At 35.2% G+C, this 139,171-nt stretch overlaps 18 protein-coding genes, 2 long non-coding RNA genes and 2 pseudogenes across 31 annotated transcripts; 8 read left to right on the top strand and 14 right to left on the bottom strand.

Annotated features, from left to right (window-relative positions):
• The first annotated feature begins 4,732 nt into the window (after positions 1-4,732).
• On the top strand, positions 4,733-7,301 carry LOC112766244 (SNF1-related protein kinase regulatory subunit beta-2-like). 6 transcript variants are annotated; one of them, XM_072223036.1, is made up of 5 exons: positions 5,323-5,436; positions 5,538-5,696; positions 5,894-6,071; positions 6,270-6,572; positions 6,656-7,301. In XM_072223036.1, the coding sequence occupies exons 3-5, from the start codon at positions 5,961-5,963 to the stop codon at positions 6,974-6,976; spliced, it is 735 nt and encodes a 244-aa protein (XP_072079137.1). In that variant the 5' UTR covers positions 5,323-5,436; positions 5,538-5,696; positions 5,894-5,960; the 3' UTR covers positions 6,977-7,301. The 6 variants fall into 6 exon arrangements, with proteins under 6 accessions (XP_025667929.1, XP_029150189.1, XP_025667927.1 ...); XM_025812144.3 differs by lacking the exons at positions 5,323-5,436; positions 5,538-5,696 and adding an exon at positions 4,733-4,877; XM_025812142.3 differs by lacking the exon at positions 5,538-5,696 and having other exon boundaries at positions 5,188-5,436.
• Positions 7,302-9,650: 2,349 nt separating this feature from the next.
• LOC112765625 (uncharacterized) lies at positions 9,651-10,379 on the bottom strand. The gene has a single exon (XM_025811513.2). The coding sequence runs from the start codon at positions 10,308-10,310 to the stop codon at positions 9,804-9,806; it is 507 nt and encodes a 168-aa protein (XP_025667298.1). The 5' UTR covers positions 10,311-10,379; the 3' UTR covers positions 9,651-9,803.
• Positions 10,380-13,815: 3,436 nt separating this feature from the next.
• LOC112766243 (E3 ubiquitin-protein ligase ORTHRUS 2-like) lies at positions 13,816-17,808 on the bottom strand. Its single transcript, XM_025812140.3, has 9 exons — positions 17,221-17,808; positions 16,587-17,128; positions 16,379-16,504; positions 15,918-16,017; positions 15,739-15,800; positions 15,554-15,656; positions 15,195-15,339; positions 14,839-15,056; positions 13,816-14,441 (listed from the first exon to the last, which is right to left on the bottom strand). The coding sequence occupies exons 1-9, from the start codon at positions 17,656-17,658 to the stop codon at positions 14,142-14,144; spliced, it is 2,034 nt and encodes a 677-aa protein (XP_025667925.1). The 5' UTR covers positions 17,659-17,808; the 3' UTR covers positions 13,816-14,141.
• A 5,220-nt stretch (positions 17,809-23,028) lies between these two features.
• Positions 23,029-31,516, bottom strand: LOC112765226 (uncharacterized). 5 transcript variants are annotated; one of them, XM_072223035.1, is made up of 23 exons: positions 30,974-31,516; positions 30,115-30,149; positions 29,624-29,984; positions 29,290-29,548; positions 29,113-29,172; positions 28,755-28,898; positions 28,541-28,668; positions 28,252-28,416; positions 27,902-28,007; positions 27,476-27,581; positions 27,266-27,376; positions 26,714-26,877; positions 26,514-26,631; positions 25,963-26,187; positions 25,473-25,681; positions 25,035-25,202; positions 24,809-24,914; positions 24,567-24,704; positions 24,285-24,443; positions 23,929-24,135; positions 23,635-23,829; positions 23,458-23,529; positions 23,029-23,358 (listed from the first exon to the last, which is right to left on the bottom strand). In XM_072223035.1, exons 4-23 carry the CDS (start codon positions 29,400-29,402, stop codon positions 23,200-23,202), a joined length of 2,853 nt encoding a protein of 950 aa, XP_072079136.1. In that variant the 5' UTR covers positions 29,403-29,548; positions 29,624-29,984; positions 30,115-30,149; positions 30,974-31,516; the 3' UTR covers positions 23,029-23,199. The 5 variants fall into 5 exon arrangements, with proteins under 5 accessions (XP_072079136.1, XP_072079135.1, XP_025666930.1 ...); XM_072223034.1 differs by lacking the exon at positions 30,974-31,516 and having other exon boundaries at positions 28,755-28,895; positions 30,115-30,708; XM_025811145.3 differs by lacking the exon at positions 30,974-31,516 and having other exon boundaries at positions 30,115-30,309.
• Positions 30,783-33,422, top strand: LOC112765227 (phenylalanine ammonia-lyase class 3). Its single transcript, XM_025811146.3, has 2 exons — positions 30,783-31,499; positions 31,590-33,422. Exons 1-2 carry the CDS (start codon positions 31,141-31,143, stop codon positions 33,316-33,318), a joined length of 2,088 nt encoding a protein of 695 aa, XP_025666931.1. The 5' UTR covers positions 30,783-31,140; the 3' UTR covers positions 33,319-33,422.
• Positions 33,369-35,912, bottom strand: LOC112765230 (transmembrane 9 superfamily member 12). Its single transcript, XM_025811147.2, has 2 exons — positions 35,777-35,912; positions 33,369-35,494 (listed from the first exon to the last, which is right to left on the bottom strand). The coding sequence occupies exon 2, from the start codon at positions 35,465-35,467 to the stop codon at positions 33,452-33,454; it is 2,016 nt and encodes a 671-aa protein (XP_025666932.1). The 5' UTR covers positions 35,468-35,494; positions 35,777-35,912; the 3' UTR covers positions 33,369-33,451.
• A 3,981-nt stretch (positions 35,913-39,893) lies between these two features.
• Positions 39,894-42,415, bottom strand: LOC112765233 (chlorophyll a-b binding protein 8, chloroplastic). The gene is made up of 4 exons (XM_025811149.2): positions 42,363-42,415; positions 41,003-41,948; positions 40,850-40,911; positions 39,894-40,711 (listed from the first exon to the last, which is right to left on the bottom strand). Exons 2-4 carry the CDS (start codon positions 41,141-41,143, stop codon positions 40,096-40,098), a joined length of 819 nt encoding a protein of 272 aa, XP_025666934.1. The 5' UTR covers positions 41,144-41,948; positions 42,363-42,415; the 3' UTR covers positions 39,894-40,095.
• LOC112765234 (uncharacterized) lies at positions 42,364-44,184 on the bottom strand. Its single transcript, XM_025811150.3, has 4 exons — positions 44,042-44,184; positions 43,713-43,867; positions 43,008-43,133; positions 42,364-42,740 (listed from the first exon to the last, which is right to left on the bottom strand). The coding sequence occupies exons 2-4, from the start codon at positions 43,864-43,866 to the stop codon at positions 42,523-42,525; spliced, it is 498 nt and encodes a 165-aa protein (XP_025666935.1). The 5' UTR covers position 43,867; positions 44,042-44,184; the 3' UTR covers positions 42,364-42,522.
• Positions 44,185-45,073: 889 nt separating this feature from the next.
• Positions 45,074-48,994, top strand: LOC112765232 (oxygen-dependent coproporphyrinogen-III oxidase, chloroplastic). Its single transcript, XM_025811148.3, has 8 exons — positions 45,074-46,194; positions 46,265-46,340; positions 46,527-46,621; positions 47,203-47,286; positions 48,093-48,180; positions 48,293-48,417; positions 48,516-48,614; positions 48,723-48,994. The coding sequence occupies exons 1-8, from the start codon at positions 45,649-45,651 to the stop codon at positions 48,789-48,791; spliced, it is 1,182 nt and encodes a 393-aa protein (XP_025666933.1). The 5' UTR covers positions 45,074-45,648; the 3' UTR covers positions 48,792-48,994.
• Positions 48,995-49,122: 128 nt separating this feature from the next.
• On the bottom strand, positions 49,123-51,012 carry LOC112765231 (uncharacterized; annotated as a pseudogene).
• Positions 51,013-54,853: 3,841 nt separating this feature from the next.
• LOC112764510 (anthocyanidin 3-O-glucosyltransferase 2) lies at positions 54,854-56,698 on the bottom strand. The gene has a single exon (XM_025810157.3). It carries the CDS (start codon positions 56,429-56,431, stop codon positions 54,983-54,985), a length of 1,449 nt encoding a protein of 482 aa, XP_025665942.1. The 5' UTR covers positions 56,432-56,698; the 3' UTR covers positions 54,854-54,982.
• A 1,315-nt stretch (positions 56,699-58,013) lies between these two features.
• LOC112765506 (zinc transporter 5-like) lies at positions 58,014-61,304 on the bottom strand (annotated as a pseudogene).
• A 239-nt stretch (positions 61,305-61,543) lies between these two features.
• Positions 61,544-62,068, bottom strand: LOC112765507 (uncharacterized). The gene has a single exon (XM_025811404.3). The coding sequence runs from the start codon at positions 62,066-62,068 to the stop codon at positions 61,544-61,546; it is 525 nt and encodes a 174-aa protein (XP_025667189.2).
• Positions 62,069-64,598: 2,530 nt separating this feature from the next.
• Positions 64,599-69,537, top strand: LOC112764192 (uncharacterized). 2 transcript variants are annotated; one of them, XM_025809732.2, is made up of 9 exons: positions 64,599-64,771; positions 65,070-65,145; positions 65,344-65,835; positions 65,968-66,139; positions 66,720-67,017; positions 67,238-67,310; positions 67,751-67,841; positions 68,977-69,056; positions 69,168-69,537. In XM_025809732.2, the coding sequence occupies exons 1-9, from the start codon at positions 64,611-64,613 to the stop codon at positions 69,360-69,362; spliced, it is 1,638 nt and encodes a 545-aa protein (XP_025665517.1). In that variant the 5' UTR covers positions 64,599-64,610; the 3' UTR covers positions 69,363-69,537. The 2 variants fall into 2 exon arrangements, with proteins under 2 accessions (XP_025665517.1, XP_025665518.1); XM_025809733.2 differs by having other exon boundaries at positions 69,137-69,537.
• Positions 69,538-69,610: 73 nt separating this feature from the next.
• Positions 69,611-74,110, bottom strand: LOC112764193 (uncharacterized). Its single transcript, XM_025809735.3, has 12 exons — positions 73,924-74,110; positions 73,662-73,848; positions 73,499-73,581; positions 73,013-73,088; positions 72,815-72,882; positions 72,071-72,155; positions 71,627-71,748; positions 71,447-71,530; positions 70,640-70,786; positions 70,448-70,556; positions 70,243-70,362; positions 69,611-69,975 (listed from the first exon to the last, which is right to left on the bottom strand). The coding sequence occupies exons 2-12, from the start codon at positions 73,753-73,755 to the stop codon at positions 69,899-69,901; spliced, it is 1,065 nt and encodes a 354-aa protein (XP_025665520.1). The 5' UTR covers positions 73,756-73,848; positions 73,924-74,110; the 3' UTR covers positions 69,611-69,898.
• Positions 74,111-74,258: 148 nt separating this feature from the next.
• On the top strand, positions 74,259-75,894 carry LOC112766894 (uncharacterized). The gene is made up of 2 exons (XR_003184605.3): positions 74,259-75,020; positions 75,137-75,894. It is a non-coding gene; the product is annotated as an uncharacterized lncRNA (long non-coding RNA).
• Positions 75,895-97,466: 21,572 nt separating this feature from the next.
• LOC112767179 (uncharacterized) lies at positions 97,467-98,576 on the top strand. 2 transcript variants are annotated; one of them, XR_011875404.1, is made up of 3 exons: positions 97,467-97,730; positions 97,831-97,915; positions 98,062-98,297. It is a non-coding gene; the product is annotated as an uncharacterized lncRNA (long non-coding RNA). The 2 variants fall into 2 exon arrangements; XR_011875403.1 differs by having other exon boundaries at positions 97,506-97,730; positions 97,822-97,915; positions 98,062-98,576.
• Positions 98,577-99,482: 906 nt separating this feature from the next.
• LOC112767247 (UDP-glycosyltransferase 82A1) lies at positions 99,483-102,909 on the bottom strand. The gene is made up of 2 exons (XM_025813129.3): positions 102,242-102,909; positions 99,483-100,475 (listed from the first exon to the last, which is right to left on the bottom strand). Exons 1-2 carry the CDS (start codon positions 102,699-102,701, stop codon positions 99,604-99,606), a joined length of 1,332 nt encoding a protein of 443 aa, XP_025668914.1. The 5' UTR covers positions 102,702-102,909; the 3' UTR covers positions 99,483-99,603.
• Positions 102,910-111,749: 8,840 nt separating this feature from the next.
• On the bottom strand, positions 111,750-117,351 carry LOC112764279 (serine/threonine-protein kinase BSK1). Its single transcript, XM_025809839.3, has 8 exons — positions 116,420-117,351; positions 116,208-116,341; positions 116,022-116,127; positions 115,856-115,941; positions 114,647-114,835; positions 112,747-112,911; positions 112,549-112,662; positions 111,750-112,463 (listed from the first exon to the last, which is right to left on the bottom strand). The coding sequence occupies exons 1-8, from the start codon at positions 116,955-116,957 to the stop codon at positions 112,209-112,211; spliced, it is 1,587 nt and encodes a 528-aa protein (XP_025665624.1). The 5' UTR covers positions 116,958-117,351; the 3' UTR covers positions 111,750-112,208.
• Positions 117,352-119,798: 2,447 nt separating this feature from the next.
• Positions 119,799-125,700, top strand: LOC112765878 (protein DETOXIFICATION 45, chloroplastic). The gene is made up of 14 exons (XM_025811741.2): positions 119,799-120,354; positions 120,438-120,583; positions 120,684-120,827; positions 120,927-121,102; positions 121,304-121,439; positions 122,337-122,433; positions 122,532-122,632; positions 123,126-123,289; positions 123,530-123,601; positions 123,722-123,838; positions 123,919-124,014; positions 124,101-124,222; positions 124,754-124,811; positions 125,387-125,700. The coding sequence occupies exons 1-13, from the start codon at positions 120,104-120,106 to the stop codon at positions 124,809-124,811; spliced, it is 1,680 nt and encodes a 559-aa protein (XP_025667526.1). The 5' UTR covers positions 119,799-120,103; the 3' UTR covers positions 125,387-125,700.
• A 362-nt stretch (positions 125,701-126,062) lies between these two features.
• LOC112765879 (isocitrate dehydrogenase [NAD] regulatory subunit 1, mitochondrial) lies at positions 126,063-127,994 on the bottom strand. Its single transcript, XM_025811742.3, has 4 exons — positions 127,104-127,994; positions 126,782-127,021; positions 126,636-126,714; positions 126,063-126,555 (listed from the first exon to the last, which is right to left on the bottom strand). Exons 1-4 carry the CDS (start codon positions 127,614-127,616, stop codon positions 126,281-126,283), a joined length of 1,107 nt encoding a protein of 368 aa, XP_025667527.1. The 5' UTR covers positions 127,617-127,994; the 3' UTR covers positions 126,063-126,280.
• Positions 127,995-129,061: 1,067 nt separating this feature from the next.
• Positions 129,062-131,061, top strand: LOC112766632 (uncharacterized). Its single transcript, XM_025812530.3, has 6 exons — positions 129,062-129,409; positions 129,486-129,566; positions 129,717-129,845; positions 129,944-130,006; positions 130,209-130,333; positions 130,621-131,061. Exons 1-6 carry the CDS (start codon positions 129,317-129,319, stop codon positions 130,811-130,813), a joined length of 684 nt encoding a protein of 227 aa, XP_025668315.1. The 5' UTR covers positions 129,062-129,316; the 3' UTR covers positions 130,814-131,061.
• Positions 131,062-139,171: the final 8,110 nt, after the last annotated feature.

Below are 139,171 nucleotides of genomic sequence, written 5' to 3'. Positions count from 1 at the left end.
TAAGTACTACGTACATACAGCTAGCTACTTGCTTAATGAATAATTCGATGAGATAGGTTTATTCATTATTCTTGGAAAAGGCAAGAGATTGCAAGTAGACTGGCTAGGGAATGTTTCCTAGTAATTCATTGTGACTTTCAATTCCATTCATTACAAGCTTAGCTTATATATATGAGGGGACCATACTATAATCAAAATAATAATAATAATGCTCCATGCCTCTCTGCATTGATCAACGTTTCCTTTCACCCTTCCCTCTAATACTCGTTTTTGAATTCAGAGCTGACACATGTAATCCTGTATAATAAAATCAATAACAACCATATATCTTCCTTTTTTAGCATTTGCAATTATAATGACAGTAGTGCAGTGGAGCCAGTGGATCGGAAGCGAGCAATGCAAGTTAATATACTGTTTATATATATTTCTCTGCCAACCTTTATAAATACTTATCAGGACTATACTCATCATGTATATTAGTATATACTATAGAATATACTATATATGGCTGTTGCTCTCTTCTTCTTGCAAGAGGTCAATTATATGTGTTATGAAAAAGTATAGGTCGAGAATAAAAATGTAAATAATGGATATATCGGATGTTCATTTCACTAGTTGTGCGGATGATTATTCTAATATTAAGATTTAGGTAGGTAATTTGGAAGTATAGTGTGTTTTGATTTGATTGGTGGTTATTCATATTATTCAAAAAAGTCATTAGTTATCTAGCATAACTCTTTGTGTTAACACTTGCTGCTTCTAAAATATATCTATTATATATTATTAATTTTACAACTAAAATATATCATATATTATTCTTTCATTGCAATTAAAATTAAATCTTTTTCTCTAAAATTAATAATTTTTCTCCTCTCTCTCTCCCTATCTCTCTCGTTCTTTTACCTACTCTAACTCTCTTATATATCATTATTAATAGCTAATTAATAATTATAAATTTAACAATTAAAATATGTAACATGACATTCTCTTATGTTAATTAAAATTAAAATTAAAATATTTAAAATTAAAATTGCAATACAATTATATTATATCATTAATTTAATTAATAATCAAGATATGTTATATGACACTCTGATCTCTTATTAAAAAGTTGAAATATTTTTTTTCAAAACCAATAAACTTTCTTTATCCATCATCTTATCTACCTTAGCTCTCTCTCATTCTCTATTTTTCTCTATCATTCCCACTCTATATATAACTTATAATTTAATAAACTAAAATATGTCACGAAATATTTTTTATTAGAATTAAAATAAAATATTTCTCTCCAAAATTAACAAATTCGCTCTCTCGCTCTCCTTCTTCTTCTTTATCTTTCTCTCTCTCTTTTCTCTCTCATTTTCTATCTCTCTCTACATTTTTATTATATCAAAAATAAAATAATATAATTTAAATAAATTCATAAAATTCTAAAAAATACATTAAATTTATATTTAAATATAATTAAAAAATATCTCATAATATTATTTTACATAAAAAATGTATTATTATATATATACATATTTTTTAATTTTTATATTTAGTTTCAAATTTTTATTACTTATCTTTTTAATTTATATTTTCACTTCTCTTCCTTCAAATATTTATTACATATAATTTGGGGAGAATACTAATATTGTGATTAATAATTAGAATTAAGATTCAATTACTTCAAAAAAAATTAATTTTAAATTAATTTTATAACTATTAATATTAATTTTTTATACTAAAATCTATATATATATATATATATATATATATATATATATATATATATATATATATATATATATAAAGAAAACATATATATTTTAAATAATAAGAATAAAAATTAATTATTTTTATTTATATAATATAATTAATATTTAATTAAATATAAAAATATAAACATTAAATTCTTTCAAGATTAGATAATAAATATTAAAATTATTTTTGAATAAAAAATTAAATTCTTTCATATAAAAATAATAATTAAAAATTATTATTTAGTATTTTTACCTACAAAAATCCTATTTTTTTTAGCTTTTGTCTCCTACAACTTTAGTCGGTTCATCTTGGATAAAGTTTTATGAATCCTTTTATTTATTTATATTGCTTAGAGGATTGATAATATAATAAAATCTTTTTATGTATATCTGATCTCTAATGTTAGCATTATTTTATGCGAATATTTTTTACAGTAATAGTTTGTGTGAGTGGGGGTCCTATATATATACGGACCAGCTCCAGCTATCACACTGGCCCAACAAAGGGCCACACCAATAAAATCAAATCATACCCCATAATAATAAAAGAGAATATGAGAAATTAGTCAAATTACCAAAAAAAAAAAAGAGGATATGATAGTAATACCAAAATAAATAAATAAATAAAAGAGGATATGATAAAAAAAAATTTACTGAAAGGCTATAAATAGTGCGGTAAGAGCCTCCAAAGTTATTTTTAACCTTAACCACAGTATTCCTTTAGATTTTAGAGTTTCTATAAATATATCTTTTTCTCTCATTGGAGTCAGAGATTATAACTAATCAGTGGCTCTTCAACTCAATTCCTCAATTCTACTATAAATAATTCTATTTCAGAAAAAGAAAAACACACACATATATATAAGCTAATATGATTCTGCATTGTTTACCTTGGAGATAACAATGAAGTAGATTGTTAGAGAAAACTGATCACTAACCATACAACCGTTCTAAGAGGGAAAAAAAAGTGTATATACAGTTATACATACACACATCTCAATATTAAAAAAAGTGTATATACAGTTATACATACACACATCTCAATATTACATTCACACATGGACTGAAAATTCAAAGTAAAGAAAAACATACTCTTCATTGATTTGGAGGTTAATTCTTATTTCTAATAAGTGATAAATAATGTTGAAAATACTAAGAAGAAATAGGATAGCCAATGGTAGAGTAATACTATACACATAATAAAATAACCCTTGGGAGGGCTACGAGACAAGCATATATATGTATGGTTCTCAACTTGCTTGCTTCTTCATCTTATTCATATTCATATTTGTCTTGGCCATCGCAATCAGTGGGTTTCTTTTATTTGACCCATCCCATGGAGCAAAACCATATTTTATTTCGTGTCACATTTCTACCATATATATTTTTTCTTTACCATACAAATGCGCTTTGAAGACTTTAACAATAAACGAAAAGAGGAGGGAGAATATTTTAATAACAAAAGCCTTCATCACTTTGCCAGCAAACTGACAGCTACTTATTAAGCTGCTTATTCCTTAAGTTAAGATAGTGATGGCCTTACCCCATTTTTACCCTTTTTATTTTAATTTTTATATCTTCTTATACTATCTAACATGCATCATCAGCCATAATATATATATATATACATATATTATTAGAGAAGAAAACCAAATTATCATCAGCCATAATATATATATATATACATATATTATTAGAGAAGAAAACCAAATTATAACTCTTCACTGATCGGGAAAACTTTAGGGAGGAATCAAACAAGAGAACATAAAATGAAAAGACAACACATCCAACTCAAAACCTTAAGGTGTCAATTTAACGGGTCTCTCATCTTATAAACTCTTCACTCTTCTTTGTTTTCTTTGATGTGGAACTAACTTTAACACTCCTCACACTTACAACACTAACACAAAGAACATATACATCAAACACCTATATATACCAACGGCTATGTGTAGTGATTCCTAGCCTCTTTGAATAATTTAATTTATTTATTAGCAGAGGAAGGAAATGAAGAGTGAGATTAGCAAAACATAATCTGGCTACCATCTGAATCACTTTGAGGGTTTGTTGTGATGATTGATTGGATGCTTAAAAGGAGATACCCACGCACTTGCTCCATAATTTGCTCTCACAAACTTTAGTGGACTAATAAGACAATGCTCAACTAGCACCTATTATGCTTGCTGACCCCCTTTCACAACAAATATAAAAAACAAACCACATGGGAACATTGAACATACAAAGAGAGATCTTTATTATTTGGGAGCTATGCTTATGCTAAAGTTGGGTCGAATAATTGATTAAGCCTTATTTGGAGCTACTTATGTGGCCTAAACAAGAATCTATCTTGCTTTAACTCTTTGCTTTTTCACGTGCTTGTTTTGGAATCTTGGGATGCTATTAATTCTTGCATCTTATATATGCTTCAAAAGGTCCATAAGTATCTCTGCTTTTCGTCGTTGGAGAATTTTTTTTTAATTTCAGTTTGGCACCACCTTCATTATTATGCCTATATGCTTGCTTCAGGACGGAGATATAACGCCGTTTATTACATTATTAGAGACTAAAAAAATTGTCAAAATAATATATCTTATTGGCATTTGAGTGAACTAACTAACAATAATAACATAGGATTACTAAAAGCTATCCTGATAATATTTCTTTGGTTGCGTGTCTTTGTCATCTTAATTATATAATTAATTGGCACAGCTACGAAATTCTAGAACATAAAAATGTGTCAAAGGAACTAATCTTTTTTCTTTAAATTACTATAATGTAACCGAAATTAGCCATAACATCCAACAAGGGATTTTGTCACCACCTGATGGCGCAAGTTCTTGTTGGTTTCATGGGAGCAGAGGCATAAGAGAAAAATTAAAGAATCCTCGATTAATTCGATAACACGAACCTAGTGTCTTGTATCAAAAGAAAGTCCTCTTGGTATGTTGTTGTTTATTTGACATGACGCCAAAGATAACATAAAATATAGTATAGGGTGGTATAAGTTATTGCCCGGTATCAAATGCTACTTATTTAAATAATAATCTCTGCTTTAATTTAATTTCAACCAAACCCTACAGCCATGAATATTGAATAGGAGATGCAGTGTGCCGCTTCTTGTTTGGTTTAGAGGTATCAGTCCCTTTCATTTCAACACAAAATATGCCTAACAAAGTATTTATTTTATATATAGAAGCAATGGAATTGAAGTTTCAAAATGAAATAATTGTTGATTACCATCTTTTAATGAATGGCCAAATTAGATGTATTCCTAATAATAGAACTCCAATTATGTCAACAGTTCAATTATATGACCAGACAAAAAAATAAAAAAAAAGCTTAGGATTTATAATACATAACAATTTTGTTAGGTAGTATTTATTGGTTGTTGAATTGCAGCAGTGTTGTTATTGGTAAAAGAAGTGCTGTAGCATTGAAAATCATTGAAGTTTAATAATAAGAAGAAAAAAGAGAGAGAGTAAGGACAAAGTTGAAGGCGTCAAAATCTAATTAACAACTCATGATTTCCTGTGTAGAGTGTAACCACAATGTTATTTTGAGAGTAATAGCTATTTTTTTTAGTGTGATCTCACCTTTTAGAGCAACCTTGCTTTGCTTTTCCTTTTGACTTCACCTTCCACTTGTTGGATGAAAAACAACTTCACTCACCTGCTGCACCCCCATCATCATGGTATATAAATTAAACCAATTTTATTTGTACCCTTTGATTTTTCTTTACAAAGACGAATGATGTGCACAGTTGATGACACAGTACAGTTTGTGGTTGTTAAGTTGTTCGTGATGGCAGGGGAACATTCTCCCCCTTAAACCAGGTCACAGTCCTGAGCAGAATCTTCCAAACTCATTGGAGAATATAACATTACATAACATAGACCTTGTCTATAGAGGGAGAGAGAGAGGTTGATGATCAAAGATTCAAAAGAAAAGTGGGTATGTATGTTGTGTAGGAAGAATGGCAGTTAGGGAGGTTGGGTTGCTTCTTGAAAGGGTTTGTTGTATGTTATGTAGACTGTAGGGAAATGGGTGTGAAAGTGACTATATATTGCTTTCTTATTGTTTGTTTGTTTGCTGTATCATGTATGCTATGATGTATCTAATGGATTCGATTCGTGCTGTGTGGCTGGCAGCTGTAGCTTCCTTTGATCATCTTGTTTACATCACTTCGATTGCAATCAACTTGTTCTGCTTTGGGTGATGGGAAGTCATGGCAAAGGAAAAGACGGCGAAGGCACTTCTGGACTTAAAGATGATGACAAGTATGAACCACAATTGAGATTCCATACCCCAACAGCAACAGCACCACAGGTCAGATGATCCCTTTTAAATCTGTGTCAGCTCTTGTTATTGTGTTTTGTGACAGGACAAAGGGATACTGCTTGCTCAAGTGTATGTTGCAGGGTGTTCAGTTATGATATGTTTAATTTTGTGATTGTTAGTTGATGTATGAAAAAATGAAATTAAAAAGCAAAGCTAAGCTAGTGTAACTGGTGGTGCATGGCCCAGCGGCAAATGCAAGATGGATATGTAGAAAGAGTGGTACATCAGAGATTGAAACGTGTGAATATTACTTGGAACCATCCAGTAAGCAGGGATGTTGCTGTTATAGGATCATGGGACAACTGGGAAACCAGAGACACCCTGCACTTGCAGTCTCCCCCTCATCCTCATGCTTATGCCATTGTTAAAGCACTCCCAACAGGTATCTATCATTACCGTTTCATTGTAGATGGATATCTCACCCATGCTCCAGAATTCCCCTGGGCTTTTGATCATTCTGGTTTCCCCTACAACATCTTGGATTTGCAGGTACTTCTTTTCTTTCCAATTCTTGTACACTTGTTGGACTACTTCTCCTCTAATATCTACTTAATGCTTAACCATATTTGCAGGATTATATTCCAGAAACGGCTGCAAGGTTAGGTGATGCCCAAGATCCTCCATCCCCACCATGGACTTATGATAACATGCTCTTAAACGACGATGAGTTTGGCAGGCCTCCGCCCGAGTTACCACCACAACTACCACTCACAACAAGAGATGACCCTTCTTCTTCATCCACGGTTCTTCCTAGACCCTCCCATCTGGAACTCAATCATCTATACATCCACAAAACCGATGGGGGTGACTTCGCCGCCCTGCGTTCCACGGAGAAGTTTGGACAGAAATATGTGAGCATGGTGTTGTACAAGTCCCTCCCAAGGGAAAGATGATAAAAGATTTTTGAGTTTGTGTATTGTGTTTGAACTATGCTGGGCTGATGGGACCATTTATTTGTTTGTTAAGGTCAGTAATGTAGTAAGTAGGTAATGAGCATTCAACAATCAGCAATGTATTCCCCTCTTAAAAACTGAAGGGAATATTATTTATTTATTTATAGGTGGGTACTCCCATGAAGATATTATAATTGTCTTCATGTGATGATTTTTCTTTTTGACCTTTAGATGATGGATTGTAGAGTTAGATTTTGATATGTTATAAAAGTGTTCGTTTTTATTTGAAGTGTGGCCAAATTAATAAATCACACTTTTATACAAAGCATCTTCATAAAAAGATGTTTTTTACATCTTCATTTGAGTAGCTCCCTTATTTATATACACAAATACAATACATATTCATCTCATGTTCTAGAATTGGCAATGGTTAAACGGCACATACACTGATGTTCAGCCTAATGCCTACTCCTCTCTTGCATAAACACCTATCAAGTGTCATCATCAAAACACTTTGTATGATTCATCTGTTACAATAAGAAAGGAATGAAAATATCTTGTTAATTTTACATGCTACAATTGGTTAGGAAGCAATCCAAGGGTTCTCAAGTGGTAGGAGTTTGTTGGCATACCAAAGACGATGATGTATTATATCAGCGCACGGAAGCTGTTTGCTGAAATGCCCCAAAGGAACACTGTTTCCTGGTCTTGTTTGATTTCAGGATATGCACAAATCACTATGCCATTGGTAGTGCCCTTCGAGCTTGCCAAGACGGAAAGCTTAAACTCGGCATGGATATTCATGCCTTAATTTCTAAGTCTCGATTCTCTTCAGACATGCCCATGTATGATGATGCTCCTCGTGTCACATCATGGAATTCTATTGCCATAGGGGGGGATCCAACTTCTTGTCTCGTGGAATTCTATGATCTCTGGCCTTGACCACAATGAACAATTTGAGGAAGCAGTTGCCTGTTTCAATACAATGAGGAGACATGGAATGGTGCCCTCAAATTTCTCAGTTATTAGCACTTTGAGTTCTTGTGCAAGCTTGGGTTGGATCATGTGCGGAACATGTATTCTTGGAATTCAATGATATCAGGCTATACACGTCAAGGGCAATTGCCAGATCAGGTATGGACTAGAGACTCGAATAGAGCACTTGTCTTGTATGGCAGACCTCCTTGGACGAGCGGGTGATGTTAACAAGCTAGATGACTTTATCAAAACAATGCCAATGGATGGAGAACAGTTTTAGGAGCATGTTGCCAAGATGCTTATTGAGCCCCAGAATGGTGTGAACTATGTTCTACTTTCAAAAATAAGGGATGCTGGATATGTGCCTGAAAGCAAATACGCACTCTATGATCTTGAACTTGAAAACAAACAAGAGCTGCTGAGCTATCATAGTGAAAAGTTGGCAATTGCTTTTGTTCTCACTCGAAAGTCTGAACTAGCAATCAGGAATTCAGGAAAATCAAGAACCTTTGGGTTTGTGGGGATTGTCACACTGCTTGAAGAAATATAGAAATAGGCAATAAGATGCCATTTTCGGAAACTTTGAGTAATAAGAAAGGAGAATGTCCTCAAGGACAGTTAACAGGTTATGCTTTCAGTTTCTATATCTAATTTGCTTACACCAATCTGTTGGTGGGGTAGGGACCATGAGTCCAAAATAAAAATGTTATTCGTTAACAATTTAAGCTAGAGAGTTAATAATATACTTTGATTTTGATTATTGGGAAACACACTATGCATGGGAATAACAAGGCCTAGAAATCAAAGTTGTTGGATGTCGCCGTCCTTTGAAGGATAATCAACTTCTGCCCTGAAAGCGATTCTTACTTATATGTTCCTGTTCGTGTCAAGGAGGAAAATGGACAGAGTGTAGGCCCACACATTCGTCCAGTGCGTCTGTGTGTGGTGACCTGGTCAATACGTAGTTGCTTCGTATGTCCCATTGCGAACAAAAAGGAAGATGCCACGTGACTCCGCGACGAATATTTCAACCTTATATATATTAATATATTTACTCTTGAATTTTGATAAAGGAAGCTACAAGGCAGGACTCTTCATTCTATTCCATGTTTGCAATAATATAATGTGCCTTCTTTTACTTTCTGAACATATATACAAGTGACAAAGCAAACAAAGCAATGATTGTTTGTTTGATTTTGATCCAGTTAGAATTGCACAAGACATTTCAAATCGTGTGTTAAGTGTTAACACATTTTTGGTATTGGTAAAGGCAGAACCAGAACCCTTCTATAGGGCGAAAAAATCTCTAGAAGTCTATATCCAAGATATTGGTAAAAAAAGTCAAATAATAATTATGTATGATTTTATTATTTTAATTCAACGATGATTAAATATCCTGTTTTATCTTTTTGCTTTTCCAACCTTGCTTACGTTCGGAACACTCCTTGCGTGACAAGTCAAACAAAGTAAATTATGTTTATTGCATTAAGCTCCGTTGGGGATCCTATGACAAGTCAAACAAACGCTATACTTTGCTAAATTAGAACAAAATAAATGCTGAATAGTTGGTTGTTCGGAAACAAAACAAATCCTTCCTATGACGTGATAGAAATCCAGAATCGCATTGATGATCCTAAGGATGTTCAGTGAATGCTGCTTCCATTATGGAAGGTAAACATTTCAGAAACAATACTAATTAAGGAGAGTTAACATCTTCATTCATGACATGGTCCATAGAACAGAAGAGAAGATATTAATAATACATACTCCGGCAGAAGCAGCCGCAAACATGCAAAAAAAAAAAAAGTGACCAAAAATTTCTACAACTATGACACCTTATCAGTTTCTTTTAAGTTAGAAGAGAAAGAGGAGGATAATATGCAGGGACCAGCCACCGGTTATCTCTTGCTTCAGAGTTGAATGCTGCTTTCATCTTCTTAATGAATTCTTCGCATTTCTTGTTTAACTCCTCTGTGTCCACTGTACCATGTCCATCAACGATCACTATAGTATTATTTGCCTCTTCCTCTCTCTCAACTTGTTGTTCTACCACGGTTACAATCTTGTCTTCAAAGTCTTCTTGTTCAAGAGCGTCTTGCAATGAATTCTCACGTTCCACTATCATCAAAGTGTTTTCTTCTTCTGGCGGGGATGCATTGAGACCAGAGTTGATGGCTATGAAGAACATGAGTCCATTGCAGAGAAGGAAGATGCAGGTCTTGGAGAACTGCTGGAGGAGGAAGGGCTTCAAGGAGTAGAAGATGAAGAGAAGCAAGGAAAGCAAAAGACTGACAAGACAAAAAGAAAGCAGAGGCTTCATCATCATTATCCTGCCTCTCGGGTTTGGATGCTCCATCGTGCTATGAAGTGCGTTGTGGTTGTGGCCATCTCTCTGTTTATATATTATTAGGCTTTGCCATCGACGTGGGTTTGGGAGTTACAACTTACTTTACTTAAATCTTTGGAGACTTTTCCAGAGTAGACTCCAAAGTCAGTCAACCGGTCAACCAATCACCAGCGGATGGTAAGGACTAAGGCCCTTCATTTCATTTTATAATATGATTATATGTTTAATTATGGGTGAAAACTCTCTCCAAAATTGATAATTTAGTTAAATATGTGAAGTTATTTAGTGATTTTTAATTATTAATTTTTTATAAATTTAACTTCATCTAATTTTCACCTTAATTAAATTTAAATGTTATATTATATGTTATTTTTTTAATTATTTTTACGTCAATATATTTTTATGAATTTAAATCTTCTAATTTTTGAAAATATGAGAAAATAAAGGATAATTTCTTCTTTTCTTAGTCTTCTTTATAAAATAAATTGTGAGAAATTATATATTATTATAAAATAAAATTCAAAATTTAAAAGATACAAATCTATTTTTATGATAACCAACAAATTTATCTATCATTATAAAATACTTAATATAGTTTATGATTTCCTTTATTTTACCTTCCCATCCAGTTTTCTTAATCATACTTTTTTTTTGTTGAAAATTATATCTTTTTACTCATCTCTGTTTAAATTTTAGTAACAAGATTGTTATTTGTGAAATATATATAATTTTTACTTTATATACAATTTAAAATTTTTGGTAAAAATAAAAAAAAATCCTATAAAAAATTAAATGCTTTAAATATGTAAATTATAAGATTCAAACAAGTTAGTCAAAATGATAGAGTATGTCTAGTTTTATATGTGATAAAAAAATACTTTTAAAATTTAAAAAATAAATTTTATCACACTATTACCAGACCAACTATACTTTATGGTATAGAGTATTAGGCGGTCAAAAAAGAACATAAACATAAGTTAAGTGTGACTTTAATAAAGATGTTGAGATAAATGAGTGGTCATACATGGATCGAATAAAGAACAAAGATATAAAAGAGTTGGAATAACATCTATTGTGAAAAAGGTGCTATAAGCTGGTTTGGACATGTGAGAAAAAAAGACCGACAAATTACTTAGTTAGGAGGAGGAATGAGATAAAATATAGACAAAAGGTAAAAGACAGATAATGACTTAAGAAGATTATTCATGAAGTGGTTAAACGAAATTTACATATAATAGTTGTTACTGTAGATATAATATATGATAGAGCTCAATCACTTCGTTTAATCCATATATCTAATCCCACCTACCCCACTTATTGAGACAAAACTTTGTTGTTATAATAGTTATTGTATACAATTTAAAATTTTAAATACTCTATTTTATCATTAAGTTGAGCAGGACACGTATTAACTCGGTAATCCAAAATACAAATAATACATTTCAATAGTACTTACTATGAGAGTCGTGATTTGGCGCTAAAAGCATAAAATAAAAAACAGGAGGAATTCTAGATTGAGTAGATTCACATATTTGAAAAATGTAAGTCGAGAAACTCCGTCGTTACGCTGGAACCTGGCTGGAAAGTGGATTGCAAATTCTTTGTAACTACCAAATATATATTACTTAAATTTGGGTAACGCCATACATGGACTTTTCCTCCAATTGTTAATTAATTATATAGTTCTAGATTACCTTACAAATTAAGTAGACCTGGGGTTGATGTTACATCCGGTGTGTTCTTGCTTAATTGGTCTTTGATAGAGAATTAATCTACCAACCATTGAAATCTCTACTTCCGCGTTGAATAGCATTTCGCACTTTTATTACTTATTTAAAAATGCCATTGCTCTCACTCAAAAGAAGGGCATGTTAATAATTTTTGAAAAAAAAAAAAAAACAGGGGCAACTCATCAAGTGCCAATATCTCCAGGTAAAGATTACGTAGGCCCAATTTTTCTGTAAGAGATTGGCAAAAAGTGAAAAGTTAATTAACATTAGATAAACCAAGTTGGGTTGGTCTAGTGGTTAGTTCACTAGACCGTTTAAACAAGTGTCGGAGGTTCGAATTCTGCCTTGTGCATGCAGCAATCCATTGGCTAGCGGCAAACCCTTAAATGGAGTTCAGTACCGCGACGGATTAGTCATTAGCCTTCCGGGTTGAGAGATACCGTGGTAAACAAAAAAAAAATTAACATTAGATAGAGCCAATTTGGTAAAATAGCTTAATTAAATTGATTTTAAAAAAATAATTTAAATAATAAATATTTTTATTAAAAGAAACTTATAAATAAATTATTTAATTTTTTAATTTTAAAAATATTTATTTAAAAAAAATATAATAAAAAATTATTATAAAAGAAGTTTTTTTTTATTTTTGTATAAACATTTAAATAGCTTCTTAAAAAACTACAATTTAATTTTAAAAATTACACTAAATATTAATACTAATATTTTTTATAAGTAAAAATCTCAAAAAAAATAATTTTTAAAATTTTTCAATTAACTTTGAGATCAAAGACAAAGTTAATACACCATCAATATAAAAGCATTTGATATTATTAGGGTGCAAAAAGACCACGGTCTGTCAAGGACTGTAGCCTAGTCTGTGTTTAATTTAGTTTGGCCTATTATAAAATAGACACAAGTTCAACCTCTTATAAAAGTCTTATTATGTTAATAGGTCAGACTCAGACTAATTAATTAGCTTGTCAAGCTTATCTAGACCTGTTAATACATAATTACATATATAAATCATTTTTTATTATTAATAAAATTATAAGATATTTTAAATTTATTATATTTAATTATAAATAGTTTTGTATATTTTAAATACTTTAAAATTTATATTTTTTTATAAATATTAAATATGATATATTATATATAAATATGTTTATTAAAAATTAATTTTTTTAAATAATATTTTTATTTTTGTAAAAAAAATTTATCAGACATTTTAACAAGCTTTAAGCCAGGAGAGTCTAAATAACAAATCAAACCATTTGTAGAGTAATACTAGGTAACCAATAACTTTCTTAAACATAAATAACCACCAATCAAATCAAAACATACTACACTTTTAAATTACCCACTTAAATCTTAATATTAGATTAACTATCCACACACCTAATAAAATAAATATCCAATATATCCATTATTCACATTATTTAATATTTTTATTATTTACCTATACTTTTCTTAATTTGTAACATCGACAATTTAGTGTTGATTTTTATTAAATCCATAGACATAATTTATTGTAATTGCCCCTCTTTTCAGTATAAATAAAATACCCCATCTATAACCTATAATCGGATAAATACAATTAAATATTTTCATTATTTTACCTTGATTATACAAAAAATTAACTTCTAATTATAATTATAATTGTAATAGTATATAAAATTTAAGATGTCTACCATCCAAGCCAGCCACTACAAATGTACATAAATTAGATGAAATAATTTTACATAAAATAATTTTTATTAACAATAACAAAGTACTAACATAAGCAATGACAATGTATAATTTATATGCATTCATTTTTCTTAGAGTTGCAAAATGAAAGCATACTCCAATGACCAATCCATATTCCATACAAGGCTATATATAGGCTATAGGAAAACTACAAATCCCAACATCAGGGGAATTTTACTCGACTAAACGAGCTTAAACAATCAACAATTAAAAGTAAAGTCTAGGAGCTAGCCATCAACAAAAAGTTATATAGCTTTGGTTCTGCTAATAATGTATGTATGTAGCTATATCCCCATCCAATCAAAAAAATATAGCTATGTCTGTAATTTCAAAATAGCTTGCTCCAATCCAACACCAAACCTTTTTAAGTGCTGCAAGTCATTACATTGTCCTCTAGTCCTGCCACATTGATTTGCTCCTCAGTGTTCACAATAGCTGAATCACCAGCACCCTTTCTGCGCTTGTGTGGCTGATTCAAATCATTGTCCTTGATCTCCTCTAGGACATTCTCACCTGAATCACAAGGCTTTGAAACTTCTGTACCATCATCATCATTCACAGTCTCTATATTTTCATCATTTTTGTCATTGGACACTTCAGAACTCTCTTCCATCTCAGCCTCGCGGAGGAGGGCTTCTATCGCACTCATCATGTGTCTGTTAACCTATTGCAAAGGCCAGAAACAGCATAAATACAATCGCAAGATCACATACAAACTGTAAATTGCATATTTATGAATGATCCTCTTTAGAAGATTTATTTCTAAATGTGAACACCACCTAATTAAACTTGCCAACTCTCCATTGAATCTCATTTCAAAGAAGGCCTAAGATTTTTCAGTGACTTTGGGTTAACAGAAAATAAAAACAAATTAACGTTTGGATTTTAAGTTATCCACATTTGGTGTCAAATATAAAACAAGAAGCAAAAACAGATAGTCAATGGCAATAACATTCACCTTCCTAATTAAAATAGTTTGGGAGTAAAACCAAATTCATGCTTTCCCAAATACCATCACCAACGATATGCTCAGACAATTAGAAAGAGACATGATGTACTACCTCTGGGTTCTGAAGAAATTCAGCTATGTCAATTGAACATGAAGGGCATTTCATAACATTCTTCTGTGCTCGCAAGGTGCGCCCACCTTCGCTTCCCCTCTTTCTGATAAAGCTTTTGCCAGAAAAGGCACCCTCCAAACAGGATTTGCAGAAGTTGTGGCCACAAGGAGTTGTCACAGGGACGCTCAACACCTTGCGACACAAGAGGCAAGCAAACTCTGCAAAATCGATGAAGCAAGAAGCAAAATTATATCAACTTAAGAATCTCATACATACTAATAACTGCAAAGGCATCAAATCAAAGTGGTTTAAGAGATGGTTAAAGTCTTTATAGGAAAGTCCAAGGCAACATGTACCTTTCATAAGCCTATCTCTCACTGGCTTGGTCTTGACTTTTCGTACAATTTTTATCTTTTCTGATATCCCATTTTCACACCTTATAGCATCCATTTTCTTGCTTGGTGGTGGGGGTCTCTTCCACATCCAGCATTCCTTTTCCTCCTAAAATGTATAAACAATAAAGGTGGAATTAAATTCAATGGAACAAAGAATATGCAAAATATCTAGGGCAAAACAAGTGATGATTATCTTGTCTTAACCTAGTAACCTAGTAGAAAAAAGGGGCAAATGAATCAATACCTCATAATGCAATAACATTTAGAATTTTAGATACAAGAAAAATAAACAGACTATAGTTTTGTACAACACCACTTACATCATAATCCCATGCTGCAGCTTTCTTCCTTTCAGTTACATCAATTGCCCCCTTCAACTCTTTAACCACTGGAAGTGGGCGTGGACGGTCTCCATGTTCATCACTGCAGATGAATGACCCAAATAAGTTCAAGATTGAATGTATATGCACTCACACAAAGACACACAATGATACAAGGAACCAACCTTGTCCATGGAGCTGGTTCATTGTCACATCTAACAAACAAATATCTGCAAACCAAGCAACCCTAACCCAAAAAGAGGACTCTTGAGGATCATTTTGGAGAAAGATAATCAATTCAATAGGGAAAAAATGTTAGGATCTATTAAATGTAATTAACTACAAGGCTTTCCTAGTATCTTACTTGTATTCCCTTCTTACGCCAGCATTTCTCTATTCGATAAACTCCATCATACCTCACTCCAAATTGGGGTGCATAAGCAGATCGTTTTTCCTTGTGGGACCTGACAAAGATTGAGAACATGAACAAGGCAAAAATATTTACACAGAAGCACGAGACTCAGATGAAAGGCATGACTAAGACAATCCAAAAATATGAGCAAGCACGAGAATCAACTAAAAAATTAAACAGACTAAACCATTCATATTCACACAGTAACTCAAGACAAATTAGAAGGAAACCTTGGGAGAAGAAATAAAAGCCAAGGCAATGAAATAAATTGATTTTATTGCATATAAGCATAAATAGATTTGGAATAATAAAGAAGCAATGTGGATATCTTCTGGCAAAGGCGTGAATAGATTTGGTCAATCAATTACATGTGATGAAGGGGAATGATTATAAAAATGATTGAAATTACTGACCTCACAACCCTAACAGGATAACCTTGTTGGCAACTCACTCTGAGGGCCTCATTCATGTTGTCAAACTTCTGGTCAAATGAATGTGTTTTGTTGGTGCGTTTGTTGCCACTAAGGTCCTTTCCACCACTGCAGACAAAACAACCACAAAGAAACTCAATCAACAGAGACATAGAAAACAAGCAAATGAGTATGCAAAGCAGTTAGTTACCTTCCAGTGTAGAGGAACCACTCTCCATGATCCTCGTCATCAACATAGCCACCTGAAAGAGCTACAGACTGAGCACCAAAACCCTTTTGACCAGCAATGCCCGCAACATGAGGGAAATGGGCGCCCCACTGCCTGCAATCCATTCTGTCCTCCCAAGTATCCCCAACAAGAACCCCACGATTGTTCCTGGGATCATACTCAGCAGTGATTGGACCCAAAAAATCCGAAGGAATCGTCACAAAAATCTTACCACTGCACGCGTTGGCCTTTCCGGTCTTCTTCGCCCGCTCAGTGGTGAAGCAAGTGTCTGGAAGCTCGTCGTTTTTTCGAGAAACATACACCTTGGGCTGCGCCACCGCACCCACCATCCCCGTGGCCTTCATTTGCCTCGCCAAACGGATCGCAATGGCCAGCTGGTCATTAATCCGAGGGTTTTCGGCCATCTTAGGTGGGATCTGACTGCGACAGTTCGCACAGGTCCGCTTTGCCTGCCCAATCCACTTCTGGAAGCACTTCAAACAAAAGTTGTGACCACACGGCGTCTGCACACCCAACCCAAAAAATAATCAGCTCCGAAAAATTGAATGGTGTGAACATTGACATGAAGAAGCAATCCAGAACAGAACAAACTAACCGTGACGGGTCTCTCCGGCAACTGCATGCAGATTGAGCAGTTCAGACTCCCATCGAAGATGTCCTTCTCTGCTTTGCCATTCTCCGCTGCTGCGAGTGGCTTCGAGGAGCGAGAAACGAGCTCCTGTCTCTTCTTTGCCTTCTCCTCGTCAGTGAGTGAGGTGTCTCCCTGAATCGCCCGGATCGCCGCCACTAAGCTGTCGGAGTTTCCGGCAACGGCGGGAGCCGATGCTTGAACAGGGGCAGGATCGGCACAGTCAGGGCACTCCCAAGTGCTGACCTCGGCCATGGTAGGAGGGCCGGTGCCGGCGGGGAGACATGGCTGGTGCCACGGGGTATGGCAGGTCCGGCACGTGAGGCACTCGTGCGGTGGTGGTTTCTGCTTGCAGAGCATGCAGGCACCGTCGGAGTCGCACGGAAGTGCCTTGGAGTGGGCCATGTAGTGGTGTGTGACTGGCGAAAGAAAATAGTAGCGGGTGAAGAGAGAGAGTGTGAGAGACAGTGAGAAAAAGACGGGATTTTATATTGTTGGGAAGGGAAGGGACTCTACTCTAATATTTACTATTTAGTATCATCCATTTTGGCGTACAAAGTAGGAGGGAACATTCTTTTTAAATTTTTATCCAATTTTCGCCTTTCCCTCTACTCTTGTTTTTTATTTTTATTTTTTGTCTTTTTCTTCTCTTTTTTTCCAATAAAATATTGGTAACTTGCAAGATTGACTCATTGTGAAATGAATATGAATATGCACTACTAAATGGGGATATTCTCTTATAAATAAATATCATACTATATATTTTCATTATATTTATGTTTATAATTTTGCATTTTGTTTCTTACCTTAAGATATTAATGTCATGTACAACAAAAAGTTCTCAACAGACTAGATATTCACGACTTTTTCAGGTAAGTTATTAAAATAAATTATTTGTTTTTAATATTATCAAAATATAATTTTTATACGTTAAAGTCGTAAATATATTTTTTTATTTATATGAAAACTGCGTCTAAATTATGATTTAGACGTAAATTGCGGTAGAAGAATAGCGATTCACGTTGAGTTGCGTGTGAAAATAAACTGTTACATTCTTTCAACAATTTTTTATATAATGCTTGCCTATATAAAAACTACCATACCGCATAAAAGGTGTAGCGATTTTTTCACACATAACTCAACGCAAACCATTACACTTTTATTGCGATTTACTTTAAATTATAATCCACCGTACTCCTATCATAGTTTCTATAAAAACAAAAAATATATATTTATATTTTCAATGTATAAATATTGTATTCTAATAATATTAAGAGATAAATAATTTATTAATAAATTACCCATCTTTTCACACAAAAAAAATTCAACTAAATCCAAAAGAGATCGCATGAAGCAACCAAACAAGAGGTATTTGCAATGAAATTTACATGGATTTTGAAGGTAAAATACTAAGGACTTTTTTGAGTAAGTTTCTGTGAAAAGATTTTTTTTTATTTGTCTTTTTTTAAAGATCCTGTGAAAAAGTAAAAATAATTTTATGTTTGGATTTTATATTTTTATTTTTAATATTGGATTAACAATGGTATTCTTTCAAATTGTAAACTGCTGTGATTTTGTCCGATTTTTAAGAAATACAGAAATTTCGGATATCCGATTTTTAGGTACAAAAATCGGATTCTCGAATCTCCGATTTGTGTTTAAAAAAATTTGGAGTACACAAATCGAATCGTTCCATTGTATTTTTTAAATTTTTTTTAGTTTTTTAAACACAAATAAGATGTGTATCCCAAATTTTTAAAAATTTTTAAACACAAATTCGAGAGTCCGATTTATGTACTTTTCATAATTTAAAATAATATTAAAAATTACAATATTAAAGTATATTACTCATCTTATTTCCATATCTAAATTTTTCGACCTTTGGATATCTTATAAAAAAATCTTTTTATCTATTAATTATGTTTGGGTATAACAATATAAAAGTACATTTTTGTTTATTTATTACATGAAAAACATCTTTTTTAAAAAGAAAAAAATCTTTAAAAAAATTTAAATTACAGTTTCTAAAAAATATTTTTTTATTTTTCTAATACTTTTACTTTTACTACTAGAAATTTGTCCAACACGTTAAAAAAATTATTAAAAAAATATTTTTTTATAAAGGTAATGACACTCAAACATGTACTAAAATTAATATAATTTGTTTTAAATTCAACTATATTAAAATATGATAAGAAACTAGATTGATAAATTAAAAATAATAATAAAAAACAATAAATTTTAATTTCTTATATATATACATATGCGCATTTTATACCGGGCAAAAGAAATTATGTTGCAAGAGATATTTTAATTTTTTTTGTTATTACTTATCTCAGAGATTGTCTTTGATTCGTTGAGGGAAAAAATAATTTGGATTTGACTACTAATAAGTGTCATTTATCTCTAATTTAATTCTCATTAACACAATATTAATATAGAAAACCAACGTAATATTTCCAACGTAACATCTCCAACAGTAAAGTAGCTGTGAAAATACTGAATAGTTTTAGCATATTTGAACAATACCATATAGATTTAAAGCTTTGCAAAATTAGGAAATTTTTACCAATAAAATGTTAAGATTTTTTTCCCTCTTTACGTATAGACTTGCCTTTTATGACGATAAATCTATTGACCCATCTTAATTACAATGTACCTAATTCTATGTCATCAGTGGACTAGTGGAGCAATTATCTGAAATAAGATATATTGTAATAATAGAGTTGTTTTTGGTGACTATTGTAATAATAGAATTAATACTGAATTTGGTTCCTCAATTTATATACTAATTTTAATTTAGTTTCTAAAATTTTAATTATCTTATTTAACAGTTTATAAATATAATTTATATTAGTTTATAAGATAATTAACTATATACAGACGTTAATGCAAATACTAATATAGACAGTCAAATTTTACTTTAAAATTTGTAAAATAACCTTGTTTTAATTTTAATGCTCAAATAGTTCTAAATGATGACATATTACTTGTTGTGAGAGGAAAAATATCAATATAGCACCACTTACGATTTTATTTTTTGGGTTGTGTGAGTGCTAAAATTAAAACGATGTGATTTTATAAAGTGTGTTATATCTGATTATCTATATTAGCGTTTTATTAATATTTGTGCGTCAAAAATTTTCTCAAAAACTAACATAAGTCACATTTATAAAATTTGAAGACTAAATAGAAGTAATTGAAAATTTAAGAATTAAATTAAACCTCAGAGATAAATTTAAAAATTAAATTAAATATTATCTCGTAATCATAATAATAAATGGCAAAAGTTCTACAAATTTGTAAGACATTAAATTTATAAATAGTGATCAAATCTAAACAGATTTAAGGACAAATATAATAGGATTTTTTTGACAAACAGTAATTAAATATATATTAGAATCCATTTAAATAAAATTTCTAAAGGTCAATCTTGAATATCCTTATTAAGTTTTATAACATAATTTCATGAAATAATTTTAAGATAATTATGTATATTGATTTAAATAGGTTATAAGAGCAACTACTTACTTTGAATAAACTAGTAATATCTTATTATTTTAAAAGTTGCGTTTTTTCAGTTTGGAAAAGTCTAGAAGGCCATTTGGCCAGCATGTAACTAGCAGAAAAATATGAGTCATTGGATGAAATTTCACACCAATCTCACACCATCAAATCATCATTAATGGCTAGTTGATGATTACCAATCACAAATATTGCTGCGCCCTAGCATTGCTCTTTCAGTTTATGGAAAGTAGTAAATGTGTGGGAGAGAAATTGACAGAAAATAAATATTTCATATTTTCACATTTATGGTATATGAAAATTTATTTCTTTACTAAAATGGTAATGGATAATAGATAGAAGATAGTTTTGTTTTTTTGTTGTTGTTGTTGTGACAAAAATGATGAGTTGTTATATTACTCTAAAGTGTATATTATTACGGTTTGAGTTGACAAAATATATTTAAATTATTCTTTATTAATTAATCGGATATTGAATACTCTACGAAACTAAAAATCTACTTGATATATGAAAAATATTATGTACCTTATAATTATGTAATAAAATACAGTACATACCTGGTCGGAGAGATGCAGAAAAAATCAACGAGTGGTGTATGAACTTGCCATTAATAAAACCTGTCAAAGCTCAGAAAACCATACCAGAATGTCACTTATTACAATATGGATTTAGTTTCCAAGTAATTCTAACAGATTTTTTTTCAAAAACAGTTTTGGTCAACAACTGTTTTTAGGATAGTTGTTAAGAGAGGGAATAACAAAGTAGTTTTATTTATTTTTTTATATATTTTTACTGTTTTGAAAATACTTGTTAACTAATTAAAATAAATTCATCTAATTATATATCATTACATCCACAAAGTATAACAAACAAGATTTAAATTATATATCTTTAATTATATATCATTACACATACAACTTCAATTATCTTTAAAAAATATTTAAATTATGAAAAAAACACATTGCAATTGTCGCTACAAACTATAATCAAAGGAATATTTCATAAAAAATTAAACAAATTTGTCAAAAAAAAAAAAAACAGCTTTAGGAAAATACGTGATATTATATCTCCAGCAATATCGCGTCTGAAACAGCTTTCAAATCATGCAGAACAGGATTAAGAATCAGATCAATTTCATTTAGATATTAATGAATAATAACATACCAACCTCAAATAGACAAAGAAATTGAGGCACATAGTGATAATCGAAAGCACCAGGCTTTATTATCACTGATGAACAAACATGCTTGTAAGTGGCAAAAAATCTGAGTATCAATTAACATATAACACCATTGGTGTGTAAAAACTAAAAAGGTTTGTCAATGAAAGAGTCGAGGGCACGGATTTGCTAATTATTACACATTCTAAGTACACATTTTATGCCGTGGATAATGTTGCTCTCGCTAAAATTAACTATACTTATTGAATATAGTGGATTATTATAGGACTTTGGTTCGTAGTTCTTTTTCCTATGATTATGGATTTTATTTTTTATTTTTTACGTTAAGTTTTTAAAGGTGTAATTTATATTTCTGGTATAATAGATATATATCATTATTTATATATAAGTTTGCATACACAGGTTTTTGTAATTTTGCTTCTACTTTGGTTTGGATTGCTGAGTTTCCTAATACTTCAAGTTTTAGGTATCGTTGTTATTTAAAAAAAAAAATCCTAAAAACAATAGCACTTAAACCAAAACAGATCAAAAGGACATGAACATTTAATTACACCCTTGGATTTTTGAACATCGACATTCACGGTAAACACGCAATGCTGCAAGAGACGTAGAGTTATTCTGAATGTGATTGGCTATCAGACTTTTGCAAGTTGGTGCATAGCGACATTTTTATTTATTTATTTGCAGTTTTTGTGGGCTTTTTAATTTTTCATTTTTTTAACTTATTTGAGGAGAATCTTTTGTCTTCATCTTACTTTTAAATTAAAATTTCAATCACTATTTACCAAAAAAAAAAAAAATTCAATCACTAGTAATTTTTTTATTCTTCACTAACAGCATAGTATTCACTTTTTCTTTTGTTTTTTGCTGATAAGAAAGCTAATTTTCTAAACTAAAGTGAAATTGAAATTAACATATATTTTCACGTTTGATTTAACATATTAAAGTAAAATTAAATGTTCGCCTATTGGTGTGGAGGGCTGGAGGCCAAGTAATTGAGGGGTGGATAAGAGGATTAAGTCACAAGTGCTATAAACTTGACTGAAGCATAAAGTGCACAAAACAAAACGAAACTAAACTGGTTTCTGGCTATGTTAAAACAATAAGAAGATCAGTGAGGCAGGTTTTTCTTTTCCATGTTAAAAAGAATGAACACTTAACTATATTCCTGTTATCATTACATTTATTCACTATATATACTAAAAAAGAATATAATGGTTTTACAAAAGAATTCAATGATATCATATGTAGAAGTAAGTAGATGGATCAGTTGCATTTGTTGTGTCTTTGCAAAGAATAGAGCGGGCTTCAATCACTGAGCGAGGAGGCTCAATATCCTTCTCATGCAATGCATTTCCTCGCAGTCTTTGCATCTGGGAAGCAAATGTGTCATCCAATATCTACAAACAAAGTCAAACACTTTTATCAGTTATTCAGTCTCAGTTACATTATTATAATAAAAACATAGTATGTAGTTAGTAGTTAAAGGATTGAGTTACCCCCAGAGCATAGCAAGACCCATTGTACCATATCCTGTTTTCCTTCCTTCCTTCCAGAAACTTTAAAACAATCTAGCACAATTAATTAAAGTAGTGGCTTTAGACTTCAATTTATACATGAGTAGTCATGTCAAATGTGAGTTGTCAACACATGAATAAACCTTTCTGGTTGCTCACCTGTCCCATCCTATCCCATAATCCGCGGCAAATTGCTATAAAGATCTGGCTAGTAAAGACCTCATGCAGGTTGGATATGAAGTCAATGAGTTGTGAATTGAGCAGTTGCATTCTTTCACGCACTTCTGCCTCTCCATCTGCTTCTCTTGTTTCCTCAAGAATCTTCTTCAGACGTGTGCTCCGATTAGCTTGCAACTGAACAGTTTAAAATGTGAATTGTTGAGGTTAATTTTACAGCATCAATGTTCTATGCTATAGGATCACTTATGAACTGGATATTCTGAAAAATCTTACATTGTTGACGAGATTCCCTATTATTGCTTGCAAATAAGTTTTGTATTTGGTTCTCAAGAGAACGGTTATTCCATTCATTTGCTCCCCAAACAATGTTTTCTTATCTCCCATGACAGGTAGACAGGATGCCCATGACTTTAGGATGTCTTCCACTCTACAGTGTAGGACATCAAGAATCCTTTTGATGGTGTTAAAGAATATTCCCAACTGGATAAAAAAACCAAGCATTAAGATTTCTTTCTAAAGGTATATAAGTAAACAAATTGTAGACAGAAACAGCCAAAACTAATAGTATTCAAACTGAGTTTAAGTTCCGGGGAGGTATGGACAAACTTATAAGCACACATAGAACTTACTTGATTAGGAAGCAAGTTGACAGTAGTGGATTGTCTTCTTGCTAGCTTTTGGACTTGCAAATGAAGCCTCTTCGGTATGCTGTCTTTCAAAGGGGTTAAGATATCACTGTATTGTTTCTCAAGGGATTTCATGATTGCTCTCTCTATATTTGCCACAGCCTTCAAAATATAATCCGAAAAAAATATGCAGAATCAAGGGATTATGCGAGTGAGACAGAAATGATTCCAAAGAGATCTTAAATGCAAATGGCTTTATAGAATTTTTGGTGTTTAGAACCTTACATTTTCCAGGTAAAGTGAGTATTGAGGCCATCTATTGATTACCACTTCATACAGGATAAGGTTGTCTTTGATCTTCTCATACATTTGCTCTGCAAACGGGGATGTTGAATGGTTGGTGATTACTCCAGACCAGGGCACCTGTATGTTTTTGATTGTATTAAAGACGCTCATTTCATTGCTAAATGTTGTTGTATGGTTTCCTTAGTCATTCATAATTCATAAAGTAACTAAAAAATTGCTACCTTTTCTGCTTTACAACAATCAAGTAAACTGAGTTGCATATCCTGGATCCACACCATGATGTAATTGTGGAACAAATTTCTGGAGTCTACACCCCCCTGCACAGGACTAAAACAAACATAAAGAATGTTGCATGTGAGAGAAATGGTATTGCAATTTATGGAGGCTTCAAATGCTGTTCACTATTGTACTTGTAAGTGCACTGCCAGAGAAGTTTCTTAGATAAACCTTATATTCCACGACTCAAGGTGCCGTTCAAAGTCAGCGGTTGCAGTTAGAAGCTCATTCACATGCGCCTGTGGACAAGATGGTGGCCATGCAGAAAGAAAAGTTCTCAGCCTGTTACACAGCTCAGTGCTGTAAACGGCTGCTGTGATGTTTGTCAGGTCAATTGAACTGAAAATTGGAGTACAGATGTCAGAAATTCTATTAAGTAATCAAAAGAAATTATTGCTCGGGAGTAAATATGGCTATAGTTTAAGAAGAGAAACGATGAAGAATAATTGTCTCAAAAGGCACGAGATAAAATTCCGATAAACCAAGAGAAACCTGTGCAAAATCTAGTCAGTACCATAAAGAAACATTTCCAAATAGTAGTACAAGAATGGAAAAATAGGAAAGAAAATGTTCTGTTGATTAGTTTCTGTTAAGAAATTAGATGAATACCTAGGAAATATATGCTGGCCGTTGATCGTATGCTGGCTGTGGATCTCTATATCTGCTTGAATTTCATTTCTTATAGAAACACAAAGGTTTTTCATCTTTAGGTATGCAGTTGAGATGGTGATGGTATCCATTAGGTAACCCTCAGTGGTGCTTGACACAAACTCGTCGGTCTCCATCATGTGTTTTCTACACCTTTTTCTTGCAGCAGTCTGTCAACGAAAAAGAGTTATTTAATGTATTAACATTGCATAAACGATCCAGAAAGGCATTTTACTTTTGTATGAGCTTTTACTTTAATCTTTGTATACTATATTATCTAACTTATTGGCCTGAGAAAGAGCTGAAAGGATACAACTTCCATGGAAAAGCAAGCTTCATACAGAGTTCGCTGTTCAAGGATAGTGCTGAATCTTATTCATGAATAAATGCTTAAATTCACACAAAGGCTAAAAGAGCATCAGTCTTCAACAATAATGACATATAAAATTACCTGCAAATAGTTTCTTAGAATAGTTTGAGCATCTAGAGATAGTATATCATGAAGACTGCTGTAGACTTGTATGGCAGGATACAGAGCTGGTGCTGCAGAACAGGATGCTGGACCAAAATGCTGAGTTAAACCTGATGGTGAGCTCTCATCAAGTGATTTATAATTCTCGAAAACTGTAGCCAGAAGACTTTCTATTTGAGTTTCACAGTCCAAAAGTAGGCTTCTCTGTGAAAATGGATTAAGAAATTGTTAACTGATTCTCCATTTACAAACAGGAGGTTACATTATAACAATGTTATAAACTGTAAATTAGTTAGGATCAATATTAGATGAGAAGAAATGAAGAACTTCTGTCTAGGAGGATATATTATTCTTCCCCAAAGCATTTCCGCTGTGCGTAATTACAATATATATTTTTTTTATGTAATAGTTTGCATAAACCCTCTCAACCACCTATGTCATTTCAAGGATTTCAAATGAATGCCAGTAAACCAGACTAACTTAAATCATATAAGTGCTTGCTCATTGTTGAAACATGAGAGAATTTTTACCTCCTGCCTGGTCAATCTCCTCTCACTTCTGGCCTTTATTAAGGGTTCAAGCAACTCTTTCACAAGCTCCAGGCAGTCCTTGGTTGGAGTTGCCACATTCATTACATGTAATAGATATCTACAAGAGATTGGTGGTAAGCAAAAGTGATTTGAGAAATAATGAGAAGAAAAGAGTAACTTAGCTAACTGTATGTGGGTACCTCAACTTGGCATAAGAGTCAGAAACTCCATAGTAGTCTGCAAATGTCTCTAACAACCACTTCCATGGCCCATCCAGTCGCAAGTTTCTGCAGTGGAAATGCTGTGCACGCATAGCACCCTCCAACAATAAATCATAAGCTTGAGTTTCCACCACAGTTGAACTCTGCAACAAGAAATAAATTAATATGAGACTGGCCAGAAGTAGCTAGAATTGACCATCTTGGTTGTTACTAGCCAAAATTAAGACAATCATATGATTAAAACCATGTTGTCCTGTTTGAAAAAATTCCAACTAGTAATGGTATGAGCAAAGTTAAAAATATTTTCTCTTTTGATAAGTACACTGAAACCTCAGTCACATAGAACAGATATGTATGATTCTTGATAATAAATCTCAGAGAGGGAAAATTCCGATTTGATTCCTTAATAACTTTAAAGATATATTCTACTAATAACTGTTATGTCCTTTTCTCAATGCAATTCTTATCTTAATATTATTCATTCTTCTTTCATCAGTGAACTTAAAAACTTCTGTTTGGTAGGGTTAGAACCTTTATTTGATTGTTTTCATCACTTGTCATTGTGCTGCCAATGGAAAGCTGAATCTTGCCAACACATTCTTGTTCATCATGATATATTGGCCACCACCGAATTTTGTCACTCTGCATATTAAACAGATACATTACATGTCATGTCATGTATGTGGGTGGTGTAAAAGAGAAGAATAATATTTACAGATGATATAGCAATATAGAGCTTACAGGATTATCACTGAGGGATGAAATTGGGATTCTGGCTTGACCATGGACTGCCTTTTTTGAATCTTGGACTTCAACAACTAGGACATCCCCTTGGTTCTCTGGGAAACTGAATTTACATGCCAGTGTAAGATCTTTAACATTATTGATAACATTACATGTACTATGAGCTGAAAATCACCAGGTCAAGCACAGAAATACATTACTGCATACTGGTATCAGAAGGCAGAACATAATGATTATTGTATGATTTTTAACTATTCAGATTAGTCAATCCAACAAAGTTTCTTCATCAGTTGTCATGATTCTAGATTCTGCTAAGATGCATTTGCAAAACATTCATAGACTACAATATTTCACTAGTTTCCTAACAGTAGGACAATTACAAACATTTGTCCCAATTAATCAAGAAAAAAAAATCAAACTTACAAATCATGGTAGTCTCCAGTTCCAGGGTGTAGAAAAATTGCAGAACTTGACTCTGCTTCATTTGCTTCTGATGTACTCTGAAGTTGGATTAAGCAAGATAGTGGCTCTACAAGAACAAGAAGGTGAGCGTCAACTCATTATGCAATGGTAGGGTTAATGTACTTACACGCATGAACATAATAATTTAGAAAGCTCAAGTATTTAGGAGTCATGCAAACATTAAGCATTTAGGAGCCATTCTTTACCAAGAGATATCTATCAGTTTAGCAAACAGTGTCCATCTTGATGCCAAGAGATACTAAACTGTAAAGTGAGAATAGTTATAGAAATCTTCCAGAAGAAGCACTAACCTTCTGATCCCATTGAGGATGAGGCTGACTTCATAGAATTTATGCCACTTTTCACGAATGATGAAACATGCCGGACGTATTCCATCCCAGCTTGTACGTAGATTGAACCTCTCTGTGAACTAGTGATTTGAAGTTTGCGTCTTGGTATAATGCGAAGTTTCCTCACTGCATTTATTCATATAGCACATCAGGTGATATGATTCTGAATTGCAATGTTGGAAGAGGATCAATATCATGAACGCATAATTGGATAAGTGAGCTATATGATTCTGCTTAGATGTATAATTACCTTCCACTCTTATTTTTCCTACAACCTTCTTCATCTTCAGGGGAAATGTTTGTTCTGAATTCCTTGCATTTATGCCTTCAGTTTGTTTTACTTTTACACCTCGAGGTTGCAACAAGAAGTCATGCAATCTATAGAATTCAAGGGACAAGATAAATGATTGAGGGCGATAGATGAAGGCAATGAAGCATAAATTTTAAAATGAAACGGAACCCACCCAAAGGCACTTCGAAGAGTCAGGCACTCATCTTTCAAAAACTCTGGTGCCTCAGTGCAGCCTCTTGCCCATGCTTGCAGGCACAAGCGGATGCATGCATCATAAGTGATAAGGGTTTGCCAGGCATATTGACTATTGCAACTGCTGAAATAACATGGAAAGGAACAGTGCACATTAGGCCCAGATTTTCAAAGCATTAATCTGGGTACGAATCTCAGGTTTGTTTTCCTTGAATAAGAGTTCATACTCAGCTAAAAAAATCAAGGTGTTTCAAAATAAGGTAATGATGTGTGTTTGTATTTTACTTTGCTGATATATAAAGTTTTACATAAGTGCATGAAGTCAAGGTTGACAGCACCTGGTGTTGTAATATGCTAAATGAGGTCTTTCAGTGTTCTCTGTGATAGTTCTGTCTAGTCTGCACAGTTAAGCATCAAATGGACAATGTAATTCGGAAGGGAAGACAAGGGAAAAAATGGAAAGAAAGAAAGAAAGAGGGGCAATTGAAGGCAGCCATAGATGGCAATAGAAGTACCTTTGAGCAAAGTCAGTGGTGGCTTTTACATTGCTGGGTTTTTGCTCAATTGAACATTCACTTCTCCCACCCACAGATTCTCTGGATGGCCAAGACTCATTTTGTTCATTCATTGGGGAGCCCTTGGAGAATCTCTCAAGTTGAGGTGGAAAATCAGCATCAATAATAGGAGGAGCACTTGGAGGAGTAGCAAACTCAACTGAATCATCAAGACAATTGAGACTGCGCAGGTGAACCTGCTTGTGAAGGTGAACTCCTCCTGCACCAGGTGTGAGCTTCTTTTGAACACCGAGAGTATTGGGAAGTTGAAGTGTCAGGTTCTGATTGGCCAAACCTTTCTTGAGGATGCCATTGGAGCGTTGGGGTTTCGGGAGTTTACATCCAAAGAGTTCATCCTCATCGTAGTAGTGTGAGACTGGCCTCTCCAAGTAATCCAAGTTGGTTGGAGCAGAGAGTTCTTCATCAGAAGAGTCGGCATCGTCGGGCAGTGAAACAGTGCTTTCATCCGTGTCATCCCCGACGGAAAAGGCAACGTTTCGAGGGGTGAGCAAGGCAGTATGGAACTTGAGCGGAGGGAGAACAGGAGAGTTGAGAACGGGAGATCTTGGGAATCTCTCACTGACAATTCTTCTCTCAGATAGAGGAGACCGTGCGGGAGCATCGGGCTCAGGCTTAGAGTCTTCCACTTGTGATCCCTGTGGATTGTGGAAAGAAGAAGATTCAAAATGAGACAAAGTAAAAGAGGAAAGCAGAAGGAATCGGAATCCACATAAAGAAAGAACAAGAATTCAAAATGCAAAGGCACACAAAGGAGGAGGAGCGAACCTGCTTGATCCATTGAATGGCGGTGTCGTCCAGACCTTCGGTGAACATCATGAGAGAGAGAGAGAGAGAGAGAATCAACTGTACAGAAGCAATTACTAGCAAGTCTCGAGATCGGGAGCAAGAGAGCGTGTATAGAAAGGAAGTAGCTCCCTACTAGCTCCACCTTATACGACTCACAACGGCTAGTTTCCATAATTCTCCATTTCAAACTAAGGAAACTTTTTTCCCCCAATAATTTAATTTAAAATACCATTTGGACATCATTTTATACCACAAACGCAAGCCTAAATATTTCATTCATTTTTCTCTTCCCGTTTTTTCCTCCTGTGCTATAGTAGCTTAATTAATTATGAATAACAAAGTTTAAGGAAACGGGAATTCCAGCAATGAATGCTCGATCTCCCTAAGAAGCTTCTAAATTAATATTCTTGCATAAAATAAATGTACACTACTAGTTGGTTGTGCATGTGTTATTAATGAACTCTAACTTTTTTTAACCATGAAATTAAACATTAACATGTTTATGTCTACTAGTGCAGTATGTAATTTTGAGTAGTAGAGAGGCCATATTTTGCTATCTTTGACAAATAAATTGAAAAGTCAAATGCAGCAGCAGCCGGAGTTGGTTCTATCTACGAAGGCGACAAACGCATATGGTATACCCGGTCAACCATGTGAGCGTGCTCTGCTTTTTTGGAGTGAATTTCCTTTGTTTAGTTTAAGAAGAAAATTTTGAAACGATCTCTCAGTTTATTTACATACCTTTTTCAAGCTAGTTTATTGATTTAGATTTAGTCTCTGAGGTGGAGTAACTAAATAAAAAACTAAAATGATTAAACATAGAGTGAGGAATAATTACCAACTCTATCTGAATTGTTCAACAGCGTATTCGTGAAAGTAATCTCCCACCTACTCGTTTCGTTTCAGCTTGCTCCTCGTGCACGGCAGTCACTACTCACTCACCAACCAAATAATGTTTCTCTATTTAAACATTTCATACCTAGGTTGAATTGTTTAGGAAGGAAGATGGCTGGCAAGCAAATTGTTTCCTCTGACCCCCTGAGCTGGGGCCTAGCAGCGGATTCACTCAAGGGCAGCCACTTTCATGAGGTCAAACGCATGGTGGCCGAGTACCGGAAGTCCGCCCTTTGCATGGGAGCGGGGGAGCCCCTAACCGTGTCGCAGGTGGCTGCCGTTGCCAAGCGTGAGTCTCAAGTCAAGGTGGAGCTCGCTGAGTCTGCGAGGGCAGGCGTCGAGGCCAGCTGCCAGTGGATCATGGACAGCGTTGAAAAAGGCATTACCATCTATGGTGTTACCACTGGCTTTGGCGCTGCCTCCAACAGAAAAACCGATCAGGGACTTGCCCTTCAGAGAGAGATGGTTAGGTGAGATTTTTCTGTTCTTGTTAATTAAATGATGGATGCATATATATGAATGCTTTGCTAATATTGTTCTTCTGGGTGATTTTTGAACAGGTTTTTGAATTGTGCAATATTTGGCCATGAAAGTGAGTTATCTCATACCCTGCCAAAATCAGCAACGAGAGCAGCAATGCTTGTGAGGGTCAACACCCTTCTTCAGGGGTACTCTGGCATCAGATTTGAAATCTTAGAAGCTATCACCAAACTCCTCAACAACAATGTCACCCCCGTATTGCCATTACGCGGTACCATTACTGCTTCTGGCGATCTGATTCCTCTCTCCTACATTGCTGCATTGCTAACTGGCCGGCAAAACTCCAAAGCCCTCGGACCCTCTGGAGAGTCCCTTGATGCAAACGAAGCTTTCCATTTAGCAGGGCTGCATTCTGGGTTCTTTGAGCTGAAACCCAAAGAAGGACTTGCCCTCGTAAATGGCACTGCCGTGGGGTCTAGTGTAGCTTCTGTGGTGCTCTTTGAGGCAAACATCTTAGCTTTATTGTCTGAAATTTTGTCAGCAGTTTTCACCGAAGTTATGCAGGGGAATCCAGAATTTACACATCATTTGATACATAAGCTGAAGTACCATCCTGGCCAAATTGAAGCTGCTGCTATTATGGAGCACATCTTAGAGGGTAGCTCTTACATCAAACAAGCCAGAATGCGACAGCCAGATCCATTGCAGAAACCTAAAAAAGATCGTTATGCTCTCCAAACTTCTCCTCAGTGGCTTGGTCCACAGATTGAAGTCATCAGGTATTCGACTAAATCAATTGAGAGGGAAATAAACTCTGTCAACGACAATCCTTTGATTGATGTCACTAGTAGCAAGGCTTTGAATGGTGGCAATTTTCAAGGCACCCCAATTGGAGTTTCGATGGATAATGCACGCTTAGCTGTTGCTTCCATTGGCAAACTCATCTTTGCCCAATTTACCGAGCTAGTCAATGACTCGTATAACAACGGTTTGCCATCGAATCTCTCTGTCGGCAGAAATCCGAGTCTGGATTATGGTTTTAAGGCATCTGAGGTTGCCATGGCTGCTTATTGCTCTGAACTTCAATATCTGGCAAACCCAGTAACCAACCACGTACAAAGTGCTGAGCAACATAACCAAGATGTGAATTCCTTGGGGTTAATTTCCGCTTGGAAAACCGTAGAAGCTGTGGAGATATTGAAGCTAATGTGCTCCACGTATTTGGTTGCGCTTTGCCAAGCTATTGACTTGAGGCATTTGGAGGAAATTTTGAAGAGCACAATCAAGGATACTATAAGCGGAGTTGCAAAGAAGACATTAAGCACGAATTTGTTTGGATCATGTGAGACAGATTTGCTCAAAGTAGTTGATAGAGAATATGTATTCTCCTATATTGATGACCCCTTCAATGTTAGATATCCATTGATGCCAAAATTGAAACAAATACTTTATGAGGAAGCACAAGCGAGTGCCATCAGCGGGAAGAAAAATGCGAGCGTAGTTTTTGAGGAAATTGGAGCTTTTGAGAATGCGTTGAAGAGTATGTTACCAAATGAGGTTGAAAGTGCAAGGGTGGCTTATGAGAATGGGAATCCAACAGTTCCAAATAGAATTGCAGAAAGCAGATCATACCCATTGTATAAGTTTGTGAGGGAGGAGCTCGGAATAGGGTTGCTCACCGGCGAGAAGACTGCCTCACCAGACAAAGAATTCGAGAAAGTATTTACAGCAATTTGTCAAGGAAAGATTTTGGACTCCATTCTAGACTGTCTCAAAGAATGGAACGGGGTTCCCGTTTCAGTTTTCTAGCTTTCCAGTTTGTACTTGTCACTAGTGTTGAATTTAGTTTAACTATCAAATAAAGAAATGTATGATTTTAATTTCTAATAGCAAGAAAATAAAAGTTGTTTCAAGTATGAAGAATTAGACAAAAAATAGAAGGTCAATCAATCTTGACGGATGAGAAGAGATAGTGGACAAAGTAGAAGGAGACAAGGAAGCCAATGGTGCCAGTGGCGAGCATGATTGCAAGTGCCATGAGAAGTGAATATCCAATATAAAGCATAGCGGAGACAGGTCCACTCAGACTCTGAAGGTCGAAAACCAGGTAGTTTATGGAGTACATGAAGACGTACAAACAAACAGAACCCGATGCAAAGAATGCCTTCCACCACCACTTCCAATCTTCCACACACAGATGCATGTACGTCAGCACCACTGACACTTCTGCACACACCATCACCAGCAATAGCATTACTATCAATAAGAATCCAAACACGTAATAGAACCTGCCTAGCCATATACTCGACATGATAAAGAACAGCTCTATGAACAGGGTTCCAAATGGGAGGCTCCCTGCTCCCACTACCAGAATCCACGATGGATATTTTCCTCCTGGAATTTCCCTTGCAATCTGATTCGTTCTAACCGGATACTCGATTTCCTTCGCTCTCGTCCCCAGAAATCCTCCCACAAGGGTGAGCGGCACTGAGATGCAGAACCACAGGAAGAGCAGCTTAAAGTACAAGGAAATGGGAATAGCGCCAGTGCTCTTGCTGCCCCACAACAGAAAGTTGATTGCAGTTAGAATCACGAAAGCAATTCCTGGAAAGAAGCATGCAGCAAACCACGAAATCCGCCACCACCCTTGCGTTGTTCCCTTGATGGTCCTCCACACTCGCACACTCACATATCCAGCGCCGATTCCCAAGAACAGATATAGAATTATCATCCCCGTTAGCAGCATCCCCCTAGAAGCTGGAGACATGAACCCAAACGCCGCAAACACAATGGTAACGGCAGCCATGCCAAGAATCTGGACCCCATCGCCAACCATCACGCACAGAAGCGTCGCGTGTTCAGGCTCCCTGAATACATCCCCCACAACTAGCTTCCATCCGGAGAGCTCCTCGTTCATTTGAGCTTGGGCCTCTTTGTCCAGTTCCTCGTACCTGGTCAAGTCCCTCCTCACGGTTCTCAAGAAGATCACGAAGACAATGCCGGCGAGGAAAAAGATGACCATGAGTGAGTTGAAGATGGAGAACCAGTGCACCCTGTCACCATCCATCTTCAAATAAGCGTCCCAACGCGACGGCCATCTTATGTCGCTCTTGACAAACTCAACCTCGTAGGTGAATGATATCCTCTCGTTCTCACTGATTATTTGGTACTTGCTTAGGCCCGTGGGGCAAGTGATGGTGGAGATGTTATCATACATGTGAAGCTTTGTCATGAGTTGAGGATCGCGTTTGATGCTGCAGGGAGCCACTTGAAAGCCAACAATCTGATATCCCGGCGGGGATGATGGCTTGTCGTTGTTGTCAGGATCGGCGGCAATGACTCCCAGACCTCCCTCCCCGGTGCCAATAATTTCAAGATCGCCCCCTTGGTATTCATGGACCAAGACGGTGAACCTGAGATGGTTGATGATGTAGTCGGCGGTGGCGTCCGGGGGCGTGTAGCCGACCGGGAAGCCTGTCCACTGGATCTGAACCCCGTTTTGCATGGCAAACCTCATGGCAGGGAGATTGTCAAGGATCATGTTGACCTGATACAAATCGCGAGTTCTCTGTTTGAGGAGCTTGACTTCCTTTTCGTTCAAGGGAGGTGTAGTGCAGAGGTAGAGTGACTCGTTGATATTGATGCGGAAACGATAGGGAGAGTTGTCGATCTGATCTCCCATAAGAAGCTCTCCGATATTCTCAGCACTTTTCTTGATGCCGCCTCTGGGCTTGCAATAAGGGAGACTGTAGTAGCTGAATGGAAGCTCCGTCTCGATGGACGTCATTGAATTCACTTTCCCATATATCTCATCTCCATTTGAGTATGTGTGCATGTACGTTCCCGGCAGATAGAATCCATTCGTCCTTTCAACACAAACCCAAACCCAAACCCAAACCCAAACCCAATTGCAGTACATCAACCACCCTTTTCTCACACTTGCTAACTCCATTTGCATTTCTTTCACATCACAACACCATCAATTCTGTAATACAAGACAATTATATATCAACATTCTAACATGCTAAATCCACATATACGTATTCAATATTCTCTATCCATAAACTATAAGGACTGTAATGTAGAAATCCTAAATCTGATCCGTTAGTTGCGAACGAGAAATCAACATGAAAAACCGTTCTATATATGTATGTACACACAGTCGCATTTGATCCGGGATCATTTACAGCGAAAATCGTAGGAAGTAGCAAGAACAAACACAAATTTCAATGACAGAGAAAGAGACGTGAAAGGAAATATGACTAACCATGGAGTTTGGCGAAGGAGATCTCACACAGCAGATTATTAGAAGCTAAGTAAGAACCAAATCCAAAGCGAATTCACAACGAAGAACCATTGCAGGTTTGCAGCAACACAAAAGATGTCTGTATACGTGGATCAACACCACTTACGCTATCTTATTTACAACAACAACAACAACAAAGCCTTGTCCCACTAAGTGGGGTCGGCTACATGAATCAAACGACGCCATTGTGCTCTGTCATGTATCATGTCTACAGAGAGACCGTTTACATGTAGATCTCGTTTGACCACCTCATGGATGGTCTTCTTAGGTCTTCCTCTGCCTTTCGCCCTTTGTCCATCTTCCATCTCATCCACCCTCCTGACTGGATGTTCTATCGGTCTTCTTCTCACATGTCCAAACCACCTGAGACGTGATTCAACCATCTTTTCCACAATGGGTGCTACTCCAACTCTCTCCCTTATATCTTCATTCCTTATTTTATCCAATCGCGTGTGACCACTCATCCATCTCAACATCTTCATCTCTGCCACACTCAGCTTATGTTCGTGCTCTCCTTTAGCCGCCCAACACTCCGTACCATACAGCATAGCCGGTCTTATAGCGGTGCGATAGAATTTACCTTTAAGTTTTAAAGGCACTTTTTTGTCGCATATAAAACCAGATGCACTCCGCCATTTTGACCAACCTGCTTGAATCCTATGATTTACATCATGTTCAATCTCTCCATTATCCTGTATGATGCACCCAAGATACTTAAAACTTTTAACTTTTCGTAAGGTGTTCTCTCCAATTTTCACCTCTATATTGGAGTTTTCCCTTCTCAGACTGAACTTACATTCCATATATTCCGTCTTGCTACGGCTTATGCACAGACCATACACTTCTAGAGCTTCTCTCCATAACTCCAACTTCTTATTTAGGTCTTCCCTTGACTCTCCCATAAGGACGATATCATCGGCAAAAAGCATGCACCATGGCACAGGCTCTTGGATGTGCTCTGTGAGTACTTCCAAGACTAATGTGAAAAGGTATGGACTTAAGGATGATCCCTGGTGTAATCCTATACCAATAGGGAATTCCTCTGTCACACCACCTTGAGTCTTCACACTAGTTGTGACCCCATCATACATGTCTTTAATTGCCCGAATATATGCGATCCTTACTCTCCTCTTTTCTAAAACCTTCCATAAGACCTCCCTTGGTACCCTATCATACGCTTTTTCCAAATCAATAAACACCATGTGTAGATCCCTTTTATTACTACGATACCTCTCCGTCATCCTTCTTAATAAGTATATCGCTTCAGTGGTAGATCTGCCTGGCATAAATCCAAATTGGTTCTCTGTTACTTGTGTCTCTTTTCTCAACCTCCGTTCTATCACCCTTTCCCATAACTTCATAGTATGACTCATAAGCTTAATCCCTCTATAATTTCCGCAACTTTGTATATCCCCCTTATTCTTGTAAATAGGTACCAAGGTGCTCTTTCTCCACTCATCAGGCATCTTCTTTGACCTTAAAATCTCATTAAAAAGCTTGGTTAACCAGTTGATGCCTTTTCCTCCAAGACCCTTCCAAACCTCAATCGGGATATTATCAGGTCCTACTGCCCTGCCATTTTTCATCTGCTTTAGAGCCTCTTTTACCTCGAAGTCTCGAATCCTTCGATAGTAGTCAAAGTTTTGATCTTCTTCCCTTGTGCATAATCGACCAAGGCTCGGAAGAGTCTTCTGTCCCTCATTAAATAACTCGTAGAAGTAGCTCTTCCACCTTTCATTAATCTTCTCCTCTTGAGCCAACACCTCTCCATCCTTATCCTTTATGCACTTAACCTGATCCAAATCTCTCGTTCTTCTTTTCCGGCTCTTTGCAATTCTATATATACCTTTTTCTCCTTCTTTCGTGTCCAAAGACTGGTAGAGACCCTCATATGCTCTTGTTCTTGCTTCACTTACAGCCACTTTTGTCTCTTTCTTAGCCACCTTATATTTTTCCCAGTTATCTGCATTGCGGCATAAAGACCACTCTTTAAAGCATTCTCTTTTTATCTTTATCTTTTCTTGTATACTCGCATTCCACCACCAGGACTCCTTGTCTCTTGGTCCTATTCCTTTAGATTCACCAAAACTTTCTTTTGCTGTTCTTCTAATAACTTCTGCCATCTCCCTCCACATCTCTTCCGCGCTTCCATTCCCATCCCACCTTGCCTCTTCTCCTACCCGTCTTAGGAAGCTTCTTTGTTCCTCACCTTTCATCCGCCACCACCTCGTCCTTGGGTTCTTCGTATGATGTCTTTTCCTCAACTTTTGCTCAACGCGAAAATCCATGACGAGCACCCTATGTTGTGTTGTCAAACTCTCTCCCGGGATAATTTTACAGTTAATGCAAAATTTCCGGTCGACTCTCCTCAACAAGAAGAAGTCGATTTGAGAGCTTGTCATGCCACTCTTATAGGTTATAAGATGTTCGTCTCTCTTTTTAAAACATGTATTTGCGATGAGAAGATCAAAAGTTGAGGAAAAGTCCAAAATAGTTTTACCCTCGGCATTGATCACCCCGAAACCATAGCCTCCGTGAATACTCCCATATCCAGTCACTTCTCTCCCAACATGGCCATTTAAATCTCCTCCTAAGAAAATCTTATCTCCCAAAGATATGCCTTGAACTAAACTCTCTAGATCCTCCCAAAACCTTATCTTGTGTTGTTCGTCCGAACCCACTTGCGGTGCATAGGCGCTAATCACATGAAAAGCACCTCCCTCCACCACAAGTTTGATAGAGATGATCCGATCTCCCACCCTCTTGACATCAACTACGTCCTTCTTCCACTGCTTATCCACAATTATTCCAACTCCATTCCTATTCTTCACCTTTCCTGTATACCAAAGTTTGAAACCAGAAGAATCCAACTCCCTAGCCTTTGCACCAACCCATTTCGTTTCTTGTAGGCACATAATGTTAATCTTCCTCCTTGTCATGGTATCCACCACCTCCATGGACTTTCCTGTTAGAGTGCCTATGTTCCATGTCCCAAATCTCAACCTTTTGTCGCTTCGACCTTTACCTTTTCCTTTGTGAACTAGCTTATTTACCCTCGTCCGTTCACGAAAACGCGAGAACCCTTGCTCTTTTAACACTACATCCGGGCACCGATGCAGCGGCTCTTGCTTTGACACCGTACTCGAGCCATACGGCGCGTTACTTCCGGGTAACGACCTAGCTTTAGCGCAATAATGTCTTTGATTCATGTCATGGGGGGTTCGGCTATATTTTTACGTTGGTTGCCGAAGACCTAACACAACCCTCCTCCTTTATCCGGGCTTGGGACCGGCTATGTACCGCAAGTGTAACATACGCTATCTTATTTAAATAAATAAAATTGTCTCTCCTAATTTTATGCTACTACTTGCCACGTATTTGTAATGCTTTTGAAAAAAATAAGACAGAAACTGGATTATTTATTTAGATCTTCTAAATAGTATACTTTCTTTGTCACCAAAAATATTATTGAAAATACCAAAGAAAAAGGTACACTCTTCTGCTTATTTAAAATTTTTTCTATTTTTACACGTAGACACCGCTTATTGGGAAAATCCCTTTTTGTTTATCAAATTATGCCTCAATCAATTGGTAAAATTGTAAAAGACAAAAGTTTTTCCGTTTTCTGATTTTAATTTCTACTAGTTAACTAATTTATATTGTTTCAAAAAAAGCCTAATTTATATAAAGACAAAAAAAATGAAGAATGCTAACATTTTCAGAAGTTATAAAGCATAATTTTATCTTCAAACTAAAATGGACCTCCTTGGCGGCAAATATATGATACTTGTGACTTGATGCCTTGATGGCATTTCATATTTCTGTAGTTGGGCTGAACATTAACAGACAGTTGAATCCATTTTAGGTTCAATTCTTGTTTTTACACTTTCACACCCATTCATTCACACTACTTGCAACTGATGATATGAATGGATAACATGTTTAGTTTAAAAATAATACTCTACGCAAATCACAGCTTTAAAACATTTTGCATGAGAGTTTTTGCTTGTGCCATAATTAAGGATTAGGAACAGCTAAAGGTCTGAGCAACAGAAAGTAGCAGCTGCGACCCACACGATGATGAATAATGTTTGTAGTTGTTTAACATGTCATTTCTTACAAGGCTACACCATGGAATGTCCAAATGAGGCCACAGTCACGAAAGAGTGAAAAGAGATACAAAAGGTTATTGGTGATAGTGATTTTTGCTAATGGCAACAACTGGACAACAACAACCACCAAGAGTAACAAAAGATTTCTTGTAAAATATACAATACATTTTAGTGGAACTTAAGACTGGTCAATACGTTGTTGTGCACGGGATCAGCCAGATGATCAAGGAGGTTTTGGTAAGGGCCAACTCCTGTCACAAGACCTTGAACAAAGTAACCCAAGATTGCCAACATGGCCAACCTCCCATTCTTCACTTCCTTGAGCTTCAAATCCTTCAAGGATTTCTCATCCTTGCCAAAACCAAGGGGGTTGAAGAAAGGTCCTCCGGGGTAAGCTGGGTCACCGGAACCTCCAAGACCCTTCTCCAGTCCTAAGAAGTATTGCTTTCCCATGGAGCCAGGTTTGGCCCAATCTTGGAACCTTCTGTGCTCTGCAAATCCCATGAGTGCCATCTCCAAGACAAAGAGTGTATAAGGGTCTGCCCAGTAGTTGTATGTTCCTGCAGGTGGGATCACACCGGTCTTGAACCATGGCAGTGCTGTCTCCTCTGGTATCAGACCAGCCTTGCCAAGAATCTCGGGTGCTATGGCACCGACTGCACCCAACATTGCGTAACGACCGTTGATGATCTCTCCGTATGCCAGCCATCTTGGCTCAATGAACCCTCCTGTTCCTTCAGGGTCTGAAAGTCCAAGTGGATCAAATCCATAGTCACCGGGGAGGCTGCAAAGTCATGACAATGATACCCAATTATAATTCTACTATTCATAAATACACACAAGTAGACCAGCAACAAAGAGTGGTATAATTGCTAGGTTATTAGCATCATAAAAAATTTGTCTAAGCAGAATGGAACTTTACCTGCCATCCAAGTAAGAGAGAGACTGTTTTGATGCAAACCACAAGGGTCTGTCTGCTCCTTGCTGAACTCCAAACGAAACACATAAGGCTTTGTTAGTATGCATTTCGATTAAAACAAGCACATAAAACAGAGGAGCATTGAAGGAGGATGACCTTGACAGGTGGAGTGGAAGACGCCCTGACTAAGAAGGAGGCCCTTTTGGAGAATCCATTGGGTCTTGATCCAAAGCTCTGCCTGGCAGCCTCGCCTGAGAAGGTAAGAGATGAAGATGATACCAGAGCTTGTGCAGCCATGATACTTCTTTGCTGCGGCCAAAGAGAGTTTTGTTCTAAAATGTTAGATTCTGGTGAGGAGGAGGATTAAGAAAGAATGATATCTCAAGTATCCTCCAATAAGCACGAGGCATGGAGATATGGAGCGAGCTAAGCCACTACTTGAGGCCCCCACCAATGCAACTTCCTGGTCCATGTGTCGTGTAATATTGTGTGGATGAGCTTATGATCTACTTCTCCAACCAACACTATACACGTAATCTCATGAATCCGATAAGGGATATTGTTTTCGTTTTTGTTTCCTTCTATGTATGTGTGTTGGCTTCATTGTATCCCGTGTTGATAGCTCTCTCGCTCTACGTGGAATTTTTTTTACCACTTGCTCTTTTTCTTGCCTCAAAATTTATGCGGAACGAAGTAGAAGAAAATTCTCAACAGCATAACATATTAAATGTGAAGATGGTGTTATATGTTGCTTCTTTCTTGTCCTTCTCGGATTAATTACCCAAAAAGTGTGGCTAAAAGGCAAAAAAAAAATTAATTTCTATTAAATACTACCATTATTAAATTCAATTTCATTATGCTCGTAGTGTTGTATTTGACGGTAGAGATATATTATCAGGTTCCTAAGTAATTTTTATTTATCAACTAAACTAAAATACAATGGAACTCAATGTATCCTCACTTCTGTGGATTTCTTAAAATTTGCAGCAGTAAAGATTGCTCATGCGATTCTATATTCTTCCCAAAATCGAACGAACTCATCGTCTGAATATCCAACCAAGGTCAATAAAACTCTGTATTTAGTCCACAGAATCAATCCAGGCTGTTCCAAATAGCACGGTTGTCAACCAAACATTAAAAAATATGCAGCAGATCCTTAAGCAAAGAGGGTACAACTTTCAGCGTTACGGATATATTGAAGTTGAAACATCCAAGAAGAAATTATTATTACCCCTGGATATAGCACTCGTGTTGATTTTCGAATATTCATAACATGTTTTAGTGGAGCCAGATCAAGCAGATGCAAAAACAGCTGGAGTCGCATATACATTTATAAGATGCAATTCAAAGAAAAATGACATTTGACGATGTGTTTGTTCTTTTTGGACCTCCATTTTAGATAATCGGATAGCCAAATAGACTCAAATTTCAAATTCAACACTATTCTGGTGAAAATGAGAAGATGGGAGGAAGAACGAAGATAGCTATGAAAATGACGTAGGTAATTAGATAGTACCTTAGCAATAGATCTCCAAATGCTTCTATTTTTTTGAGATAACTTTACCGTTTGAAACCTAGCCATTGAAATGGCAAAGCTTATAATACATCCATGGCAAAAATCCAATAACAAATGCAAATCTCTTATGTCTTCACCGAAAATAAATGCCACTGAAATGCTATTTCTTTGTTGGGCTCTGAACTGTATGCCTTGTAAGAACATAGCAGTCTGGTGGTGAGATGTTTGTATAATAGTTCTGGATTGTTTCTGTGATTTCAAACCCAAATTTCTTATAAAAGTTTATGGCATCTTCATTATTTGTCTGCACATGCAAGTAAACCTCAGAAATGTTTTGCTTGGAGCAAAGATCAAGTACATGATTCAAGAGCTTTGTTCCTGCATAAAACCAATTACAGAACTTGCCACAATCAACTTTTGTTTGATAAAAAAAAAAATAAATCATGTAGATAACAAGTTTGAAGGGAGATAAATTTTGAATAAAGAAAAAAGGGTCGGCAGAAAAAAACTGATATATTTCTCATATGCAGTTATGCACTATGATGCTTAATTGGGTGTTGTGATCATTTGCACACACATTATAATGAAAATGATCAAATAAACCTCCAGTTAGCACAAGGGAAAGACATTGAAATTCTTCCTTACCAATACCAAGCCCACGGTAAGGTGCCAAAACACCTAAAGTCATAATGTAAACCCGGATTTGTCCCCCATTTTCCTTCTTCTCAAGCCGGCATGCAATTGCACCAACACATATGTCACTGTAGTATGCTGAAAGACAGTACGAACAAAACAAGTGCTGGGTTATTGTTGTATCCAATATTGAGCACACGCTACATTAATGGAAACGTTAACACATTCTACAGGTTTCATGTATTTGTATAGCAATGAATTGAATGATAGGTATATCAACCTTATTGGTGTGCAACTAAAAGAAAGTCATTCAAGTAAAACTTGGATATCAAACTTAGTCCTAAGAATATTCGGTGTACAAATACTACATTAAAGGGTGTTTGAAGCAATCCTAAACTGTACTATTCAGATATATTATATCTACCAAACAAAAAAGGAAAGGGTTCTGTATTCAAATAAAAATGACAATGTAGAATGTACACTGTTTGAAGCATGGATAAGGAAGATGACTGATTAAAAGTAACAAACATCTTGAAATGAATGAGGAACGAAATAGAAGTCCCTCAAACCATGAGCACACTTAACAAACCAAAATAAAAATGATTAGTTAGCATTACATTAGCTAAGCTACAGTGGACTGGATTCAAACCAAAATAAAAAACGATATAGCAGCGAAACTATGAAGATTTGCATATAATGCTTGGGCATGAAACGAACCTAGTTTAGTGAATTCACCGGAAGCAAGTGCATCGGCATAGTATTTTTCATTGTAACGAACAGGGAAAAGAGCTATGTTGAGCTTCTTGAGCTGCATTAGGTTCTTGTCCCTCACTCCGTCGAGTGAGATTGAGACTTCACGCCCAGCTCCCATTCTACAAATGGAAACATGGAATATGCTCATCGCAGGAAACAACAATTCAATACCATAAAATTCAACCCTTCCCAAATCCCAAACCAGGCGCCAAGATAAATAAGATTCGGCTGGCAAAGACATTAATGGATAGGAGTGAAGTTGCGATGGAGCGTGAGAAAAGGGCCGTCCGTACCTGAAAAGAGTTTGAATCTGAGAGAAGGGGCTGAGTGTCGCTTCGGAATCAGAAGGAACAGCACCACCAGAGAAACACAAGTGGAGTGGCGTGGCGGTGGAGAATAAGCGTGACACATTTTTAAACCTAGAATCAGGGATTATTTTGACTTTTTACAAGCCCCATTCTATTTTCAGCTTCTTTTCGTATCTAAATTATGTTTTCTTCTTACCCTTTTGGGGTCAGAAATTAAAATGAGACTAATAAAATTGGATATTTATAAAAATTGAAATCAATCTGGTTGAGATTGATGAAATTCCGTTACATTTGTATCCTCTTTTAAATTTATGTAAAATGATGTAACTATTAGAGTTTATTACTTGACTATAAAATATAGTAGCCTACAAAAATTTATAAGCAAACAGACAGAGATCCTACAAGGATTTATTAACAAACCGAAACCTCTAAATAAGTAAATAACGAAGAAAATTTAATCATGATAAATTATCACCGACTCACTTTATAATACCTTAAGCAACAAAAATATAACTAATTCTTCTAAGTTACTATTTATAACATCCAGTCACTACATTTTATCATATCAATAAATTATATTCTAAATAAGTAAACATATTAATTTTGTTTATGATAGTTTATATATTTACATATAGATATATTTTTAAGTTATAAGTGTAAACGTAAATATTGTATATACTTTTTTTTTTTAATTTGAGGTGAAATTCGAACATGAGACCTCTAAATAAAGAAGGAAGATAATGTTATTTAAGTTATAACTCGTTGAAAAACACTTTATATACCTTGATTGTATAACAATAGTTGTTCATATAGCTTTTTTGTGTATCAGCATTTAACCTGCAAATATTATCACTTAGCAAAACAAATTGGCTAGGACTAAAAATGGTCAATTTTGTGATTTAGTAGACAAAAGGAAAAAAGAGAATAAGAAAAGATAAATCAATAAAGCAACAAAGCTGCCAATGCGGAAAAAAAACTGATAATTGCTTTATAACTAAGAAACACAACAATTAAATCATAGTCAGACTGCGAATGTGGGCGAGGGTGGTAGGAATGTAATCCATGCAGGGGGGATTTAACTGAAACGGGTGGTCCGGTGTATCGGCCGTGAGGGAGAGAAGAGAAAACAAGTGTTAAATAAATATTGAGATGTTAGCTCACTTCTAAATAGGTTGATTAATGGCAGAAAACTAACTCTACTCCCAGCTGATCTCAGCACACAAGCCCCTTGATTGGCTCGAGCAAGACATTCTTGCTAAGTTAGGCTTGTATTAAGATTCTAGCTTGTTCATTGATCGTGTCCATGTTAAGTGATAATATTTTAACATTTTATTTGCAAAACCTAAATTAAAATTATTAATTTTGATGGCATTGACTCTTGAGAGTAGTTGAATGGTTGAAACCATTGTTGTTTCCGGCTCTAACGGTATTAAACGCTGCTGGAATGTAGAAACGAAGTGCCACAAGACCCCCTATGAGCGAGAGTATATATAATACTGTGTTGTATTAAAAGGGAAGGAAAATAGATTAGACGATAAAGAAGCAGAAAAGGGGATCACCTTATCATTATTCATCCGATCTGACTCACAGCAATGGCTCATTCTGCACCAATTACGTCAGCTCCTTCTTACTCTCTAACCGCACTCCCCTTCACTACTACATACTCTTCTCCATCTGGAATATTCCTCGCTAAGCCCACGTGGAACCCCAAAATGCTCCATCTCCGGAGCAGACCACCAGTCAGAGCTGCCGTCTCCATCGAGAAAGAGACGCCAGAAGCCCACCGCCCAGACACCTTTCTCAGAGAATCCGACGATCAGGCCCATTCTTCTTCCTCCTCCTCTTCTGTAAGGGCCCGCTTCGAGAAGATGATTAGAGAAGCTCAGGACACCGTCTGCACCGCCCTTGAGGCCGCCGACGGCGGGGCCAACTTCAAAGAGGACGTTTGGTCCAGGCCCGGCGGCGGTGGCGGCATCAGCAGGGTTCTCCAGGACGGCGCCGTTTGGGAGAAGGCTGGAGTTAATGTCTCCGTTGTTTACGGCGTCATGCCGCCAGAAGCTTACCGCGCTGCAAAAGCTGCCGCTTCTCCTGACCAGAAGCCTGGTCCTATCCCTTTCTTCGCCGCTGGAATCAGCTCCGTAAGTGTTTCCCCCATTCAATTCTTTTCGATTTCAGATGGAATGGGCAATGACATCAACCTTTGTTCAGGTTTTGCATCCGAAGAACCCATTTGCCCCAACCTTGCATTTCAATTATCGCTATTTTGAAACTGAGGCTCCTAAAGGTAATGGCGCCCTTGCAGATTATGATTTTGCATTCTTATTTCGGAGCTGTTTCTCATGCCATTATTACTAGTGTTGTCATATAGCTCAAAATCTTACATATGCCAATTTCTAAGGTAATTGTCTTGCAAATAAGTATCTGCATAAATTTGCTGCCACTGACTGTGTAACCCTGTTGAATTCTACAGATGCTCCCGGAGCACCTAGGCAGTGGTGGTTTGGCGGGGGGACTGACTTGACTCCTGCTTACATTTTCGAGGAGGATGTTAAACACTTCCATTCGGTATATTCTCAATGCAAAAATATTAGTTCATGACATTTTTGTGATTTAGATTTAGAATTTTAGGGAGAAAATAAGTCAAGTAAAACACTAATGAACCATAGTTCTGCTGTTTTAAAATGGCACTTCACATTCATGTATTGCTTCTTATGTTTTTTTTTATAGATAGATTTGAAGTGTTGGATGGGTTTACCTGAATCTGATTCCTATAGCTAGTTTTTTTTTTCGTAAATAAGGCATCTAAAACAGCCTTCTTTAGTGGTACTAGTTTCTTTTGCTGCTACTATTGAGGGTTTCTGCATGCAAATGCTTGAGAATTCTGCAATCAGATCAATTTACATAATTCTATTTTATTTACAACAAACCCTGACAAGGAAAGAGAAATCCATCCGTTTGATGCTTACTTAAAATTCTTATGAGAGGATTTTTTTTGCCCTTTTGGAAACTTGCACTTGAGCATTAGGCTCATTTGCTACGGTATATTCCCCTCTCCCCCACTCAAAGAAGATTAAAAGAAAAAAGTGTGAGCTTATTCTTGTTGAAACAAGAGCAACTTATTTACTTCTATCGTGCTGAAATTACAGACTCAAAAAAAGGCCTGTGACAAGTTCAATCCTGATTTTTACCCCCGCTTCAAGAAATGGTGTGACGACTACTTCTATATCAAGGTATGACTCTTAATTCATTTTGAAATAAGTATTGGTTTAGTTGTAGTCTTAGGTTCTATTTGACAAACAGAAAATAAACAAACATATTAAAAGTATGTACTACTTATTCAGTTGTTCATTTCAATAACCTATAATAAAAGAGTATACTTGAAATCCTTTTGTCTGTCCATCAATCATCATCATTAATTTTGATTAACTTTGTGTGTGGATAATACAAAATGGGGAACGAAATGGTAGTAAATAGTGAATACCGATAACTGTTGGTGAGAATCAGACAAGGGAATGGGAAGAAGAGTAGATTCAAGTGGTAGCAAGAGATGGTACTATTGCATGAAAAAGTACATCGAGCTGATGTGGTTATATTAAGGAGAGTTTATATACTAGTGTGTGAAGGGAGAATAAGTATAATAACACAGGAATATATATATGAGGAACAAAAACTTGATATATCTATTCACGATTGATTTGGTTTAGAAACTCAAAATGCAAATACACAGGTCGGATCTCATTGACAATATTGGGATTGAAAAACTCCACTGTATTTACCTTCTTATAGTCTATTACTCATCATGCATTGTGGTTCCATTTTCAGCATAACAAGGGAGCCTGTATAATATGTAACTAGATCGCTCCTGTAAGTGTTCTGTCAAGTTTTGGGGGTTAGAGTAGATTCAAGGTGTGTCTATAATTGAACTTTAAGTGCATGATAGAGTTGATTCAGTGTGTGTGGGCATAATTGAACTTTTAAGTGCATGACATATTCTGTTGATTTTTTTCCTTATTTTGCCTCTTATTTCTACATTCAGCATCGAGGTGAAAGGCGAGGACTGGGAGGAATATTTTTTGATGATCTGAATGACTACGATCAGGAGATGCTTCTTTCCTTCGCGACCGGTAATTGCTTGCATTTGCATGTATAAATGGATGCTTCTAACTAGAAAGACATTTCATTCATTTTTTTTCCCTTCCTGTTTCATGCTTGTTTAAACTATGGTTTTTCTTGCAGAATGTGCAAACTCTGTTATTCCTGCATATATTCCTATCATAGAGAGAAGGAAGGATTTGCCCTTTACGGAGCAGCAGAAAGCATGGCAACAATTGAGAAGGGGACGATACGTTGAATTCAATTTGGTATAGTATTAAAGTTCAATCTTTCTAATACACACACACAAGGCTCTATTCTTTCTCAATTCAAGGTGACATTCGATTAATCAAAATTATGGCAACAGGTATACGATAGGGGTACCACATTTGGGCTTAAAACAGGAGGCAGAATAGAGAGTATTCTTGTATCTCTCCCACTGACTGCTCGATGGGAATATGATCATGTAAGATTGTAGATTCTTTTCTTATTTTAAATACACTGGATATTTTGTATCTCTTAATTTTCTATCTATGAAATCGATACTGAAATGGTGTTATCTTTTTGTGCTCAGAAACCAGAGGAGGGAAGTGAAGAATGGAAACTCTTGGATGCCTGCATCAACCCCAAGGAGTGGGTGTAATTTATGGACTTAGCAATGCCCCTAATTTGCTTCGTTGTTTATTAACCAGAGAGCTTGTTTCTTCTTTCGGTGTATATCAAGTTCTTGTTACAACGAATACAATTCTAGCTTGTACACTGAATTCAAATTAAACGTTTTGCTAGTTTCATTTTTTGTAGAGGGTGAAATGGAGAAAATTACAAATATGAAATATCTAAACTCTATCTGTAGCAGTACCAACCATTATCCTTTACCTATCCAAAATATGCTTAACAATGTTATAATAATGCAAAGACTGCCTCTTCATTTGAGCAAAACTTAAACTTGATTAATCTAGTGATGAGACAGAAAATGAAATAAACTCGGTTCATTAAAATGAGGATTTTGTATATAGGTCCCGAGCAAGTAGATGCACATTCTAATTTGGCATTGCTGCCGTTGACATGTTTCTTAGTAATGCCAATAAACAAAAAAGTGGGTAGCACATTTATATACCAAAAAGAAGAGAGTCCCTCGAACACTATATACTGCCAGACCCAGATGTGGATGGAGGATTTGCTTCATCAGGAGAAGCAGTCCTGGTAGGCCAATCAAGGAACTTGTAGCCTGCGAGTGAGGGCGGCAAATAGCTCTGTGTTGCTGAAGGGTTGTCTGGAGGGTATATGTATCCCTTGCCATATCCAATGTCCTTCATTAGTTTGGTCGGAGCATTCCTGAGATGAAGGGGCACCCCTTCATTCTGCCCAACAGATTCCCTCACCACCTTCTGAGCAGCACCTATTGCTTTGTAAACAGAGACAGATTTAGGAGCCAATGCCAAGTAGGCGACACACTGCGCAAGAATGACATTGCATTCTGGCATTCCCAGGAAGTGGCAGGCCTGATAGCAAGAAACAGCCTGATTGAGAGCTGAGGGATCAGCCAAACCAACATCCTCACTTGCAAACCTTATGAGCCTGCGCGCAATGTAGAGAGGCTCTTCCCCTCCTTCCAACATTCTTGCCAACCAATAAATCCCTGCATTGGCATCACTCCCCCTCATGGATTTGTGGAGTGCGCTGATCAGATTATAGTGCTCTTCCCCAGCTTTATCATAAGCAAGATGCTTGCACTGAAGTGCCTCCTTTGCGTCATCGAGTGTAACAGCAACAGCAACAGCAGCAGCAGCCTTCTGTTGCTCCTCTTTGGATTGGTTAGCAGGTTGTTGGAGCCTTGCAGCAGCAGTAACAGCAGCTATCTCGAGAGCATTCAGGGCGACACGAGCATCCCCATCACAGTTGTTTCCTATGAAATCCAGAACATCCTGGCTCACATCAACCTGACAACCAGCGCTGTGAGTCAACCCTTTGTCGGAGTCATTGACAGCCTTTCTGAGAAGCAAGGCAACATGGTGGGGCTTGAGAGGGTTAAGGGTAAGGACCCTGCAGCGAGACAAGAGAGGGGTGATCAAGTGGAACGAAGGGTTCTCGGTGGTGGCTCCCACGAAGACAATGCTGCCATCTTCAATGACGGGCAAGAAAGAGTCCTGCTGGGATTTGTTAAATCTGTGAACCTCATCCACGAACAGAACGGTTCTCTGGTTGCTCTTCACTCTCAGCTTTCTGGCCTCGTCCACGGCGTCCCGGACATCTTTGACGCCGCTGGTGACAGCGGATAAGGAGACAAAGCGATAACAAGGGCATTGTTGATGGGGAAAGGAGTTGACGATTGCTCTGGCGATGGTGGTCTTGCCGGTGCCGGGGGGACCCCAGAGGAGGATGGAAGGGAGACGGTTGCGGTGGATGGCGGAGCGAAGGAGGGAAGTGGGGGAGAGGAGATGGTCCTGACCAAGGACGTCGTCGAGGGTTCTGGGGCGGAGGCGCTCGTATAGGGGCTCGTGGGCGTTCTTCTTGGAAGGGCGAAGAGGGTTGAAGAAGAAGGAAGATTGAGGATTAGGATTAGGATTAGGATTGGGATTTGAGGAGGGTAGTGTTCTTTGGCGTTTTGAGAGTGGGGATGCCTCGTCGTGTTGCTGTTGCTCAACATCAATTGCTTGCCCTTCTTGCTTCGAGTGCGAGTGGAAAAACCGTTCGATCTTAGGTTGCGTGGGCGCCGGCGGTGGGGAAGCTGAAGGGTTCGATTTGTGAGTTAGGATCCATTCGGTGGCTTTGACGGTGGATCTGCCACCGGTGGCAGCCAAGGCTTGGGCGGCTAGCTCGTTGGGGAAGCCCATGCTAAGCAGCTGTTGCATCTCGTTCTCCATTCTGGCAAATACTATTCTGCTCTCACATTATTAATGCTTAGGGTGTGGCTATCTGACTCACTTTGGGATGGGAATCTCAGCGCCTCCCTAATTGCTATCTTCACCGCTTCACCCATCTTTTCTTTATTCCAAATTCCATCCCCCTTTCCTTTTGCTTTGGGATTCTAAATACCCGCCATTTCTTCTTAATTCCTATTTCATTTATATTATTATTACCGCCATAATTTATTCATTCATTTTGACTCGCTTTTTCTAATTTCCAAATCGATTATATTTACTTCATCTTTATACATTAAATTAAATAGTTCACTTCAACTTGTACTCCAAATCTCCAATAGTTTATGAGTTGAACAATGGTATTATTTTCTCTGCTTAGTGTGGTGCCAATGGGGTCAGTGCATGGATTCTCCCTTATATACTTGCTTGCTTCTACGTCGGATGCACTTTACAAATTACAACTGATTCCATGACAATGACTGCCCATCTGAATCAGAACCAAACTCATGCACTTCACCGGATTTTTAAACTCCACTTGCAGCCTCTCTACTTTTTTTTTTCTTTTCTTTTTTGGTCTGGTATTTGTTTATTTTAAGGACACAGGCGGTCATTCAATACGGGCTCAACTAGAAAGCACACTTTGGAACTACAAAGACACATATTAGTTCAAAGAAAACGGGCCTCTTGAGGCTGTGTTTCTGTTGGGCTCCTCATAGCCCAAGAAAAACATAGCCTTCAATTAGATTTCCTTCATTATGTCCAAAAACCAAAAACTTAAAAGCAGAGTTTTCTTTGTTCGCATATAAACTTAATTGAGACCACGTAGCAAAGGCCTAGTACAGATGGTATATCTATATGTCTCTTGCAAATTATAGCGGGGTTTAAGTTTTAGCTAAAGCTGGATGTTATTTAAGAATCTATAATGAGTACTCATGCAATGTGTGTATGTTGTGTGGGTATGTAGTATACGGATGTAATGTCTAGAATCGTTATCATCAAGCATACTATTATTTAACGGTATTATTTTGATACTAAAAATGTTACATTATGATATTAAATAACAGCAGTGACAATGATAATATTAAGAACAATCCAAAAAAGATCCTAAGTAGAAATAATATGCAGAAGTTGATCTGCACCCAATCCAACACAATCCAATACCTAGAAATAATATGCAGAAGTAGATCTGCACCTAACTTAGCACAATCCAGTTAATGGGAGTCTGGACAAGTTTACAATCTTTAAATCCAGTTTCGAACAAACAAATCAAGAAAATATTTCAAAATTTTTTTGTCTTTTATTTTGAATCTGTCATGAATTCTTTTGACCGATTCAATTTCATTTAAATCATCACCCGCCAATACCAAATCATCCACATACACAAGAATTACTATAAATGTCAGAAAAGTCTGTTTGATAAATAAACTATAATCTAATTTGTATTGAATATAATTCATCTCAAATAAGACAGATTTTAGTTTATAGTTTTATTGTCGGCTTGCTTGTTTCGGTCCATACAAGGACTTCTCAAGCTTGCAAACCTGCCTTAATGAAGCTTCTTAGTCTGGGAACCTGCATATAAACTTCTTCTTCAAGTTCTCCATGCAAGAAGGTTGTATTTACATCAATTTGTTTGAGATGTCAATCCTTGACTGCTGCAATAGCCAACACAATTTTCAATGTCCCCAACTCTTTACTACTCAGAGATATTGTTTCGGTCGTGAAGTTGGACTCTTCAATCTTTCTCAAATCACGCCAAATGATCGTAAATTAGAGAACAAGTTACCTATTTTTCAACCTGCAATCTCCATGTTTTTCTATCCACGCTCATCGCACCATGTAAAAAAAATGCATGTGAAATTGGAGAACAACATATTATTAAAGAAGGAGAGAAGAAATTAGACAATAAAACTTACATTAATAAAGAGTTCAAAGAATACAAACTTTACAACTATCTATTTATAGCTACACTACAACTATATAAAATTATGGTCACACTAACTAACTTTGTGCACCTCAATTTACTAATGACCTACAACTATCTGATATTAAATAACAATAATGGTAATGATAATATTAAGTAACAAAACAATTTTTTTATTAGATATTGAAAAATAAACTTATAAATTGGTTATGTTTCGTCATATACTTTTAAGTGTCTATCATATAATAACTCTTAGTCAAACTTAATATAATTAATGTTAAATTGATTTGATTTATGTCTAATATAATTTTACACATTAATTAATTATTAAATTTGATTCTTATATTTATATTTATTCTTATACTTTTTTAATTTTAAAATATTTTATCAAATATAATTATTATTACTTATATTTATTAAAAAAAAATTATTTTAATTTATTAAATATATATACTATAATTTTTTAAAAAATAAAAATTCTAAAACCAAGCCTAAATGCAAATCTCAACAAAATCGAGAAAATGCAGCCAAAATAGAAACAAATAGAACACATAACATACAGCACATATAAATACAATATATTAGTTAGGAGAATTTTTTAGTATCTATAATTTTTTTGCCTATATTGGCTAAAAGTAAGGATAAAAAAGATAAGATTCACTCTTATATTTTTGAAAGCATTTACTTAAAGAGCAATGCTAGGGCCAGTAATTTTTGTGATTGTTAGCCATTAACTAGCCATCAATGATGATTTGATGGTGTGAGATTGGTGTGAGATTTCATCTAATGTCTCACCTTTTTCTGCTGGTTACATGCTGGCCAAAATTCAATAAAACTGTTGGTCCCTAGACTTTTCCTTTACTTAAATGAAGATACTAAAAATATCTTGTGAAGATTTTTGTGTTAAAAATATATTTTATTTATTTAGCCACATTTTTTAAAAAATATTTTTTAACATATCAAAATCAAACTTTACAATTCATCCTCTAATAATTAAAAAAAAATTATCTTTATATAAAAATAATTATAATTTTTAGAGTTAAGTATCGTTTTTGTTTCCAATATTTGGGGTAAGTTCCAAAGTTGTCCCTAATGTTTCAATTGTCCTATTTAAGTCCCTAATGTTTCAAAATTGACTCAATGTTGTCCTGTCGTTAGGGGTCCTAACAGAATTGAGGCGAGATGAAATTGAGACGATTTTAAAACGTTAGGAACTTAAATGGGACGAAAATGTTGAGGACAAAAACGATACATAGAAATAAATTTTAGTTTTATCCTTTAATAATATTAATTTTTACTGTACATAATATTCAATTATTTTTTAATCATATTTAAGTAAATTACACTTAATCACGTTACTTTCATTCTAAATAAATTTTTTTATATTATTATAGTAACTTATAACTTTAAGTGTAAAATTATAAAAAAAATAAATTTATTTAAAATGAAAGTAATGTGATTAAGTATAATTTACTTAGATGTGATTAAAAAAATTGAATATTATATACCATAAAAAATTAATATTATTAAATAATAAAATTAAAATTTATTTCTATGTATTGTTTTTGTCCCCAACATTTTCGTCCTATTTAAGTCTCTAACGTTTTAAAATCGTCTCAATTTTATCTCGCTGTCAATTCTATTAACAGATCCCTAAACATTGAGTCAATTTTAAAATGTTAGAGATTTAATTAGAACGATCAAAACGTTAATAACAACTTTAAGATTTATCCAAATGTTGAGGACAAAAACGATAATTTACTCTAATTTTTATGGTAATATCCTTTAGACAGCATATAAATCACCTTGTATTTAACGTACATTTCTAGGCAAAGAACTTGATGAAACAGAGGCTCATAACAAGGAAAGGGATTAGTGAGTGAAGATTGCAGCACATAACTCTTGCAGAACAAAGAAAAATAAACCAAAATGGCTTTGTTAACTTAGAATGAGGTGTGTATAACAAAATGAAAGAGCTGAGACGGCATATGATTGCATTGTGAATTCCATCTGGATATGATGGTTACAACTTACAAGAGCAGTTTTGATTCATACACTAACTTTATCCATTAAATAATCAATCAAACGCCCCAAATGAGAGTATGAACATCCACCCTCTTTCATAGTACTCCTAGACTTTTCACTCATCTCCTTCATTCTTTTCCTCACCTCCGCATCTGTTAACAAATTCCTTATTCCTTTCTCGATCTTCTCCGCACTTAACACCCGGGTAGTCCCAAACATCAACTCATGCTTGAATTCCAACGAAATTTCCACACCCAGCTTCAGCTCACGCACCAACTGAAATGCATTGGATTGCTGTTCCGCATAGAGCGGCCATGCCGCAATGGGCACACCATAATATATGCTCTCCAGCGTAGAATTCCAGCCGCAATGAGAAACAAACCCACCCGTGGCTTTGTGAGCCAGAATTTGGGCCTGAGGGGCCCATCCAATGACTCTTCCCACTTCTGCCGTCCGGTCCAGGAACCCATGAGGCAGAAGCTCTGTGAGCTCAGGGAGAGAGTAATCAGATGGCGCGCCCATGAAAGAGTCCTCAGGTGGGGGTTTGCGCAGGGACCAGAGGAAGCGGGCTCCACTGTCCTCGAGAGCCCGCGCGATCTCCCTGACCTGCTCCTGATGGAACCAACCTCTGCTCCCGAAGCAGAGAAACACTACGGAGGAAGTAGGTTGGTCGTCGAGCCACTTGATGATGGTCTCCGAAGCACGGTCGTCATCCCCGCTGAGGTTGAGTAGGGGACCCACCGGATAAACAGGAAAAGCAGCATCATGGAAAGAGTGAATGGCGTAGGATTCGAGCTCCTCAAAGGTGTTTATGATAAAACCATCAGCTTCTTTGAGGCCGCTGGCATACGACATGAAAATCGGGTCCCATTGCTTTCGCGTGAGGAAAGTGGGCATATTTCTCCACGGGAATGGGTTTGCGAAAGTAGGGATGGTCAACTCCGAGTCGGAGTCCTCCCACTCATAGGCTACCAGATTGTCCCGGACACGGAGCGTGTGCATGTGAAGGGTCATGCCAAAGAAGGTTGCTCCAGAGGTAAAGAACACGAGGGCAGGCACACGGAAGTCCTTGGCAATCTCAATCATTGAGGTGAAGAACATGTCGAGGACGAAAGCGGCCAGTGGTGGGGCGGAGGGGGAGCCAGTGAGCTTGGTGACGGCTTCTCTGACGTGGGGCTTCATGAAATCGATGAGAGCGTCCATGGAGGAGGCTCTCTCGGAGTCTGATGATGGCGGCTTGGGAGTGTAGTCGGGCAGGTTAATGACGTTTATGCGGTGGGACTCAGAGTGGAGGGAGTTTGTTGCTGTAGATGTGGTTTTGGAGTCAACAGGGGACTTGAAAAGCATGATATTGACGGTGAGACGGTGGTCGTGGTTCACCAGAAGCTTGGCGAACTGGAGGGTGGAGAGCAGATGACCTTGGCCTGGAGAAGGCACCAACACCACTTGTGCTGCTTTCTTGTTGCTCATCATTACCACTCTCACTCGATCGGCTTAATTATTATTATTTTAACAAGCTGCAAATAATGTGAGTTGTGAGATCTCTATATATAGGATCCTTGTTTTTCAACGGTCAATCAACGTGTGTGGAAATTAGAGTGTGAACCTGCCTTGCTCCGGCTGCTTGTCCCTTTGTGGACCATGTATCATGAGCTTCTTGTCCCTTCCTCAGTTCCTTGTTCCTTCTACCAAAAGGATAACATCCATCCTAACCGTATATAATATTAGTGGATACTTTTAACTATTGCTTCACTCTCATCATTCATATCCGGTCCCATATTTGCTTGTCGGGATCATCTCTGCACGGTTACTTCTTAATTAAGGCTTAGCTTATTTTATCCATTATTACAAGATTCTCGGGAATATTCACTTTTCACCGTAATATAGTATTAGTATACACCAAATTTAGTTATATATATATAATTTATTTTTATATTTTAATATTATTAAAATATTATTAGAGTCGTTAGTAATTGAAAATTAAATTAATAATGATCGATAATTAGTAAATAGAATATTTATAAAGTTAGTTAATAATATTTATGTAAATAAAATGACTTTGGTATCATGTAATAACAACTTTAAAATAACAATTTTATATATAATATTATATTTTTATTCTACTTTTTTTTCAAAAATTTAACATGATAAAGTTATGATATCCTCTTTTGAAAAGAACGGGATATTATTTTTTATAAAACTACGGTATTTTTTTTCACAAAATTTTTTCTTTTATGTGTTGTTCTTTTTTTCACCTGTTTTTTTTATTTTTTTTCACTTTAAGGATAAGTCCATCCTTTCAGTTTCATGTAGTCCCTTAACCAAAGCAGAAGCCATTAGTTAGTAGATAGAATATTTAAAAAATTAGTGGGTAAAGATAAAGAGATTTGAATTCGTAAATTTTTAAATGAGTATAGAAAGATTATGTCATTTAAATTATAATTTATTGGTATAATATATTTTTTTTTGAAGTAAAGAGAGCTCAACACAACAGAATAGAGCAATAAAAGTAGCTAAAAGCAACATCAGAAAATAAAAAAACCACAACCCCTAGTCATCTTCGCCATGACCATCAACAACCACCAATCTATTTCTTCGGATACATAAATAATCTGTTGATAATTTCTACTACACTTGAGGTCTGATTTCGAAAGAGCCTGCCATTTCTTTCCGGTCAGAGTCCAAATAATAGCAAAGAATCCAATAAACCATATTTTTCTGTCTACTTTTCTTGGCGATGAGTTCGTCCAGCTTTTAAAGTGGTGCTTTAGTATAACTGGTGCTAGAATTCAATAATATTATTTTTTTATTCTACTTTTTTTTAAAAATTTAATAAATATATATTTTATATTAGTGATTAATTTTAATATAAATTTAATATAATTGTATAATATAATAGAAGAGACATAAATTTATTAAAATATATTATTTATACATTAAAATTAACTATTAAAATTAATTTATATATAAATAATATTTAATTTGTTTTTAATATATATTTATATTTTAATATATATTTTATATTAATAATTAATTTTAATAGTTGATTTGAATATACATTTAACATGATTGTAAATTTATTGCTATAGCTAGACTACCTTTTAGTCCAACAACAAAGACGAATTGGAATGGAACAGTGACACACGGGAAAGAAAGCGATATATGGCTGGGGACTGGGGAGTATGGGTTTTAACTTTTAAGACATACAAGCAGGGTAACCTAAGAACAAGACTTGTCAATTAATCCACAACAAAACTACCGTAATCCTAATTAAATGAAAGCATTTTGTGGTATTAATTTTTTGAAATTGTTCCTATTGGATGCAGTTGGCATTACACAAAAACAAAAAAATGGAGGTGTTTAAGCCCATTTAGCTAGAATAGACATGCAAGCAGCTCCAAGTAGAAGAGAAGTATAAGCTCCAAACTGAAGCCGGCCACTTTGTTGGACTCTTGAGTTGATGAAATCTGCTGCGAGCAGGTCCACGAGAGACATGTAAATTAATATCCCGGAAGATGCTGCGTTCATGACCCCTTCCACAATCAGTGCTCTTGGGCTGTTCTCCTTGTATGCCTTGCTAATCCCTATCCCAATCGCTATTCCAACTGGTGTTGTCAATGTAAAGAACACTGCCATTGTTACAACTGCTCTTCTATTGAATTTTGCCTGAGCATAACGTATATGCATAAATAAATAAACAAGGAGAATATTATGGACAAACAAATTTAGTGAAAATAAAAACAAAAATAAAAATAGCTATATCTACCTGCGAGATGCAGCCACCAAGGCCCATGCCTTCAAAGAATTGATGGAAAGTTAAGGCAGCAATTAGAGGCCTTATGGTCTTTGGACTCTCACTTGCTCCCAAGGAGATCCCGATTATCACAGAATGAACCACAATTCCGAGCTCTAACACCTGCATTCAGTTTATCAAAATAATCATATTACTCTGCTTTATTAAAATTGGGGATAAAATAAACAAGTGCGTGATTACCTGAGAAATAATACGATGACGAAGGAGTTGTGTGGAATCTGAGGAAGAAGTGGAACCATGAGAATGACCATGAGTTGCATGTGTATGAAGATGCACGTGATCTACTCCCTCCTCTATCAACCATGAGCGTAGCAATTGCGGATAACATGGCCACGAATCCCGTGAAAGGAAACTCTGCCCACGGATGTTCCTTGAGGCAGGGAGATGTTAGCTTCTCAAAAGCATCGGGCAAGACGTGTATAAAAGCAGTGGACAATATTACCCCTCCTGAGAACGCCTTTACCAAGAAGAAGAAATCCCTCTCTGGACTCAAGGCAGAGAACCTTTTGATCTTCCCCAGCGTTGGAATGGTTACACCGATTGCACCTGCCACCAGAATCGTACCCAAAGCTGCTATTTTATATTTCAGAGCCAATGCTGCTTCCTCACCACCTTCATTCTCCTCTTCCTCTTCGCATGTGCACTCCCCCACAACTGAGCTTGGAACCACCAGAATTGACAACAGAAATAATAATATACCTACTGTCAACCAATTCTTTCCAAAACCTTTGTTCATCTTTGGATGATTCAACAACAGATAGAATCAATTGAAGATCAACTTAATGGAAAGGAGAGGATTCTGATGCGGGGTGTATGTTAGTACTCTCCAGCTCAACCAGATAGATGTTGATGAATTGTGTACGGTTTCTATATCTATATAGATAGAGAGAAAGAGAGTGAGAAAGAGAGAGGTTCATTAATCATTCTCCTGACTAACTGTGATTGCTGAATATACAAAATTAGATCAGAAGAATTCTGCAATTGTGAATTCATTATGTGTATGCTATTTAGTAAAGATATATATATTTTCTACCTAGGTAGCTACAACATAGGAGATTTACGGTTATGATGCCATTGCCAACAAACTAAGTGTCCATTTGATGTTGAAATATGTCGACATGCAGCGGAAGCCAAGGACAAAATAAACCCAGGTATTTGGGTTTTATGACCACATTATTTGAAAATTATTGTAGCGGTCAAGTTATAGTTGCAACACGTTCTCGTTCACACTTCACGGTTGCGCAAGACTCTACGATATCATTTATATCATTTCAAGAGTACTACTACTTTTACACATCAAACTTTAGATTTCCATTCTTGCTTTTGTTGAACTCTTTCTTCAAAGCCCTCGTCAATAACAATAAGGAACTAACATCTGTCTATCCTAACATTGCTATGTTCACACTCCACATGGTTACCTGATGGTAGTTTTTCTAGTAAAACAGAGAACTAACACCTTTGTGATTCTGTTTTTTCATGTTATTTCCTTTTTTTTTTCCGTTATGCATAGTTTGTAGAAGCAAAATTAAAGCGGGTTTCTTGATTATAAGGAAGTGTTGAACCTAATAAAGGTTTTAACTTTGTGGATAGCGATCTACATGGGTTCAAGATTTATACTGGATATATAGTGCAGTTGGAAATCGATGCGGAGGATAATTTCCTTAAGAAAGTAGTGTGTCAAAGCCTTACTTGCAGACTGCATCACTGCATCCTGAGAGTAATGGGCAGGAAGAAAACAAAAAGAAGGTGTACTTGAGGGAAGGAGTTAGGATCTTGGCGGAATGTGCATAACAACTGCCCATGGGGATTTCTGTAATATTGTGTGTTATCTTGAATTGTGGAACATGCTTCGGCGTTCCATTTTGCTGGGTTTTTTTTAACATAGTTTTGCTTGTGGACTGCTGATATACATGGAAAATGTTGTTTGTGCATATGTTTAGTACAGAAACTCTGAATTTTGTTCGTGTTAAGCGTTAACTGTTAAACATCATTCGGGGTATTTAAATGGTCCAAGACTTAAAATCGGACACCACTTCAATGGTCCAAGACTTGCAAGGAAAAGAGAAGCTTCTTAATTCCCGAGGTATGAGGTCCCATTAGCGCTAATTTTGTATGTTACTACTTACTAGCGATGGCGGCTGCTGCTTCACATTCTCATCCTATAGTTCTAGCTGTAGATAACGCACAGGAAGACACTGTATATGAAAGAAGCAAGTCAACTCACGTAAAGGAGATTTCTGACAATCGGTGGCATCCATGTCTACAAATCCCCTGCAAGCAATTTCATTTCACACCTTGGGTAGGCAGGCATACTAGTTTAACTTTGAACAAAGAAAAAATTATATTGAAACAGACAGATTACATGAAAAGAAAAAAGATAGACAAATAAATAAATAAAGAAAAGTCTAGGAGGATGTCACGGCAACAAAGGATTCTAAGGAGATACTGTATCTATCATTTGTCCGATTCTAAGGAGGAAAAAAACTCCCAAAAAGGCGTGTATATAAAATAAAATAAAAGAAAAGACAAGAAAGAAGAAGTGAAGAATTAAGAAGGTAAGTAAGGTTGCGTGTGTATGAACCTAGTGCCTAATGCCTATAATATTATAATAATGAATAGTAATAGACATAAACAAGGGAGAGGGGTTGGTCAACAATAATCGCCAAGTTAGAGCACCTAATTGCCTGCTTTATGTCACTATCTGAGGGAAGAAAGCAGCAACCCCTCCAACCCCTGTTCCTACTGGAGATGGAGACGGAGCTCACTGCAAATTAAGAAGAAGAAGTAGCTGGGAAGAAACGCCCTCCCTCACCCTGACCCATCATCTCTCCACTAACATTCGGAGGAGCTCTCTCTCCAACTTGGCTGCTCATGATGCTGTTATTACCACCATACATATGCATGTACTGCTGCTGCTGCAAGCTGGAGGCAGAAGGGGCTAACATGAGCCCATTTGGGTTCACATGAACCGACCGGGACCCAAACGCCAAACCCATGTTCGGGAAACCCGATGCCGTTGACGGAGTTGCCGGAAAAGGTGCTCCCGTGAACTGTTGCACCATGGCCCGGAAGTTGGTGGTGTCTGTGTTGAGCAAGGTGGTGGGGGTTCGCCTGGAAGCCCGGGAGCGTCGGCGGATGGGCTTGGACACTCGGGCCTCCGGGTTGACCCCAAGTTGGGGGGAGGTGGTTGCGACGGCTGTTGCGTCGGAAACAGAAGGTGGAAGGAGAGAATTATTAGGTGGCGGTGGGATGTTTTGTTGGTGGTAGAATTGGAGCCACTCATTGGCGTCGCTCATGGTCATGGAATGGAAGCTATATGACTTTTGTTCACTTTTGTTCGAATGGAAAATGTGAATCTCTCAGTGGATTATTTATGGTGCCTTCAACTTTCAACTTTCTTCCTTCTTCAACCTAATGCATCACAAGCAACATCCTAGCCCTTCATCTCCACGCCCACGTGCCCATGGCCCACACACCAACAAATAATATCAATTAGTAATTCATTTTCACAACTATTCCAAATAACATAACTATATTAAAACCAAAATAAACCAAACATGTATTATTAACTTTAACAAATTCACAATGCTTTCTTTTATTTTTGTTTTTAGTGGACTAATCAAAGTTACTTATTTCCCCAACATTTCTATTTATGAACACTTCCTCCCTGCCCTATGAAGCGCATCACTTTTAAAGTTAAATTGCAGCATTAACCTGAGAACGAAAAGTTTGTTAAGATAAGTCAGAGAATATATGCTAAAAATGATTAGATGAGAAACTACTTTAAAAAAAAATAGAAAATACAAATGTTGTTTTCATATTATGTTGGGTTTAATTTTAATGCAAAAAAATTATACTCTTGTCTAATTTTATTTATGGATTTAGATCATTTTTTTAAGTTGTGTTTTTTTTTAATTAGTTATTTTTGTTAATACGATAATATATAATTAATTATTTATGTAAAACTCTTTTATATTAATAGTGTATGAAAATTAATTCATAGTTAATATTAGTAATTTGGTGGATTTAAAAAGTGAGCTGATTGGAGATTTATTTTATGGATATTGGAGTAAAGATCATCGAATAACAAATTAATAGAAAATTTTGGCGCAGGCCAAATTTTATATTATACATTTATACTTGATGAGTAATTATTGATGTATTTTATATTATGATGACAAAAAACACAACTGTGTAATTTTATAGATTGAAAAGGTAGGTTACTAGGAGCAACAGATTAATTCTAATATATTTACTATCATAAAGAGCGTTATTAGGATATATTCTAACATAGTCACTGTTATATGAGGATTCTAGATTATAATAGAAAAGCAAGAGCACGTAGAAATATTGAGATTTTCTTCCATTATTCTTCTTCTTCTTCCAAGAATGCATGTATTATAGATATGTGGGGAATTGGGGATGCATGCGTCATTTGTGTGTTACTGATTTCTCAATTCTCATGTCATGGATGGGAATGGTTCCATCGCGGAAGCAGCACCATGTATACAAACCGAAAATTTGTAAGTCCATCGGTATATCGATATTTTAAATATATATAATATATATAATTAAAATTAATAATTGAAAATGACTGAAATAGCCATGTAGCAATATCAATATATGTAAAAGCCTTTCTACACGAACAAATACATCATGAGTCGTGATAGCGTCATGCTCATTGCTCGAGAATCTTAATGGGCCATGTCATCCTTAGCCTGCGACTTAGACTCTTCAATTCAACCATTGCCATAATTAATTCCGTTTGAGTTCCACTCCGAATCAACTTCTACAACAAGAAACTCCCAAGTATCTTCCCATAGAGACTGTATTGTAGACTATAGTGTAGTTTCAACAAATTTTTTTATTTGTTTACATGATCATTCGAAATTAACGATGGTAGATAATATTTTTAATTTTTTTAATCTCATACTAGCACTTTTTTTTTCGTAAATTACATGTTTCTGTTTTATTTTTGTTAAAATTCAATTTTAATCCACACGATGCCATAATTTGGTAGTGGTCAATTTTATAAAAACAAACTTCTAGCTTACTATTGTCAACTAATATTTTAACTATGGAGGATTCAACGGGTAAAATGCAGTAGATCAACTCAACTAAATAACATTTGTACAGGTTTATTTGTTTTAAAAAACACACAAATAGATCTTCAAAGCATGTCTAGAAACTATTATTCAAAATTCATTGAAAGAAAATTATAATAATCCGTAAATTAATAGAGATGACCACACTCATTAATTTATTCTTTTAACTATTTATTAACATATGTGATAATATAATAATAATAATAATAATAATAATAATAATAATAATAAGGATAAAGTATATTTTTTGTTTCTGAAGTTTGACAAAAATTTTAAAAATACTCTTAAGTTTTATTTTGTTTCAATTTTGTTCCAGAAGTTTTCCATTTACATCAAATATATCCTTGATGGCTAATTTTTCAAAAAATTTAAGATCAATTCAACAACAATTTCATAAAAATAACTCTCAACACAAGCAAATCAAATATCATTTTCATGCATTATTGTTAGATTGATCTTAAATTTTTTGAAAATTTAACCGTTGGGGATATATTTGATGCAAATCGAAAACTTTTGGAACAAAATTGAAACAAAATAAAACTTAAGGGTATTTTTGAAACTTTTGTCAAACTTTAGGGACAAAAAATATACTTTACCCTAATAATAATTATGAATATAAAATTATTCAAAATAATAACTATTTTTTCGTAAAAGTTGTACACTGAATTTTCCAATTGTTTTTTACAGAAAATTATAAATACTACGTAAAAAACTAAAAAGTAATTTGTAAGTTATGTTTGGAAACAAAACTGAAGGGAAAAAAAGGAAGACTGCAGAGGCAGCGCATGGGGTGCGTAAAGTGAAGAAGAAGCAAAGAAAGAAATGTGGAGAGAGCTGGGAGAAGTGGAAGGATCATATTCATAAAGCTCGTAAGTCGCAAGTTGAAGTTGGCGGGTAATAATCATCGCATCTGAATTTCAAATAAAATGCTCTTTAGAATTGAACTCAGCTCATCTCTAATTTCCAGAAACCCCCCTCCCCGTCCCCTTGGTAGTTGTTGCAATCATCACCCCCCTCCTTTCTTTTTATTTTAATAATGACAATGATTAATAATATTAATTATTAAATAGTAATGTTATATATCGGTGGGCGAGCAACGGCAATGGCATGTATCTGGTAGCAGTTTTTGTTTTTGCGGCAAACCTAAAAGCTGATTTGCTTCCTTCTCTGATTATTATTTGATGGAAAACAGAGTTACAGGGTTGCAGCCTGAGCTTCAAACTGCCGCTGCTGATTCCTTCTCAGATCATCCTCCTCATCGCCTCCAGGTAATAACACATACAGATCATATGCCTTCCATTTCGATCTGCCATTTCTCTGTTTCCTGATTGCTAGCTGCTGCTACCATAATATGAATGTAACTTCGCTAAAACTGTAATCACTCAATACTCAAAACTATAAGCTGCCGCTGCTTTTGTCAGTTTGCAATTGTTTGATGTAGCATTGCATTGTGTTATTTACTGTAGACATGTGCTGCAAATGCAAATGAAAAAGGTGACAAGGCCTCCTTGATTCCTCACTCCAGACGGCCTGCACTCCCCTCTCTGCAAATACCCCCATGGTCACTAGATGCCGCATTATCTTCTTTCGCAAAGACGGATGGTCCTTCCCTCTCCAGTCCCATTTCTGCTTCCACATCCACCTCTTCTAGAGGACTTCCGCCAAGGCCGAATTCGGCCAGAGTCAGGCCTTCCATGAGAAGTATAATTCCTCAAGGGAACTTCAGGGCCAGAACTAGTCCCCGCGATGCTGAAAGGACGGTTCTCATGGTTCCTGATACTACCCTGTCAAATGCACTTTTGGATAAGCCTTCTACTTCAAGGACTCTCTCTCTTAGTGGTAAAGGTTCATTCTCTCCATTGTCAAAGGTTGCCCACTCATTACCGGTTACTCCAATTGCATCTTTGGGTCAAGAAAGTGTACACGGCAGACATCTGGGATGTGCTTCTGATTTAAATGTATGTCTCTTTTCTTCAATCAAGGCAACTGTTTTCATACAACGCTTGCTAAAATTTTTTACATTTTGTATGTTAAACTGGTATATGATTTTAAACTATGCTGCATTGATGAATATTTCCATTCTTGTATAGACAATGGTTGTCAAGCAGCACATAACTCGATCACTTTCGGTTCCAGTTGATGCCAAAGCCACCAAATTGAGGTGCACTCAGTCTAGGGTCTTGATTCGTATCATTTCAGCCAGGCGGCATCTTGCAACTGTTGATGGAACCTCAACTGGTGATGCTTCAGTCATGGAGATTGGTAATTCCTTGAAATATACGTAGAGCACATAATTTCTTGTAGGTTCCCATTTTACATTTCTTGATCAAGAATCACAATATGAAATATTCAGTTATGAGTTCTGACTTTCAAGAACTACTGAATATTTGGCACTTAACCATATATAACATGAGATTGGTAATGCTTTGCATCGTTTAGTAGACATTATAGATGAAAGAAATTTGGTGGCTTCTAGGTGATATAATCTTTAGTGCGTCTCTCATAGACAATCTTAGAGACTATAGCCTGTTATAGCCCTTCCATGCCAATTGCTGACTAACTCTCGAAATTAAAGGATAGCAAATTAAATAAACTTTACATTGAAGTTAACTTATTCATTTCTATTTTCAATCATCAAGTTTGTCAATTTCAGATTGTCTTTAAGTTAGGATTCCTAGGTATTTAACAGAACCAGTTTTTTTAGGAGTAGAGTTTCTCATCTGTGCTCATAACGTTTTTAATTCAATATTTTATTCTGGCTGTACTTGATTAATTGGTCAACTATATTCTTATATTCCTCCTTCTCCTCTTTTATCTGAGACTTTTGTTCTCCTCTTTCTAGCTATTGAGGATGCTACAGCAGATATTCCAGAGGAAGAAGCAGTTTGTAGGATTTGTTTGGCAGAGCTCGGGGAAGGAGAAAATACACTTAAGATGGAATGCAGTTGTAAAGGTGATCTTGCGCTTGCTCATCAAGACTGTGCGGTAAAGTGGTTTAGTATTAAGGGCAACAGGACCTGTGATGTCTGCAAGCAGGATGTTCAAAACCTCCCGGTAACACTATTGAAAATTTATGATCGTCAACCCCCTGCCAGACAGCCATCAAATGTGCCACAACCAAGGGAAATAGCTTATTACAGGCAAGTTTCCATGTATTGATGTGCTAGTCAATTTTGTGTTCAATTCCCTCACCGAAAACCCTACTACATATTTTATTGGTTGCTGGTCTGTGTAAGAATAAGAATGCATTTAATCCTGAATTTGAATAACGTTTACATAATTACTTGTGTCTGGCATGACAAATGTTGGAGTCACTAGTTTCCTAAGGGTAATGTATTCAACTTATTTCGTCCATGGCAGGATCTGGAATGATATACCTGTACTTGTCTTGGTTAGCATGCTTGCTTACTTCTGCTTTTTGGAGCAACTACTGGTATGCCTTTCTTTATGCATATGCTGAACTTTATGGTAACTTGCTACCTGTTTCCTGCTTCAAATGATGGATGTGGGGACTATTGCATCCGATGGTCACAGTACTGCATGAGAAACTTGTGAAAGAACATTTGACCAAATTATATTTTTGATTACTTAATTCAGAAAATGTAACTTTATCTGATGGGAGAATTTCAATTTTCTCAGTCAACAGATGCTAGAATGTTTTCCTTTACAAAATTTAAGATAAGTGACTTGAGTGTTTGCTGTGAAGAAAAGAGGGAAAAAAGAGCTATCCTTTTTTTATTATTCATAATTCTTTATACGAAGGCTGAAGAGTGCTTGGATAATGCTGCATATGCGTAGGGAATAAATTATTTTTTTGGTTAATAATTATATCAGCCTTTGTCTTCTTCCTAACACTGATTTCTTGTTTACCAGGTTTCAGATTTGGGTCCTCGAGCTCTTGCAATTGCGTTACCTTTCTCCTGTGTTTTGGGTCTCCTAACATCTATGATTGCGTCAACCATGGGTAAAATTTGTTTCCTTCTGTCTGCCAAAGCACAATAAAGTCATTTTGCATCTGTCATAGTTCCCTTAGGCTCTGTTTGGTAGTTTCTGTAGGACAAAAATACAGATATACTGGCAAAATGTCTCTTGTAACAAAATTTGCCTAGTTTTCTAGTGATCTACAAACTAGGGACAGTGGAAACACGAACAGGGACTTAACAATAAAAACCAATCATAAAAAATCAAATAGTGAAGAAAAGCATGTGCGATTTGAATTGACAATAAGTGGACTCATCATGTGTTATAATTGGTGAATCACTAGAACATATGATTATTTCTGTAGTTCCATAATCCAGATCATAACTTTGTTTCCATCATTGGCTTAAAATTTTGCTTGTATGTTCTTCCTCCACAGACCTGTTAAGATCATACATCACGTGAGTTCTTTGCAACTCAAAAGGTCTAAAACAAGAGAATTGAACTGTGCGGCTGCGCCCTCACTTCTCTTCTCAGAATTGTCCTCATTATGCTCGAATGTTGAAGAGCATTAGAGTACTCTATCAAACTTTTGTTTATCAAAAATGGATAAGCATTTTACAGTTTCTCATATCATGCGATGACTCGGAAGCCTTACGAACATCCTATACTTGGTTCTCACTGCTTTTATAAGGAGCTTTGCAAGCATGGAGACGAAAGTAGATACATTTAAGAAGCAGCCAACATTAATATTATTAAATATCACTAGATTCTCGTGTGAGTAGACTATTGAATGGAAGATAGTGAAATCAAAAAGGGGTCAGGAGTAGAGGCAGAGCTAAAGAAACTTTAGGAGAAACTATTTAAAAAATTATTGCTCTAAATGGTTTAACAGAAACTTGGTTCTAGATGGAGTTCAATGGCCTTAATGTTGTTATCAGATTGATTTTGCTGTCTAAGTTATCTATTTCCTTCCACTGTTGTCTGAGTTGTCTAAGCATGAGTTCAAGTCATTTGGAGCAGATATCTTCTTTAGCTCATGTGCAAGTGCAACTGCTCTAATTTAATGCTGCGATACTCTACATATAGATGTAGTTATTAGTTTGTCCTCAACATAATAATTATTAGCTGCTGACTATTCAAAAAAAAAAAAAAGCTAAGGTGATTTGTTTTGGTGGCAGTGAGCAGGAGTTACGTATGGGCTTATGCTTGCTTCCAGTTCGCAATTCTCATCTTGTTTGCTCACGTATTTTTTAATATGGTAAGATGATATAGCTCCTACTCTATTAATTTTATATGCTTATCGTGTTACCTGACTTGCCTCACACCTAAATTACATAGCTTAGCACACCTCGTTTTTTGATCTCTGAAGCTTAATGTCAATCCAATTCTGTCGATCCTTCTTTCCTCATTCATTGGATTCGGGATGACAATAAGCATGAATTGTCTCCTTTCGGAATATGTTAGATGGAGAGCAAATAGGCAGAATCAAACACCCAATGAGAATGGTAACAGTCTACAGCAGCAGCATCAAGAACAAATAGAGCAACAAGAGCAACATCGATGACATTAGCTTTTAGTTAGTCCAACTCTTGATATAATTGTCTCAAATTAGTTTTATCGATTCAGATTGTTGTTCTTATTTTCCTTAATTATCCGCAATACTAAGACATTTGCTCTAAAATATGTTATCCAAAATACTTGCATGCAATACTAATCATACTTTCTTGTCTTTCCTTTCACTGAAAAATGCGTCCATTCGACCTAATTTGTCTCGCTTGGGGACAATTTAAGCTCTCCTATATTGAGCATGAATTGAAGGGAATTTCTGATTAAATTGACAAAATTTGAGGAGGATTTAAGATGTGGCACAGCTATGAAAATACTCTGCAGTCTGTTGCGTAATGTCAAGCGGACAAGCAAAAAGCCATTCCGAATGGTAGAAGATAATATGAACTGCTTAACGTCAACGGCACAAACAATTCTATGAAGAGACATTTGTCAAAAAGTTGATTACAATTCTTAGTTTCAACCATGCCACCATCTGCCATATCGCATAAATCCAAGGATGTTGCTGGAAAGTGGGAATGATGAGCATCTATCTTATCGTGATACACTTGTTTTGGCCTTGGGCTCAGTTATAGTTTCCATAAGACGGTACATCCAGCGGTCCAGCATCCCTGTTAATATACGGAGAGTTTTAGATAGGAATGTGATTAGCATAAAGAATAATTAAAGTGCAGTAGGGATCAGTTTAACTCCATGGATTATGAAAAACAGCTTAAGCAATTTTATGTCTATAATAGCTTCAGTTCTTGCTGAAAATGCTGAACACTTAAATTATCTACATTATCTGTCCATGAGTTCCACCCAATAATCTCATTGAAAAGCAAATAGCCATATATCAACCTGGCTAAAGGTGCATAGTAAGTAGTACGGAAAAAAACCTGTTACAGCAAAGGTTCCACCCAACACTGCACAAAGCCGAGTAATGAAATGAAGAAAACTGCGTCGCTCTTCTTTGATTGTCACAGTAATAGGTGATAGATCATACAGAAAGTAGACAGCTGCAGACAACAAGACACACAAGAAATGAAATCACAACCTACCCAAGAAATACGCCTACTTCAAACACAAAGGAATAAAAGCAACCTGGCCAGGTCCTATCGTGGTCTTTCATGGGTGAAAAGTATTCTGTAACTGAGAACTGATTAGTTGGTACAACTTCTTTTGAGATGTATCTATATTCTGTGGGAACAACCTGCATCGCAAAATAGAGAGCTTTTTTGGAGGTTTACCACAGAAAATACACTAAAACAACAACGATAATGACAATATTCAAACCTTAATATAATATTTAAATGTTCCACTTGTGTCATGCAAAATCCTCGTTGTATCATCAAGTGGGTTGTGAATTCCAGGATATTCGGGGCCAAATGACAAGTCATGAATAATATGACTGACATTCACATTCTTTGCTCCTCCAAAAATCTGCAGAAAACCATCAAAGACTGTTTTAGGCATTTTCAATGGAAATCTCCTATAGAAGTCTCTCAATTGAGGTATCCTTTCAATGCAACTGGAGACAGATCTAAGCTCTTAATAAAATGTTCAATTACAGGCAACTTCGTCCTTGAGAGAAAATTATAAAATAAGTAGACTCCATAGTTATCGTGTTGGCTTCTTGAACAACTCTCAATTATCCACTACTAATTCCATCACGAAACTTTTAAATCTCAAGCATTTTATTTTTGCACCTTGATACCTTTCTGCCTTTTCTTTCTTTTTAAGTATCTAGATAGGCTATAAAGTAAAACAGCATAGAGACTATTATCAACTCCTTCAATAAACACTTTTTTCCCCTGTTGACGGGATACTAACAATTATGATATAAGTTTTGGGCTTGGAAAATTCACATTTTCATTTACTCATCTACCAAAATTATGGACATAATACAAAAGCTATTAAAAGGAACTTGAAGAATTGTGTGTTTTCATGGAAATAAGAACACCTTTAATTCTATTATGGTCTATAGATCCTTGCACCAGTATATTTATTAAAAAAAAAAAAGAAAAACCCTGATATTTTAATTACAAATTTACATATACATTTTTTAACTGAAATATTATTGAGGGAGGACAAAAGTATTACCATTTGAGCAACATATATATTTAGCCCATGAACTGAAATATGGAAATTTCCTGCAACTCTTTGAACATCTAAAGTGCCATAAACCTACAAGAGAATGAATCCAAAAGTTTAAGAGTCTTCTGGGTTTGACAAATAGAACACCAAAAGTACTTTATATTATGAAAAGATTAGAATTTATACCCTACATCCTTCTCCATCTGTTAATGCTTGCTTCACCTTCTTGATCGTATTTTCCGTAGATTCATCTAAGGTTTGTAAATGAATCTTTTGCTCTGAATCTTCATGATGATCTTTATCATGATCTGCTCACAGTTGTTAGAAGACTGTAAGTGGCAAGAAAATAAATGAAAGAATAGACGAAAAGGGAACTGTGAAGTTCAGATTGTGCTATCGCAATGTTTAACACTACCTAGTTAATATGCGAAAAAAGATTTAGAAAACGATTCTTTTATTTGGGTTACTGATTTGTTCAGTCAAAACTTCATGTAAGTTCAACATTATCAAAATCCTAATTAGCCCTCCATTTAAGCCCAAATGAATAAACTGAGTTTAACCCAATGAGATACAATTCATACAATTTTTTTGAGTTCTGGAAATGTGGGCATAATGAAACTAAGAAATTACCGTGCTTATGATGAGTATGCTCCTTTTCGACAAGATCCGATATATATTCAGTGCCAATTATATGGCCATAACTGTTCAGGCGAAGCTACAGCAGTTACAAACTTATTAGCGTAACAACTAAATAACAGATAGAAGTTAGAAAAATAAAGAAACCTCAAGAAGGCTAAATAGATTTACTCAAAACAAAATTTCATGGGTAGCAAACAATGCTCACTATGCATATTCAACACATTCATCTACTATAATAAACAAGAAAAAGAAAAATTATTTAGAGTGACAACTTTATAAAAGGTTCTGAGCGCGCGCAGGTGGCGGTGTTCAAACTTCAAAACAACCATAAAACGAAAAAGAAAGAGCATAACAAACAAATTAGCTTGACATTGCTATCTTATCCCTCTTTAAGTTATTCAAGAAATAATGGACTGAAACCCTGTTCAAAACTGTTTGGTCGGTAACCAAGAATGATGATTCAATTATTGTCCCCTTTGGTACCAAAACAAGAAATGGAAGAGACTCCACAAATACTTAACTCAGCATTCCCTTTATACAGGGGTTGTGATGATGATCTCTAGAAATAGTATATAGGTGAAACTTTGGTTTGTTTCTTTGTTTATAAATGTGTATTAATAGCAACAAAAATTTATGATTGCATCCCAAGTTTTTGATGCGCTGCAAAAATCAACAATAGGAAAAACGTATAGTTGTAGAAATTCTAGATATACCAAAAGATACTAAAACACTTACTTTCCATATGTTTGTATCAAGATCAACCTCATGCTTGCCTGACATATCAATGGCATCTACACTCAAAACTGCCCACAGAAACAAGATGAACGTTTAAAAACCTCAATGTTAAAGCAAATTAGAGATTCAAAACAAAGATAGAAACTAGAGATAAAGTTGTAGTATTATTGTTGAAGCAGATGAAAGGACAGTGCTAACCATCACAAGGTAAAGAAGGAAAAGTCATATTTATGTGAATGGGAAGATTTTCTCCACGTTTCAAGTCGACTGACATCTGAAAAGGGAGAGTATAAGTCAATTTTTTTTTTGCATATCCTATGTGAATCTGCATAGTATGAATACTCATTGAGAACCTAAAAGGTTGGATAACAGATCCCCTTTGTTTATTCCACAATATCAATGGTAGAAAAAGAAAGAAAGGAAATGTAGCAAAGTGTCCTAAAACAAGGGAAGCCTGTTTCATTCTGCAGTTAATGCACCTTTGTGACTGTTTTTCATTCCTTTTCTATTCAGCTGAATTTATTCTCACAAAGTATATATCAAACACCAACCCAGCTAACGAGAACTAAGCAAGTATAGTTTAATAATTATAAATAAATTAAAAAAAGAAACTTGTGAAGCAATCATAATGATAAGAGAGAATTTGGATATGACGACATGTTTGAGAAAAGAGAGCAAGGAAACCTGATGAACAGTGTAGGTTGAAAGATAATAACCGAGCTCATGCAGGAATAAGGTGGCCATTATAACTATACCAATCACGGAAACTGCAAGCAACAAAAAATTGAGCTGAGGGAAAAAATAATGAAAAAAGGGTGAAATAAGTTGGAAGGGAATAGATAGATACCGAGAGCCCCAGATTGAGTTTTATGCAACAAATGCTCTTCGGCGCGGGGGAAGGCGTCAAGGTTCTTAATCACTTGCTTCAAAGTGACACCCATATCTCTTTCTTATTCTTATGCGATCGATATGAATAAGAATTTGTATGCACTAATTTGGGACTTCCCTTCCCCTTCCCTATCCCCGCCGGTGGCCTGCAAATTAATGAATCATAAAAACGCCCAAACACAACGGAAACAACTCAATTCAAATCAATTCATGAATCAAACCTCTCTCTGTCTTTATCGCAACTCAGTACTCCACCACAATCTGCCCCCAGCAACCAACACAGGAATTTTGCTTTTATTTTTTTTTTTTATTTACTCTTCCGTTTCTCCGTCAACGAGTTTCTCCTCCCGTCTCCCGATCTATTTTTTCTTTTTTATTTTCCAAGTCTTCGTTTTCTATTTCTCATTTACTTTTTTTTTCCCTTAGGGATCCTGGTCCTGCTAGTTGACTGGCCCAGGCCCAATAAATGACAATTCCTACCAAAAAAAAAAGAGTATTTGAGATTATAATCCCTGCTCCTTCTCTATTAACTAAAAAAATTCAGGATTTAAGTAGAATGAAATGAAGTATTGCAAAATATCTATTTAAAATATAAAAGTTAACCAGTTCAATACACGAGGCACAGAACAGTATTCCCTCAATTTAGCATCATCGGTGGTGACGACACGTTGCAGCAAAGAACAGTGTTCCCTCCGGTGTGCCGAAGCGGGAATTTTCCCGCACAATTCTATTCTCAAAATCAAATTGCTCTCTTCCCTTTTATTTTTGGTGACTGAAAATTAAAAAGCAACAAAAGAAAAGAAACTTAATTTTTTTCTTCATCTCACCACCCCCGCCACCCCCACATCTTCTGATCCTCCTCTTCCTTCTCATTTTTCTCTTCATGTCACCAACTGGAAATTGTGTTTCAAGTCACCAAGATCGGTTGGGCAGTCCCGTTCATCAGAATAGAGCTGGAAGTTGCAAATGTGGCAACAAGGAAAAGCCTTGTGTCGAAGGAGAAAGAACTGAGTGAACCCAGATAAAGAAGAAGTTTTAGCAGCAGAGACTATAGCACAAGCAACCAGTAGGGTCGAGATTGTAGCTGAAGATTTGAAGTTTATCTTAAAAGTCAGACTAAATGGGAAAGGAGATTTCGGAAGTCCAGAGAAGTAGGGCGACCCAGAGATGGAGGAAGCACGATGGGGAACAACGTGCCACCGCAGCAATAAACAGAGATTGGAGAAGTGTTGGAATCTGCTACACGTCATGCGCTTGAAAGCTGGAAAAGATCCTTGCATACTTCTTCTCCTTCCTCCAAATGCATACTGTTTCTACTGTTAGTTATTTATTCCAAAGTGGGATTAACACTATTTGGCTTCAGGTTTCAATACTTTGTGTTCTTTTCTTTTGCTGACTTTTTCAAGTATTCATTTTTTTTTTTTTGCAATTTAGGGTTTCAGACATATTCAAACGAGTTGCAACTTAAAGTGTTGTCGGTAATGGTTCTATAATTCACGGGTAAGCATAGGATTCTTGCATAACTCAAGCGCCTCGATCATGACATCAAATTTCTTCGGCTTCTTTCTTTCTTTCTTATAATTTTGATTTGCTTACTAATAAAGTGGAATCTAATTTTGTTGCAAGCAAACTTCTTTGCAAATTCTGAATTGTCTGTTATCCGTCAAAATTTCTTGCCAAGCTTATTGCTATCCATTTTTCTTTTAAATTTGTTTCCTGTGTTTTCTTAAACTATGCAGGAAAAATTGAAAGAGCTTGAGAAAGCAGATAATGTGTATCATTTTATTAATATCTCTGCCTCTTTTTTTTTTTGTTCTTGACCATTTTCCTTATCTTCCCTTAAGAGGAACAAGGCGTAGAACATCTCTTCAAACACTTGCAGGATTTTTCAGACAATACGTCACAGCAGTTTGATATTGTGTGCATTCTTTTTTTATTTCCTATCATACCTATTATTCATTTGTTTGTTTCAAGTCATTCATGTTTGATAAAGATATGTTTCCAATGAAAATTGTGAATCAAATAGGTATCTATTTAGAATCACCCCTATAGTGTTTTGACAAGCCCCAATTCAATTTCTAATTAGTTTGGCTGAGCTAATTACTGCTTCACATACTTGAATTTCATATGCTTTTTATTGCTCTGTAATACATTCCATTATCAGATATAAAAAGTTCTCATCGTTTCATCAAGTTATCTATTTATTTAAATTCTATTATTTTGGTGACTTTGTTTTAACTGATATTGTGCATGCTCTGTTTTCAGGTCCTTTATTTATTTAATTAATTTTGTTCATTGCAAGAGATCGTTAACTCTTCAAACCTCTATAATTAGGAGGATACGTGGGAACATGGTAACTAACTTCATCCATTCTAATAAATCTCTTTCATCAAATCTATAATTGTCCTTTATTTATATATTTGGTCATTTTGGCTTCTAAAGGTTCAAGTTGGAGGATAATCTTTGTACAAAGTTGGCAGTAAATTGAGTGAAAGTGAGCGTCTATTGCAGCCTCTGGGTTTTCAAAATTATTTGAAACTTTTGGTTTGAGATTAATTTTGATTTTAGTTGACTTCTACTTTTTATTTCTCAAATGGCACTAAAATTTGGGATAAGATCAGCAAAGGCAAAACATATCTTGATTTGGCAATAAATTTGGACACTATAATTATAGCCCTTCTTATGAGTGGCAAATTCATTATATATTCCTTTAATATCTTGATTGTAAATATCCTTCATTACACATTTCTATATTGACGAGGTAGAGGATACTAGCAGAGATAGAGACAATTGACAAAAAAAGGTCAATAAAGTTTGTTATCATGTCTATGTATTACAATTTTCTGTAAGACAGGTATCTTTTTAAAATAGAATTTTATCCAAAATGATTGTATATTCAAAAATATTAGAAAATACTAATTTTTTTATCTTACAATAAAATACATAACAAAAAATGAGTGAAAATAGAGAATAAAAATGCCAGATAAAAAGAGATAATACTGATAATTTTTTATCAAGGATCTAATTCATTTAAATTAAGAAAAAACAACAGTAAATATGGAAGAATAATTTGTAACTGATGATGTTATTGCAACAATTGATGAACTCAAAGAACTTGAAATCCCACGATGTGGTTACTATTTTGTTTCATTGTTTATTTTTCATTAGTTGAAGTTAAGATGATGGCGTTGATTGTTTTTAACCTTTTCTTCCTACTAGGTGCATCTTTGATTGGTTCATTTGTCAAACAAAAAATTCTTGCTGCATTTTTTGTTCCTACTGGAAAGAATTCATGCAATATTTTGAAATACAAGAGTCTGATCTTGAAATAATTTCAAGACCTTTGCTATTTTTTAGATTTCATTTGATATATACATTTTCTATTTAAGATGCATAATCTATTGAATTTGCATTTATGCATCATTAGGTAAGTACTTTAATTATTCTGTCTCTTTGATAGTGTGATTGCTTGAATTGGTGGCATGTTTTTTGACTATGATACCCAGAGGTTTATTTCATTTCATTTTGGATTTCATATATACAATTAAAAAAATCATTATTCCTTCTTTAAATTCGTGTTTATTATGCCACATCTGCCCCTAATGATGCTTTCTGTTTCTGATTGTGTGCATCAAAGTTACTGATTTCATCTGATTTCTTATTTATAGTAGTTCATTTGTGAAATTCTAAGGTGTGTTGACTGAAGATATGAGAGATATATCAAGGCATTTTTCCCCTTCAATCATACTCCAAGTGTAATTAATAACCAAAATTTCTATTTTACAATTCATTCTATTTTAAGCAAGAACTGAGTTGTCACAATATCAAAACAAGAAAATTTTGATGCAGCTTTGTCTTTGGTGCGTCTATTCTTTTATAATATTTGTTTTATACATAAAAGAGAATTGTTATCTTACTTTAAATTACTTACATATATCATCTGTCTAGACTGATAATAAGGTAAGTGAGGTGATATAGAGTTTAAAATAGTTAAATTATGTTATTCACCTAAGGTCCTGTACCATCCCATCTAAATTGAACATTGCTAATTGCCATTGTAACTGATGCAATTTTCAATTCTCATGGCCGCATTCAAGTTTTTTTTTTTTTTTACATTTTTGAACTTCTTAAAAATCAGTTTGTTTATTTATTTTTGTTTTGATTGATGTCGAATGACTAATAAGTGATTAATGACCCGGCTTTGTCAGGATGAGGCTTAATTGGTCACGAACCTCATCTTGCACAACACGTTTGATGAAAATGTTCCACACGTTCATTGTGTTATGATTTTGAGTTACGGGCTCTGAAAACATTGTTTAAGTGACTAAAAAAATATTCTTTTGTTGGTTTCATGGTTTAGTTGCTAGATGTAGAGGATGATCTTTAGTTGATAAATCCAATGGCTTCTTAAGGTATGCGCTTTTTTTATCTAGAGAACATTGGAGGCTAAAAAACAGGCAGATTAAAGTCCACATGATACTTCCAATGAGCTTTAGATAAATATTGCAAGTTTGTTCTTTTTTTTTGTTTCTTCTTCTTACATTTAGTTTTTGTATTTTTAAGAATACACGCTGAAGCTCTATTCTTGATTATAGAGAAGTTTTCCGCAGCAATTAGTGCGTCCATCATTAGTGTAATTAGAATGGAGACATCATTTGAAAGATATGGCATTCGGGATGTTTTTTGTTTAGTTTGTGTATAATTTTATATTTCATGAATTATGTTCTTTTGTTTCCAACTTACCAAGTGACTACAAGAAAGAGTATGTTAAACAACAATGTTAAAAGAATGGAGTTAATTTTGAGGGTGTTTGGAAGTTTTTAATAATTTAGAGTTTAATAAAATGTTTGAGAGAATTAAATTAATTATGGAGAGAATTCTTTGATTAGGAACTAAAAGAATATAATTGAAATAGAACATGTAGAGTGTGTTTGAAATAATTATTTTGTCCTTTAACTATTACTACTAACTCTTTAGTGAGGATAATTTTGGTAATATTATAGCTCATGAAAATATAATTGAAAATTAGACCACTTTTTGTGTGATTTGATTTAAACCGAATCATGAAAATTAAATTCTTACTAGAAATCAAATTTGCGTTACTTTTTACTACTTAAGTATAAAAATGAATTCTAACACTAAATGAATTGAAATTACAATGGTATTATTCGTATTATCACTGCATCTACAAACAACACTAGAATAATATAATATTGAGATGATACTCAATTTGATCCTTGAATTTATATGCGATTCTCAATTTAGTCTCTAAAGTTTTAATTGTCTCTATTTAGTCCCAAAACTTTGTGAACATAACTCATGTTAGTCCTTGAAATAATTTTCAACGTACAAACGTTAACGGACGGATGCCACACTAAACTTTGTAAAATGATGTCGTTTTGGTTTTGTTACTCAAATAACCCAAAAACAACATCCTAAATGATGTTTATTAAAATTTTACCTAACAAAATAAGTAATACGATGCCGTTTTTGAGCTATTTAAATGTCAAAACCAAAACTGCATCATTTTACAAGTCTTAACGTGACATGTGATAGTCTACAACAGCGCTTTTTATACTAAAAATGGTCTCAGGGATTAATATGAGGCACGTTTATAAATTTTGGGGACTAAATAGAGGCAATTGAAACCTCAGCTACTAAATTGAGACTCGCGTGTCCGAGACCAAATTGAGTATTATCTCTGTAATATTCTTCATGTCTTTCTTTTTTTTAATTGAAATGATTACAAGTTATTTTAAATTTTACAAATACTTTAAAAATAATAAAGATGATCGTTTCTTTTTTACACTAAATAAAATAACCAACAATTCTTTATACTCACGTCATTCTAATTATGTGTTGTCTGCGAATCGCGCGGCTATCATGCTAGTTTAAGTTTTTCTTATTTTAGATCTCATTCATTTCTTTCATTTTTGTAAAGTTTCTACTTACCTCATGATTATTTCTTTAATTATTTGTAATCTAAGTTCTTACATGTAAATCTCCAAATCACCAAATACTTTTGAAAAGTTTCTATAATAAATAATATTCTATAAAAAAAGTATAGGTGAACAATGAAAATATTAAATAATGTAAATAATAGATATATTTGATGTTCATTTTACTAGTGTAAGAATGGTTATTTTAATATTAAAATTTAGAAGATTAATTTGGAAGTGTAGTGTGTTTTTATTTAATTGGTAGTTGTTCATATTGTTCAATAAAATCACTGTCCCCTAACATTCCTCCTATTCTATATATCGGGGTATACTGTTTGCTAAATTTATCTCTATTTATTATATTTAATTTATTTACAGACCTCATAAATTATTTTTAAATTAAATTTAAGTGTTTTTTTTTTGGTTATCTAAACTCAGGTATTTTCTTACTTATAATGACTTGATAAGCTTTCGAAAATTTTATAGGTTTCAGAGAAAGAATATCAAACTCTATAATTAATTCCCTTACTTGTTTAATAGCCATTTTATCAGCATCCATTAATTATTGTAATTGTGTAGGTACTCCTTCCACCCAATCTCAAGCCATAAAAATTATCTAATCATCTACAAAATTTTTAATCTTTCACCAAAATTCGTCACTCTCGTATTTTCCCAAGTTATATTGCAGCGAAGCGAGTACGGGTCCATCTCTATTCTCCATTTTGCGTGGCCATAATCTTCGGACTTTTGTGGGAATGAATGGATGGTGTTCTGGCCTGTACCTTTCATCTTTGCTTTTTATTGCATGTTTCATTATAATCTGAATGTGACCTCTCCTATTATCTATTTGGCTAAAGAATAAAATTTAATTATAATGATTAGTAGTGTTAGGAAGTCAGCACATTTTATAATTTATAGTCATTAATTAATTATTATTAATATTTTTAATAATGTAAAATTATATTTAATAATATAATATTATACGTTTTTTTTTAATGATTAAATATTAACTAAATTTTAATAAAAATACTCTATAATAATTATAAAAAGTAATACGAGTTATGAGATATATTTAATTACTGTATAAATGTATCTAGAGTATTATAAATAGATTCTATGTCTAACAATACCTTGTGGTTCCATGCTAAGAGGTCCAATTGAAAGAAGCATTTTGGTCACTGCTTTTACCATCTTCTTCTTGAAAACCGAAAACAAGGGGTGGGACTCAATTTGGATGATGGTTGCAGATCGTTATTATTGAAGGAAATTGATAACTTTATATAACGAAGGAAAGAATTGTTGAATTTAGTTTAGCTAGTTACCAATTCTTAATATAAGTAATTCTTTTCTTTATTTCAGTATATACCTAATTTTTAGAGTGTGTTTGGATTCTGTCTTTGAAAGAGAAATACATGCAAAGATAAATTAAATAATTAATTAAATAAGAAGAATAAAGATAGGATAACATTTTTAAATGGTGGATACTCCAATGAAAATTTTATAATTATCTTTATGTAAAAAAAATTTTTGACTCTTAAATGATAAATTGAAGGATTATATTTTGATACATTATAAAAGTGTTGTTTTTATTTAAAATATGGCCAAATAAATAAATGATACTTTTATATAAAGCATTTTCATAAAAAAAAGTATTTTTGACATCTTTATTTAAGTAGTTTCCTTTTTAAATTTGTCTCCAATTTTCTTTTGCAATATTAAAATTATAGAATAAATTTTCTATCTTAAAAATAAAATAATTTTGTGTGTATATTTCAATTTCCATAACCAAAAGACTTATGTAATGAGAAAGGACATAACTATAAAATTTGTAAAAGAGCTCCAAATAACTCCAACCTGCTTTTCCTTTCACAATCAACCTCTCAACCAGAGGTAAGCAAGCACCAATAATGCTTTAGTATCTTTTTATAATTTTTAAAATTAGTCATTAGTAAAAATAATGATATCATTATACATATTTTTTAAGGACTAATTATCCCATTTGGTTACCTTGCTGTATCTTTGTTACATAAGATCAAAACCAATCACAGGGTGAAAAATTTACTGACCCTAGTGCTGGAAAAGCATTAAAGACTGCACCAGTTGCTGCATCAGTTATGGACCAACTATGACCAACTATCTGTTCCAGCACAGATTCCATTCAGGCCTCCATTCTAGCTGCCAAGAGTGGACCAACCAAAATCTAAAGCTGTTGTCCCTAAATTCAGATCCAAGCAATAAATTGTGAGACTCCCAACAAGTGTAAATTCACCACCACACACAACAAACTCAAAGCAAAAGCACCAGTGGGGGACCATCGAAGGAGACCTTGAAAGTAGCTAACAATGGCACCACAAGAATTCTCAAGCATCAGAAGAAGTGAACACAGCTGCATGATTTCTATTTTTTTTTCCTAGTTATTAGCATGAATTGAATAATGCTTTCTAGCTATCATAGCTTGACAAACTTGTTTACATGCCAACCAGACATTTTCTTATTTTGTGGTAAACTTATGTTGTTTAGTTATGTTTTGGATTAAGTCACATACATTGTAACATTTTGGTTACAATCTATCTAGAATTACTATCTTATATAATTCTTGACTTGCAATATTGTTTAGCTGTTCTAACTTAAAAAAAAATGGATTCAGTCCACAAATAGACTTTTCATTAAAAAGTCAGCAATGGCAATTTTCATTACAACATCACTATATACATCAATCATTTTTACCCTTTTAAGATACATACAGTAATAACAACAACTACTACACCAATCACAGTAATATGCCACAAACTCATATTTTTTTTTTCAATAGACATCAGCTTCCTCTCCAACTCTTCCATTTTTTCTCCATAGCCTGATTTCGAAACAGATGTTCTTCAACGTATTTTTCCTCAATTAAGAAACATTTGATAAAATTAAGAAACATTCCGGTGTTGAGTTAAGAAATTAATTAATAAAATTGATGATGACAAACATTTGATTAGTGGGCTAATCACCCAATTAGTTTTGATTATTGTTGATAAGTGATGCAGGCCAAAAACAAGTGTTGCAGCAGCCCAACATCAAACAAAAGATATATGCTAATGGGCTGAATGGTAAGTGAAAAATAAAGACAAGCCCAAGTCATTCATCTCAAGCAAAATTCATCAAAGAAGCAAAGCAAGGCACCAACGGGCTGAAGTAGAGAAGAACCCGATCCAAGCCCGAAATTGATTTTCAATTTCCCACCATCTTGCCTTACCAGAAGCAACGTTCCTCTCCTCTCTAATCAAGTCACATCAAGGCTTCAGAAAAGTAAGAAAGAGAAAGAGAAAAAGCTTCTTCCCTAAGCTAGTAACCAAAGAAGCAAGAGAGAGAAAATTTAAGCTTGAAGCACAGAAGCTAAAACAGAAAATTCAAACCAAATCAAGCTTAGGTTAAAGGTAATCCATCTCATCTTGCATGTATTAGATCTTCTTCTCTTCTTCCCAACTCTCTGCTCTATCCGATAATGGAATTCAAGAAAAAGTTGTTCTCTGCCCTATTCTGCTTCACATCTACGGTCACAAGTGATACTTGGGGACCAAGTAGTTTTTCAATGGCTAAGATCAAGTTGACCATGAGAAGATTTCTATGATTGTTGTTTTATGGCTTTCGGTCAAGATGAGGAAGTCAGAAGCAAAGTTTCTACTCTGAGGATTAAAGAGGAAAAGTGAACATGTGGGTTGGTGAAGCTCAAGGCTCAAGGTGTTGACCTTGGAAGAAGAACCCAGCAACATGCAAGGAGATAAAAGAAGCTTGATGTTCATTCAGAAAGCAAGGAGAGAAAACTAGAGAGTGAGAACAGTGTTCTGTTAAGAAGTTCCTCTACTTGGATAATGCTTTCTTGCAAAGAAGCATTCGGCCAATACTGAAGAATTGCATCTGAGGTTTGCGTATATGGTTTTGCACATAGCAAAAAGGCTGCTGATGAAGACAATCTCCTTCATATTTTATTGATTGTAATGTACTTTTCTAAGTTTATCTTTCTGTAATTTCTTGAGAGAAAAGGCATTGTGAGAAAGTTTAAGAAAAAGCCATGAGTGAAAAAAGGCTGAGAGAAACACTTGAGAGAAAAGCCTAGAGTTATTTTCTGATTTTTTTAGGTTGGTTAAGTGTCTTGTATCTTGTACCTGTTTTGGTATCCCTTTCTTAGTTGGGTCAGCACTAAGAGGAATAGTTAGGTATTAGCATAGCCAATGTCAAGTTAGGTTAGAACTTGAGTGTGAAAGGATTGGGTTAATCCTGTGAAATTGGTGTATGTAATACTCTTAACTATAGTGAAATTCTTCCATAATTGTGGAGGAGACTGGATGTAGGTTGCATAGCACAAGGCAACCGAACCAGGATACATGCTGGTGTTAGCTTTTCTCTTCTCTGCTGAGTTCTGTTTTCTGATATTCATGAGACAAAAATAAATTGTCTCATAAATTTTCGCTGCTGAGTTCAAACAGAATCAGAATTGTAATTTTGTTTAAAAAATGGTCATAACAGCAACTTAAAAGGAAGGCATAGATTCAACCCCCTTCTCTAAGCCTACCACAACCTTCAATTGGTATCAGAGCTGAAGTCTCAAGAATCAAGCTTAACCGCTTGGAGCAAAGATCCAATGGCAAACAACTTTGGCACAACCACAGTTGCTTACACCCTCACTGAAGGCTAGTCAAACAATCGGCCACCTTTCTTCAACGGGAAGAAGTATTCCTACTGGAAAGAAAGGATAAGGATCTTCATCCAATCCATTGACTACAACATATGGAAGATCGTTGTAAGCGGTCCAAAGATCCCAACAAAAACAAGTGCTGATGGAGTGGTGACTCCAAAAGAAGAAGAAGATAGAGCTGAATGCTAAAGCAATCAACCTTCTTCACTGTGCTATCAGCTTTGAAGAATACCGGAAGGTGTCTAGATGCAAGATAGCCAAAGAAATCTGGGAAAAACTCCAGGTTACACACGAAGGCACTAAACAAGTCAAAGAAACGAGGATTGATATGCTGCGAAAAGAGTACGGGATGTTTAGCATGAAGGATGGAGAAAGCATTGATGAAGCGTTTGAGAGATTCTCAATCATAATCAACAACCTTGATGCTATGGGTACAAACTATGCAGAACAAACCTTGGTGAGAAAACTCCTTAGAAGCCTCACAAAAGAGTGGAAAAACACTGCCACTGTCCTAACCGAGAGTAACAACATAAGTCCCATAACCTATGATGAGCTGAGAGGAAAACTCCTTGCCTATGAAGCCACACACACAAACACAGACTCAAAGAAAAAGGGAATAGCCCTCAAGTCACAAATAGAACCAAAAGAGAGTGAGTCTAGTGATGGTATTTCAAATGACGAGCTTTTGTTTTTTGCTAGGAGATTTAGAAGGATGATGAAGAGCAAGGGCAAATACAAGGGTTCAAGTTCAAAGGAGCACAAGATAGACTTGAGCAAGGTGACGTGTCATCATTGCAAGGAGGCTGGACACTTCAAGTCAAACTGTCCAAAGCTCAAAAAGGAGGACAAAGGAAAGAAAGAAAGGAAGAGAGTAATCATGGCAGCTTGGGAGGATCTTGAGAATGACTCAAATGAAGAAGAAGAATCTGAAAGAGATAACAAAGACTGCTTCATGGCTGGAAACAACAATCTTGATGAGGTAAATTATTATGATTTGACCATTGAGGACTTGCATGCTATTATTGATGATCTTACCTTAAACACCTCAAAACTGCTTGACAAATACAATGAATGCAGATTTGAAAGAGATGTGTTAAGAGCTGAAAATGAGTTTTTAAAAGAAAAAGTGAAGGAAACTGAATGTGCTTTGGACATCATTGAAGAAAACAGATTTCTAAAATCTGAACTTGAAAAATTAAAAGGAAAGTACATTGTGGATCCTTCACATGAGTTAATTGCTGAAAATGAAAGATTAAATGATATGATTAAAAGGCTGAATGGTGACTTAGCAAAATTTGCTCAAGGTTCTAATAACTTGGACAAATTACTTGCAAGTCAAAGACCATTATTTGGAAAATCTGGTTTAGGCTACATAGCCAAGGAAGATGCAGTCTCTAATATTTTCTCTATAAAATTTGTGGCTTCTTCTCAAATACCAAAATCATACCAAACAAATATAGTATTGAAAATACTCCAACACTTGAAAAAAAATTTGATGAAGTATACACAAGTAAAACTGAGCCTTCACCAAAAACTGAACCGAGTTCAAACTGGCCAGGTTTGGGTTACATTTCAAAAAATGAGGTTGTTTTCAAGAAACCACCATTTTACAACAAAACCTCATATTCGAAAGGTAAAAATGTTCAAAGAAATTCTGGTGAAAATACTTTTGTAAAGAGGAATAACTTTAATAAAAATCAGTTTGTCAAAAGAAATGCATCTCCTCCAAAAACCAGAAAATTTCAACACTTTAATCATTTCAAGCAATATAACTCACCTCAAGTTCAGCGACACACGTCAGAAAATCATTGTGTCAATTGCAAGAAATTTGGTCACTTATATGTACAATGTTTCATTGAAAAAATAGTTGTTGGAAACAAAGTTTACAATATTGTTTGTGATTTCAATGCACTTGGGCAACCAAATGGATTAACTTCAAAGGATCCAAATTAATTTGGATACCTAAGGCTACTTGAAACTCATCATGCAGATTTGCCTAGCATCCAAGAACAAAAAGGACATGTGGTACATGGATAGTGGATGTTCAAGGCACATGACTGGAAGGTCAACCTACTTCATCAAACTAAATAAGTATGATAGAGGTTTTGTGACCTTTGGAGATGATGGTAAAGGTAAAATTATTGCTGTTGGAAAAGTAGGTAATGAGCAATCTACTTTCATTGATGATGTACTTTTAGTATGTGGTTTAAAGCACAATCTTTTGAGTATAAGTCAGCTGTGTGATTTAGGATATTTAGTTGTTTTCAAAAGGCTTGAATGATGTGTTGTTAATGAAAAGACAAATGAAGTGATGTTTGTTGCCAAGCGTTTCAATAATATGTATGGACTTACTCTTGATAAACTAAAGGATCAAAATGTAGCTTGTCTTCACTCTAAAGAATCTGAAAAGTGGTTATGGCACAAGAGATTGGGCCATGCAAGTATGTTTCAAATAAACAAACTTGTAAAGAAAGAATTAGTAAGAGGTCTCCCTTTGATAAAGTTTGACAAAGACATCACTTGTGATGCTTGCCAAATGGAAAAACAAACAAAAAGTTCTTTTAAACCAAAGGAAGACATCTCTACTAAAAGACCACTTGAGTTGCTACACATTAATTTATTTGGTCCAACAAGAACTCAAAGCCTAAGTGGTAAACATTATGGTTTAGTAATTGTGGATGACTATACTAGGTTTGGTTGGGTTTTATTTCTTGCACACAAAAATGAAGCTTTTTCAGCATTTGAACCTTTTTGCAAGAAACTTCAAAATGAAAAGGATTTAAAAATATCTTCTATAAGAAGCGATCATGGAACTGAATTTGAAAATAATTTGTTTGAATCCTTTTGTAAGAAATTTGGAATATCTCACAACTTCTCTTGTCCAAGAACACCACAACAAAATGGTGTTGTGGAAAGAAGAAATAAAAGCATACAAGAGATGACAAGAGCTATGCTCTGTGAGAGTAATATTCTAAAATTCCTTTGGGCTGAAGCGGTCAATACGGCTTGCCACATTTTGAATAGAACAATCATAAGGAAATTTTTGAAGAAAACCCCTTATGAACTTTAGAAAGGCTACCCACCAAACTTAGATTACTTGCACGTCTTTGGATGCAAATGTTTTGTTTTAAATAACAAAGAAAATTTGGGTAAATTTGATCCAAAGGCTTATGAGTGTTTGTTTGTAGGATATTCCACAACTAGTAAAGCATATAGGGTTTATCATCAAGATGCTAGAATTATTGAGGAGTCCATACATGTTACATTTTGTGATATTAACTTGGTGCAAAGCATTTTGGAAGATTGTGATGCAGGAAATCAAGCTCAAAAGGAAGATGAAACTGCTCAAAATCATGGAAAAGAAAATTCTGGACAAGCTGAACCAGAAACTGCAAATGCTAAAAATTCAAGAGACAATTCCATTTTGTCTCATGAATTTGAAGGAAATCCTGCAGCCAACAATGCCCAGAATCTCTTGGTGACTGAATCTGTCTCCAAGTCCACCAGACCTCGTGAGTGGAGATTCTTGAAGAATTATCCTGAGAAATTTGTCATTGGGGACGTCTCTCATGGAGTGCAAACAAGGTCTTCCACTAGAAAGGCAAATGAAGGATCCAACATTGCCCTCCTTTCACAAATAGAGCCTCAAAACGTCAAGGAAGCACTTGGTGACCCTTCTTGGGTTAAAGCAATGGAGGATGAGCTTCTTGAGTTTGAGAAGAACTAAGTGTGGACTTTGGTTCCAAGGCCAAGTGGAAAGAAAGTGACCGGGACCAAGTGGATATTTCGGAACAAGTTGGGAGAAGATGGTAGCATTGCAAGAAACAAGGCAAGGCTAGTGGCTCAAGGATATGACCAAGAAGAAGGAATAGACTTTGATGAATCCTTCGCCCCTGTTGCCTGAATGGAAGCCATAAGACTTCTCTTAGCTTATGCTGCATTTTGCGGTTTTAAATTATATCAAATAGATGTGAAATGTGCATTTTTGAATGGTGTGATAGATAGAGAAGTGTATGTGGAGCAGCCTCCTGGTTTTGAAAATAAAGAACATTCTAATCATGTTTTCAAATTGTCTAAAGCTTTCTATGGTTTAAGACAAGCTCCTAGAGTTTGGTATGAGAGACTTAGCTCTTTCCTTTTGAAAAATTATTTTCAAAGAGGCACCACTGACACAACTCTATTCATCAAGAACTCTAATGATTCTTTTATTCTAGTCCAAATATATGTTGATGACATTATTTTTGGATCAGCAAATGAATCCCTTTGTTCTAAATTTGGAAAACTCATGACAAGTGAATTTGACAAGAGTATGATGGGTGAACTTAATTTCTTCCTTGGGCTGCAAATTAAACAAACTGAAAAAGGTATTTTCATTCATCAAGAAAAGTATGCCAAGGAATTAGTTAAGAAATTTGGTATGGAAAATGCCAAACCCATAGGAACACCCATGCATCCTAGTTCTAAATTAGATAAGGGAGAAACTGAGAAAGATGTTGATGAGACTAGGTATAGAGGAATGATTGGTTCTCTTATGTACTTAACTTCCTTTAGACCCGATATTGTGCAAAGTGTTGGATTGTGTTCTAGGTTCCAATCCAAACCTAAAGAGTCACATCTTTCTGCAGTTAAAAGGATCATTAGATATGTTCATGGCACATCTAATTTTGGTCTTTGGTATCCTAAGATTAATGATTTTTCTATAGTTGGTTATTGTGATGCAGATTTTACTGGTGATAGAGTTGATAGAAGGAGCACTCCAGGCCTATGTTGTTTTCTTGGGAAGTCCTTAAATGTTTGGTCAAGTAAGAAGCAACCAACAGTGGCCTTATCCACTGCAGAGGCTGAGTATATAGCTGCTTCTTCTTGTTGTTCTCAGCTTTTATGGTTAAAAACACAACTTGCTGATTACAAATTAAATGTTGAAAATATTCCCTTAATGTGTGATAATATGAGTGCCATCAATATTTCTAAAAATCCAGTTTTGCACTCTAGGACTAAGCATATTGAAGTGAAATTTCAATCAATAAGAGAACATGTCCAAAAAGGGGATATTAGTATTCAATTTGTTAAATATGAGGAACAATTAGCAGATATTTTCACAAAACCATTAGCTGAGGATAGATTCTGTATGCTTAGGACTTGTCTAGAAATTTTGAGTTATGATTTCTTATTTGAAAAATGCTAATGTAGTTGCTGGAGATTTTTGTCTCATAAACAGGTATGAGACAATTCTGGGCAGGTGATGAATGTTCTCTTCAATTCAGAGTGTTATGGGCTTGTTTCAAATGAAAGATAATCTGGGCCAACCTCAAAATTAGATCTAGAGTGGTCCAAAGTGTTTCCTTAAATCCAACTATCTCTGGGCCCATATATGAATGTTACAATTTTTTTTGATGGGCTGTGTGTTTATTTTTTTTTAAATAATTTTTCATTTAATGTTTATAATCCAAAAAGATTTTTCAGTTTAATTTTTGGTTTTTCAAAATTTAAAATTCATTTCCTGTTTTATTTTCAAATCAAATCAAATCTTTATTTTATGAGGTCAGATCTTTTCATGTCATTTCAAAAGGTGATGCAGTTGCACGGTTTTGGAAATCTACTTTTGGGTACGGTTACCAACTCTCCCTCTCTTTCCTCCATAACTTCTCCACAAAATCTTCGGTTTCTTCCCTCTCACTCCACTGTCTCTTCCATCAAAAGCCTAAATCTAACCAAAATGGGAAAGAAAGTCATTGCTAAAAGAGCACCGCGTGAGAAAATCCATAAACTTCCAGGATATCCCAGACCATCAACTCGTTCTCAAGACACCACTTTTACTCCTTCACCCTCTCCTCCTACCTCTCCTCCTCGCACTACTCCCATGGCACGAACCAAGACTACACCAAGATACCCTGCCCCTGCCAAGCCGACACCACCACCGAAGGCCACAACTTCCAAGCCAGGCTCCTCAAAACCTAGTTCTGCGAAGCCTAACTCCTCCAAGAAAAAACGTCCGGCGATTGAAGAAGCTATTCCCGAACCAACACAAACCAAATCCAGGTCGGTTCTAGTACACTCACAAAGAGGTAACCCTCCTCGCCCTCTCAAATATGTTAGAAAACCAGACATTGATCCTTTTGCTCACAAATCACACTTCATGACATCTCACTCAGACTATAACCCCCATCGTTTCAAATCTGCCATGAACCATAATTTTTATGAGGGAGTCATTCCATATCGTACTCTGTATCCATCTTTTCTTATGGATTTACCTAGCTTGAAAAAGAAAGGTTTTTCTTTTGTTGAAAATTTGGAATTTTTTTACTGGAATCACCTTTTCAAAATAAAAAACCTGTATATCCTCAGTTAGTCAAAGAATTTTATGCAAACATGACTTATCATGAAGGAAGTGTGCATTCTTATGTTAAGGGCAGATACATTATCTTGAATAATGAAACTATCAGTGATTCCTTGAAGTACACTGATGTTGGGCCGTGTGCTTATACATCTGTGAAGTAGGATCAATGTGTTGATATCTCTTACCATGATGCTCTGGCTCACATTTGTGAACATGTTTCCTTAATTGATGGCATCACACCCACTCACAAAGCCATAGGATATGAACGTGCTCAGTTGCATCGTATTGTCAACCACATCTTAATTCCTCAAAGTGGTTCATATCAAAGGGTTTCTTACACGGACACACTTGTTTTGTATGCCCTAATCACTAAAACATAAATCTCTTTTGCCTATTTGATGGCTAGATACATGTTTGATTCTGTTAGAAGTGTGAAAGACAAAGCACTACCTTATGGCATATTTTTAACTTGCATATTTGAGACTTTTAGTATTGACCTGTCAAATGAGGATTATGAAAATAAACATTCATACCTAAAAGGGGGTGGTTCAGTGAAACAGTAAAAAGGACCAACTCGATCTGAGAGAATGGTTCTAGATGATGATGATGAAGAGTACATCCCAGATGACTCTCCTCCTCCTTCCACTGAGGGTACTTCCATTTCTACTGGGAAGAAATTCGCTTTACTAAATGTGGTCAAGGATGTCGCTCAAGAGTTTATTTCCCAATCAAATCACATGATTGCCATAAGCAAGGAACAAAGGAAGCTAGCAAGCAAGTATGAGAACTTCCTGAAGAAATCAAGGGATAGGGTGGCTGTGCTCATGACCTTCATCGATAATCTTCAAAATGATGAAGACATTGCCACTGATGTTGAGGAGGAAGATGCTTCGGAGGGAAATGGTTCTGATGCCTAAGATTTTTCTCATAAAAACTGCTACATCTGCTCTCTTTTTGTCTCATGAACTCTGTTTTATTTTGCTACTATTTGACCTACTTTTGTTGTCTTGGATGACTGTAATAACTTTGGATACTGATGCACTTATGGTAGTTTAGTTAGTCATTTGGACTATGCACTAACCTTTCTTGCAGGATTTATAGTGATGAATTTGTTGCTCATGCTTATTGACCATCCTTGATGACAAAAGGGGGAGTAAAAAAAGCAATATAGGATGATGTTTGACTAGTATGATGTTTTACTAGTATTTACTTGATTTCACTTGCTGATGATTTCACTTGTTGATGATATTAGCTTAATGTTGGGCTGTTTATATAGTGCTGTTTGCTTGATATCCCTTAGACAAGATAATTGTGTACAGCTCTCTAGTGTGTTATCTTTAAGTACAATGTAAAACATGAATAAAGAAGAAAGCATAAATCCAGGGGGAGCAAATCTTGAAAAGGAAAGGGGGAGCAACACTAAAGCAAGAAACATCAAAGGAAAGTTTTCTAACTTTACTGAAATCTTAATTCCTTTGATCATTGCTCAATTATGTTTGTCATCAAGGGAGAGATTGTTGAGTTAAGAAATTAATTAATAAAATTGATGATGACAAACATTTGATTAGTGGGCTAATCACCCAATTAGTTTTGATTATTGTTGATAAGTGATGCAGGCCAAAAACAAGTGTTGCAGCAGCCCAACATCAAACAAAAGATATATGCTAATGGGCTGAATGGTAAGTGAAAAATAAAGACAAGCCCAAGTCATTCATCTCAAGCAAAATTCATCAAAGAAGCAAAGCAAGGCACCAACGGGCTGAAGTAGAGAAGAACCCAATCCAAGCCCGAAATTGATTTTCAATTTCCCACCATCTTGCCTTACCAGAAGCAACGTTCCTCTCCTCTCTAATCAAGTCACATCAAGGCTTCAGAAAAGTAAGAAAGAGAAAGAGAAAAAGCTTCCTCCCTAAGCTAGTAACCAAAGAAGCAAGAGAGAGAAAATTTAAGCTTGAAGCACAGAAGCTAAAACAGAAAATCCAAACCAAATCAAGCTTAGGTTAAAGGTAATCCATCTTATCTTGCATGTATCAGATCTTCTTCTCTTCTTCCCAACTCTCTGCTCTATCCGAAAATGGCATTCAAGGGAAAGTTGTTCTCTGTCCTATTCTGCTTCACATCTACGGTCACAAGTGATACTTGGGGACCAAGTAGTTTTTCAATGGCTAAGATCAAGTTGACCATGAGAAGATTTCTATGGTTGCTGTTTTATGGCTTTCGGTCAAGATGAGGAAGTCAAAAGTAAAGTTTCTACTCTGAGAATTAAAGAGGAAAAGTGAACATGTGGGTTGGTGAAGCTCAAGGCTCAAGGTGTTGTTGACCTTGGAAGAAGAACCCAGCAACATGCAAGGAGATAAAAGAAGCTTGATGTTCATTCAGAAAGCAAGGAGAGAAAACCAGAGAGTGAGAACAGTGTTCTGTTAAGAAGTTCCTCTACTTGGATAATGCTTTCTTTCAAAGAAGCATTCGGCCAATACTGAAGAACCGCATCTGAGGTTTGCGTATTTGGTTTTGCACATAGCAAAGAGGCTGCTGATGAAGACAATCTCCTTCATGTTTTACTGATTGTAATGTACTTTTCTAAGTTTATCTTTCTGTAATTTCTTGAGAGAAAAGGCATTGTGAGAAAGTTTAAGAAAAAGCCATGAGTGAAAAAAGGCTGAGAGAAACACTTGAGAGAAAAGCCTAGAGTTATTTTCTGATTTCTTTAGGTTGGTTAAGTGTCTTGTATCTTGTACCTGTTTTGGTATCCCTTTCTTAGTTGGGTCAGCACTAAGAGGAATAGTTAGGTATTAGCATAGCCAATGTCAAGTTAGGTTAGAACTTGAGTGTGAAAGGATTGGGTTAATCCTGTGAAATTGGTGTATATAATACTGTTAACTATAGTGAAATTCTTCCATAATTGTGGAGGAGACTGGATGTAGGTTGCAATAGCACAAGGCAACCGAACCAGGATACATGCTGGTGTTAGCTTTTCTCTTCTCTGCTGAGTTCTGTTTTCTGATATTCATGAGACAAAAATAAATTGTCTCATAAATTTTTGCTGCTGAGTTCAAACAGAATCAGAATTGTAATTTTGTTTAAAAAGGGTCATAACAGCAACTTAAAAGGAAGGCATAGATTCAACCCCCCCTTCTCTAAGCCTGCCACAACCTTCAACCGATAGTACCGTTCTTTAGCCTGGAAAAAAATTTCAGAAAATCATCCATTAACACCCATTACAGTCTCATCCAACTATTGAAAAAATAGTAACTTACCATGAAGAATGGACACCCGAGAAATATTCTATTAGGGTTACTAGTTGTTCTTGACTTGTACATAATGGCATAGACGACGCAGAAACACTTTGGCGCAACCCGATCTCGCTCATATCCTCCTGACACAGCGCATGAAGATCCCCCTCCAGGTCTTGTGCATGAAGAACTCCCTTCACTTGTCATGGACGATCGCAACATCAACGCCCATGGATTCGTCCAAAGATTTCGATCAAATAGGGCTCAGGCATGGTAACGACGTCATTTTGAGTCACAAAAACTGATTTGTCCATTTAAAATTTGTTTCCCATTCACATCAACAACCAAAACAAACAGCTAAGACTCCACCCTTCTACATCAGCATTCTCCGTTGCTATTTTCAACTCCAATTCAACGGAAAGATATAATTGTCCCGCGTTTTATAAAGTAAGGAATTTACATGTATTTTTAAATATTAAGGGACAAAAATATCCACACTTAAAAAAGTTAAAAATCGATTTGTCTTTTATTTTAAATAATATTCTGTATATCGGGATATACTATTTGCTGAATTTATCTCTATTTATTATATTTAATTTATTGACAGGCCTCGTAAATTATTTTTAAATTAAATTTAAGTGTTTTTTTTTTGGTTATCTAAGCTCGGGTATTTTCGTTACTTATAATGACTTGATAAGCTTTCAAAAATTTTATAGGTGAGAAAGAATATCAAACTCTATAATTCCCTTACTTATTAATAGCTATTTTATCAACATTTATTAATTGTAAGGGAGCCACTTAGATAAAGATGTTTAAAACGTTTTTTTTTAAAGATATTTTTTAATAATTAAAATTTAACATATATAATCGATTAAATCATGTTATTTTTGTCAAAATTATGGTAGATAAATTGATTTAACCGAAAAAATGGTAAATCAAATCTTGAACAGATCTACTAAATTAATATTATTTTTTTATAAAAAATAACTACGATACTCTTATTATAAAGAATAATTAAAATACTCTTATTATATATATTAATTTTAAAAATTCTAAATCCTAATCTTAGATAGAAAAATAAAGGACTAAAAGTTAGAATTATTAAAATTAATATATATATAATAGAAGTATTTTAGTCCTTTTGTATAATAGAATATTGTAGTCATTTTCTATAAAAAATAATATTAATTTAGACTAGTTCAAGATTTAATTCACAATTCTTTGGTCAGATCAATTTGTTTAACCTAATTTTAATAAAAATAACATCATTTAATCAATTATATGTGTTAAATTTTAATTATTAAAAAACATCTCTATAAAAATACGTTTTTAGCGTCTTTATCGATGGCTCCCTAATTGTAATTGTAGGTACTCCTACCACCCAATCTCAGGGCATAAAAATCATCTAATCATCTAAAAAAATTTAATCTTTCACCAAAATTCATCAGTCACGTATTTTCCCAAGTTATATTGTAGCGAAGCGAGTACGGGTCCATCTCTATTCTCCATTTTGCGTGGCCATAATCTTCGGACATTTGTGGGAATGAATGGATGGTGTTCCTGGCCTCTTCCTTTCATCTTTGCTTTTTATTGCATGTTTCCTAACTCGTTCTTTTTGGTAAATAATCACTTTTGAAGAAAAGAACCTGTCTCATAAGTTATCATTTCTTCATTGTTTCGGTTTGGATCGGTGATAAAATAAAATATTCTAAGCAGAGTTTTATTCTTCTCTTCGTTTTGCTGTCCTATAGCTCTCACTCCCCACTTGTGTTATCCACGTGACAAAGAAATAAATGCCTCCAATAATACTCATTATTTTTACATGCGAAAAATGTGTTTAAATTCATTCAAACTGAATCATTTTAGCCACGTTGGGCAATGCAAAGCGAAGATGTAAATCCATTGCGTGGTGGTCTAGTTACTCATTAGGAATGAAAATGGTGGTTGGGTCCATGGGTTTTATGAAGACTGCTTATTTGGGACAAATTACTGCACGAATGTTCTTGCTAAGCGTGGCGCCATGGCTAATTCTGCTTCTGTAGAGCTGGTTTCTCCCTTGGAGTTTGCCTCTTATATATATTAGTCTTATATACGAACGATGCAGCTACCACCTGGGGTTTTAATTTCTTTGCTAGGCCTTAGCCTCTCTTTTTAAAAATTGAACTTAATCTATGTTAATAAACATATGCTCGAAACCCGAAAGTAAAAACTAAAGCACCACTATTCAATATTGAATAATAATTAAGCTGTTAGCAAATTTACACCCTATCGTTTTTACTTCAAAATAAACTGGGACAAAATGTCTACAGAATGCTCTGCTCTTACGGTATTTACCACACAATATAACTGTCTCATAATTGCCTAATTGTTGGCCATGTTTTCGTGTCTTGTAAGGGTTAGATCTCGTACCCCATCTTTCGTGGACTTTTTATTCATATCTTCTTTTTTGTGTGGTTATACTATTTTAGTATTTTCAGTTTATTCGAACTATGACTATTCTACTGGAAATCGTGTATTATGTGAAGAAGGGGTTTTTGCTCAAGATTTACCAGAATAGTCTACTTGGAAGGGTATTTGCATTTATCTCCTTTTTTTTAGTGCTAGCTACTGACTTTAGTTGTCTATTATGTATAAGTTATGCTACATAATCAATAGTTTTATAATTAACATGTAATAGATATAAGGGGGAAAAAATACTACATAATAATATTAAAAAACTATTTGTCCCTTAAAAATACTAATTCCATATTTCAAATGAATGAAACATATATTTAATAAAAAAAGAATAGGCACGCACTCTGATTTTTATTCTTGTGTCTCACTGCCTCATTGAATTTCAGTAAATTAGGCCAGCTTATTAGGTCAGTACATGATTTCACATATCATATGCTCAATTGAAAGCAAATACAAATAAATAAACATATAAAAACCCACGTGGCACATGACACATGAAAACACCTACACAATCCTCATGTGCCACAAGCAAAAGAGTGTATGCTTTTGATTGTCATGAGTTTTACGTCATTTATTATTATTATTATTATTTTTGGATTAAATGTTGAAAGTAAATATAGGCTTGCTAAGAAGTAGAATATAAAAGTAAAAATTGGATTATTACCCTCGGATCTATCTTGACCTCAATGATATGAAGCGATGGAGCTAAGCAAGTATGTATATTTTTCGGAAAAAAATATATGAAAAAAGGAGATATTTTGAGGAATTGTATCACGTGGAAAAAGGCAGAGACACATTACGAAATGCAATAAGAAGGGTAACACAAAGAAAGTAAAACCAACTGGACTATAGCAAGTGGCCTAATTGCCAAATTGGGTAATGTTCAACATCAAAAGAGCAAGCAGGGGTGGCTGCCAACTAATACAAGCCACATGAAAATACACATTCAGTTGCAAAGGCATTAATTGATTTTTGAATAAGCAGGTGCGCAAAGAGATATGAGATGCGAGAAGCTATAATCGTATTCAAAAGTTTTGGGCATGTGTATCTCATTTCCCACGTGCCCCTTTGCCCCCTTTGCAATGCCAATAACAATGACAATAACCATCTCTTCTATTCTATTCTCTATTCATTTCTTCCATCTCCTTCTCGATCTCCCCTTCTTATTATATATTATATAAACCTTAGCTTTCACTTCTGTCTCTGTCTCCACTTGAAAGTTTAATGTTGCTTGCTATCTGTATCATTCTTCCTCATACATACATTATATTCTTCATGAGTTCAATGCTGTCATAGCGCCATTTGTCAAACCAATTTAATATATGAAGCGAAATTGCTGCCTGGATCTCCGCCTTCGTTCTTCATCCTCCCATCATCGTTCCATGTGAGCGGACGACCTTTTTTTTTCTTGTCAATAAATAAACAACTTATGGAATTCTTCTTGCACTGACCTGGTCATTTTTATTTTCTGGAAGAATTTGTAGGAATGAGATGTTGGAGCTTCACAATAAACTTGTAGGCATTATTCACGATGGACGCAGCTGCATGTTTGACATAACAGAACTCCAGGTAATAATATAATATTATTCTTTTGTTTTTTGTAGAAGCTCTAGCTAGGCCCAATGTTTCAGAGTTGTAGGCCCATATGGAGAAAAGAAAAACTAGAGAGGCCCAGTATTGAAAGTGTGTATGTGTATGCATATGTATGTGCGTAGGCAAGAGTGATAATATGGGTGGCAAGTAGTCAAAAAGTGGAAGAGAGGATTGTTGGCATACAAACACAAGCATTGCTAATGTACGCGTCGCGAGGCCTTTCCGTCAAGAGATCGCTTCAGGAATTCCTGCAAAATAGAAAGAGAAGGTGTCAAAGCACCCACATCTCCAACAAACACAACTCCCTCAATTAGTCAACTTCATGCATCAGATGTACCAATATTTTTTATTTGGAATGTGTTTCTTTTTATATTACAACAACCAATTAAGAGCAGTAAGAGTGAGCAACATTTATTTCAATTTCTTGTAAACATATTTTTAATGAACGAAGAACGCCACCCTACTACGGAGCAGGCAGGGCAGGTGGATTCAGTTACATTGCAACGCGCATAACCATAACCCAACCATTCCTTTCATGCATGGCATCAATACATGTTACGCCCCCTCTATTGATCCGCAGAAAACTCACACTCACATACTTATTTTGTTCTTTATTTATATTAAGATATATTCCTCACGCTGTTTCGAGCAATATATATTTGCTAATTAACAACTGTTCATACGGAAGAAAGTAAAACTATTAAGCTTGACTGAGTGTGGAAGCTGATGACCAAACTCCTAATTATTGTTATGGCGTATCTATGTGTGTCAATGTAGCGGAACCATTGAGAGTAAACTTGATAATAAACATTTCCATTTTGAAGTTAGGGAATTTACAATTTTATAAAAGAACACATGTTGGACTTTTCTTCTCTCCAAATTTATAATTTATATTTCTTTTCCTCTCGCGAGTTGCTGGCTGCGCCTCCTCGGTTGCTGCTTTCTCACAGTAATATATATGAAGCTTATAGTAAACAAGGAGTCAACGACGACGAAACTAGTTTGCAACCATCAATATTTATAAGGAAGCAGAATATCATTTTTTTTACATATTTTGTATATTTTTATTTTTAATATTAAAAGTAAATAATAAAAAATAAAATAATCTAAATTATATATGTACCTTTTATTATATAAATTTCTATTATCATATTAGCAAAAATAATCTAAATTTATTATTAAAAATTTTCTGCTGAACGCATGCATGAATATATAATTGGATGATCTTATATAACTCTTGAATCTATTGATACATTAAAATTAAACCCACATATATTAAAAAGAGAAATATTTATTAGTAGATTAAGTAATATATTTTTTCTTATGTTTGTTCTGCATTTGAGTTAATATTAACCTTTTTTATAAAAAACATTAATTCTTAGTATTATTTAATAAAAATATTTAGAATATAATAAAAAATTATTTTAAAATAGTTTAAATTTATTTTATTTAGTATTTTTTAATTACCATTTACCTTATTGAATTAATTATTTTTTGTCCGCAAGTGGTAAAAGCTTTCTGACTTGTAGTTTGTAGCATGAAATTAGACCAAAATAATTGAGCAGAAATGATATATAGCTGACATTTTTGATAGTGTTGTGCATATATATAGAAAGGAGGAATGAAGAAGATGGTGAGTAGAGAATGAGAGGCCTGGGAAGCGGCTAGTGTATGGAAATTTGTTGGAGAAAGTGGTTCAAGAGGGGAGGCCCAGCGGCAACGATAGCAGCTTGGTGTAGAGAGGCCAAGCGGGCATCCATGTGCTCATCCTGCATCACCCTGCCCACTCCTTCATCCACATCCCTCTCTCCAAACCCATTCAGTCTCACACCCACTCTCCAAACCTGCACGATGTAGGCGCAGTTCAAGAACTGGTCGCCGGCGAGAGGGTAGCAGAGCAGCCTCACTCGGAACTGCAAAGCCTCCAAGGTGGAGTTCCAGCCGCAGTGAGTGAGGTAGCATCCCACAGAGCGGTGCTGCAGGATCTCCGTCTGGGGGGCCCAACACACAACCCTGCCTCTGCCACTGGTCCTCTCCACAAAGCCAGCTGGCAAGCCCTCACGCCACCCTGAAGTGGACCTCAGCACCCAAAGGAATGGCCTCCCTGTAGCCTCCAGTGCGAGTGCGAGGCTCCTCACCCTTGCCTCCCCTATCGGACTCACCCAGCTTCCGAATGACACGTATACAACCGACCTTGCTTCCTGCCTTTCAAGCCACTCCATGCAGCTCCTGTCTTCTTCCCACAAGCTAATCGTCCTCCTATGCCTCCCCGGGGCCCCGCTATTTATTATAATAGCGCTTATGGAAAACACCTTTGGATCTGATGATAAATCTAAATCATCACCAACTCTTCTTTCATCCGCAAACGAGTTCACCAGCAACCACTTCAGCTTCCTTGATCTCTCCATACTTCTCCTCCAGAATTTGAATCTAGCTTTCTTTGCTGCTACTGTTCCAATCAGCCAAGGTAGATCCTCCGTTGAAATTATCGGCGCCTCACTTACAATCCCATTTTTCCCTTCCTCTTTCGGAAGCCCTGCCATGCCAAAAAAAACAAACGTTATGGGCCAATATTAGTCAATATTTTAAAATAATACTTTACTTTTATTCTACTCAAATTTAGTTTTACTATAATATTTAGTATTTAAAATTAATAAAGAAGTAATTAAAAATAATAAATTGTATTCCTTATGTAACATTATTATTCATAATGTGTGTAACATGACATATACCGCACATCTCTTAGCTTCACACACATTAACTTTTACGTAACTCAATTGTTGCATCTGATGAGTCATATCATAGGGAACTCAATAAAACTTCCATACTTGTTCGATCAAAATACTACTTTTTCTCTCATAAATCATAATGGATGCGAAGCATTATTTAATACAAATGGATGGAGTCGTATTATAGGAAAGAGGAATTGTTAGGGGCAACAATTTTAGTGTTTTGTAACTATCAATTGGTTATCAATAATGTTTTTAATTGTGTGATATTACATCTAATGATAAAAAATCATTCACTTTTATTTTGATAGTTAAATATTGACAAAAAAACATAAAAATTAATGGCCACTAGTTCCTATAGAAAATACTCCTACTCCTATATCTTTTGTGATTCTTATACGCGTTTTTCTCGTTGAATACGTATTTATTACATTTCTGTTATTTTGTCAACCAGCCATGTTACTAAATCCCAAAATTATTTTTGTTAGTAAAAATAATAGGGGACATATAACGACCACAAAAAATAATACTACTAGTGTACGAGGAATTCCATTGGAATTTTTAATGGAAGGAGTTGCACAAAAACAATGGGTGTGGCTAAATGGAAACTCGGCGCACAACTTGGTGTAGTAGCATAATCCTCATACCGACATGACAAAGGAAGCAGTATTTATTATGGATGTCCATCTCAAAATAAAACGCATTTATATATGCCACATGCTTACTGCCATCTACTGATGAGGATATATATTCTTGTAGATGATTTTGTCTTAGATGAGAAGAAAAAATTGTGCATGCATATCAATTATATTTAGACGTTCTAGCATTCCTCTATTAAATATATATTAAAAATTAAGTACTAAATCAATTATGATATAAAATATATATTAAAATTAAATTAAATAATATATATTTATACATAAATACATAATAATTAATTAGTTACTTTTTAATATAAAACTAATATGCATGTTTTTTTATTATTTCACTAGTAATTTTTATGTTTGGTATACAAAATTTAGTAATGAGTAAAGCTAGGGAACCAAAAGCATATCAGCCAAAACCCAGCCAAATACCTTTGGATGAATTCAAAATTTTTACGAGTTAATATATATGGATGTTTCTTCTACTAAGTATTAGAATGTTTCTTTTTCATATTAAATGGATGTTCTTTTATATATTTTTTGAATTTGTGATTGTTAGAAGTGGATAGATTAATGTGAGAAAAAAGAGAAAGATTTTTATAGGTTTTAATTAGGTTTACTTAATCAATTTAAAATTTTTTAAATTTTGAATTTAAAAAATTTAAAATTAATTAATTATTGATATAAATTAATATAATTTTGTTTAGTTTTTGGCTGATAAACTTTTGGTTCCTTATACTTTTCCTTTGGTAATAGATATAGTAAAATTTATTCCTCTCACTCTTATCGTTATTCGTTAATCATATCTCTAATAACTTAATTCATTTACAATAATTGCTCATAATGGTTTCTATGTTTTGTTATGAATTATTGATTATTAGTGTTAATTAAGTGTGTTAGTAAGTTGTATGTAGAGTGTTGAGAGAGACCTGTGTGAGAAATGAGGCCAGCTTGGAGCAAGTGAGGAATGGAGGAGATCAAGCGGTAAGAGGCGAACATGGCGGGCCAGAAGCCGGCACAGGGGATCCCGCAGGTGGAGGCTACCTCTATGGCCCAGGAGGCCAACAGGTCAACCACCACACATATCACCTCTCCCTTCACCTTCTCACCCATCACCACCTTCTCCACCTCACTTGGCATCCACTTCTCCATTGCCCACTCTATCTCGAAGAAATCCGGCGCCCCACCCCCTCCCACCCTCAGCCCATCTTCCACCGCCACCCACCTCACCGTCTCCTCATCAGGCCTCCTTTTAATGTGCTGCGGGACAACTATCACCGCCTCCAATCCCATCCCCGCAAACGCCGACGCCACCTTCTGCATGGGACTTAGGTGTCCTTGTGCTGGATATGGCACCAGTATTACTATTCTTCGTCCCTTCTTCTCCATCTTTTTATTCTATTTCTTTCTCCTTAGTCTATACCAACTACTTCTAAGCAACGCCCTATTTGTAGAACAATATCCATGTGCCCGCATATATATCACACCCATCCGATATGCATGTGCCTCTTAACCTTTATTCCATCCATTATTATATTTTCCTCTTTCTAAATATTTGCTACTTCAACATTTTTTAATTATTAATATACCATAATATTTTACATACAATGAAAGAAATATACTATTAATGCGTGACAGGATACACTGCTAGTTAAATATAATACCTAGGAATGAGGCGGCAAAAAATTAATTATATTCCCTATATTTTTCTCTGTATGGGTTTCATTTTTTTGATATGAAAAACGTGTGTTGGTTTTTTTTTATTATGTATCTTAAAATTTTGTAAGTTTTAAAACACAAATAAAAAGGTCCGATTTGTGTTCTAAAAATCGAAGGGTCGGTCTGATTTTTATTTTTGATAATACAGCTATGTAAAATATTTATACACTCTATAACGGCGTTTTACACCATTTTTACAACCAAATCTAAATTAAAGAGTGTTTCGAGGGGTCAATACATAGTCATTCATATATGAACAAGTAGAGACTATATATGAATTCTTCAATATATGTATATCATGAATTATATAGATGATGTGATTAAGAAAGGAAAGATAATCCATATTTATTTTTTATTTATCTTAGATGTGAATCAATCCTATTATATATCTATAATATTTCGTGATTGATACATAAAATGATGTGCAGGCAAGGAGTTAAGACCAATGCCTCGAATTCAATCTTTTCTGATCTTTACCAGTAGATGTACCTAGTAAATTTACCAAATTATATAAGTCATAAACTAATATTTTGAATTTATGAAAGGGGAATACTAGGTAAATAATGATTATTTTGAACAATATAAATAATTATCAATCAAATTAAGATACATTACACCTTAATTTAATGCTATTAATTTAAATTTATTCTTTTAACTCTATTATTCATATTGTTCACACATTATTTAAAAATGTGATGGATTATTTATACTTTTATTATATGAGTGTGGCAATTAGCCACCAGCCCATCACCACTATATTTCTTTTTTGGAGGCCTACGTAATCCGATCCATGTGAACAAGAGAATTGGTTTCATCCCAACCTCAATAAACATTTTTTAAATGTTTCTCTTATAGCTTATTAAGTTGATGAAAGCGGGACCAGTGTCCAACGTGATTACACATAAATATATAATGACGATGGAAAGGCAATAATTATATGCGACTTACTGATGTAACAACCACCATAGTCATCATGATTCATGACCTTAATGTTTTTATATCACTACTCCTTAAGGCTTTAATAAGTGATTTATTCTCTAAAATATACTACAGTAGTTTGCATTTTAATGTATATTCTTTCTATATTGGCAAATTTTGCATCCCACCAAAAATCAACAAAAATAACTGCAATCGACGCACCTCAAAAAACCATATATACTATGCATTCAAATCCACATCATGAAACACTTGCATCCAATTATAATCCATTCTAAATTTGTTATGTGCTTAAACTACGCGTGTGTGTTTAATGTACAATTTTTTATATAATTTCAACATCTGTAGACACCAAAAAAAGTTCAACATCTTCGAATTGAGTCGCCATCGTGGTAACAAGTGACAACTTAGGTTAGGCATCAATCCAATTTGCAAATATTAAAATATTAATAATAAATTCTGATCTCTGCTCTCTTAAACTAACTTGATATTATAATAAATAACAAGTGACTTTAAACAAAAAAACAAGAACACTTTTATAAAGTTACTTTTTACATTATATAACAAAGTAGTGCTATACGTACTAGTTGTATAACATCAAAATCATTCTCATCACTCTCACTTACCACTCATTCAAACTTTACGTTTAACTTAGTTTCACACCAAAAAAAAAAAAAAAAAAACTTATACATATAACATTTTTTTGATTAAGTTGTTTTTTTTCCGGAACATTCTTAAAAACACGATAGATTATATACATCAATATTACATGATTAGCAAATATTATCATTTTATGTTAGCATTTAGCTAGTAATAGTTTATATTCATATTTATAGAAATTTATACCCATAAAGTATATAACTTTATACCTATATTTTATTAAAATTTATACACATAATTGACACACCTTATACTTATATATATTTATTAAAATTTGTACACATAAATCAATAAAATTTATTTATTAAAAATAATTTAATATTTATATTAATCAATTACGTACTGACCAAAATTATTAAAATCAACTGCTTTTTATTAAGATTTCTGTTTTTCCAATAACTTAAGGCAGTAATTAACCCATGAAAGGAATTAATATAAATAGGTGTTTGTTTTCAGACATATTATAAACGTGTAAAATACAGAGAAAAAAAAGTTAATATACAGTTTTTTTTTTTTTTTTACAATGAGTGTTCTTTCACTTCTTTGTGTTTTATATACTATTTTAATTTGCACGAGTGTATTTTTTGAATAAATATAGTTTGCTTTGCACACACATACAAAGAGAAAATTTTAGAGGCCAACATTTTAATAATTAAGAAAAGAATGTGCAATCCAATAATTTTATCTATTAGATATAATCTTACACTATTAAAAATATTAATAATAGTTAATTAATAGTTACAAATGATAAAATGTGCTGGTTCCTAAAGCTACTCTACATACAAATGGAAGCTAGTGCTATAGGCCTCGAACAACACTACTCAAGTGGAAAATAATTTTCCGGAAAAGTGATATGCAAATGCAAACCAGGACAGCACAAGAGTACAACATCACTTTGATCTTTTCAATCTCTACGGCTACTTTTTAAGAAAAAGAAACCATGGCCAATTAATGCACGTGCGTGTTTCTGATAAGATTAAGTTTAGCCTCTGTCGTTTGGGGCTATTTTTCGTTCGGTTCATACTTCAAATCCGTCCACTATACTATATTTTAGTTTTTCTTTGTATTTTTAAGTTTTAACTTTCTTTAGACCATTAGTATCAGAAATTTGTACTTTTTTTTTTCAATTTGATGAGTATAACTACATGAGTGTTGTATAGTTAAATGGATGAAACTTTGGTAGTCTTATATAAAAATTTTATATCAATTATTCTCTTTTATTCTCACATTTATTAGTGTATTTATTTTTGTATTACTTTGATATCTATACTCTTTTGGATTTATCTTTGTGCTTTTTACTCTATTGACAAAAATGATTTCAAGTCTTTAGAAATAGTGATTTTTTGGCAATTTGTTTGATATAAAGAATGGTTGTGTATGCCTATTTTCAATGTTTGTGAGTAGCTTTTATTATATTTTAAAGTTAAAGCTAAACTTCATAATTTCTAGCAAATATTTTGGGGTCAATATAAATTAAGCTGTCAAAAATTTATTAGCAAAATATAAGAAATGGACTATAGTAACGGAGGAATGTGATTGATCTCTTAGCAAACAATATATCATTGAGTTATTTGAATTCTTTCTAGAACTTGTATGTTATTTTATGTTTGGTACTTTTTAGCTTGAAGTTTAGAATACTGTCTCCTATATAAATGAGTATTCTACTAAAGTGCTAATTGGTTTCAAGAAATACCAGGAACATGTTAAAGATTTTATTACCTCTATCTCAAAGTATCTAAGCCAGATTGTTATTTTAGATAACAATCCCTTCATCTTTTTATTGCAACCAGTGAATGGTATTCCATGTATTGTCTTTTTTGTAGGACAAACCACATGACACACAAGTGCAAAAATCTTTGCTATTTAACATTAAAATTTAAAGTCTTCAAAGCCAAAATATAAAACACTTCAAATCTCCCATATTAAATTGTGAGTAGTTTTGAAGCACAAATTTTGGCAAGAAGCAAACGAAAATGATGCAGTATCTATTGCATTTGGATAAGTCATATAATATTTAGTTGTTATAGTTTTATTTTTGTTTTATTTATTTATTTATTTATTTATTGTTTCTGGTAGTTGTAGTAGTAGTAGATTAATAATATGAAAAATTTAGATGTCCATAATGATAAAAGTGAGCTATGGATATTCACATTTTGATTCCCCATAGAAAATTCAAAATTTTTTCCCTTTTTTTGAGTTGTGCCATCAAAGATTCGACTAAACTGAATTAAACTCGAGAATGATGTTAGGTGTAACACTTATTATTGTTTTATTTATTTTTTTTGTAATTAAAACAAGGTCTAAAAGTCTAGCCGAAAATTACATATCAAAAATAAATCAGACTCTGTAGGCCTCTCTACAATTATCATCTAACATATATTTGATTTCTCTAGGATAATTATCTATGAAATAGAAACCTAACTCTCTAGTGATACTTCGTTTGGCTAACTAGTCCGCACACACATTTTCCTCCCTGTGTGTCTGCTTAAAAATCAAAATTCAGTCTCTTTTTATCATTAGACTGACACTTTTAGGTATAACACTTATGTACAAGTATGTATAGACTTTTAAGATGAGAGTTTGGACCATTTAAAAAAAGTTTAATGGATAAAATGGGCTAACGAGTTTAGTTTTTATTTTTCTTTTGTCTAAAATCTAAATAGATAATTTTTTATTTAAAAAAATTATATTATGGACTAAAAATGTAAAATATTAATTTTCGAACAAATTTTTTATCTTTCTTGGAATTTGAGTTGTTTTTTATTGGAAGTATAGATATTTGAATTAGATTGCTAAGAAAAAAATTGTTATAAAATTAATAAAGGGAAGAAAAAAGAATAAAAAAATAAAAAAACAAGTAAATAGGTTTGTCCATTTATTTCGCAGTCAAGCACCTTAAACAACTCTAAAAGTGCCAATCCCAATGGACCCAACCTATTTTAACGGTTCTAATTAGAATTTCGTAATGTCATCGTCAGGTAATGTGAACGAATTCAATCTTAGTATTTTAAAAAGGAAAAAAATGAAGAGAATATAATTTTAATTAACAAAAAAAATATAATTTTAAATATTAAACATAATTTAGTTTTATTTTTATGAACAAAAAATATTATTCTATAATATATTTATTTTTTTTATTTTGTGCTTAATATATATTTAGACTAACATTAAAAATCTTTGTATAATAGAATATTTTATTAATATGAAAAGAACTCGAATTTTAAAATTATACCTATCTACGACATTTTGATATAATAAAAAGTTAAAAATATTATCCAGAATAAATAATTTTTTGTGATAAAAATAAATTCTGTCAAATGCTAGTATATAATGGATAGATGATGGATTTATAATTTTGGAAATATTTTAAGTACAATGGGAGTACCAGTACTCTAACTATTTTAACTGTTAATCTGAATTATAAAAAATATATATAATATATATTAATTGAAATGAACAGTTATTTATAACGGGTGCACTGATACTTCTCAGTACATTTAAAATGTTTCCTATACTTTTTCTCTTCCCTCCAATTTATTTGTCAGTGAACTCTGTTCGTTTTACCAGTGAATTTCGTTGGTTTCACCAACTTTAAGAACCAACTTCAAGTCTCTAAGAATGGACGCTGAAGCACGGTACCAGTGCTGTAATTGTGATGATGCGTTTCAAAACAGAAAGGAAATGACGTCCCATACAAAGTTACATCACCCAAAATGTGATATTATGTACCATGTATGCGGGAATGGATTTAAGAAGAGAAGGGATTTGACTTTTCATGAAAGAAAGGTAAATCTTTATTTTATTTTCATTACGACATTACCATCCGAAAATCTGTTATAATATATGTTATCTAAATTATTTTTTTATCAATAATAAGTTTATTATTATAATTATTTTTCTAGTTAGAGTACATAAAAAGTACATAATATATAAGATGTAATAACTTAATAAATTAATTTTCTAAAGAGAATGAGAAATTTCCTTAAAAAATATTTGTTGAGTTATTACACCTTATATATTATGTATTCTTTATATACTCTAACTAAAAAAATAATTACAATGATAAGCCTATTATTGATAAAGAAATAATTTAGTTAATTCAAAAAAAATAATTTATTAAGTTGTTACACCTTATATATTATGTATTTTTTATGTATTTTAACTAAAAATAATTACAATGATGAATCTATTATTGATAAAAAAATAATATAGGTAATAATATATCACTTCTCTTTTTTTTATCTTTTCTCGGTGCATTTACGTGGAAGAGGTTCGCTCTAAGCCCGTGGTTCGTGGAAGAAAGGTTCACCTGTGTTTACTGTAAAGAGGCGATCTTCAATCATAGAAATGACTTAGGCCAGTGTGGATAAATAACATAAATAAGAGCATAAACACTTTTATTAACAGCAGCTTATAAATAAATTATTTTGTATTTGGATTTTTAGTTATAAAAGTACTTATTTTAAAGTTGTAGCGTTTGGATAAATAACTCAAAAAATAATTTTTTTTACAGAAGAGAATGAATATTAAAATAAAACGACGATAACAAATACTTTCCAATATTGAATGTTGATTTTACATAACCTAATCACTAATATTGTGTATGATATAGTAGGTAAAAATAAAAAATAAATATAAAATATGTGTCAATGTATATTTTGTTGCTATTTTTTTTACTCCTGTTAGAACTCTCTTCTCTTTTATTGAGATCAAGAACTTGCTATAATTAACTATGAAAATAATAATAAGCTATAAAATCACATATGAAAAAAATAAAATTAAAATTGAAATTTCATAACACAGTTAAATACAAATTTAATAATAAAAAATAGAGTGATAAAATGATAAAAAAATACTTAGAAGGAATATATGCGATAGGTTGTTCAGATGCAATATTGTCTGAAAATGGTGATGGAGGATCAATACTTCCATCGAATGAATCATTACGTGAAAATGGTAAGGTTTGTAACATTGCGTGAGAATAATGGTGGAATGATGGTGGAAGGCCAGTGCTTCTAGCAGACCTTGCTTGAAAATGGTGGTGAAGGGTCACTATTTTTCACAGAATCAAAAAGGAAAGTAGATTTCTTTTGTTTTGAAATTAATTTTTTTTAAATAAGTGGTAAAATGACTTATCGAAAAGTAGAGAAGTCATATATTTCTACTTCTTAAAAAAATTGCAAATTAACTTTTCGATAAGTTAAAAGTTTTTTTTAAAATGGTACCAAATACGCAGATAATGACTTTTTATAATCTAAAAATAAAATAAATAAATAAATAAATAGTTTGTGCTACTTCCCAAACGGGCTTTTAAAGGAGCATGCTCGACAAAAACACAACGAATATAAGGTTCTTTGTTGTTGGTGTGGTAACCTGTTTGAGACGAAAAAGAACCTGACTCTTCATCTCAGAGAGGTATTTTTCATTTTTTTCATTATTTTCTTTTCTTTCTTTTTACCATGATCGAGTGTTTTATTTTTTATCTTTCTTTCCTGTAGTGCTTTCACTCTCAAGGCTAGGGGTGTACATGTTCGAAGGCCCGGCCCGGTTCCGAACATTTTAGGGACTAATTTGGTGTAATTTCATCGGGTATAGGTTTTAAAAATAGATCCGATCATTATTTTAGGTCGGATCCGGACCATAATTCGGGTCACCCGAAGTCGGTCCGGTGGTCCGGTCATCATACACAATTAATATTTTGTGTTATTAGTGATGGATCATGACTATTCTTATGTGGAATTTAAGTATTGTAAACCTTAATATTTTGTGTTATTAGTCATTGTAAGACTATAAGTTAATATTTTATGTTTAGAATGCATAAGATTTTAGACTAATACATAAGATTGTGTTATTTGTATTGATTTAAATATTTGGTATTATTAGACAATATTAATATTGATTGTGGTTATGCTTTAATTTTGAATAAGAGTTGGTTCTTGTTATATTTTTCTAAGTGAATTTTACCATGTTAACTAATGGTTGGAGTCTTGGAAATTTGGATATTTTTACATGCTAATTTACAATAAGGTATCAACGTAATGTAATGTTAACGCCCGATTTTCACCCGATATAATTCTGGCCCAAAAGATATTAGTTTCATCCGGTCTAGAGTCGAATTAAGGTCTAATAAATAGACCCGATGTATATTTCGAGTCGAGTCTGGGTTACATCAAACCCGGTTTCACCCGACCACATGCCCATACCGAAGGCAAACACAAAAAGCAGTAGGACAACTACAAAGGAGTCAAGTCTTTGGAAACATACAGGTTAGTTATCAAGAAGGGGTTATCAAAAAGGGTGCCTTGTAGGAAATATCTTCTGTAATTCAAGCTTCTTGTACTAGAAATATTAAGTTTAGCCTCTGCGATTTGGGGCTAATTTTCGTTGGGTTCATATTTCAAATCCGTCCACTATACTATATTTTAGTTTTTCTTTGTACTTTTAACTTTCTTAAGACCATTAGTATCTGAAATTTGTTCGATCCAATTAACTTGGCTCCGGCTGAAGGTCACCTATTATAAGATAAAGTTTTTCAAGAGACAGTTTTCATGCATGGATATAGAGTTTAAAAATATATTCTTAAGAATTATATTTCTAGTAATATTATTATAATTGAACATCTTATATCCAAATATTATAAAAAAAACTACTTGCTTCATCTTGTAAATTGTTGAACACTGTTTTGAAATTTTCGAGAATGAACTATAAACATTTGTCCTATAATTCAAATTATAAAAAAAATGATAATTGAAGATACAACAATAAATGTAGATACTACCAATCTTTATTCTCTTGATACAAGAGTATCACATAGACAAATACTGATCTATGATCTATCAAATAATTCATTTTTGGAAATTACATTTTTAGACATAAAACAAATAAGAAAATATTATATTCTTATAAACAATTCTTAGAACTGAAAATCTTATTTGATAAGGAAAATGTTATATGAACCTATTTCTAATATAGGACATAAAAAGGGATCAAAAAAATAAGTAAAAGAAAAAACGTAGAGAAAAAATTGCAGGAGCTACTTTTAATATAAATAAATAATAATTTAAAAAGGAAACAAAAGATGTATATTTGTTTTCTATGCATTTAGTGTGTCTGCCAATCACGGAAAATAATTAGAAATATATAGCTCCAAACTAATATGGATAGATGACATGACAGGTCGCATATTTACTTCTAACATAATATTAGTCCGCAGAGATTATAATAACACATACACAATGAACATCATTGATGGCCTTTGACTTGTTATAAGTAAAAAAAAAAAAAAAAAAACTCAATCCACAACTGGGTGAAAGTAACCTAATCTAGGGACCAATCGACCAATTTCATTAAAGGGTGGAAAAATCAGCGGTATTCCTCCCCAACAACTTAGAGCGTATATGCAGTTTTCAGGTTATAACCTTCTCCAATAACTTGGTGAAACAAAGTGCATTTGCATCTACTCCACCAGTGTTGTGTTTGTGTGTCACATTTTTTCAGATTCAATCGTCAGTTTTTGCTTACCAGCTCAACAACCTTTATACAGAAAATTGGCAATCTCAAAATCAGACCAGATGCCACAAACTAGGATCCTCTCCCTCCCCTTTGCCTCTTCTCTTCCAATGCAGCAGCCTCATTTAGCATATCCGTGGCATCCTTCTGCATGTCCAACTTTGCAAGGGCGACCGATTGCATATAGAAAGCCGTGGGCCAGTCTGGATAAACGCACTGTGCTTGCATTGCATCTCGGAGTGCAGGGTCTGGCTGATCACATAAAAGATAGCACAGACTGCGCCGTGCAAATACAGTTGGGGAGACCATCGTTCCCACATCAATAAACTGCACAAAAGCATATCTGAATAACTAACATGCTCACAGTAAATCTGCAATCGTTTACAATGTCAAACATGGTCTGTATTTGCACCTGGGAATAGTTATCAATGGCTGTTTTAAAATCCTTGTCACGAAATGCACAGTCTCCACGCTTCCTTGCCTCCAGCATGTCTCTCATCTGTTGGGTCCACTCTTGGAATGACAACTGTACATATCCAAATCCGAACATTATATAGCATAGTATCCAACCAAAAGTAGTAAATTTTAAAAAAACTGCACCTATAGTTACCTCATTGGTTCCCTCATCGTCTCTGTAGTGTGTCGCAACCAAGATCTGATGGATTGCAGTTAGGTCCATTCTAGAACAAGCTTCTCCCATTGCAGAAAGAGGCCGTTGTGGGGTTGATGGAGCTTCCTCTTGTTTTGGAATGCCAAGCATAATGTGAGAATGAACCTGAAGCAACAGAATGGTAATCAAATAGATGCATTATGTATCCCTTCCATACAACATTTAACAGGGATGTGTTTCCACATCAAGAAAGAGAAGATATATGCACGGTAATATCTCAATAACCATTCTCCCTGGTTTAGATGGAGAAATATACGCCAAGCACTCGAGCAGAGTAAGAAATGAAGTTGTGTGCATGGCAAATACAAGGCTATACGAGAAACATGAAAGACACTTGTTTGACCCCATCCATCAAACAACACAGATATTTAGCTTGGGACTTGCACTATCATACTGCTCAAATTTAAATATTTTGCAGGGAATTCTCAAAACCAAAGTTAAAATGTATGGATGGACACCAAATTTAACCCAATGACAATATAAAGGCTAAAGCCTTCAATGTATAGGCACAGAAATCATCTATCTTGCATGCAGTGGCTTTAGATTCTTCATTTTACACATAGTTCAAAGTGCAAACTTCAAAAGTGATACTGACCTTATAAAAGTCAGTTGCAAGCAAAGACACTTAACATATAGTATTGTCTCAGTCTCAGTCTCAGTCTTCATAACTTTAAGTTTGGAATCATAACTAAATTACAGGGTCATACAAATTCAAATGAATGTCATGACAAGAGTTTTTTTTAGATTAATTTTAAGGTGAACAATCTCCAGTTGAATAATTGGTGAATAAGAATAAATTTTACATCTTTGTAACAATGCTTGAAATTTGGTTTTTAAGAAAAAGATATATAATGAAAATATGTTCGTCAACAGTCTACAAGATGAACAAATAAACCCTCTATCACATATTAATCATCTTTGTTAGCGCTACAAAATATATGACAACAAGATCTATTCCATAGATATAAACATATTAATAAATTTGTCACTTTGTCTTCTGATTCATGAACTTCATTTGATACTATTGAACAAGCTTTTGTTGTTCTGAGTATAAAGTTTCGTAGGTACTTGAATCAACATATATAATATCAGGCTTCAACATTAATAAGTAACTTGACACTTTATTCCTTTAAATTAGTATAAATAAGTCAGCGGTAAATTAAAAAATTGTCTTTCAGCATTTAAAAGTAATAAACTAACAATAATTATGGAACAGTTTACTTATCATGTCAATGAAGCCTGTTCATATAATTCAGGCATAAGCATTGAGCCAATGCAGATTACTAATGCTTTGCTAGGTACTTCTCACAAGAAGTCAGCTAGAACCATTACCAATAACTAGGACTGTTTAGAAACTTCAACACATGTACACAACCTATAATATAACAACGTGGAGATGATTTTGACCTAAATAAACCCTAATCAAAGTCAAAATGAACTTAAGCAAATCATCCAGACTTGACCGCAATTTTCGAAGAGAACAATTTGGAATATTACCAGCAAACCAGCTGAATTAGTGAATTACCAAAATGGATATAATTCAAGCATAATGAGCCAAGGGTCTACAACAACATAGATGCAGTTTGGCAATGAGAAATTTTATGGAACAAAGTAGTTGTAGATGTTAGTCAACTACTACATTATATACTCTAATAGGATATCAAAGAAGCAAATTTTTAATTATTTAATATTGGGAGTCAATTAATTTGAATATTAGAAATTAAGAAACATTAACATCCAAAATAAAGGCTTATATCAAACATTAACAAATTTTGAAACTCTGGGTTAGTTAATAATAGTTTTTTTTTTCTGACATTCTCAGCCAAAGAAGGATACATACATCAGGTTTTGTATGCAGTGGAGCAAGTGTTGTAACCAAATCCTTTGTATCAGGTCGCTCCCTAGGTTCATATTGCAAACATTTAGAGGCAAGATTAACAACTACATTTGCCTCTTCTATAGAAAACTTCCCCTCCAAATGTGAATCCATCAAAAGCATGTTGTTTTTACCCTGTATCATATCTAGTGCCTGCAATAACGTTTGATATAAAAAGTAACTGAGATGATCTAAGGAAAAGAACAAAATATATTCAACTCAGATATTTGCAACTTCCAATATCATTTAACTATTAAAGTATGTAAAAGCTCAGGTGGTTTGGACATGTGAGAAGAAGACCGATAGAACATCCAGTCAGGAGGGTGGATGAGATGGAAGATGGACAAAGGGCGAAAGGCAGAGGAAGACCTAAGAAGACCATCCATGAGGTGGTCAAACGAGATCTACATGTAAACGGTCTCTCTGTAGACATGATACATGACAGAGCACAATGGCGTCGTTTGATTCATGTAGCCGACCCCACTTAGTGGGATAAGGCTTTGTTGTTGTTGTTGTTGTATTAAAGTATGTAAAAGAATTTAATTCATCAAATTGACATGGATACAAAATCATATTTCAGGGATAAAATATGATAATATCAATAGCATAATGGTTGCGCATCAAAAGATACAACATTACTGTATCTAGATGAACCACTTTTAAACAACAATAGGTAAGATCTACAGGAAAAACACAAAAAGGAAAAACTGAAATATCTTAACTAAAATATGTAGGCATTGACAGCTTTTAATGATGTGTGAAACATATAATAAAAATAACTGACAACAATCCACTCACTACTACTGAAAGGTGGTGAAAATGGAAAGTCGATTCGGGGCGCATGTGCCCTTTCATGTGGAATTTGTAATTGGTGATGTAGTCCACGTTTACTGGCTAAGCATGCCTAATAAAGAGAAAGATGCATACAGAAACTACAAAATTTTGTTTCTTGTTGCAAGTACAAATTTTCATTGCAATACATGTATTAATTCCATCAAAATTTTGTAATCAAATCCATCGGGAACCAGTATTATACCCAATTAAGTTCAGAGAAAACCAGTAGATATTTATTTTATGCTGAAAACAGATTTTAGGCAGAGGCTGACTTTTAAGACAGTAAATAACAAACTAGTTTGTGAAAGGAAAGAGCAGGTAAAACAGAAAAGCACATACCTGACTTGGAGGGATGTGCTTGCCGCTAAGCAGATCTAGAAGAACGGTCCCAAAGCTGTAAATGACACTTTCAGGGGTGACCCTTCCTGAAGATAATGGGAGACAGTAAGAGTGGAAGAAAGAATAAGAAGTGAGAGACAAAGATAATGATGTAACTTAGCTTTACCATTTCTTAAATATTCAGGAGGAGTGTAAGCAAGATTTGTGCTATAACTTTTTCCATCCCTGCTGTTCTTGATCAAACCAAAACAGGAGAGACGGGGATCACCTTCCTGAAGGAATGATTTGATTGATGAGTAATTATGAGAATGAATAAGCAAAGCAGGTGGAAGAGAGGGGGGGAGTTAGTGACCTCGTCGAAAAGAACACGGTAAGCATTCAAATCATGGTACAAGGGGCGGCCCTCGGAGCTGCAATAATTCAAAGCTTGGGCGATATAATGGGCGACTCTCAAGCGCATGGCCCACTCAATCGTTTGATTCTCCCCTGAGAGTCGGAAAAAAAACAAGTACAAGCTGAGACTTGAAAGTTGAAAAGGAAACGAATTCGAATTGAATTACATACAGTGGAAGAGGTGCTTTGCCAGGGTGTCGTTGGGCATGTACTGGGCCACGAGAAGGCGGTGGTCAGCGTCGCAGCAGTAGCCGATGAGATTGGCCAGGCGGGGGTGCCGGAGGTTGCCGACGCCGGAGGCCTCTTCCACGAACTGCTTGGGATCGGGCCAGGCGGCCTTCGGGAACTTCTTGACGGCAATCCAGTGGTCGCGGAGGCGCCCCTTGTAAACGAGGTTAGGGGGCTTGTCCCCGCTCTCCGACACTATGAATTCGGAGCTGAAATTGTCGGTGGCGGCCTTCAGCTCCGCCAGCGAAAACTCCGAGAAGGAGAGCCACCAGCGGTCAGGAGCAGCGGGTGCCACTGTGGCTGGGACTGCGACTGCGAGGGACTCCTTCTGGTGGTTGCGGAGGTAGGGGGCCTGATCCTTGTGGTTTTCCTTCTCCTTCTCTTTCTCCTTCTCCTTCTCCTTCTCCTTCTTGTCAGGGTGAGGGTGAGTGTCTCCTCCCTCTCTCACTCTCAGCATCAACGATGACTGGCAGCAACCCATCTTTCCTGATTTATTCTCTATGCGATCTCTCTAAGCTCAGCTGGCTCTACCATGCATAACCCCCGAGATTCATTCATTTACTTCTCTATCTTAACTTAATCTTCCTTCTTTCCTTCCCCTTTCATTTTTTTTATATTTATTTTTCTTTAAAAGAAAAGACGGGGAAGAATTGTTCATTTCCTTTCTTCCCTGTTACCGCTCCTAGTTACTAATCACTGTAGAGCTGGGTGATCGCTTAGTTGAACTTCCAACTTTTACTCTCATGCACTACTAATTCAAACCCCCTTCAGTGTATTTTCCACCAACATTAACCAATTGGCTTTACCTTATCCCAAAATTGAACCACCTTCCATTTCCTGCTTTCACCTTCTAATTCTATAACCAATCTCTCTATTACTAAATTTACTATCTCATGCAACTTATATTAGATCTTTAACTTATTATTTTAACGTCATTCATATTTACATAAAGGTCAAAACTTCCAAAAAGACATTATATCTAATTAAATAAAAAAGACTTACTTTGGTAATTATTATTATTATTATTTGTTCCACGGTATTGGATATTATCATATTATGTTATTAGTACTAGATATTATATAGCGAACTACGAAAATTTTAAACATAAACACCTTTTTTTTTACTAAACAAGTAAAGAAACAAAAAAAAAGTCGTTTTAAATCAACAAACATAAGATGCTGAAGTTTGGCTCTAACTAAATAACATAAATTGGATTGGTTTTAAATCTTAATTGTATATCTTGCCATCAATTTCGCCAATCAATCTATCACAGCGTTAGTTTTACGGATAATCTATTCAAAATCCACAACTCAAGATCTTGACAGAAGCTTCTACATCTTTTAAAGAATATAATCCACATCATAATTAAGCTCATTTGGCGGATTGGTTAAAATATGCAAAATATTAAGGTAATCTGTTTAGTACATAATATCTCTCAACACTAAACTATGTATTAAACATTAACTTTAAAAATACTAATTATGGATTAAGATTATTATTTCATTTTGTCACTGATCTACTTAACAGAATACTTACTCATGTAATTAATAGTTATTACAGCAACTAGGGCTGGAAGTGAGTTGAACTGAACCGAACTAGACCAAACTCAAACTCGACTCACGAAAATTAAGTTTGGCTCATGACTCAGCTTAACAAAAGCTCATGAACTGGTTCAAATAATAGGAACATGATCTATAATTCTATATCAATAAATTATAACTTATATATATTAAAAAGTATTTTTAAAAAATTAATATATTGCCTATCTATCAATTATAAATTTTTTATTTATATCCTATATCAAAATTATATATAAAAAATGACTATAAAATTTTAAACAATTAAAAATATTAATATATATGTAAAATTATATATTAAATTATTAATACATATATCATATAACATTTAATCTATACTTTTAATATTATATATATAATCGAGTTAGCTCGCGAGCTAATGAGCTGAGCTTATCCAAGCTCAAGCTCGACTCACCAGCTCACGAATTCAACTTATCGAGCTATTAATGAGTCGAGCTCAAACTAGCTCATAAGGGGGCTTAACTCACTTCCAACCTTAATAGCAACATCATATTTAGGATCTAGTTCATATTGTATTAAATTAGTCTCTCAATAAATTATATTGATTATTGAATAGAGCCAATAAATATGCTTGTCTAATCTATTTAATTTAACAAAAAATATTATTTTTAATACAAAAATCTTAAATAAATAATATTTTGTTAGTTGATAATTTAAATTTTTGAATTAGATCATATAAAATATTGGTTAAAAAATGTTCTTTAATAAAAAAATAAATAGACAATTTATTTAGTTTACATACTATTTTGTTTAATCTTTTTTTTAGTTAATCGAATTCAGTTTATTTAATCTAAAATTTAAACGGATTTAATTTTAGAAATAAAATTTATCTAATAGATAAATAAATGAGTTAATACGATAAAATTAACCTATTTAAAATTTATCTTTTTATTCATGTTCCTCTTCTTCTTTTTTTCGCGTTCTTCTTTATTTATTTATTTTTTCTTATCATTATTATTTTGTTGTTGTTGTTATTATATTTTTTTTCTTTCTTCTCTTGATGAAGAAGCAGTAAAAAGTGATAAAAAAAATTTTAAATTGTGCAAAACAAAAATAAACCGAAATTATATTTAAATGCACATTCAACACTTTTTTTAATATTTTTTCATATCATATAATAATTACCAAGTAGATTCAACACTAAATAAATCACGTGAAAAAATACAATGTCAAATAAATGTCCCAAATTAATATTTTAGTGATGAATATAATCTCAAAAATAACTATAAATCATTATATAAATTTAAGAGTTCTAATTGAAACTAATAAAATTATAAAAATTAAATTAAATATTAAACCAAATTTTAGAGACCAAATTAATATTTAATTCGTCAATATTCATTTTTATCAAAATATAGGATCATAACTTTAAACTAGCAAGCCATGATCATTTCCCCATACCTTCACTAGTAAATATGCAAAACAAATAAATGCTTTCAAGCTAATCCCTAACATAAATTTCATATTAACATTTTAATAGTTAATATCAAGTTTTTTTTTAATAAAAAAATTGATAAAGTTTAATCACTTCTAAATAAAAATTATAAGTTTCAGAGGCAATATAAATTACAAAATTCATAATAATTAATTTCTTATTTTATTACTCTGCAATTTTTTACTGTTTAAATAATCTCTGTCTTAACTCTTAACTTATAAGAGGGCATATAATGACGTAATATTTTGACTTTATATTTTTTAAAATTCTGAAATTTGAAATAAAAAATAACATTAATAATATAAATTTCGAAAATAAAACTGTGTGCTGGAAAAGTTTGGTTCGGTGCGGCCGTGCGGGCCGTGCGGCCTATACGGCTGCAGCTGGGAGGGTGGATTGGGTGTTTGTTTTGATACTATCCATGGTGCTCCTCACTTGTCAGTGCCCAGTCATTGGCATTAAAGGATCCCGCTTCGCAGTTCCCACCTTGGAATGAACTTTCCAGTGCCTTCTCCTTCTGATGCTCTTTTCTCCCCCTTCTTCTTGTAATCATCGGTCTGCAGCTGCAATCCATTCTCAAAGTCATCGTCGACCATGAAGGCTACCCACTTCCAGAGCGCTGCTCTCTATCATGGCCTCTCCACGTCCACAGCCAGAAGAATCTCAATGCCCATCCGCAGACCTGCCCTCTCTTGCGCCTCCCGCCTATCTGCTACCACCTCTCCGTTCATAACCCTCTGCGCCAAACCCGCTTCCCCTATTCAATTCACTTCTCCTCAAGATCATGATGATGACGTTCCTGTTCCTGCTCTCCTCACAAATCCAAATTCAGATAACTTCTCTCTGTAAGACCCTATTCTTCTCTGCTATTACAATTTACAACAGACAACTCAATAACTAATTAACTTTTTGTCCATCTTGCTGACAGTGGATCTCCCGAGAGTGGAAACACACACTCACACTCACACTCCGACGTCAGACGCGAGATTCTGCTGCTAACTTTGCCTGCCCTTGCCGGACAGGCAATTGATCCCATGGCACAGTTGATGGAAACAGCTTACGTCGGTCGACTCGGTTAGCACCTAATCTACTGCCTCTGTTCAATTCTAAACCCACTTCTTTCGTTTCGCCATCAACTTCTAAATTCCAATTGTCTCTTGTTCGTTATTTTTAGGCACTGTGGAATTGGCTTCCGCTGGTGTTTCCATGACCATCTTTAACATCATATCAAAGCTTTTCAATATTCCCCTTCTAAGTGTTGCTACATCTTTTGTTGCTGAGGACATAGCCAAAACTGCTGCCGAAGAATATCTTTCGGGTGAATTTTATGTCCACAGTTAACTTCTTCATAGCTCTTATATGTTGCTTGCTATCATTTTTCATTGTCAACTCATGCCATGAATGAATTTCCCTGCAGAGCACAGTGGTATACAAAATATTGGCAATGGTAAATCCTTCGAAAGAGGCAATCGAAAAAAGCAATTTTCCTCTGTCTCCACTGCTTTGCTATTAGCACTTGGGATTGGAATTTTTGAGGCTTTAGCTCTGTTTCTTGGATCCGGAATATTGCTAAATTTAATTGGTGTATCAACAGTATGTTTTCCCTTTACCACTCCTTAGTCCTTCCTTGTAATTGATGTTGTATTTCACTCGTCCCTTGTAGCACTTAATAAATTATGGGATACTTTTAGATGTGAATAATCTTGATGAAAATTCTATTGTTTCATTTTCCCCTCATAGTTCAAGAACTGTAATCCTCTACTCAATAATACTTGAATATATTCTTTACAACAGGAAAATCCAATACACAACCTGTCAATACAATTTCTCTCTCTAAGATCAGTTGGAGCTCCTGCTGTTGTGCTTTCTTTGGCTTTACAAGGCATTTTCCGTGGTTTTAAGGATACAAAAACTCCTGTTCTATGCCTAGGCAAGTGCTTGGTTTAAATTCTGTTTCTATGCTACATTCATCTTTTGAATGGTTTTTATATTATTTTCTTTATTTATTTTTATATATTTTGTATGGGCTTTGACACCTTGCTCTGCTATCTAGTGCTTCAAAATTAATGTTTTCTTATCCCTTTGAATGTTTCATGAATAAATTGTTATTATTAATTTATTACTGAAAATAAATTGTTGATCATTGCAGCCATACTATGCATTGTAATAATATGCTTCAACATTTTCTTAGCCTTTTGAAGGCCATTCTTGTAGCCATCATTCTTTAGAACATGAGTAATTTGGATTTCCTAACAAGCTCGCGTAAATAATTTCTAAATATATTGCATATTGCAAATTCATGTCATGTGGTTTAAGGAGTGCTAACAAAAAATGCCTTTCTGTTGGGGAGTTCAAAGGAAATGTTGGTACCTACCTGCAAATGACTAAACGTTTGACAACACAAGATGGGGAAGGCCCCTCCATTTAATCATTTTGGAAAATCTTTATATTGATGACAGAACTTGAATATAAAATAATGCATTAAGTTTATGAATTTGAAGAAGCTTTCTCATGTGCAGGTTTTGAGCAGTGCTACGTACTTGTTTACTTTTGTTGTTGTAAATTTTGAATTTTTTTTGTATCTAACTTATACCAATACTCAAAGAAGGAAATATAATGCTCATAGTATTTGGACACTCAGTGACTGTTCCTGGGAAATGAAGATTAGCTTCATGTTATAAATCTTCTCTTAAAGTTGTTATATTTTAATTATTTATCATTTATATTAGATACCTGTTTATAAATCTTCTCTTAAAGTTGTTATATTTTAATTATTTATCATTTATATTATATACCTGTGCATGCTAATTTATTTATCTAATTGCAGGTATTGGTAATCTTTCAGCTGTATTTTTATTTCCATTACTCATGTATTTTTTTCAGTTGGGAATAGCTGGTGCCGCCATTTCCACCGTTCTCTCTCAGTATGTATTTTGAAAGTTTTGTTTTCTTCCTTCCTTCATTTATTTATTTATTTTTTATCCGATTTAATCATAATTACAATGAAATTTTTATTTCTCAGATATATTGGGACTTTGTTGATGATTTGGTTTCTGAACAAGCGAGTCGAATTACTTCCCCCAAGGATGGAAAACTTACAATTTGGCAATTATTTTAAATCTGGTGAGAATTTGTCTCTTCCTTATGTTTTCAGTTTATAGCTTGTGAAAACCTGAGCAGATTTACCTCATCTCCCAAAATGGTTTCTCTCCCTAAAAAAATTAGATAAAAAGGAGTGGACAACAGCTGGATGCTAAATGTGATCTCAAGAACTATTTTCATTGAGAATTCTAAATAGAAGTGGTCACTTGCTAGTGTCTTTCCTGTTGTTTGCTCATATTTTTTTTAAAAAAATTTAAAGATACTATGATTAATGAAATTGGTTTTTGATTTGTTCACTTTTTCTTGCAATGGTTCTTGGCATTTGTAAATATTGTCAATGTCAATGAATAAGATTTTTTTCTTCTTCTGTATATTGCATTACCTCTTTCCTTTGATAGTAAAACAGGTATTTATATCTGCAGATTATCTCTTTTTCTGTTTTGCCCTTTTACTGTGCATTTTAGATTTAGTTCTATGTAGTTACTTCATTTATGTATCTGAGCTGCTGCTATAGGCGGTTTCCTTATTGGAAGAACACTTGCTGTTCTTACAACCATGACACTGGGGACATCTATGGCTGCTCGTCAAGGTCCAGTAGCTATGGCTGCACATCAAATATGTATGCAAGTGTGGTTGGCTGTGTCCCTTCTCACAGACTCATTGGCTGCATCTGCACAGGTAGTGAATAATCCCTATTTTTTAATTGGTGGGGCTTTTATATTTCTTTCAATTTGTAATAAAACTAGGATGCCTATCAATGAAACAACTCAAGCCAAAAAGGTAGACTATGAGGACTAACATAAAACTAATTTTGTATAACCTCTCTCTCTCTCTCTCTCTCTCTCTCTCTCTCTCTCAATCAAAATAAATAAATAAATAGATAAAGGACTCACACTGCTACTTTTTTAATTTATACAGGCCCTTATTGCAAGTTCTCTATCCAGAAATGAATACAAAATTGTGAAGCAAATTACTAATTTTGTATTAATGGTAAGGTTTATTTATTTATTTATCTTGAGGGAAATACCATTCAATCATTTGTATCCTCAGAATTCATAAAAGTTATTCCTTAGTTTTGTGAAGTTGTTTGACTTGATGATGTCTTTCCAGATAGGAATGCTCACAGGTATATGCTTGATGGTAATTCTTGGTGCCTCTTTTCGATCTTTGGCAACAATTTTTACCCAAGATTCTGAAGTGTTGCAGGTTGTCAGGACTGGGGTGTTGGTATGTATGATTTATTACTACTAGTGTTTGCTTCTCTACCTAAAATATTAGTTTACATTGTCTTTTGTGATTGCTGCCAGTTTGTTAGTGCTTCTCAGCCTTTTAATGCTCTGGCATATATTTTTGACGGTCTCCACTATGGTGTATCTGATTTTCCATATGCTGGTTTCTCCATGGTGAGTTGTTTGCTTGTCAAAAATTGTTGCAATGTTTCTGTTTGGTTTATATGTTTGAGTTAACATTCGTGCAAATTGCTTCATAGATGGTTGTGGCAGCAATATCCTCAACCTTTTTGGTATTTGCCCCTTCACATTTTGGCCTTCATGGGGTATGGATGGGATTGGTTCTCTTCATGGCACTCAGAATGGTAGCTGGCTTTGTCAGGTAAACTTGGAATTACTGCACAAGTATGCACGCTTTTACATGTGTATGGAGTGTAAAAGTAACTTTCCACATCATTGAATCATTCTATATTGAAGAAGATTCTCACAAAATTGACTACTATGGACAAATTATACATTGATCTAGAATTGTTTAATACCTGTGTAAGTATGTCAGATCTTACAGAAGTCTAAATGGTCATTCTTATGTATCTTGGATAAGAGTGTTTTTCTTGCACATCTTGTGTTCTAATTCGGTAATATGGTCTTTAAGTACAAGAATGCATGATTTGTGGAATTCTGTGCTAGTACTATGTTTAATGTAACTTGCTGGGATGTCAATATGCCCTGTTTGAAACTTGTGTCTATGATTCACAAAGCTTGCATTGATTATTATTTCTTCAAGTGAAATTGTTTAACCAATTGTTAAATCATTGATTATTGTATCCTTTTAATAGATTTGCTGATGCTACGTAGGAAAGCACCTATAATGCGTTCCCTTTTGGCTGAACCTTTTATGTTTTTACATTTTCAGAGTACTGTCAAAGAATGGTCCTTGGTGGTTTCTGCACAGGGATTTTCAAATTGCTTAGGTCAGTTTATACTTGTACAATTCTTAACATGTATATACTTTGAGAGTGATTTATGCTTCTGTTACGTTTAATCTCTCTCTCTCTCTCTCTCTCTCTCTCTCTCTCTCTCTCTCTCTCTCTAGTGGTGAGAAAAGCTATTATTCATTTAATGAAATTTTGATATTTGAAAAGCAAGTGTTGGAAATTTGATACTTAGTTGACCTTTCTTCACAATGTAATCCTTCTAGTTGACCTCACATTGGGATAAGGCCTAGTTAGCTGTTACTATTTCTTCTCAATTTTGAAAGTTGAAGATGCGATTATATTATTGAAAACGATGTTAGTTGTAGTTTTTAATCTGTTTGTCGACACTAGTAGCTTGGTGTCCTAATTCACATTATTGTTACAAAGGGTAAAAAGTTCATGTATGACATGATTATGGTAGCGTTCAAATTCATGGAGTTAATCTTTGTGTTTTGAGTATAATGGAATTGTATTAATCAAACACGAAGAACTGCATGAATAATTTCTAAATTGTATATGATGATTAATTTTATGCTATTCTAAGTTCCTAATCTTGTAACTAAATTCTGCAGAAGCTGCCCCAGAACGTGAATACAGATGAAGCACTGGAAATGACAAATTTCAGAATGAGTCTCTGCATCGAACACTATATTTAGAAGTTTACTCACTTGGTATTTGGAATTTCCGTTCTAATTGTGCAGAAAATAGAACTACTCAGAAGCACTTTTGTAGGTTGTTGCATTGAATTTAGAGAGAAATTAGTATAGTTACATGAGAGTTATCTGTAAAGGAAATCCCCAAACCCCTCACGCACATTTAGAAATCGCATTGCAGCATATTGGTCAAGTATATACACAGAAGCGGAGCAACCTCCATTTTATGGTCAGTCTTGGAAAATATCATTTGTAGAAGGGTCCAAAGACTTCTTGAACGTTGCGGTGTGCTTGTGAGTTCATTCCACCTAGGCAATAATTCATTTTTTGACAAACAAAAGAAACAATAATGGTAACAGCTACGTGTTTCTAAGTGTAATTAAATTAAAACCGAGTAGATGTTCTCTTCACTCGAAATGAGTAGGTGGACAGGACTGATACTATTGAATTTGTTGTGAAACGGACTTCTGAGACGCACCACAATTACTCGATCAGTCCAAAATTCAACTCAAATTGGTTCGCATCATGTAGTTACCAGTATCCTTTACATGGTCAATTGACCTTGAAGATGTAAAGAGACAAGGTTAGGTCCTAGTTCCCAATAATGAAGCTCTCACTGTGGAGTAAATATATCCTTGAACGAGAAAGCAGAACAAAATTGTTCATGGGAGAAGGCAAGGCTTCAACCATGTCCAAAAGAATAGTAATGGAATGTGACTTTTATTACAAAAACCACCATTGAGGCGAAGATTATTTGAATGTATATAATTGATATGGGAAATATTATACCAAATGAGCGAGGTGAAAGTGAATCTAGTCGAGGTTGGCAATGACCGCGTGGACAACCTCCTGGGTGGTGCTGACTCCACCGAGATCTTTAGTCATGTACTTACCCTCAGAAATGACACGCTTGACAGCCGTCTCAAGACGATCTGCGAAGGAAGGGAACCGAAGATGCCTCAACATCATGGCTGAGGAGAGAAGCAGAGCAACTGGATTGGCCTCCTTCTGCTCCACCAGCTTCTCATTCCCCACATTTCCTGCGGATGCGCCTTGCTCAAACACAGCATGATCGCCCCCAACATTGCCTGATATCATCAAATACATCCTCCAAGGGGTCACCAAAAACATAACATAGCAAGGGGAAGCTGATAAGACAATTGATTACCTCCAGGCATGACACCAGTACCTCCGGCGATGCCAGCTGCCGTATTTGCCACAAGATTGCCGTAAAGATTGGGAGTGACCTGCAAACACATTGTTCATGTCATTATTTTGGGGCGGGAACGAGAAGCGGAGAGAGTTACCAGTTACCATAACGTCGAATCGCTCCGGCTTGGAGACCAGTTGCATGCAGCAATTGTCGACGATGATCTCGTTGTACCTGATGCTGGGATATTTGGTTGCAACCTGGCGGCAAGATTCTAAGAAGAGGCCATCGGCAAGTTTCATGATGTTGGCTTTGTGGACGGCCGTTACTGTCTTTCTGTTATTCAGGTACGCATACTCAAATGCATATTTTGCGATTCGTTCGGAGCAGAATTTGGTCATCACCTGAAGTCAAGTTGCTGGAATAAATTATTAAACTGAAAATGAAATAATGGTGAACAAGACTATTGACTAGTGAGAAATGAACCTTGAGGCTCTCAACGACGCCCGGGACGACCTCGTGCTCGAGGCCGGAGTACTCGCCCTCGGTGTTCTCTCGGATGACAACGATGTCGACGTTGTGGTGGCGGGTGGGCAAGCCGGGGAGGTTGAAGCAGTTGACGAGGGAGGCGTAGAGATCAAGCTCCTTCCTGAGCTGGACGTTGAGGGAGCTGACTCCGCCTCCCACGGGGGTCTTGAGTCCGCCCTTGAGGCACACCTTGTTCTTCCTGATCGACTCCAACACCTCCTCCGGCACGCGCTTCATGTCCCCGTGCACCTCGTACCTCTCGAAGTACACGGGCGCGTGCATCGCCTCCATCACCTGCTCCACCGCCCTCGTCACAAGAGGCCCTATTCCGTCCCCCGGTATCAGCGTCACTCCTCTCGGCGCTCCGTCCCCTGGCCGCGGCATGTACGTCACGCTCCGCCCGCTTCCAATGGCGTGTTTTACCATCCCCTTCAGCTTCATGGAACCCGCTGCTATGCTTCTTCCACCCATGCCTGCCTTCTATTCTGATCCGATCCGATCCGATCGAATCTGTGTATTTTTCAGTTCAGACTGACTTCACAGGACGAGAGGAAGACCCGAATTTCCGTGCCGCGAGGTATTCACGATAAAGACAACACAGGCCAACCCCTTTAACAATTTGCACTGATGCCCCTCATCTTTTCACTATTCATTATTTACACAAGTTGGGAAGGAAATACCATAATCAACGGGTAAAGATCACAACTATGTGAGAACTGAGAACTTGACTCATGAGTGAGATGAAACTAGAAACACAGTACAGTAATAATGCTAACATTATCTAGCATCGCGACAAGTACGAAATGGTTACAAGCAAAAACGAGTGCAGCCTTATTCCTTTAAATTAAAAAAAAATATTATTTTAAAATTAATTATTAAAATTAATCATTAATAAAAAAAATTCATTATTATATTTATATAAATATATATAATTTAATTTATTTTAAATATATATTCTATAGTTTAATACATTTTGTCTTATAGTTGATTTTATCGCTTTTTAATTTTTATATTAAGAAAAGAATAATATTTTCTATCGATATTAGAATTAGGTGTGTTGTTTCTGGGTGTAGAAGATGATGAGAAATAAATCAGAAAATCAGATTTAGAGAACCACAAATTAAATTTTTTTATTTAAATTTTCTAAAAAATTTTTCACAAAATCTACTTTCAATTTTAGATTTGGGTTTTTTGAATTTTTTATTTTTTCCACAAAATTTATATACCAATTTATTTTTTTTAAATAAAAAAATTTACCCTACATAAATTTAAGGCTCAATTTTGTTTTTTCAAATTTAAATTTACTTTGTCACAAATTAATTTTTTCTTATTTTTTGGAATACCAAGAATATTTTATTTTAAATTTATATCTAAGAATTTCCTCCCACGAATTACTTCTGAAAAAAATTCTAATTTTAATAAATTAAGAAAAAAATTTTAAGAACCATAACATTTTGTGATTCATTATTAAACCTACATCTATGAATTGGAAGGTTCGAACGATCCATTCTGTAATCAGTTGTTAGAATCAATAAATCTTCAAATTATTCATTTGAGTTAGCCATTATTCATTTGAGTTAGCCATACACTTCACATGTTTCTAACTATTCACATGGCATTATCAAATGATACAAGTCGTTAACCAAATCTAAACTTTTGATTTGCAATTTAGAATTAAAAAAGAAACCATATTAGTAAAAAACACACTACTAATCTATAACTAAGCATAATACAACTCATTCTCTATCACTAAAAAAATAGCCTGATTTTATTGTATACCTAAATTTTATAGTTTTTACATCATTAAAAATAATTTACTTCAATTAAGAACTTTATAAATGCCAAAAGGATAAATAAAAAAAATAAAAATTAAAAAATAAATGGTTGACAGGTTTGGTTGAACAGACAAGCTAATTAGCTAACCATATTCAGTAAGATCTGATCAGATTGAGTAAAATTTAACCGGACATAATTTTTTTTTGGAGAAAATTTGTGTATTTACGACGAATAAATGGATTAATATAGTTTGATGGCACGAGTAGTGGTTAAGTTGTTAGTTAGAATGATTCTTATTTCGATATAAAAGAAAAGAATTAGGGTAGTAGTAGGGAAAGAGATCACGGGCAAAGTGTGTGTGGCACTAGCAGCCGCAGGTTTAGGGTAATCAAAGAATGGTAGGTGTAAATTTGACAAAGAACAGATACTGGGTTTTGAGGCATGGCAAAAGCATTCCCAACGAACAGGGTCTCATTGTTTCCTCCATGGTTTGATCCCATTCATTCATTCTTTATACCATATGTTAACTTGTCCTGTTTTACTCATTGATTCTTCTCATCGCAGGAAAATGGTACGCGCCCTGAATTCCAATTGGCTACCGAGGGAATTGAACAAGCACACGTAGCTGCAAAACTTTTCCAACAGGTTGGTAGGTCTACAGTAGTACCCTGCCATTCAATTTCATTTTTATCGTTGCTTTATGATTTGATCCGATTCTATTTCGAAAATTCCACACTACCCCATATGCATCAAGTTACAACTATTCTAACTTCTAAGTCTAATTCATGTGGACAGGAGCTGGAAGCAAATAATATACCACTTGCCAATGTACGCATTTGCTATTCTCCATTTTCAAGAACAAAACACACGGCTCAAGTTGTTGCAGCTGCGCTCAATCTTCCTTTTGAAGGCCCCCAGTGTAAGGTTAGCCACTCAGGTCCAATTTTTATCCCTCAGTTATAATCTTTCTTTTATTCTCTTTCACGTACATCTGTTTACTTGAAGTCCATTTTACTGTGCAGGTGGTGGAAGATCTCCGTGAGCGCTATTTTGGTCCTTCATTTGAACTTCTTTCACATGATAAGGTAAGTGAGATGTTTAACGGCACTTTTATATGCTCTGCTGATCACTCCGTACCACCATAGTGAAATTGCCAATTGAAGAAAATTTGTTCTATACTCTGCATCATGTTTCATCATTAGTATATACATTAGATGAAATATTCAGAACATGTCACGCAGCACCACCGTTTAGAACTCATTGATTACTTGTTTCCATCATCAATAGTATGCAGAGATTTGGGAAATGGATGAAAAGGATCCACTTGTTGGGCCAGAAGGAGGAGAAAGTGTCAAGGATGTTGCCTGTAGACTTACAAGAGCGGTGACAATTATGGAGTCAGAATATGAAGGGTAATGATTCTTATCTTTAATCTTCATTAGGAAATAGGAAGTCTTACACTATTCATGAATTTTGTAACTCATATAATATAAGTTCAACAACAAATCTATTGGATCCCTGAGCATATTCCCTAGTTGCTGCCAAAAGACTTAAGACACACTTTGAAATGCCAATACACTTAATTGTGATCTAAATGGACAGTTACAAACTAATACTTTGCTTCTCGAGAATTGTATATAGATGTGTTGTCCTCCTCCGTATTCTATCAGCTTTTACGTTTTCTTGCCATATCCTGCAGTTGTGCCATTTTGGTTGTGAGCCACGGGGATCCCCTGCAAATCTTGCAGACAATTCTGCTTGAATCTATACAACAACAGGAACACCCTAACAAGGACTTAGCATCAATTCTAAGTGCAGTTCAAGTAGCATCAATCTTATCCCAGCACCGTAAATATGCTCTGGTAACCGGAGAGCTCAGGCGAGTCGTTTGATAGGTTTGAAGTATAGGAGGAAGACATTACACTATTTTGGCTCAGGCTCAATTTAATCCCCCTATTGTTGCTAAAAGTTAAAAAACACTTATCTCCAAAGTCTAGACTAGTTAGTGATAGTAGACCTTGCAGAAAATAATGGGTTCGATTTTATTTACTTAGTTTTTAATATATGCATTACTTTTGTATTTTTTTTTATACATTTATTTTTAGTATTTAAAGCGGTGACCGGTGAGTAAATAGTCAAATTCGTCTTTAAAAGATTATTCATTGTTCAAATTGGTTTTCCAAATATGTTTTAACCAAATTCGTTTTTTAAAAATTTTAAGTTAGTCACATTAATTCTTGTTATTTTTATTGCTTATGGTTTCAAAATTTGCTAATGCGGCATATTAAATGATATCATATTGATCACAAGACACACTTAGCAATTCTAATTGTTGCCAAGTTGATAAATTTATCCGATTAAATCAAATCAGTCCCAAATTAGAGAGATTTTGAGGAATTGAAATCTTTTAATTTTGTGTTAATTTCATCTAATTTTATAAATTTGTCATGCTAGCCATTAATTAGGATTGAAAGACTAATGTGATTAATTTAAAATTTTTGAAATACAAATTTGATTAAAAATTTTGTTTGAAAATTAATTTAAAGAACAAATATCTTTTATTCTTAAAGTGATTGATAAAAAAATAAAAGATAAAACATACAGATTTATATTATTAAATCATCGTTATAATATATTATTATTCGTCTTAATTTTGTGCGTAAGTCATGAATGACTATTATTCTAGTACAAATCACTTTTAATGCTAGCTAAAATACAATTTTTCTTATGAAATTAAAAAAATATTTATTATATAAGATTATATGATTTATCAATATAAAGTTATAAATTGATAAAGGATAAAAAGTAGAAAAATAACTATTAATAAATACATTTGATAAATTAAAAAATAATATCCAACCAAAAATTAACTGCTAGAGCATCGAGAAAGTTTAGACAATAAATTTTTTGCCACCTCTTCTATGTGGTATGAAAAAAAAATTAAAATAAATCAAATTATGATATGATTTTTGTCAAGAAGCCAATAAAGAATAGACAAACCTGACAAAATGAAACATGTTACGGGGCAGTCCAACTTTTATATGCTCTGCTGATCACCCTGTACCACCATAGTAAAATTGCCAATTGAATAAAAAAAATATTGTTGATAATCAAAGTATCCGAAAATGGCATTTTAAGTGAGTATTTCATTTTTCTTTACTTTCTCCTTAGTCTATACCAACTACTTCTAAGCAACGCCCTATTTGTAGAACAATATCCATGTCCCCGCATATATATCACACCCATCCAATATGCATGTGCCTCTTAACCTTTATTCCATCCATTATTATATTGTTGGAATCATTATTTTCCTCTTTCTAAATATTTGCTACTTCAACTTTTTTTAATTATTAATATACCATAATTTTAATATTTTACATACAATGAAAGAAATATACTATTTATGTGTGACAGGATATACTACTAGTTAAATATAATAGGAATGAGGTGGCAAAAAATTAATTATATTCCCTAACTTTTTCTCTTTGTGTTTCGATGGGTTAATATATAGTCATTCATATATGAACAAGTAAAGACTATATATGAATTCTTCAATATATGTATCATGAATTATATAGATGATGTGATTTTATTTTTTATTTATCTTAGATGTGAATCAATATTTATCTTAGATGTGAATCAATGCATAGGAAATGAATGCATTTCAATACTATTAAGTTAAGTGAAATCGATAAGACAAAATCTATATTAGACCACTTCACTTATTTTAGTGGATCTTACGAAGCCCGGTCATCCAGGACTCCTTCCCCTTCTTCAAACTCCGATTCATATTTTTCATAGAAAAATTTCTGATCAACGATAAAATAAGATCCTTTTTGAATCATATTTGTTCATACCCTGACCCAATAATAAAGGCCCAGGACCAAACGAAAGGCCTAATCCAAAGGATTGAGCCTCGCTAAGCACCGACCTTCACTCTGAGAAGTCGGTCTTGACTACGACTTGCTCTAAAGAAGTCGGAACAGAGAATAGCTGGCGGATAAACATCAATTCAAATGAGTAACCGCCCCTAAAATCTCTCTAACCACTTCCAGGAGCCATATCTCAACCTCCCTAAGATAAAGGGACGGTTATCACCCTAAAAGGGTGGCACTATTTCAGCGGTGGTTATTGGCTCACCACTATAAATACACTGACACCCATCAGGTATCTCTAAGCCCAATACTCTCTAGACCTGCTTACCCCTTTGCTGACTTAGGCATTGGAGTGTCTTTGCAGGTACCACCCCCCATTCATTCACACACACAAGTCGGACGGAGCCTTCCAAGGAGCGATCCCCCTCGAAGGCCTCCTCTTTCGAACGATTGGGCCAACTAACGCTATCCAATTCACTAATCTCTGGTTACCCATCGTAACATTGGCGCCATTGCCGGGGACCCGAGAGATCGACCAGTGATGGCGGACAGATCCCATGAAGAAGGACATGTCGAAACAGATTCTGAACAAGAGAATCTGGACATTGGAAACAATAACGCGGACATGGCTTTCCACCAGGGCACCAGCGACCACCACAGAGAGGGCACCTCCGGAGTAAAAAATCCGAAGGTGAATTCCTCAAAAGGACACGAATCGGAAAAAGATGGACCGTCCCATGCAACTGAGCTCATTGGATTAGTTCACGTCCATCAAAACCGCCTGGAACAATTAAAGCTGGAACGGGAGCGACAAAGGGAGATTGAGAAGAACCTAAAAGAGGAGATGGAACGACGGAAAGAGTTAGAAAGAAAACTCTCAAAGTTAGAATCCTCCCTCAAAGGTCGGAACTCCCGGGACGAACGAGAAGAAACACCCTTAGGAGGGGAGGATCCCTTTAGCGAGGACATAATGAGCGCAAAAGTTCCGAGGAACTTTAAAAGCCCCGACATGGACTCCTATGACGGAACCATGGATCCGAAGCATCACCTAAGCAATTTCAAAAGTCGGATGTACCTGACTGATGCTTCTGACGCAACACGCTGCAAAGCCTTCCCGACTACTCTGTCGAAGGCAGCGATGAAGTGGTTCGAAGGCCTCCCTCCAAGGTCAATCACCAGTTTTGAAGACCTCTCAAGGAAGTTCTTGATGAGGTTCTCTATCCAGAAAGACAAAGTGAAACATGCACCAAGCCTCCTGGGAATAAAGCAGGAGGTCGGAGAATCCTTACGAGCCTATATGGAAAGGTTCAACAAAGCATGTTTGGAGATTCAAGACCTGCCCACCGAGGCAGTAATAATGGGGTTAGTCAATGGGCTTAGAGAATGTCCCTTCTCACAGTCCATATCCAAAAGACACCCCGTCTCCTTGAGTGATGTGCAGGAAAGAGCCGAGAAGTACATCAACATGGAGGAAAATGCTAAGCTAAGAGACTTGAGTTGGCGAACAGGACACCCTCCCTCAACAAAAGAAAGGGAGAGGGAAACCAAGAAAAAGGAAGAACTCGGCCTCAATAGGCCAAGAAAATATCACTCTTATACTCCTCTAAAAGTCTCTATAGTGGACGTATACAGAGAGATTTGCAACACTGAAAGACTGCCACCTCCCAGACCCATTAAAAATAAAAAAGGGGGGAATCGCAGCGACTACTGTGAGTACCATAAAGTATATGGTCACTCCACAAGTGACTGTTACGACCTTAAAAATGTGATAGAAAAGCTGGCTAGAGAAGGTCGGCTTGATAGATATCTCATAGAAAGGTCGGATGGCCATGGAAAAAGGAAGCGAGATCATGCGGAGAGAAGAGACCCGCCACCGCAAACTCCGGAGAGACATATACATATGATCTCAGGAGGATTTGCAGGAAGGGGCCTCACCAAATCCTCTCGTAAGAGACATCTCAAGAGAGTCTACCAGGTAGGAGGAGAGTCATCCGACCTCCCCACCATCTCATTCACAAAAGAAGATGGGCAAGGAATAATCCCTGGACATGATGATTCAGTGGTAATAACTATGATCCTAGCAATTGCCCATCTCCACAGGACCCTAGTAGACCAAGGAAGCTCAGCGGACATCCTTTTTAAGCCCGCTTTCGACAAACTAGGGTTAGATGAGAAGGAGCTAAAAGCTTACCCTGACACTTTGTATGGACAAGGCGACATGCCAATAAAGCCACTGGGATTCTTGCCCCTCCACACCACTTTTGGAAAAGGGGAAAAATCAAAAACTCTGAGCATAGACTTCATAGTCATCGATGTAGGGTCAGCATATAATGCTTTAATCGGCAGAGCTACCCTTAATCGACTCGGAGCAGTGGTATCTACTCCTCACCTTTGTATGAAATTCCCGACCTCAGCGGGGATAGCAACAGTTAGGGGAGATCAGAAATTGGCAAGAAAATGCTACAATGAAAGCCTAAACCTGAGGGGAAAAGGCAAAGAAGTACACACAATAGAGCTCGGTGGAACAAGGGCCAGAGAAGAATTGCGACCACAGCCGGGAGGAAAAACTGAGGAAATACAGGTCGGCGAAGAGGAAGGAAAAAATACTTACATAGGAGCCAACCTAGGAGAAACCCTAAAACAAGGGTTGACCAAGCTCCTAAGAGACAACTCTGACCTCTTTGCCTGGAAGGCCTCCGACATGCCTGGGATAGACCCTGAGCTCATGTCACACAAGCTCTCGGTCTACCCAGGATCCTGACCTGTACAACAGAGAAGACGCAAGCTCGGCCCTGAACGAGCTCTAGTAGTAGAAGAACAAGTAAAGGCGCTCTTAGAAGCTGGCTTCATCAGAGAAGTCAAGTACCCAACATGGCTAGCTAATGTAGTGCTAGTCAAAAAACAAAATGGCAAATGGAGAATGTGCGTCGACTATACCGACCTAAATAAGGCATGTCCCAAGGACCCTTATCTATTGCCAAGTATTGATACCCTAGTGGATTCTAGCTCGGGATATCAATACTTGTCGTTCATGGATGCATACTCGGGGTACAACCAAATCCCGATGTACGAGCCAGACCAAGAGAAGACATCATTCATCACACCTAGAGCTAATTTCTGCTATGTGGTCATGCCATTTGGACTGAAAAATGCAGGGGCCACATACCAGAGGTTGATGAATAAGGTGTTCGCCTCTCACCTCGGGAGCCTTATGGAAGTATACGTCGACGACATGCTGGTGAAAACCAAGAGAGAAGTCGACCTCTTAACAGACCTCTCACAAGTCTTCGACACTATAAGGTCGCACGGGATGAGACTAAATCCCGCAAAGTGCGCCTTCGCAGTAGAGGCAGGAAAATTCCTAGGGTTTATGCTAACACAAAGAGGGATTGAAGCTAATCCCAACAAGTGTAGAGCTATTCTAGAGATGAAAAGCCCGACTTGTTTGAGAGAGGTCCAGCAACTGAATGGACGACTTGCAGCCCTCTCCAGATTTTTAGCAGGATCAGCGCTAAAATCCCTTCCACTGTTCTCCTTATTAAGAAAGGGATGTCAGTTTGAATGGACCCCTGAATGCGAGGAGGCGTTCCAGGAGTTCAAAAGATTCTTAAGCCAACCTCCTATTCTGACTCGACCTGCAGCTGGGGAAGACCTCGTCCTGTATCTATCTGTGGCGGACAAGGCCGTTTCGTCGGCACTGATAAGAGAAGACAAAATTGGTCAGCACCCAGTGTATTTTATCAGCAAAGTTCTACAAGGCCCTGAACTAAGGTACCACAAACTAGAAAAATTTGCCTACTCCTTAGTGGCAGCCTCGCGAAGGCTATGGCCCTACTTTCAAGCTCACACAATAAGAGTCCGCACGAACCAACCCATGAAGCAAATCCTCCAAAAGACGGATTTTGCAGGGAGAATGGTTCAATGGGCCATAGAGCTTTCCGAGTTCGACCTAAGGTATGAAACTCGGACGGCGATTAAAGCCCAGTGCCTCACCGACTTCATTGCAGAATACGCAGGAGATCAAAAGGAAAAACTGACTACATGGGAACTCTATGTAGATGGTTCCTCAAATAAAACAGGAAGTGGTGCAGGTATAATATTGGTAGATGAAAGGGGAACTCAGATAGAGGTTTTCCTAAAATTTGAATTCCCAACTTCAAATAATCAGGCAGAGTATGAAGCCTTGATTGCTGGATTGAAGCTGGCAGAAGAGGTCGGTGCTACAAAAGTGATGATATACAGCGACTCACAGGTGGTGACTTCCCAGATAAGCGGAGAGTATCAGGCAAAGGACCCAAATATGAAGAGGTACCTGGAGAAAACTTTGGAGCACCTGGGGCGTTTTGCAGAAACCGAGGTAAGACACATAACTCGGGACCTAAATAGCAGAGCAGACGCCCTATCCAAGTTAGCAAGTATCAAGCCGGGAGGAAATAATAGAAGCCTAATCCAAGAAACTCTCTAGGAACCCTCAGTGGTAAAAATAGAAGACAAACAAGAAGTCTTCGAAGTGGTCGGCTTAAACCTCGGATGGATGAACCCCTTGGTCGAATTCATAAAATTCGACATCCTCCCAATAGAGAAAAAAGAGGCCAAGAAAATCCGGAGGGAAGCACAACATTACACTTTGGTGAGAAATATCCTCTACAGAAGGGGGATATCAACACCATTGTTAAAATGTGTACCGACCTCGAAAACCACCGAGGTGTTAGAAGAAGTTCATAGTGGGATCTACGGAAACTACCTCGGAGCAAGGTCATTAGCCAGAAAGGTGATCCGAGCTGGATTCTACTGGCCAACCTTGCAGAAAGATGCCATAGAATTTGTGAAAAGGTGCCAACCATGCCAGATGCATGCAAATTTCCACGTGGCTCCCCCCGAGGAGCTCATCAGTATAACTTCTCCGTGGCCCTTCGCAAAATGGGGAATGGACTTATTAGGTCCCTTTCCCCAAGTGCCAGGACAAGTTAAGTATCTAATCGTGGGAATTGACTACTTCACAAAGTGGATAGAGGCGGAACCCCTGGCCACCATCACAGCCCAAAGGAGTCGAAGATTCCTCTACAAAAATATTATCACAAGGTATGAAATCCCTTATTCCATCACTACAGATAATGGAACCCAGTTCACCAACTCTACTTTTAGAAGCCTAGTAGCCAGTATGAAAATCAAACATCAGTTCACCTCGGTGGAGCACCCACAAGCTAATGGGCAAGCCGAGGCAGCCAACAAAGTCATACTGGCAGGGCTAAAGAAAAGATTACAAGATGCAAAAGGAGCCTGGGCTGAGGAGCTCCCACAAGTTCTATGGGCTTACAGGACAACCCCCCAATCCGTTACTGGAGAAACGCCTTTCCGACTTGTTTATGGCGTAGAAGCCATGATACCAATAGAAGTCAACGAGCAAAGCCCAAAAGTGCTTCTCCATGATGAAATCGGAAACATACAGGGGCACAAAGAGGAGCTCGACTTGCTCCCAGAAGTCCGAGAAGAAGCCCAAATAAGAGAAGCAGCACTAAAGCAAAGGATGACTACAAGATACAACAAAAAAGTCATTCGAAGAACATTCGCCCCAGATGACTTGGTCTTGATCAGAAACGACATTGGAGTCAACAAATCAAGGGAGGGAAAGCTTGTTGCAAATTGGAAGGGGCCATACAAAATCAATGAAGTCTTAGGAAAAGGCTACTACAAAGTGACCGATCTGGACGACACCGAGTTACCGAGGTCGTGGCATGCTTGTAATATGAAAAGGTACTACAGTTAAAAGCAAACTCTACTCCCTGATGTACTCTTTTCCCAGCTTCATGATTTTTTCCCAAAAATTAAAGGGTTTTTTCTGAAGAGGGGTTTTTAACGAGGCATCACAGTAGAGGCTAAGGGGAATAGATCATAAAACCCTTAGTAGCAATAAAAGTACCCTTTCCAATGAATAAAAGATCTTTTTCATAATATCTCTTAGAAATTCTTTCTTGTTTTTCTCTACCTTTCTACGAAACGCGCCGACTTAAGCTCGACAAAACGTGAAAATCCCATGAACCGACCTAGATGGTCGTCAGGATAAAACGAAGAGGTACAAGTCGGTATAAAGAGGTTATAGAAGTTGATCGTAAGAAACTTGGTACAAAACCCCGACTCATAAGTCGAGGAAAGAACCGAGTAGAATAAAAACGCATCGCAAAAATAACCTAAGTCATGAAAACTCAATAGAACAAAATTGAGTATTAAGAACATCAAAAGAGATAAAAAAGATTGTAAGCCTGTCCCGAAAAAGTGAAAAGATTCAGAAGGACAGACATATTCGAGAAAAGGTTTTTCAGAAAAGATCAAGGGAAACTCAAAAGAATTACAAGCAGGAAAATACGCATGCATAAG

This window comes from Arachis hypogaea, chromosome 17, assembly GCF_003086295.3.
Source record: "Arachis hypogaea cultivar Tifrunner chromosome 17, arahy.Tifrunner.gnm2.J5K5, whole genome shotgun sequence".
Lineage (NCBI taxonomy): Eukaryota > Viridiplantae > Streptophyta > Magnoliopsida > Fabales > Fabaceae > Arachis > Arachis hypogaea.
The sequence above is the reverse complement of the archived record's forward strand: the minus strand, read 5'-3'. Positions and strand labels throughout refer to the sequence as shown.

What these genes read in the sequence shown, in the direction of transcription:
- LOC112765226 (XM_025811143.3), bottom strand. Translation starts at nt 30,165, where the DNA reads ATGATGTTCACCGAAGGTCTGGACGACACCGCCATTCAATGGATCAAG. An exon ending in GGAGATTGACCAGGCAGGAG is followed by an intron (nt 26,188 to 26,513) that starts GTAAAAATTCTC and finishes CCATTTTCACAG; the next exon opens with AGAAGCCTACTTTTGGACTG. An exon ending in GGCCAGCATATATTTCCTAG is followed by an intron (nt 25,203 to 25,472) that starts GTATTCATCTAA and finishes TCCAATTTTCAG; the next exon opens with TTCAATTGACCTGACAAACA.
- LOC112764279 (XM_025809839.3), bottom strand. Translation starts at nt 116,957, where the DNA reads ATGGGTTGCTGCCAGTCATCGTTGATGCTGAGAGTGAGAGAGGGAGGA. An exon ending in ACCGTGTTCTTTTCGACGAG is followed by an intron (nt 116,128 to 116,207) that starts GTCACTAACTCC and finishes TCATTCCTTCAG; the next exon opens with GAAGGTGATCCCCGTCTCTC. An exon ending in TCCTGAATATTTAAGAAATG is followed by an intron (nt 115,942 to 116,021) that starts GTAAAGCTAAGT and finishes CATTATCTTCAG; the next exon opens with GAAGGGTCACCCCTGAAAGT.
- LOC112766244 (XM_025812144.3), top strand. Translation starts at nt 5,961, where the DNA reads ATGGGAAGTCATGGCAAAGGAAAAGACGGCGAAGGCACTTCTGGACTT. An exon ending in CAACAGCAACAGCACCACAG is followed by an intron (nt 6,072 to 6,269) that starts GTCAGATGATCC and finishes TGCATGGCCCAG; the next exon opens with CGGCAAATGCAAGATGGATA. An exon ending in ACAACATCTTGGATTTGCAG is followed by an intron (nt 6,573 to 6,655) that starts GTACTTCTTTTC and finishes CCATATTTGCAG; the next exon opens with GATTATATTCCAGAAACGGC.
- LOC112765227 (XM_025811146.3), top strand. Translation starts at nt 31,141, where the DNA reads ATGGCTGGCAAGCAAATTGTTTCCTCTGACCCCCTGAGCTGGGGCCTA. An exon ending in CTTCAGAGAGAGATGGTTAG is followed by an intron (nt 31,500 to 31,589) that starts GTGAGATTTTTC and finishes ATTTTTGAACAG; the next exon opens with GTTTTTGAATTGTGCAATAT.
- LOC112765232 (XM_025811148.3), top strand. Translation starts at nt 45,649, where the DNA reads ATGGCTCATTCTGCACCAATTACGTCAGCTCCTTCTTACTCTCTAACC. An exon ending in ACGACTACTTCTATATCAAG is followed by an intron (nt 47,287 to 48,092) that starts GTATGACTCTTA and finishes TTCTACATTCAG; the next exon opens with CATCGAGGTGAAAGGCGAGG. An exon ending in GATACGTTGAATTCAATTTG is followed by an intron (nt 48,418 to 48,515) that starts GTATAGTATTAA and finishes TTATGGCAACAG; the next exon opens with GTATACGATAGGGGTACCAC.
- LOC112765507 (XM_025811404.3), bottom strand. Translation starts at nt 62,068, where the DNA reads ATGAGCGACGCCAATGAGTGGCTCCAATTCTACCACCAACAAAACATC.
- LOC112766632 (XM_025812530.3), top strand. Translation starts at nt 129,317, where the DNA reads ATGGTAGGTGTAAATTTGACAAAGAACAGATACTGGGTTTTGAGGCAT. An exon ending in GTCTCATTGTTTCCTCCATG is followed by an intron (nt 129,410 to 129,485) that starts GTTTGATCCCAT and finishes TTCTCATCGCAG; the next exon opens with GAAAATGGTACGCGCCCTGA. An exon ending in AACTTCTTTCACATGATAAG is followed by an intron (nt 130,007 to 130,208) that starts GTAAGTGAGATG and finishes CATCATCAATAG; the next exon opens with TATGCAGAGATTTGGGAAAT.
- LOC112765878 (XM_025811741.2), top strand. Translation starts at nt 120,104, where the DNA reads ATGAAGGCTACCCACTTCCAGAGCGCTGCTCTCTATCATGGCCTCTCC. An exon ending in TGGCAATTATTTTAAATCTG is followed by an intron (nt 122,633 to 123,125) that starts GTGAGAATTTGT and finishes CTGCTGCTATAG; the next exon opens with GCGGTTTCCTTATTGGAAGA. An exon ending in ATGGTAGCTGGCTTTGTCAG is followed by an intron (nt 124,223 to 124,753) that starts GTAAACTTGGAA and finishes TTACATTTTCAG; the next exon opens with AGTACTGTCAAAGAATGGTC.
- LOC112765233 (XM_025811149.2), bottom strand. Translation starts at nt 41,143, where the DNA reads ATGGCTGCACAAGCTCTGGTATCATCTTCATCTCTTACCTTCTCAGGC. An exon ending in CTTCCACTCCACCTGTCAAG is followed by an intron (nt 40,912 to 41,002) that starts GTCATCCTCCTT and finishes TTTGGAGTTCAG; the next exon opens with CAAGGAGCAGACAGACCCTT. An exon ending in CTCTCTTACTTGGATGGCAG is followed by an intron (nt 40,712 to 40,849) that starts GTAAAGTTCCAT and finishes ATGACTTTGCAG; the next exon opens with CCTCCCCGGTGACTATGGAT.
- LOC112764192 (XM_025809732.2), top strand. Translation starts at nt 64,611, where the DNA reads ATGTTTGGAAACAAAACTGAAGGGAAAAAAAGGAAGACTGCAGAGGCA. An exon ending in AGGGAAATAGCTTATTACAG is followed by an intron (nt 67,018 to 67,237) that starts GCAAGTTTCCAT and finishes CGTCCATGGCAG; the next exon opens with GATCTGGAATGATATACCTG. An exon ending in GCTTTTTGGAGCAACTACTG is followed by an intron (nt 67,311 to 67,750) that starts GTATGCCTTTCT and finishes CTTGTTTACCAG; the next exon opens with GTTTCAGATTTGGGTCCTCG.
- LOC112767247 (XM_025813129.3), bottom strand. Translation starts at nt 102,701, where the DNA reads ATGGAGAAGAAGGGACGAAGAATAGTAATACTGGTGCCATATCCAGCA. An exon ending in TGGCCTCATTTCTCACACAG is followed by an intron (nt 100,476 to 102,241) that starts GTCTCTCTCAAC and finishes TTGGCATGGCAG; the next exon opens with GGCTTCCGAAAGAGGAAGGG.
- LOC112764193 (XM_025809735.3), bottom strand. Translation starts at nt 73,755, where the DNA reads ATGGGTGTCACTTTGAAGCAAGTGATTAAGAACCTTGACGCCTTCCCC. An exon ending in CAGATGGAGAAGGATGTAGG is followed by an intron (nt 71,531 to 71,626) that starts GTATAAATTCTA and finishes ATTCTCTTGTAG; the next exon opens with GTTTATGGCACTTTAGATGT. An exon ending in CATTTAAATATTATATTAAG is followed by an intron (nt 70,557 to 70,639) that starts GTTTGAATATTG and finishes TTTGCGATGCAG; the next exon opens with GTTGTTCCCACAGAATATAG.
- LOC112764510 (XM_025810157.3), bottom strand. Translation starts at nt 56,431, where the DNA reads ATGATGAGCAACAAGAAAGCAGCACAAGTGGTGTTGGTGCCTTCTCCA.
- LOC112765879 (XM_025811742.3), bottom strand. Translation starts at nt 127,616, where the DNA reads ATGGGTGGAAGAAGCATAGCAGCGGGTTCCATGAAGCTGAAGGGGATG. An exon ending in GCGTCGTTGAGAGCCTCAAG is followed by an intron (nt 127,022 to 127,103) that starts GTTCATTTCTCA and finishes ACTTGACTTCAG; the next exon opens with GTGATGACCAAATTCTGCTC. An exon ending in TACTGGTGTCATGCCTGGAG is followed by an intron (nt 126,556 to 126,635) that starts GTAATCAATTGT and finishes TGATGATATCAG; the next exon opens with GCAATGTTGGGGGCGATCAT.
- LOC112765625 (XM_025811513.2), bottom strand. Translation starts at nt 10,310, where the DNA reads ATGGAGCATCCAAACCCGAGAGGCAGGATAATGATGATGAAGCCTCTG.
- LOC112766243 (XM_025812140.3), bottom strand. Translation starts at nt 17,658, where the DNA reads ATGGCCCACTCCAAGGCACTTCCGTGCGACTCCGACGGTGCCTGCATG. An exon ending in TGGTTCCTCTACACTGGAAG is followed by an intron (nt 16,505 to 16,586) that starts GTAACTAACTGC and finishes TTTTGTCTGCAG; the next exon opens with TGGTGGAAAGGACCTTAGTG. An exon ending in GAACCAGCTCCATGGACAAG is followed by an intron (nt 15,657 to 15,738) that starts GTTGGTTCCTTG and finishes ATTCATCTGCAG; the next exon opens with TGATGAACATGGAGACCGTC.
- LOC112765234 (XM_025811150.3), bottom strand. Translation starts at nt 43,866, where the DNA reads ATGGGAGCTGGGCGTGAAGTCTCAATCTCACTCGACGGAGTGAGGGAC. An exon ending in CGGTGAATTCACTAAACTAG is followed by an intron (nt 43,134 to 43,712) that starts GTTCGTTTCATG and finishes ACTGTCTTTCAG; the next exon opens with CATACTACAGTGACATATGT. An exon ending in TTACCGTGGGCTTGGTATTG is followed by an intron (nt 42,741 to 43,007) that starts GTAAGGAAGAAT and finishes GGTTTTATGCAG; the next exon opens with GAACAAAGCTCTTGAATCAT.
- LOC112765230 (XM_025811147.2), bottom strand. Translation starts at nt 35,467, where the DNA reads ATGCAAATGGAGTTAGCAAGTGTGAGAAAAGGGTGGTTGATGTACTGC.